Source organism: Mytilus galloprovincialis, chromosome 3 (genome assembly GCF_965363235.1).
Source record: "Mytilus galloprovincialis chromosome 3, xbMytGall1.hap1.1, whole genome shotgun sequence".
Taxonomy (NCBI): domain Eukaryota; kingdom Metazoa; phylum Mollusca; class Bivalvia; order Mytilida; family Mytilidae; genus Mytilus; species Mytilus galloprovincialis.
In genome coordinates, this window is record NC_134840.1 from 107,753,694 (window position 1) to 107,897,872 (window position 144,179).

At 31.9% G+C, this 144,179-nt stretch overlaps 4 protein-coding genes and 1 long non-coding RNA gene across 9 annotated transcripts in view; 4 read left to right on the forward strand and 1 right to left on the reverse strand.

Moving 5' to 3' along the window:
* Positions 1-283: 283 nt before the first annotated feature.
* On the forward strand, positions 284-34,009 carry LOC143069737 (uncharacterized). Its single transcript, XM_076244505.1, has 8 exons — positions 284-990; positions 2,509-2,628; positions 22,092-22,242; positions 24,955-25,398; positions 27,662-27,891; positions 29,783-29,872; positions 31,886-32,034; positions 33,160-34,009. Exons 1-8 carry the CDS (start codon positions 406-408, stop codon positions 33,818-33,820), a joined length of 2,430 nt encoding a protein of 809 aa, XP_076100620.1. The 5' UTR covers positions 284-405; the 3' UTR covers positions 33,821-34,009.
* Positions 7,770-10,330, forward strand: LOC143069732 (uncharacterized). Its single transcript, XR_012976471.1, has 2 exons — positions 7,770-9,161; positions 9,602-10,330. It is a non-coding gene; the product is annotated as an uncharacterized LOC143069732 (long non-coding RNA).
* Positions 34,010-38,619: 4,610 nt separating the features above from the next.
* On the reverse strand, positions 38,620-55,840 carry LOC143069736 (uncharacterized). The gene is made up of 12 exons (XM_076244504.1): positions 54,755-55,840; positions 53,991-54,078; positions 52,652-52,824; positions 52,170-52,268; positions 48,610-48,682; positions 47,890-47,946; positions 46,928-47,035; positions 45,867-46,310; positions 45,113-45,351; positions 44,600-44,689; positions 43,179-43,327; positions 38,620-38,891 (listed from the first exon to the last, which is right to left on the reverse strand). Exons 1-12 carry the CDS (start codon positions 55,694-55,696, stop codon positions 38,708-38,710), a joined length of 2,646 nt encoding a protein of 881 aa, XP_076100619.1. The 5' UTR covers positions 55,697-55,840; the 3' UTR covers positions 38,620-38,707.
* Positions 55,841-68,127: 12,287 nt separating this feature from the next.
* On the forward strand, positions 68,128-84,313 carry LOC143069733 (26S proteasome regulatory subunit 4). Its single transcript, XM_076244501.1, has 12 exons — positions 68,128-68,149; positions 73,029-73,082; positions 73,483-73,579; positions 76,056-76,180; positions 77,457-77,642; positions 78,515-78,643; positions 79,855-79,951; positions 80,694-80,782; positions 81,073-81,173; positions 81,749-81,845; positions 82,813-83,022; positions 84,123-84,313. The coding sequence occupies exons 1-12, from the start codon at positions 68,147-68,149 to the stop codon at positions 84,255-84,257; spliced, it is 1,323 nt and encodes a 440-aa protein (XP_076100616.1). The 5' UTR covers positions 68,128-68,146; the 3' UTR covers positions 84,258-84,313.
* Positions 84,314-97,834: 13,521 nt separating this feature from the next.
* Positions 97,835-144,179, forward strand: part of LOC143069738 (kinesin-like protein KIF28) — a 58,718-nt gene continuing 12,373 nt past the window's right edge. The window contains exons 1-20 of one of the 5 annotated variants that reach the window (XM_076244509.1): positions 97,835-98,094; positions 103,322-103,507; positions 108,511-108,717; positions 115,929-116,057; positions 117,036-117,170; positions 123,590-123,750; positions 128,964-129,075; positions 130,114-130,181; positions 131,139-131,290; positions 132,437-132,454; positions 133,062-133,076; positions 134,632-134,713; positions 136,518-136,654; positions 137,230-137,290; positions 138,449-138,578; positions 139,639-139,902; positions 140,359-140,466; positions 140,972-141,117; positions 141,863-142,123; positions 143,077-143,243. In XM_076244509.1, coding sequence (XP_076100624.1) covers positions 98,044-98,094; positions 103,322-103,507; positions 108,511-108,717; positions 115,929-116,057; positions 117,036-117,170; positions 123,590-123,750; positions 128,964-129,075; positions 130,114-130,181; positions 131,139-131,290; positions 132,437-132,454; positions 133,062-133,076; positions 134,632-134,713; positions 136,518-136,654; positions 137,230-137,290; positions 138,449-138,578; positions 139,639-139,902; positions 140,359-140,466; positions 140,972-141,117; positions 141,863-142,123; positions 143,077-143,243 — 2,590 coding nt within the window. In that variant the 5' untranslated portion in view covers positions 97,835-98,043. The remainder of the gene's footprint in view (positions 98,095-103,321; positions 103,508-108,510; positions 108,718-115,928; positions 116,058-117,035; positions 117,171-123,589; positions 123,751-128,963; positions 129,076-130,113; positions 130,182-131,138; positions 131,291-132,436; positions 132,455-133,061; positions 133,077-134,631; positions 134,714-136,517; positions 136,655-137,229; positions 137,291-138,448; positions 138,579-139,638; positions 139,903-140,358; positions 140,467-140,971; positions 141,118-141,862; positions 142,124-143,076; positions 143,244-144,179) is intronic. The other 4 variants (XM_076244510.1, XM_076244511.1, XM_076244506.1 and 1 more) reach the window with 4 other exon arrangements.

Below are 144,179 nucleotides of genomic sequence, written 5' to 3' on the forward strand. Positions count from 1 at the left end.
TAATAAAATAATGTCTATAATGTCTAATGTCTATATTTAAAATTCTTCTGATCCGGAATTTGATGAAAACAAATATTCTGGTCAAGCAGATGGCAAAAAAAATATTTCTGGATGCAGATTTCCCCAAAACCTTATAGTAGATGACTCAGATGACAAAAAACCATAACCACCCCTTGAAATTAAATGGTTGCTTCCATAAGAAAAACAGCTGAGACATCCAAATTCCAGAAAGATTGAATTAGTAATTACAAAATGTAAATTTTGTTTTATATTTTCAGATATTATTAATTATAGATTCGATTAATACATATAGATTTCAATGACTTTTTGAAATTGATTGACACAAAGAAGATCTGTTCAAACCATTGATTTTAAAGCTTTTAAAAACTTTAAAAAAAATATTTCATGGATCAACCAAGTGGACAAAGAGCAGATGCACACCACCAAGGTGGGCCTTGGAGAGGAGAGGGGAACAGTTATCAGAGAAGTGGTGGAAGGGTTAGAGGTTATGATGGAGGTGGTAGTAGAGGTTATGATGGAGGTGGTAGTACAGGTAGAGGAAATAGACAATACAACAGAGATAATGATAGACAAGGTTATCAATGGAATAACAAACAATATAATCAAGAAGAGAGACCACAAAGTGGTGGATTTGGTAAACCCTCTTACCAACAGAGATCAAATGTACAACAACAGGAGGATATGTCACAAGGTCAAAACAATTTCAATGACAGGGCAAGACCTAAAGACAAGAATCAGGATGATCAAATGAGAGATACTAGCCCAGACAGACAAGACAGAAGGTGGCCACGAAAAGACAAAAACAATGAGGATCATACCAGTGATCCAAGTCCAGATAGAAGCTTACCTGAACACTGTATACAGGAGAATCAAGGCTGGTCTTCTGATGCTTCAATCCAAAACCAGTCACAGCAAGTCCAAAATTCAGGGGCATCAGGTTCCCAAGGAAGGAACATAATCCAGCCAAATGTATGATAGTTACATTAAAACAGGCTTTTTTTTTTAACTTGGAATTATTTTTAATTATGGAATTTCCTTAAATTCTTGTTATTGAAATTTTTAATAAATTCCATGTTTATTTTGTACTATAATATTCACAACACTTTCTATTACAAAGAAAAAAGTATATTTTCTCTAGAATGTACTGTGCTGCACACAACACTATCGAACAAAAATACATTGTATGGAAAATGTTATGAACCGCTCAAAACATCATAATACCAAATAAATATGGAATTTATTAAAAAATTTAAACACAAGAAATTATGCAAATTCTATAATTAAAAATAATTCCAAGTTCAAATAAAATTTTATCAATTTCATAATCATATACAGTAACAGAAATAAGAAACATCTTTTGTTGTTTTTAAAAGATAAAAAAAAGTACACATACTTTAAACAAATGTTGTATTTCTTATTTTTTTTTTCTATTTATGAGTTAGATGATGTGTGTAATTTTTCTTATATTGTAAAAAAAATGGTGATATTAAAAGACTTCATCTGTGTTTCATATAATCAACTGGTAACTGTTAACTATGGCAAGCTGTTTTACTATTTATTCAAATTTCAAGATATCTCATATAATATATAAGATATCTTAAATACTATATAAGATACCTTATATAATTACTATATAAGATATCTTAAATACTATATAAGATATCCTAAATACTATATAAGATATCTTAAATACTATATAAGATACCTTATATAATCTGTTTTTTTATAAGATATTTTTTATAATACACCTTATCGCTAATCCCGGCTGTCCTGGCCGCTTGAACTTTTGACCCATACATTACAATCACTTTTTCATCGTGGCGTCAGATATTTTGTTTTGTGATGTCAAAAATTTACGGGAACCTGTGTGATATCCAGTAATGGCGGACAAATAGCGATAAGGTGTATCCTGAAGATATCTTATATAGTTTATAAGATATTTCAGAAAATTTATAAGATATCTTTTAAAGAAAATTATATGAGATATCTTATAAACTACATAAAAGAGGGACGAAAGGTACCAAAGGGGCAGTCAAACTCATAAATTTAAAACAAACCGAAAACGCCAAGGCTAAAAATGAAAAAGACAAACAGACAAACAATAGTACACATGACACAACATAGAAAACTAAAGAATAAACAACACAAACCCCACCAAAAAACTAGGGATGATCTCAGGTGCTCCGGAAGGGTAAGCAGATCCTGCTCCACATGAGATATCTTATAAAATTTTTGAGATATATATCTTGAAGTTAGAATAAAAAGCAAAACAGCTTGCCTTAGTTTACTCTTTTATATTGTATTTTTATCGTCCTGTACTACTGTTGTTTCATAATTATTTGTCAGTAACTCATGAACTTCATTTGAAGACATTAAAATTTCCTATAGACTTAATTAATTTACGCATATCAAAACCATCAAATTGAAAATATTTTTTTTTCAATACCGAAACAGACTTATCCATAGTATTTTTTGTCTTATATTCAGGCACCTGCAGGGTTGTTTCGCAATATAATCCTTACAGAGGAGGAAAGAAGGGAAGCACTACTCAATAAAAAGAGGGAAGAAATCAGGAAAAAAAATGATGCCTTGAGAAAAAGACATAAGGTAAATGAGTTTTGTTTCCTATCCACATACCTTACCCTAAACTTTCATGTCTACCCTTTTACATTTTCTTGACATTTTGGAAATATTAACCTTCTCAATGATCAAACTTAATGTTAGTCAAACTACTGCATGGCCAATGAAAATTTTCTGATAACGTGTATGGTTAAAGTTTTTTGAAATTTTTATATATTTGGCAAAGGGTCAAAGTAAATATTTTTTCAAATTGTTATGAAAATTAATTTGAGCCAAATTAATTTTAGTGCAGGTGTTTGGTACTACAACAACATTTTCTTTTCTTTTTTGGCCTAGTATTTTTTTATATATATTCTCACAGCTGTTAGTCCACATACCTGTAGTTGTGGAAATTTATTTACTGCATGTGTAATGGACCACCATATCTCCCTACATCTACATGCCATAACAAGTTTGTTGTCATTTGCTGTTATTGATTATAAAGTTTGGATGAATACTTGTGCTTCAACATAATACAGTACATTGAACTATAAAAAATACCCAAAGGGTATGGGGTACACATATTCATCCATTACAAAATCACCACATGCACAGAAACACTTTGTTGCACAAACTGGTCTAAAATTGAGAGAATGACGTGGCACTTAGAGAAGTTATCTAAAGAATAAACCATCACTTTGAAAATAAAGAAGAGCATATACACCTCATGTCTATTTTCAGGTAATAATATATCTTTGTTTTGTATTATGCATTCAGGGTCCAAATTTTGCTGTATGTGATATTTTTTTAGAATTTGGCAGTTTAAGGAGGTCCTTTTTTTGTTTTCATCATACATTTTATTTATTACACAATCAATTGTTACTTTTATAAGTATATAATAATGTTCATTTAAAGAGAAAAATAGCGAAATCCTATATTTAAACAAAAAACTAGCCTCCTTAAACTTGCTTTATCTTTTTTATGATAATTACTAAGATTGAATTTTGAACATGAAAGTCACCCAAATACATGTATTCAGATGTGGTATGACATATTTAATGCAGTTCTAGATAAACATGCACCAATTGTTACTAAAAGAGTAAAAAGAGACAGACAACCTGAATGGTTCAATAATGAAATTGCATATGCCAGAAAAATGAGAGAGAAATACCATAAATTAGGAATGTGGTCTGAGTTTTTGGCGAAACAGGACAAAACACATAACCGATGAATCAAAAAGAAATTTTTATTCAAAGATGGTAAAAGATTCAAAAGCTTCTAAAGATTTGTGGAAATGTATTCACAGTCTTAACCCATCCCAACAAGAAAAGCCATATGAACTTTTAAATGAAGATGGTGTTAAAACTAATAATGTCAGTGACATTTGTAATGTTTTTAAGAAGTTTTTTACATCTTGTGTTGAAAACCTGAGGACTGACAGATGTATGAGCAAAACTCATGATTATGCAAAATTAAATCAATTTGTACAAAAGAAATTTACTAAGTCAGAACAAGTAAAATTTTCAATTCCACCAGTCACAATAAATGGTCTATTTAATGAGATGATCAAACTTGACATTAATAAATCCATTGATCTGATAACATAGGACCAAAAATTTATAAATTGAGTGCTCCTTTCATAACATCATCTTTAACTTACATTTTTAACAGAATAATAGATACAAGTACATTACCCAGTGTTCTAAAGAATGCAAGAGTAACCCCTGTTTTTAAAGCTGGTGAAAAATTCATGGCAACAAATTATAGACCAATTTCTGTACTTCCCGTTTTATCAAAAAGCATGTTTCTGGCCTTTGTTAGTCTTGTATTTTTTTAATTTTAGTTTCTTGTGTACAATTCGGAAATTAGTATGGCGTTCATTATCACTGAACTAGTATATATTTGTTTAGGGGCCAGCTGAAGGACGCCTCCGGGTGCAGGAATGTCTCGCTACATTGAAGACCTGTTAGTGACCTTCTGCTGTTGTTTTTTCTATGGTCGGGTTGTTGTCTCTTTGACACATTCCCCATTTCCATTCTCAATTTTATTCAAAACATTTGTATGACTACCTAAAAAGATTAGATCTTTTACACCCAGCACAGTCTGGGTTTCAACAAGAACACTCTTGCCAAACTGCCCTTATCAATATCATAGATAAATGGATACAGGATATGAATGATGGTGATGTCAACTTAGCAGTCCTGTTGGATTTTAAGAAAGCTTTTGATGTAGTAGATCATGATATTCTCTGTAAAAAACTTGAAATTTATGGACTTGATAATACTGCTGTTTCTTTTTTTAAATCATATTTGAATGAAAGATCTCAATTGAAGTACAAATTGGTAATGCTCATTCTGAAAAACTTTATATCAAGTATGGTGTCCCCCAAGACTCCATATTAGGCCCCCTTCTGTTTATATTGTACATAAACGACCTTCCTATTTATATGAAAAATTGTTGCACTGATTTATATGCTGATGATTCAACTGTACATCTTTCTGGTAATTGTTATCAAACTCTACAGTCAAAGGTACAAGAAGATTTACATGGTGTAGAGGAATGGTGCAATGATAACAATATGTTCATCAATAAAAATAAAAAAAAATATATGATTATTGGAACGAACCAAAGAGCAATGCCACATTACAATGAGAGTTGTTTAACTATTAACAATCAAATGATACATGTACAATCTTCCACATGCTAAAGTCTTTTAGGCATTAAAATTGACCCTTCCCTCACATGGACAAACCAAATTGATGTGATCTGCTCAAAAATATCATCTAGACTATATCTACTATTAAAGATTAAAAAAATTCTAAATCTAGACTGCAGAAAATTATTCTATAATGGTTATATCTTGCCACTAATTGATTATTGTTGTATAGTGTGGAGTAGTTGTAGCAGTGAGGGTTTAAAAAGGATATTAAAATTACAAAAGAGGTCTGCTAGATTAATACTAGAAACAGACCCATTCGCTCATCTGCACCCTTATTCAAACACTTTAAACTGGATGACAGTTGAACAGAGAATAAAATACAAATGTATCATAAAGTTAGTGATGACATTTAAGTGCATTAAATGTGATGCCCCATCATATCTTACTAACAAGTTTCATTATGTTTCAGACAGAAATCCATACCCCTTGAGAAATGCTGTTCAAGGAAACCTCATACTCCCTAAACCAAAAACAGAATTGTTCAAAAAATCTTTTATGTATATTCTGGACCATTCTTAGGCCACGGTTTTTTAATTTGTTGGTTTACGGATTTTCCCCATGAAAAAGTCGGGTCGGTCGGTCGGGAAAAAAAAAGAAAAAAAATCATCTTTGAAGACAGAAAAATATGCAAAATCAATATATATTTCACCTTTCTAACAATATGTTTGTTATGCCATTTTATCATCATTTCTTAAATTTTAGTTCAATGAAATATTATTGCTCAGCTGTTATAAACATCGCATGACATTGTCTAATATAAAGTTACAGTAAAAAAAAGGGGGTGCACGGACAAAGATGAAATTAAATCGTCATTTCAGAAACAAGAAAAATAGATTCGCGTAGCTCGTAATCAATTCAAGAAAACTTGGTGAATAATGATCTTCAAGCACGAAAACTGATAAAGAAAAAAAATGTAAAAACGTCGTACGAAAATAAGCACCTGCATACGGGGTATATATCTCCCAATTGATACGATATTCCCGTGCTTGCATTTCCTATCATGATTTTCTTGATAGAGGTTTGCTGCTCACAAGGAAGCTATTAAACCAAGAGTTCCAAATGGTAAAGTTGAAATCATCCCTTCGTAAATTTTACGGACGCCATCACGAGTTGGTTGACCGTTATGGAATAACAGTTTCACAAATGATATCGGATATGTTCCTTACGTCGTAACTACAATCCCCTTCCCTTTCATGAATATGACCTACCGAATTAGACTATTTACCGGATTTGTAATCACTTAAGCAACACGACGGGTGCCACATGTGGAGCAGGATCTGCTTACCCTTCCGGAGCACCTGAGATCACCCCTAGTTTTTGGTGGGGTTCGTGTTGTTTATTCTTTAGTTTTCTATGTTGTGTCGTGTGTACTATTGTTTTTCTGTTTGTCTTTTTTATTTTTGGCCATGGCGTTGTCAGTTTGTTTTAGATTTATGAGTTTGACTGTCCCTTTGGTATCTTTCGTCCCTCTTTTCAACACACGTGTCAAAAACCTAATAGACTCGTCCATTGGAAAAACGAGATTATCGGGTCAATCTGTTGTCTCGCATTCCCGTTTTTTATGGACGATAATTTTTTTATTATCTATGAAACAAGAAAATTCCAAATGATTTGTTAATATTCAATACTTCAACTTGATGCCTTCAACCTATCCACATTTGGACAAGTCTATTTCTTCTTCTTCTTCTGTTTGTATTGCCTTCCTTTAAGGAACACCAAGAATATCTAGTCATGAATGTTATTTACACTATCTACATATCTCCAATTCTCCTCACAGAATGTTTTATATATACACAAGCATACACGACCCACTTTTCCACTTTTATCAATTAATTTTTTAAAATCAAAAAAAAAATTATTTAAATTGTCTTTGGTGGAATTTTATATGGTTAATTTTAAATTTTAAAAGACTACATTGCCAATATCTCCAGCAATCAGATTTATAAGGCACTGTTCATTTACATGTATCACTACCACATTGTTTATTGGGCACTTTTGCTGTCTTTTCTAGCAGTTTCAGTCTCATTAAATATAGTTGATGACATAACACACTTGATAACTTTGTAATAGCATTTTGTTGATCCACACTAAAATATTTGCTAAAATTTGTACAGTCTAAAATTAGCAGAAGAATCGCATCTTTGTTTCCAAATAGCTCGGACCACTTGCTTTCACCAATCACATTGATAACCTCTATTTTGAGACGGTTATAATATATTTGTCTAGTTGAAAATAAGGCGGGACAATCAAGAATGATGTGCATTAGATCTTCGGAATATATTGTGCACAGTTTACAAATCTGATCTGAATGTTCTATGTTGTACTTGTGTTTGATAACTTGTGTCATAAATGTTCCAGTAAGCATTCTGGCTTTTGTAATGCCCATTTTAACCTCAGATACCATAGAACGCAACGATTTCCATATTATATGGGGCTTTCCAACAGCCAAATCTTTTGTATTGATATATTTCAGAGTTGATTTTTTAAAGGCAGTGCTTTAAGGCCTGACTTTCAAGTCATGAGGTTCATCTTTCCTTACGCAAATCTTTGCTGGGGGTCATTTTGCAAGAAATAGATCCGGAAATGTTTAAATTTCTCCTCTACTTTTTGTGGTATGTATTGGTTTTTGTTCCTTTCATTTACATTGGGAAATAAAGAAACGATCAGTGTGTATTGTTCGTTTTAAAAATCTGTTTATTAATGTGTCTTTTGCATTATAAGCAGTCAATCTGATTACAAACTATCATTATTCAAATTCCGTGTGGAAAGAGGTCCGTTCAATTTCGAGTACTATTTGCGATCTAAAGATATTTTAAAATCATTTCACTCGTTGATATAACATGATATTATAATTTAAAGTCGACTGACCGTGAATTATATTGCATAATATACAATTTAAAGTATTTCTGTACGTGAAGCCGTATGACGTTATAGTTATTTCGGTCTCAGTTATGTAAAATATGAAATTATCGTTCCTGAATAGGGTTCCACTAATTAAAGACAAGAAGCGTCAAAAAGTGATAAGAAGCGACAATAAAATTAAAATAGCAATAAGAAGCGACAATATAATTAATTTAGCGAGAAGAAGCGTCAAGAAGACTATATAGCGACTATACATAAATAAAAAAAAATGTCATTGCAACAACTTATTCCCCATAGATATTAAAAAAAAACATGCATTATTTTTTATTATAGGGGCGGTTATAAAACATTTTTTATATTACTGTACATTGATAGATAAAAATATGTTTTTATTAAGAAGAAAGGAATTAGTTTTTATAAGATATAAAAAAAAAATATATTTTATGTACACGCTAAAAATTGGCCATCAAAACAAAAAAAATTTCAATTTCCTTTTAAAGAATTTATTGAATCAAAACCATGCAATATCATTTCCTTTCTAACAGTGAAAATCTTCTTTTTCATAGGGACATATTTGATAGGTGTAGCTTCACCCTATCACATCAAATGAGAATAGCCTCGTGAGAGAATTACGATTCGCTTGTCCCTTGTTAGTTATTGTCGCTTCGTCACTAAATTAAACTTCTTGTCGCTGTTTGTCTCTAAAATTCTTCTTGTCTCTTATTAGTGAGACCAGTCAGTTCCGTCCTTAACTTCCGTTTTTGCACTGCAAAACAATCATACAATTAACGATGCCTAGTCCTTGTTGGTGTGTACCTGAGTGTCATTTAAGAGGAGGACTTGCATTTCTAAATGACTTAATAAGAAGGAAAAGTTGGATCAACGCCATGGCTCAAACGTAGATTGTCATGTGCGATGCAATCGTAGAACCCATATCAATCAGCTGTTGTTTGCAAGGCACATTTTACTGAAAACGACTACGTTCAGGAAACTATTCATGGTAAAACTTTATTTTCTTTAAGAAATATATACTGTTATTTATATAATCGCCATGCAAGTAAACCAAAGTCTGTTTGCAACCGCAATTATCGTTTTAGAATAAAAAGGGGGGTGAATTCAAGACGTCATAACTTTTGGGATTACGATTCAATATCATCTGTTAGACATTTTTTGGTTAATACTACAATTGTATGGTTTTTCTACAAGAGATATATTATACTGATAATTATTTTAGCAGTAATTATGTAAATTTCGGTTGTAATGACAAGAATTCATGAGCTATGCCTCGGGCTTTCTTGAAAAATATCAATGACAATGTAAACAGGAACAAAACATTGACATGAATGATGCTCTCCACCTATGTTATAGTTATTTAGGTATGTGTGTTGCACAAGTCTTTCACAAGTTTCAAAAAAGCTAATGTTATAAAACTTTTTTCAGGGCACATACCCACTTTATAGAGACTTGTCTACTGCCATGCATTCCCATCCTATTTTCATGCACCATTTGTAAGCAAGAGACTGAATGGTTTACAAAATTAAAAATCAGGACAGTGTCCCGTTAAACCAAAAGAACTAAACTGGATGAATATTGTAGGAGAAATCTAGAGGAAAGTTTTGATTTGTGAAATTGGTTTTCCTGAACAGATGTACATTCATCCTGCAGGAAAGATTTATAACTGTCCACCACCAACTGACAGCTAATGTTGAGCTTCACAGATGGAATTACTCAAACACCATAAATGCCTATGTTTTCAGCACAGATTTCACAAATCATGACACAGCTGTGCATTTTCATGCCCCACCTACGATAGTAGGGGGGCATTATGTTTTCTGGTCTGTGCGTCCGTTCGTCTGTTCGTCCGTTCGTCTGTTCGTCCGTTCGTCCGTCCGTCTGTCCCTCTTCAGGTTAACGTTTTTGGTCAAGGTAGTTTTTGATGAAGTTGAAGTCCAATCGACTTCATCAAACTTGGTACACATGTTCCCTATGATATGATCTTTTTAATTTTAATGCCAAATTAGAGTTTTTACCCCAATGTCACGGTCCACTGAACATGGAAAATGATAGTGCGAGTGGGGCATTCGTGTACTGGGGACACATTCTTGTTTATACCTGTTAAGAGTCGAAAACTAAATATTATTTTTATATAAATAAACATATATTGTGTCATTTTAGAACTTATATTTTCCAAAGGATGCATGAATGAAAGTAGTGAAATTCATTTTGCTTTGATATATAGATTTGAATTACAATTGTTCATGTTATTGTAATGCATATAAAAATAAGGAGATGTGGCACAATGTAAATATATGATATTCTGTGAGTTTATCAAACTAAAGGGGATAAGATATGGGTATAAGCAGTTACAGGACTGTACTACTGTACAATCTCCAACAATGAGAAAAACTCATACTGTAAAGAGAATTTCATATTTACAAGTAAGTTTTGTTTTTGCATTGAATAATTTTCTTCTATTGTCTTAAAAGCAAATATGGGAAGTGGTTAAAATGCTAATGAGACAGCTTTTATGGCCACCAGATGTCATTGTTACCTTGATTAAAAACTCCTTTTTAGCTCACCTGACCTGACTCATCACTTGGTTTCGTCGTCCATAAACTTTTACAAAAAATCTTCTCTGAAACTACTGTGCCAAATTTAACCAAACTTAGCCAAAATCATCATTGCGGTATCTAATTTAAAAAATGTGTGGTTAGACCCGGTCAACCAACCGAGATGGCCACTATGGCCAAAAATAGAACATACAGGTAAAATGTAGATTTTGGCTTATAACTCTGAAACCAAAGCATTTAGAGCAAATCTGACATAGGGTGAAATTGTCTCTTCAGTGAAGATCTATCTGCCAAGGAATTTTCAGACAAATCTGACAACTGTTGATGGATTGCTGCCCCCAAATTAGTAATTTGAAGGAAATTTTGCAGAGTTTGGTTATTATCTTAAATATTATTATATATAGAGATAAACTGTAAACAGCAATAATGTTCAGCAAAGTAAGATCTACAAATAAGTCAATATGACCAAAATTTTAAGTTGACCCCTTAAAGAGTTATTGCCCTTTATAGTCAATTTTTAACAATTTTCATAAATTTTTGTATTTTTTGTTAATTTTTAAAAAATATTTTCAACTGTAAATACTGGGCCATGTTTATTATAGATAGAGATAATTGTAGCACCAAGAATGTTCAGTAAAGAAAGATCTACAAACACATCCCCATCATCAAAAACACAATTTTGTCATTTTATATGTGTCCGTTGTTTAATATGCACATAGACCGTCCAAGGTGAGCGACACAGGCTCTTGAGAGTCTCTAGGTCATTAATACAGGTAGATAACTTTATCATGTTTATACTGAAAAATAATTTTGCTTGGAGGGAGAATTTTAAAAAAGTTCTGTCTTCAAAAGAGTTGACATGTTACTATGTACATTAACCATTATGTTACTTAATGTTCTAGCAATACGCACAGAACGGAGACTAGTCAATCTTTGTGAATTATTTTTCATAGGATAGGAGTAATCGAATATGTGTATATAATCAATAATTAAAAATAGTTTTATTTACATTAAAAAGGAAAAGTTCTTATGTCTTAAAAATGCATTTCATGGCGAGGTACAGAAAATATACTGTAAACTGTAGACTATAGATATAGGTGAACTAGGTACAAGAGAACTCTAAATCTTAAATACTACAAACCACCTCTGTTCTATGGAAGATAATGATATAACTGGACTAGAAATACACACAACCTGTAATTAACTGCCTTTACAGCGCTTTCGCGCTTTGATTGACAGACTCAGCCACTAATATATTAGTCCATGTTTTCTGGATTGCACTTTTACATTGATGTTTGAACGCTAATTTTGAAGGTTGTTCTGCCATTAGAGTATAAATTTTCGGCAACTTGTACTGTTCAAGAATATCCTGTATTCGACCAAAAAAGCTGTCTTGATTTTCACCGTTTACAGCCAATTGTCTCATCATGAGGTTCTTCAGAGTAGAGTTATTACAGGAGATAATGTTATATAGAAGGCTTAAGTGTCTTTTATGCAACTCTGCCTCTACAGGTAATGCACCAAGTAATAAGTAAACTATTTCTGTTGCTGTACGTGTCGGCAATGATTGGAATCGACGTAAATTTGAAATATGAAATTTCCTTAAAATGTCTATTTGTGATTTGTTCAGTGGCAACACTTCTAACCCAAACAGAAGCTTTGGTAGTATGTAAGACTGATATATTTTGTAGGCAACGATGGGATTGATTCCATTAGAGCCATGTAGTGCTGTGCTAATCAATGCATACATAGTCCTCCTTGCTAGACTAATACGATCCTCTAAATTCAGATTATTTTCTTTAAGCTCAGATCTAAGAATTCCCAAATGCACAGTTTGATTGGATGGCGAAATATCAGAGTCACCAAGTTTCCAAGATAATGTAGACTTAATACTGTTTGATTTACTAAAAACCACTGCTTTGGTCTTTTTGGGGTGAATTGAAACTCTGTCTTGCACAGCATGTCTATGTAAGGTTGATAACATACATTGTAGTTCGTTTGGATTTGAGGACAAGAGAGCGATATCGTCCGCACATGTAGGACATCCCAGATAAACATTGCCCATCCTGAAACCTAGTCTTGTTTCCTGTAATTCCATCAGTAAGGCCAGGATTTTTTAATTTATTGGTTTACGGATCCGCCGACCCGATTTTGCCGATTTCCAGAATAAAAATAAAATTGACTTTTAATGCTTTTTTATTCCCGCCGACCCTAAGAAATGCATTATCCCTGAAAAATAATTAAAATAATTTTTTTTTTATGAAATGAAATGCATTAATCACTAACAAAATTGATAACACTTGCTGTTGTGAAAAAATAAAACTTCCAGTTTACATTTCTAAATATAGACAAATCTAGATTCCTCTAGATTTTCCATAGACTTATTGCAAATTAATTTAATTGATATATATCGTAACCAGTTGAATATAGTAATTTTACTCTTTTAATACTGTTAAAGACACTATATAATATCTCTATTTTGATTTTTAACATACTATAACCTCTGGTTAAAAAATAATCGGCAATATAAATAATCAGTAATCCCCTTCAAAAATCTAGAGGATTCCGGATGACATCACCTCCTGACAAATGTAAATGCCAGGATGTCCGGATCTGAGAATTATCATAATAACTGACCTTGAAATGTCGTTTGCACAAATAATTTTGCTTAAAACCAATTACACAATAAGTTCGTTTCCCTTATTTGTCATCAGTCCGTAAGATGCATCATCTCATAGAAAATCTTTTAATTTGTACATACACGTCCTACATATCCAACTATATATTTGATTTTATCAGCGAGACGACCACCATTTTTAACAAAAACAAAATGGCGAACTTTTAGTCAAGAGACTTTTTTAGACTTTTAACTTGTTTTAGCTAACGTTGATGTGAAGGCAAAGCAGGACTTTTGCTGGTTTGAGAATATAATCATCATATAATCGTTACTGTTTTTAAATTCTTGCTAAAAAGTCGTAATAATAATTTTACAAAACATTAAAGCTGAACAATTGTGATAGACTACTTGCCATTTTCTCCATTGTTACATCAAGATATATATCTTAGTAGAACTTAATACCTGCAGTCAGTTATCGTGATAAGCAATAAACTTGTCTGTCTGTCAATAATTCTAAATGGAAGCCACAGAAAAAAGGATTATTAGGAAATGTGCATCGACAAGCTCTTTAGGTGCACAACCTTCAACACACGTCCTTAGGTCATATAATCTAAACCACCAAAAAGCTTTAGAGAAAAAGAAAGTGAGTTGTGATAAAGAACATGTGGTATCAGAATGGAAGGCTAATAACTTGGTTATTGAATTTAGTACTTCAACATATGAACTGTTCAAAACTTTGCTACATCAACTCTTGGCAAAAAGTACCTCTTATAAACTTAAAACAACGGAGGGTGTTGACTATCAAAATGCTATAGTAGATTCATGTATAAAAGTATACAATAGACTGAAAGATGGTTCTATGGGTAGAACACTTAAATTTGTAATCAACCTCTATCACACTTCCTCTAGAGTAGTTGTTAATGGAAACAGAGTAGATTTATTTGTATCTGATATTTATGGAGACTTATGTGCCAAACTATCCACACATTATGAAGATTTGTCTGTTATAAATAAGGGCATATTTGACACTATTGATCTTACATCAATTTCTAAGACCAAAGAACAACAAACTAATAATGACATCCAGAAGGATAACAATTTAGGGCTTCCATACTGTCAAACGTCATCAAGCAATCTGGTAGAAAACCCTTGTCTAACAAATGGCCCACCCAAGGCACTTACAATGGTCACATCTTGTAATGAAAGTACTGGTACTTCAGCCGATAGTGCTCAAGATTCTATAACAATTGTAAAAAACAACAGTGTATCTGCCATACAGGATTCCATACATGTACATTTATGTATTTGTCCCCTATGTAATCAGGAGGCAGGTGAAAATACTATTGAATGTGGTCAATGCGAGGAATGGATTCACTTTTCATGTGGGAACATTAATAACCCGTCATCCATGGGGGACAAGGTCTACGTGTGTCCAGTTTGTTCAGACAACCTACTATATGCTCCAAGGCAATCGCCTGATAAAATGTCATCGCACTCAAATGATATTAACTCTGAAAATTCCAAAACATATGCTATAAACAGGAAAAGATCAGTCTCGGATAGTTTAACAATCAACACCATGAATCCTGACACTTTAGACGACAGCAAAAAATATGGGACCTAGTCCCAACAAACAAAACTGTCCCACAAGTGACACGTTAGAAGTAAGCAAAAATATGGGACCCAGTCCCAACAATCAAAACTGTCTCTCAAGTGATAAAAACAAAGATTTAATGGAGCAAAAACAACCCGAGGGGCCTAAGTCAAAGTATAAGAAACAACCCATTAGACAAAACTCTAAGCTAAATCGTGACAATTCTATTGAAAAGGCTTACATTGGTCAACTAGAAAGTGAAATTGACAGATTGCAATCAACGGTTGAATTATTTAAAAAATCCCAACAAAAGGGTATGTGTACTGAAAAACCTTTACTGGAACAACAAATTAGCAACAACTCTTACATCAGAGAACAACAATCAGTAGGTCCATCTCATTTTGAAGAAACAACTGCTCACCATACAAACATTGAAATAAAATTTCTTGAACAAAGAATGAGAGCAATGGAGACCCACATGTCACAGAGCATGCAAATCATACAATTACAACAAACACAACTTATGATGCAAGTGCAGGCTCAGCAACATCAACAAAACATGTATCATATGCAAACGTATCAACACCTTCCGCCAAAGCCACCGGCGTATGTTCATATGCAGCCAGTCCATCCGCTTCATACATTTACCAACATTAATCAACATGGTTTTCACCCAAATTATGGGATCAACCCACACATTCATAGTCAATTTGCACAACCTATGCAACTTCCAAACAATGTGATTGGTCAGCCACATGTAAATAGACACTTTATACATCCTGAACACTACAATCAAGGGGTAAATAACTCAAACCATAGATACTCCACAGTACAGGAAGTACAAAATAGCCATAGATCTCAAGGTATAAATCCAATCAAACGACCTATGCAGGCTTATACAAAACAACAATATAAATCTGAGGGAAAACCAGCAGAAATAGATGTGAGATATAACAAAACAATAGATAAAACACCAGATATTCATGACATAGAACAATCAGATATCAGCCACTCAGGACAAAATATCTCAGATTTAGATACAAACGTTCCTTTAGAAAGGAAGTTGTTAACACTGCAAGAAAACATGCAGGATGAAACTCACAAGCCTGATACACTCAACTCATTCTCAATTCATGATAATAATCAAAGAGAGGTAATTACCGTTGAAGCTGATATACACAACTCATTCTTAATTCATGATAATAATCAAAGGGAGATTATTACTGTTGAAGCCAATGTGCAAACAAACACTTGCAACTCAGGAAAAGACCAAACTAATGCTTCCAACCATTTTTTAGAAACAACCCTGTCTCGCAAGAAACCGCCAGAACTCCTACTTATAGAGGAAGTGATCTCAAATCGGGATTAAAACTAGCAACGTGTAACATCGAAGGCATCTCATCAAATTCTGCCTTCTCAGACTTTTTGGGCTCAAATTATGATATCATATGTATTCAAGAGCATTGGCTCTATGACTTTCAAGTGCATAATTTCGACAAATTCTTCCAAGATAAAGTATCTTTTGTTCGTTGTTCAGACACCTATGAACAGATTTCTGGATTCAACTTGCCAAGAGGGAAAGGGGGTGTAGGAATTGTATGGTCGTCTTCAATTTCTGGTAAAGTCACTAAAATTGATGAAGGAAATGAAAGAATCATTGGCATTTTAATCAACTCAGATCCAAAGATATGTCTTATTTGCGTATACCTCCCAACTAACAATGCGTCGGTCAACTCTGTTGTGGAATACGGAGAATGTCTCGATATTTTAGATTTTATAATAAACAACTATAGTGATACCCATAGAATTGTAATAGCCGGTGACCTGAACGGAACACTTCTAAAGCCTAGGGCTGGTAATAAACATGACGTGTGCATCCATTCGTTTGTTAGAGACCACAAACTTATTGTGTCAGGAGCAACAAAACACACATTTATGCAACACTCAGGGGCTGGATCTTCACAAATTGATTACATCTTGTCTTCACACAAAGATCTGATACAGGACTACATTATTCATGAAAAGCATGCCACAAATCTCTCTAGCCATACCATTGTGTCTGCTGTCATTAACATAAGCTTTGCCTCAATTCAAAGACCGAGCCAACAGTCTTCAGCAATTTGGAAATATCAATGGGAGAAAATGGATATTCATACTTTTCAGAACACTCTTCGTCTTGAACTTGAAAACAATTATAGCAAAATAAGCTCAGATCCAACTATTGAAATATTAATGTCAATCTTGCAAAAAGCCACAAAAGCATCAACGCCAAGGAAGATTATCTATCTTAAAGGCCCAAAGTGGAAGGCCTCACCAGCAGCGAGAATGTTGATAACTAACTGTCACAAATTGTACAGAGAGTGGTGCGAAAAAGGAAAGCCAGAGGGCCCACTTAAACAACAAAAAAATACTGCTCAAAGAGAGCTTCGTCGTCAATTCCGTTTGGAAAAGTATACAGATAGGCAAGATCTCTATAATCAAATTATGGAAAATCCTACCACTGAATTGTTCCACCGCTTAATTCGAAGGAACAGAGGAAAGTCAGTCGTTAAAACACCTTATTTACAAGAGGGCAACACTGAAGTGAATGACCCAGACGAACAGAGAGAATGTTTTCTGAAATATTTTGAAGATTTAGCAATCCCAAAGGACAATGGGTATGATGAAAAATATCTTGAGCTCTGCACTATCCGTCATAAACTCATAACTGAATTTTGTAATAGCGCTGATGACCCGCTGGAACCATTTACAGAAATGGAAATTCAAAATGGCATAAAACATTTACATACTGGTAAAGCTACTGATGAATTTGAGATATGTTCAGAACAATTGAAAGCCTCTGGGGACATTTTGTTACCAAGTATCACAACAACATTTAATTCTATTTTAAGCTTCGGCAGCTTTCCAGAAATATTAAAGTCTGGAATACTTACACCAATTTTGAAAAAACTGAAAGATCCTTCGATTCTGGATAATTATAGAGGTATAACTGTAACGCCGGTCTTTACCAAACTTTTTGAATGTGTGTTATTACCAAAAATTGAAAAACATTTTGATAACAAACAGAGTCCACTTCAATTTGGTTTCACGAAAGGAGTTTCCATGATCTTAGCAGCACTAATAGTCTCCGAAGCAAAATGCGAGAGCAAACTTACACCATTAATTCCATTATGTCTCATCACTGTTGATAGTATGAAAGCGTTTGATGTTGTCAGCCATGTAATTGTTTTGGATAAGTTGTATGAAATAGGTGTCCACCCTAAAATTTGGACAATCGTTAGAGATCTATATGATGGTATGACCTCAAAAGTCAGATGGGCCGGTGCAATAAGTCCGAAATTTAATATACTACAGGGAGTGAGACAAGGTGGCATTTTGTCTCCATTACTGTATAAAATTTATAACAACAATTTAGGCCACGGTTTTTTAATTTGTTGGTTTACGGATTTTCCCCATGAAAAAGTCGGGTCGGTCGGTCGGGAAAAAAAAGAAAAAAAATCATCTTTGACGACAGAAAAATATGCAAAATCAATATATATTTGACCTTTCTAACAATATGTTTGTTAGGCTATTTTATCATCATTTCTTAAATTTTAGTTCGATGAAATATTATTGCTCAGCTGTTATAAACATCGCATGACATTGTCTAATAATTTACAGAAAAAAAAGGGGGGTGCACGGACAAAGACGAAATTAAATTGTCATTTCAGAAACAAGAAAAATAGATTCGCGTAGCTCTTAATTCCAGAAAACTTGGTGAATAATGATCTTCAAGCACGAAAACTGATAAAGAAAAAAATGTAAAAACGTCGTACGAAAATAAGTTTTAACACACGTGTCAAAAACCTAATAGACTCGTCCACTGGAAAAACAAGATTATTGGGTAAATCTGTTGTCTCGTATTCCCGTTTTTTATCCAAATGGACGATATAATTTATTTTATTATCTATGAAACAAGAAAATTCCAAATGATTTGTTAATATCAGTACTTCAACTTGATGCCTTCCCCCTGCCCACATTTGGACAAGTCTATTTCTATGAGATGATGCATCTTACGGACTGATGACAAATAAAGGAAACGAACTTATTGTGTAATTGGCTTTAAACACAAGTTTCGTTCCGCAAAATTATTTGCGCAAACGACATTTCAAGGTCAGTTATGATTGATTTGTCTATTTTTAGAAACGTTAACTGGAAGTGTTTTTTTTCACAACAGAAAGTGTTATCAATTTTGTTAGTGATTAAAGCATTTCATTTCATAAAAAAATTATTTTAATTATTTTTCAGGGATAATGCATTTATTTGTTAGGGTCGGCGGGAATAAAAAAGCATGAAAAGTCAATTTTATTTTTATTCTGGAAGTCCGCAAAATCGGGTCGGCGGATCCGTAAACCAACAAATTAAAAAATCCTGGCCTTATTATCATACTTGACTTTTCATACTAATGTATGCAATGTATATGTTTGCATTTTGTTTGATTTTTCATGATGAGGGCTTCAGGGAAAATCAGTTATATAGCTAACTGTGTAACCCTCTTAAAATAAAGTATTGTTGTTGTTGTTGTTGTTGTTGTTGTTGTTATCCCTCATTCACTGAGGGCTTGGGGATATAATGAAATTCACAAGCCTACAGGTCTGAACTCTCAATCTGTTGGTCCCTTTGATCTGAACCCGTATTAATTATAAGTACTTTGATTTCAGATTTTTAACCTGTAGCTCACACTTTGATATGTTTCCCTGATCAGCTATTATATTCTGAATCAAGGCCAAAAATTTGTTCATTTTACTCTGTAAGGGGCATTAAGCTTAGTAATGATTATGATAAAAAATCTAAATACTTTTTTTTAGGTTTTATTAGTATTCAAGATAAAAGAAATTTGAAATAATATTTCTTTAAAACATTGCTAACATATGAGGGTGGTAATGTGGGTACCTTCATGATGAGTAACCGTAAAAATTGTTCCCAAATGATTTTAACGGTAATGTTTGGTGCATGAAGATAAAATGTACACAATTTCTTTTAGAGGATAAAAAAATTGACTGATTTTGATGAATCATGTTTTCCTAAAAATGACGGTAACGATAATGTTTTTAGACCTATGACAAATCACTAATGGTAGCTGAAAATGACCAGTTGACGCCTGACAGTAAAGGGCATTACTACTTTTATGTATTTTAGACTCGCTAGTCAATAATTCAACCTCAATTGAGGCTGTATGAATTCATGTGACCTTCAATTTAACCCTCAGCATAATTTTCACCTATGAAATGAAATCAAATGGACCTATAAAAATCCAATTGCTTATGTTTGGTATCTATTTACAATTATATTTATATCGGGTTATTTGAACGTTGGCAGTCTACAGAAGATCATCCTGATGGTTTAAAGTTTATGGTTCTAGATTAAAATACACACAAAATGCTGAATCATTTTTTCCAACCCATTAGATTGCATTGTGAATTATAAAAAAGAAGATGTGGTATGATTGCCAATGAGACAACTTATCCACAAAAGACCAAAATGACACTACTATACAGACATTAACAACTATAGGTCACTGTACGGCCTTCAACAATGAGCAAAGCCCATACCGCATAGTCAGCTATAAAAGGCCCCGATAAGACAATGTAAAACAATTCAAACGAGAAAACTAACGGCCTTATTTATGTAAAAAAATGAACGAAAAACAAATATGTAACACATAAACAAACGACAACCACTGAATTACAGGCTCCTGACTTGGGACAGGCACATACATAGATAATGAGGCGGGGTTGAACATGTTAGCGGGATCCCAACCCTCCCCCTAACCTGGGACAGTGGTATAACAGTACAACATAATAACGAACTATAATTGTTTATTTTAGACTTTTTGTAATTTGGATATACCTATGTATTAGTATGTTATAAATCAAATTGATGAACATGAAGAAGTGTCAAAATGTTTCAAAAAGACAAAAACCAGGCCAAAAAGCAGAAAACAGACAAATGCCACCAATGGGTCTTTAACGCCACAAATCCCACACCAGGAGACAGGCTTCAGCTGGTCCAGTAACAAAATTTGTATTTGTTTAATAAAAATGGACCTCACATCAAATTCCAAAAAATATAAATGAACTAAGATTAAGAAAAATGCAAGACCAACAAAGGCCAGAGGCTCCTGACTTTGGTGAGATGCAAAAATGCAGGGAGGTTAAACATGTTTTGTGAGATCCGTCTCAACCCTATTTGGAGATCTATATAGTAGATATCTATTTTGAAGTATATCATCAATCATTCCTGGATTGAACCACTATTAGGCAATTATATAGAGTATGTTACTATCTCACTTGTTCTTTTTTAATAAGTACATTTGTATTATTGTTATATAAAACATATTATGAGGGCCCTCATGGGGTTTTTGATTATGTGATTACTTGGCCGTTTTTTTAATGATTATTTGATTATTAAGCCAAATATTTCATGATTATTTGATTACCTAGGACTGTATTTTTAGTTTATGATTATTTGATTACTAAAGATAAGCAAATATTTAATGATTATGTGATTATATTGGCAAAAAAATGGTGATTATGTGATTACTAGGACCCCCCATGAGGGGCCTCTATTATCAAGGATTTGTATAGTAAAATTTTACTATACAAATCCTTGATATTATGAAATTTGTACATTGTCTTAGCTTTAAATTAGTTGATTGTTTGGTTTGCATCTTATAATTATTTGACTGCCAAATTTTAATATTGTATAATATTAAACTTTGAGGTTAAATTTGATTATCACTTTTTACGAAATTTTCCTTTGATCTTGCATTCTGACTAATATTTTCTTTTTCAGGGGAGTCAAGTGATATGACAAATTATCCCTAGAAACTAAGGGAGCACATGGCGTTGTCAATGAAATTGACATGAAACTGACCAACGTCGTCATAGGTAAAATAGCAATGAACAGATTATCATTGGTCATCTCAACTTGATTGCTTTTATTGTTTTCTCCGGCTCAAGCGAGAAAATCAATCTCATTGGGATGATCAATAATAATCTATAAATATCATAATAAATTGACTGCTAAATTTGAATATCATAATCTCTTGGCTGTTAAATTAAAATCTCATAATTATTTGACTGTTTAATTTGAATTGCATAATTTCAGTTAATTCAACTTGCAAAGGAAGAATTTAAAGAAAATGATGTTAAATCCACCATGTGCATTGAAGAGGAAGAATTTCCAAACAGTTCTGATTTTGTATATGATTTAGAAGATTCTACTAGCAGTTTATGCACTGTCCAAGAAGACTCATTAGGTGCTGGTAATTTACAATCAATTAACTGGATGTTCAAAGTTATAGACCTTGAGTCGGTTTCAAAAAAGAACTTACGAAAAAATTACAAATTTCACATAGAAATACTTGTGATATAATACTATTAAGACAAAATTATTTTTTCTGGCACTTTCCTTTACAATTTATGGAGCTATGACCCCTTAAAGAAACATAATTTGTATTAAAAGGTCAATTTTGGTACTTTTTTTTCCATAGATTTAATTGTTTTTGGCATAATTAACCTTGGCCGCCATCTACGATCCAAAATGTTTTTATATTGATGAAATCTATATCAAAATTGGTATCTTTTAGTTACAACACATTTTGGATCATAGGTGGCGGCCAATGTGTTTCTCAAGCTTCTGAAAAATGCACAAAATCATCATATTTTGATAAAATGTCCCAAATGGGCTTACTTCGTAAAATATTATGCACTTTTATGAAAAGAACTGGTATATTTATCACTTACACTTTTGATTACGAACCAAATTGAGACCTTTTTGGTGTCTTATGATAAAGTTGATATTTTAGGCCATTTTAATGTGCCATAAGTGAACCTTGTCCTTTGCAAATCTCTATGGGATGCAGTAATGGTACATGTGTTTAAGATCAAATGTCTTTTTGAATGCAAAAGATGCAGTCCTAACTAAGTTTGGACCCTTCACCTCTGTTTCACACATGTGATACACAAATAATAATGAGATTCAAGCTATTATAACCACTAACTGAGGATCAACAATAAGATTATCTGATTGCGAATTATCTTATAAGTTTTAAAACTTTTTTTAGTAGGTGACACAAGCATTCCTTTTGGTTAATTTTGTTTAACCTGATCTAAGTTCAGATGAAGAAATAATCACAATAGATGAAAGTGTAAATATCAGGGGCGGATTTAGGCAGAGGCGTGGTGGGCGTGCCCCCTCCCTAAAATTTGCAAAGCATTGGTCGTTTTCAACTTATTTAAGTATCAGAAGAGACATCTTTTTTAACATTCAAATATATAAAAAAAGTCAGTTTAACAGAATAAACTTGATTATACTTATCAACTGGCCTACGATTTATTAAAGTTCTATATAGTATTTCGAAGGAAGGTGTCAAACGCGGAGCTGCATTTGATGAAAAATATAATAGTTTTGTTTAGCAGTTAAAGTAAAAACAAATATTAAATTGTATTTGCGGTTTTTATTATCAATTTCTTTGATAATCTAAGTTCCAAAACATCCCTTACTCACTTTCACAATTTCATTATGGCACGGTCAAGAAAACAGTCTGCAGCCAGGTGAGATTCTTTCATAATATCTGTAATGAAAGATAGAAATACTGTTTCAAGCAAAAGGTTAGTTTATAAATTTGTATCTCTGTGCCTATATTTATTTCTCACTTGCAACCTAAAAATTTAGTCGAATTATGTAATGTATTACATGTTTGGAATCCCAAGAAAATAAACATAACGTCGTAAATGCATCTCATTCTGATTTTAGTTGTTTGTGGAAACACAGTTAAGTCTGGTACGACATCCGAAAATAAAAAAAGTAAAAAACAGATATTATGAAAAGACAATTAAAAATCGCTGGTAAAAGTAAAAATTTTCGTTAGCAAAACATAATATTATTATTGGTCAGGTGAACAATTTTGATCTGTCTCGTCTCACTTTGCGTCTGTTGGTCCGCCCATCTATCTGTCTAACTTTTCACATTTCCATCGTCTTAACCAAGTTTGGCAGGGCTGGTGTTATGGAGTGTTAAAGTAATTCTTAAGTAAGGCAGTTAAATTTCACATTACTGAAACCATGTACAAATGGTAACATATTGGCGATGTGCAAAACAATTATTTATTTGTGGTGTTCCTGTATTTCTTTATGTCACAACTACCAGCACCATGTCTTTCAAGGTTTTTAGTTAAGATATTACCTGATATTTCTATATAAATAATTTTACAACAGGTGCGAGTGTCTTGATTGTAGATTGGTTTGCACAGAAACACAGAATCAAAATAAAATTTTCGCATGACTACGGCTGTAGCTTTATTACTGTAGCATAAACTCACTCATATATGTAATATAAATCCCTTAGTGCGTAAGTTAGGAGATTGTTGTAGATTTGTGGGGGATCTTGCCATCATAACTCGGTGGTTCTCCGACGAATAGGGACATATTGTTTTACCGCTGTCCGTCCATCCGTCAGTCAGTCACTTGATATTTGGTCCGTAGGATCCACTAGGAAGCATACAAATCTGTTACTAGTACGTTCAATATGTTGTAAGTGGATTCTTCAGGGATTTCCTTTACTGATCTCAGTTTTATAGATGTTATTTGACTCCGTAATTTGGCATTTCGACCGTACTAACAAGTCAAATTTTGCAGAAATAATTGCAATGCAGTATAGTGTTATTCTTCATAGGAGTGCTAAAATGCACTTAAATTAGAAATTTTGTTTACTCCTTTGTATTTAGAGCAACAGCTAAATAAGATAGAGAGAAAATGAACTTGAATAACTTCAATGTTCAGCAGTATAAGATAAAAAAAAACCAAAAAAAAACAGAGATTTTTGTCATTAATTCTATTCTCATATACAATGTTGGAGAGTGTCCTTTGTTGAATATGTATATAGAACAAGGAGCAAAAATATTCTTGTAAAATCTTATAATATGAAGGGACAGACTCAAAACTGTGTATTTTGATATTTTTTTCATCAGGACAGAGATTTGATCAAAATGTAAAAGTATCAAAAGTATCTATTGATTATGCAAATCTGGTACAGGATGGAAAAAGAAAGAAGAAGAAAAACAAGAAAAGCAAAGGAAATAGAGAGAAAGAAGAAGGAACAGAAACACAGAAAAAGAAAGATAAGACAGAAATAGACGAGACTGCAGTGGAAGATGCAGAACAAAATTTAAAGTTTAATGAAAAGATGAAAGTGGATGCACCGGCTGGGTCTAGAGCTCTGAATGTGGATTCCTCAAGTGGTTTTGGGATTCTAGGTGTGAAAACTGCAAGTGGATTTGGGGCTTTGCATAAACTTAAAGATGATTATCCAAACACTCCTCCTAACAACTGGGAGGATGATGACAAGTTTGAAGATGCTATACAGGATCAGGAACCAGAGGAGGAATTTGTGGCTGCTATTATTCTGGAATCTTGTTAGTGTACCATGACCTAATCAATAAGAAAATATAAAGATGTGTTTAGTATTGTATCATTATGGTTTCTAGCAAACAAGACACCGTGTTGAAGGCCACACATTGACCTATAATTGTTTACTTTTATAAATTGTTATTTGGATGGAGACTTGTCTCATTGGCACTCATACCACATCTTCCTATATCTACCAACAGTATTTTAGATTTTTTGACCCAATCTTTTACAGTCAGATTAATAGTAATATCTTTTCAAGTTTATGACTGTCAGTCTGTCTGTCAGTTTAAAAGTTAACCATCAACTTGCAACTTAATACACATGTCTTTATGATGTGAAGTTCTAAAAAATAAATGCCAAATGCAGTTTAAGACCCAGATTTGTGGTTCACTGGACATAGAAATTTGATAGTGTGAGTTGAGTGTTTAATACCTATCTCAATGATTATGTGGTTCCAAGTATCTGATTTACTGTAGTAATGTTTGATTACTTTGAACCTGATAATTATTTTTGCAGTAATAGCCTTCTGATTTCAATATGTAACTACCATTTTAATATCTTACTTGATTTCTCACATATAGGTGATTTCTCACATATAGGGTCATAACTTACTTGATTTTTCACGTATAGGGTCTTCTAATATACTGAGCCAAAAAAGTTTAGCAACACTTTTTTTTTGAATTTTTTTTTTGTTGTTTTTGGAAAAAAAATAATTAAACATCATTGCTATAATCCTTAGTTTTACCTGTAATTTGAAACAGTCTTTCTTTTTTCCTGGTGATTGATTTCGCGGCATTTCAGCTTTGCACGTGTAATTGATGTTTTACCTTCTGTACCTGTAGTTTTAAAACGATATTAAAAATTTCTTTTCAACTAACATTCAGAAACACACCGTTGGTAAGAAAAACACATACACCTTTGAAAAATATTGCATTGGCGTCAACCAGGCCTCCCCAAAAATTACCGTCAGAAAGCTCTTCGGATGGTTGATGCCGGAATGAATGTTGCTGACATCGTGGCTCAATTTAATGTGCATAGAACAGAACAGAACAGAACAGAACAGAACATATTTTATTTCCAATTAAGGGCCCACAAGGGGCATACAGAGCATACATGAATAAGGAAAAAGAATATTAATTTGATAGATACATAGATACAAACATTATTTTACATACAGTAACAATACAATTACTAACTCATATTCACTTTAATAAATTTACCAACAGCATTAAGGACCTGATTGTCTTCACAGTTTAATAAATAAATAAATTTATGCTGATTATCCAGTAAAGAAAAATTTGGAATTCTTTGGCAAACAAAGTCAAAGAGAGCATCTCTATCTGATTTAAAATTTTCACAGTTAGTTAAAAAATGGATTTCATCTTCAACACAGCCAGAGGAGCATTTTTTGCAAATTCTTTCATTTCGTGGAATATTTGAAAAACGTCCAACTTCAATTTGAAGCTTATGAGCAGAAATACGTAATTTGCATATAGATCTTCTTAAATCAAAGTCCTTTATCAAAGAAAGATAATTTTCATAACCAAAATTCTGCTTAAATTTCACATAATTAAACAGTTTTCCATCAGAAGCTTTATTTTGGCTAGCATACCAATTGCTAATATATTTAGTGTGAATTAATTTGCTAGATATGTTCAAAAATTTATATTGTCCGAAATGTTTTACTTCTGGTTTAATTTCAAAAACTTCTAATACTTTCTTAGCAAATGAGTACCAAGAAGTTATGTTAGATTTGTGAAGCTCTTGGCTGCATTTATAAGCATCTTTTAATAGACTGAATTCAGTTGTAAGATTTTCAAATCTATACCAGTATTTTACAATTGACTTTACAATATCATAATGTAAGGGGAAACGCCCCAGTTCTGATAATACAGCAAAATTGACACTCCTTTTGTGTACACCAAGTATAAACTTAGAAAATTTAAGATGGAGATTCTCACACTTAAGATTTTTAAAAATATTTTCAAGATTAAATAAGGAAGACTGTAATTTATTACAAGAAACATTATAACCTCCCCATATAATTATTGTCATTTAAACTTAAACTGAAAGTAAAGATATATATGAAGTCTTTTACTAAAATTTTATATATATTTGAATTTTAATAAAGTTCAACATTAAATACATTGTACCATCTTAATTACACACAGACAGATAAAGTACACATTTCTAATATATGTGAACATTTTATTTATTTTATACATTAAATGAAGCAATTTGTATTTTTTTATTTTCAACTTTATGTAGATGAAGAAACAATCACAATAGATGAGCCTGAAAACAGTGTAAGTGTTGTAGACTATCTGATGGAGAAAGACGTGGTGGCTGTCCATGTGGAACCATGCAAAGATGGCTTTAGGAGAATAGCTTGTGTAACTGAAGATAAATCTTTTATCTTTGAAGTTGAAAACAATCCTTTCTTAATGACTTCTGGCAAAGTGGCAGAATTTTTCAATTGGACCTTGGAACCAACCAAAGTGAGGATTTATACTACAATGTATTATGTTAGGAATTTTTTGTTTTTGATTGAAAGATGTGGTTTCATTTTACTGTTCATGTTTTTCTGGCAGATTATGAAATCATAACAATTTTACAAATTCTGTGGGTAATTTATGTAAACCAAGAATTCAGATGTTAAAAAAACTACAAATTTTCTATATAAACCAGACTGAGAAAACCATGAAATTGAATTAAAGAAAGTACAATGTCCTCTCAATAAACAAGATCAAAATGGTACTTATAAAATAAAATGAATCCACAGTATATATAAATTGGCAAACAAACACATTTAATGCATTTTGCTCACAAAAATATGTGAATATGTATGATATTGGTGGCACAACATAATTTTTTTCCCACTGAATTTTTGGTTCCAATGCTATTTTTATATCATACAAAGGATATATATGTCAAAGATATTTTTGAATCAACAGTGGATGGCTCAGAAAATGATTTTAAAGTTCACTAAGAAAGCAACAAAATTTTGTACAAAATGAAGAGTTATCTCCCCTTTTTAATGAATTTCAGTGCTTTCTTTGTATTTTTTCTCTTTATTTGTTGCAGTTAATAAAAAAAAAAATTTAACTTTGAGAAAGAATGAATTTGTGATATGAAATAGATGAAAATATTTTGAAAACTAAATATGTCACGTGCCATCCACTGCCTGGTTTTTCCATGGACACCCTCTTAAAAGCTTTATATTTTAGAAGATGAAAGACCTAGATGCTTCATACTCTGTATATACTACTTGAAAAAAAAGTTAAAAATTTTTGTAATGTTAAATTCTCTCTTATTATAAGTAATAGGATAACTATATTTGGTATGTGCTTACCTTGCAAGGTTCTCAAGCCCGTCAGAGTTTTCACTTGGCCTTGACCTCATTTCATGGATCAGTGAACAAGGTTAAGTTTTGGGGGTCAAGTCCATATCTCAGATACTATAAGCAATAGGTCTAATATATTCGGTGTATGGAAGAACTGTAAGGTGTACATGTCAAATTGGCAGGTGTCATCTGACCTTGACCTCATTATCATGGTTCAGTGGTTACAGTTAAGTTATTGTGTTTTGGTCTGTTTTTCTTATACTATATGCAATTGGTTTACTAAATTTGGTGTATGGAATGATTGTGAGGTGTACATGTCTAGCTGACAGGTGTCATATGACCTTGACCTCATTTTCATGGTTCAGTGGTCAAAGTTAAGTTTTTGAGTTTTGGTCTATTTTTCTAATACTATATGCAATAGGTCAACTATATTTGGTGTATGGAAATATTTTATGATCTATAATCGTCAGTCACACAGGTTTTATTTGACCTTGACCTCATTTTCATGGTTCGCTCAGTGTTAAAAATTTGTGTTTTAGACTTTTGGTCTGTATTTCTTAATTTAAAAGCAATAGGTCAACTATATATTTGTTGTATGGAAGAATTGTTAGCTGTACATGTCTGTCTGGCATGATTCATCTGACCTTGACCTCATTTTCATGGTTCATTAATCAATATTTATTTTTCTTGGTTAATGTTGAGTTTATGTGACAGTTGTAATAAAGCTTTATATTTAGGATTATCAACATAAAATCAATGATTAGTAAAGAAGGCAAGACATTTCAGCGTGTGCACACTTGTTTATAATTATCATAGCTTAAAACCAATATTTATAATCTAAAATATATATGCAAAGCAGGAATAAATAGGTGTATTGTCTGTCATTCTCAATGGTTTGTTTTATGCATTGTTGAAAGGTTCAAAATTATTTTCACTTCTATTTTAGACTAAACATCAGAAAATTTGATGTATAGATAATGACATTGAAGCACTTCTATATACTATAGATATTTTTATTATTCTCATTTTTTTCTATTTTTTTTCAGGTATTTCATGGACTAGATTCTAAGACATGTGCTGTGTTTTTTCACAAATATGAAATTATACTGGATGGAACTAAAGTATTTGATCTCAAGGTTTGTCCTTTAATTTTTTTAATTTTTTTTTACAGAATTTATTGACATATTACCTCAAGACTTTCACTCACAAAATATGCATATATGCATGATCAATCCTTCTGACTTCATAAATTATGTTAGAGAGTTGGCTAAATTAAAACTTTATACAATGAAAATTAATTAAATCCTTCTGTGAAAATGCATCTCATATACAACAGTAATGAATCCCTCTACAGTGAAAATGAAAGTCTGGTATTATTATTCAACAGTAAACAATTGAATCGCATCACAAAAACAACAAAGTGGAATTTGATTCAATATCAACAATCTGAACAACAAAACCTGTTTTAAGTTATACTACATTATAAATCATGTTAAAAGGTACATTTTTCTACAAATGAAACTTGACTGCTACTTTTAAAACTCTTGCAAACTCTGTTTCGTGAACTATTCTTAATATTTATCTATCTGTGTATCAATTTTACACCTGGATGGCTGTAGGTGCGATTAAAACCTGTCTACATCAAATACATTTATCATGAATTTATAAAAACAGTACATATTGTATTTTATTTCTTATTTTATTAAAAAAATCGTGAATATGTCGTCTGTTTATTTATTTATCACATTAGAAATTCATCATGGATACAGTGATAATGGCATTTCAGGATTCACACATTACATACACTGTATCCTTAAAGATAAAATTGCTGTGATTGAGGATCCTTAAGCCTTAAGTTACTGGGTTTTTTCCTTCATTGAGGCTTGAAAAATGTCATTATTTAAAAAGCTATGGAAAGATTTAAAACATAATTTTAGAGATTACATAATATTACTTTTTATCACTATTTTACGAAATTTTCCTTTAATCTAACTGTGTGATAATTTCCTTTCACAGCGCAGTAGAGTGATATGAAAAATTATCGCTATAAACTAAGGATGCACATTTAGTCATTACAGTGACTTGACTGTTAGTGTTGCTATTCACCAATTGCAACTCATTCAAAATTTTGACCCTATTGCAATTTGTTTTATTAAATCAAATTGTTCAACTGGTCAAAAATTTGAACAAACTGTTCAGCCAAAATTTGAAAGCGCAAAGTGATAAAATAAATCATACTTACAATCCTATAAGTCTTTAACTCCACTATATTGATGTATTTCCAAAATCAGTCTATCAATCTGTATAGTTATATTATTGCCATTACCATACTAAAGGTGAACTGTTTTATTTTGAATTGCTATAAAAATGTCAAAACTAAGCTTTTATAGAGTTTTTCTTTCGAAAAGTATTCTATATTTATAAGAATCACACACTATGTGAATAAAAACATTTCATATTCAGTAAAATATTTGAAATTGCAATATGTTTGTAGGAAGGGGAGATAATCGCTTTTTGGTTTCAAAAAGTCTTTATTCAAAAGAATAGTATTTTAGGTTATCTCCCCAAGGAAGCATATTGTTATTTCATACATATTTTACTGAATATGAAATGTTTTTATTCACATAATGTGTGATACTTATAAATATAGAATACTTTTCGAAAGAAAAACTCTATAAAAGCTTAGTTTTGACATTTTTATAGCAATTCAAAATAAAACAGTTCACCTTTAGTATGGTAATGGCTGTAATATAACTATACAGATTGATAGACTGATTTAGGAATTACATCAATACAGTGGAGTTACAGACTTATAGGATTGTAAGTATGATTTATTTTATCACTTTGCACTTTCCCATTTTGGCTGAACAGTTTGTTCAAATTTTTGACCAGTTGAACAATTTGATTTAATAAAACAAATTGCAATTGGGTCAAAATTTTGAATGAGTTGCAATTGGTGAATAGCAACACTAACAGTCAAGTCACTGTAACAACATTGTTATATGTAAAATAGCGATAAACAGATTATCATTGGCATCTTAACTGTCTTGCTTTTCTCATTTTGGCTGTACTGGCTCAAGCAAGAAAATCAATCTCGTTGAGATAACAAAGTATAATCTATAAATATTGTATACAACCTGTTTTTGCAGATTGCCTATGACATGATGAGGGAATATGGTTTAGGTGATAGCACTAAATTAAAGAAGACTGGATTCAGTCCTGACTGTATCCCTGTTGACACTGATAATGTTACTGCTGTTTGTTTGTCCTACATAAAGGCACATCAGTATTTCTCTAGGTAAGTGTTTTTTGGTCAATAATATTTTATCATTTTGGGGATAATGGCTGATTTATAATAAAAATTTTAAACTGTCACAACAACAATTAATTTTTGAACAAACAAAAATGCTTATTGTTTTCTTTTGTATCATACATCCTCTATACAATCAATAAATCTAGTTTGAAAATGTTCCTTAGAAAGAAAGAAAATTGAATAAGATTTGTTATAGTCATTGAAAAAATAGGAAGGAGCATATATTCATTGCTATATGTCCATCCCTCTTTCCATTTGTTTGTGTGTCAAAAAAAAACCAGATGGTTTCTGATTTGTAACTTGAGTAGTCCTTGCTTGTTCAAAATATTTGATCCAAATGTTTTTTCTAAAGTGTCAAACACATTGCTGATATAATCCTATATATGGTCCATAAAATTCTGGAAAGAATTGTATATGGGGGCACTTAAACAATGCAATTTTCCATATAATCAATACTCACTAGAAATAGTTGATTGTCACTGATTTTTGAACTCATTCAAGACATTGCTGATATAAATCTATTATACAAGTTTCATAACAATCTGGAAAAAAATGTTTGCATGAGAGAGCTAACGATGCATTTTTTTCCAAATACCATAACTTAAACTTATGTTTCTAAGGGGCATAACTCTTTTGAAATTAATTGATGGACACAGATTTAATTTAATCATCCAAGACATTGTGGATTTAAACCCATTATTTAAGTTTCTGATTATAGAGAGTGTCCTTTGTTGAATATACACATAGACCAAGGTGAAAGACACAGGCTCTCTAGTTTAGTATATATTAAACTTGTATAATGAAAGATATAGAGGATAAAAAGGATCTTATTGACTTTCAGATCAAAAGGCAGAGGCGGATTTAGAGTTTTTTTCAGGCCCCTCACCCCTTTTATGTGGAAAAGTTTGGTTGATTATATAGAGAATCACTGAAGCATGACTGGAACGGGCCTCCTCTTAGGCAGTCAATGGGCCCCACTTTTGAAAAATTCTGGATCCACCACTGAAAGGGCACAGCTGCAATAAACTGGGCATTTGTTTTGTTCAATTTCGCGCCTTATTCAATCATTTGGTTTCATAAGAATCTTTGAAAAAATTGTTTTAATTTCAGTGAAATTATCGAAGAGATGAAAGATTACAAGAAAGAACTGTTTACCATGGTCAAGGCTGACATTTGTAAAGAAGACTTAAAAGAGTTGAGAGATAAAAAGAAGAAAGAAATAAAAGCTGCAGATTTCAATAAATCAAAGTCAAATAAATTGAAAAAAATGAAAGATTTTTCATTTCCACCATTGCCGTTACAATCAAATAAAACAGAAATAAATTTTGAAAGTGAGAGAAAATTAAAAATTATTCCAAACAGTGATTCCTCGAGTTCTCACAGTTCTACATTTGCAGAATATTTACTAAAAGAATGCAATTCGCCAGCAATTAATTTACAAGCTGCTTCAACTCATCCATCTTTGAATAGCACTTTACAGCAAGAATTTAATGAAACAAGACAAATGGTGAGACAGTGTGCAACACAAAAGTCACAGGAAGAACAATGTCAGGTTATTGCTGTTGTGAAACATGAAAGTGTAGACTTTCCTGACGGACGAAGATATACTTGTAAATCAACCGTAGTACCCAATCCTGTCATTGTTGAAGGAAAAAGTACAACTACACAGACTGAGTCAGATAAATGTAAAGATGTAGGCGTTCAATGTGAAATTATAGACTGGAACAAATATCAGAAAATGATAGAACTAGCAGAAGTTCTTCTCAAGTAGGTTATAAGCCTTCTTTTTTATATGTCCTGCATTTTATTTTTCACTCTATTTATTCTTGCCTTTTTTTCAACATGTCTCATCCTGTCTTTTTTTTCAACTTTCATCCTCTTAATCAAATTATGCTAATTGAAAAACTATCTATTGTATTTTTTGTGACCTTCACTATCAATTTTGAAGATTGAAAATGTTTTACTGCAAGACATTCCAAGTCATTTTTGGCCATTTGCAGTAATGTTAATGAAGTAGAGAAAACTTCATAGTGGATATTAGATGAATATCTGTGCTAACCTTGTTCAATATATATTCTTGTGCCATGATTTATAAAGTAATGTTTTAAATAAATTATTTTGTTGATTTTGTAGTTGATATTCTCTTGCAAAATCCATTAAAAACTGGAACAGAAGGAACTTAAATATATCAAATGAAAAATGAAATTGAAAATTGAAAAGGGGAATGTGTCAAAGGAGACAATAACTGTCCAAAGAGCAAAAACAGCCCAATGCCATCAATGGGTCTTCAACAAAACGAGAAAATACAGACTGTTTTGACTATTGATGCAAGAACATGTTTCAACCTTTTTTGTCAGTATACCATGGTCGTGGATTTGTTTTCATTCATGGGATACTTTTCCTGGATTTCATGGGTAAAGTTAACTACAAATTTAAATCTTCAACAAACAATCAAAATAGAATTGAATACTTGCAGACTTTGGGAAAACTATGAAATTAAGAATCTACAAAAATGCACTTTTTCTTTAATCCATGATTATTGGTACCAACAAAAATTAATGAATTCACAGTTATTCCACAAGTGAAAATATACATTCTACTACTATTTCTTTTTCAACTAACATGACTATCCATGAAGTTTTGTATGGTTGGGGAACATATATTCTGCATTTTCTTGATAAAGGCTCCACTGGAAGCTAAATGATACAGAAGCTGCAATTTAAAGAAAGCTTTCATAGGAATAAATACTTGATTAATTGATTCAGTCATATGGACAACTTTTGCAGAGGTTGTACTACCATTTACAAACTCATCAAAGATACTAGGCTTCTTCATTTTGTACACCAGGCAAATATTTCCTCTACAAAAGACTAGTGACTTTCAAATAAAAAAAGATAGGTACCTGTCCCATGTCAGGAGCCTATACTTCAGTGGTTGCTGTCCGTTATATTTGTGTTTTGGTTTTGCAGAAATGAAGCCATTAAATTTCTTGTTTGAATGTTTTTACATTTTTTCATGATGGGGCTGTTATAGCTGACTATATGGTATGGATTTTGCTTCTTTGGAAGGCCTTACAGTTTGGTTCTTATATGTATACAATATACAGCAAAGTCTTCACTTGCCATATTGCTATATGTACACAAAAATGTTCTGTAGAAGTCCTCGGGTATGAAAAATGACAATCTTAGTCAATTAAAATTTGAGTCAAGTGCACTGGGCCCATGCGAATTTCAAACTTACAACCTCAGTATCAGTATTGACTGTCAAGTGATACAGTAGTTTGACTACTTAGATCACTTGGCCACTGAGGCTCCTTTTCACTTGTGGGAAGTGAAGGATTAGGTGTGTTTCATCCTCAGTGTTTAAAATTACTGTTCCTGACAACTATCAATTAGTCCGAATAATAATTTGTTTCATTGTTGGAAATTTTTATTAAGCTATAAAACCTCATTAAAGACATGTTTTAATACGGTACTAATTATCAAAATTGGAAAAAAAAAAACTCTATTATAACTAACAATGATTTAGACATGTTTAAAACACATCTAATCACAAAACTACAAATGTAATTCTATTTTAAATATAACAAACATTAATGAACTTTAACCAAGACTGCATTAATTTTACACTGCCTATGTGTAACATGTTTTGTGTACACACATATAAATGTATATGTCTTTGTATATTACAAACTATTTAAAATAAAGATCTATGTTTGGTCTAATTAACCTTTTCATAAAATTTATTATTTGTTGGTGCCTTCAACTTTAAAAACAGCACCCTAAAGATTACTTCCAGACAGGCAAGACAAAAATAAAAAATAATGTTTGAAATGAGCTCAATTCTAAATTTAAAATTGATTTTACAGTTTCAAAAATTTACAGGTTGATAACTTATACTTAATGTTTGAAAATTGTTTAAGCCTCAGTGTGAATGCAGCCCAAGACACATTAATAACATAACTTAACCATTTTAATTTCTGTTTCTGCACATAAGTTTAAGCAATTCAATTTTTTATGACAAGAATGTAATGTTTTTGTTTATTTACAAGCATCAATCACTAGTTTGATGGTCACAAATTGAATACAATGGAAACAATATTTTTTTTCTGAATTGGTATTACAGTAATGAAAGTTAGACTGATTGTGAAGAGAATGTACCCCTTAAAAATTAATTTGATTTCAAAAACACTTCTAGGCTCGCACTTACATAAACGACATGACTGTTCTACTAAGAAGTATCAGTAAGCAATGAATTTCACAACTAATATTGCTAACATTGCATGAAAAGACTTAAAACACTAATGATATATCAGGGCATAGAAAATATGACTACAAAATGAGTGGAAATTTTTTGCCCTCTATAATTTTGAAAAATTTCAAAAGCATGCCTAGTTGCTATGGTTTAAGTTCATTTTTTTATTCAAAATACTAAGAGACTTTTATCTTACATTGAAGCAAAACAAATAATAATTGTAGATGGTTTTGAATATGAGAGGGAGTATCTTGATATGGAAAATTATCACAAAAATTATGAAAGCAAAATTTGAGAAAAGTGATAATAAAAAACTATACAAAAACAAGAATTAAATGGTCACAACACCAATGAAATCACATATGAAGCATGATACTATAATGATAGTTAAAATACTCAAACTCGTAATATATCAACTTATTCTCTTACAACTGGGCAGTTCCATGTGGATATATTTTATACACCCCAGCCTATGTCAGTCAGAGAGCAATATGTTTTCCTGTTCATGTATCAGCCTGGACATGTGTCCTGTATCAAGTTAAATAACAGTTCCAATTTTACTTAACCAGATTAAAGGGCTTGCCATGAAATTGTTACAATATCAATTTGAAACTTGGTACACAAGTTTATAACAAAGTGAACTTTTACAAGTATATGCTATATCAGGGTTTTACCTCAAATTTCAAGGTTTCCCCAACATGGCTGGAGTTGGGTATGGAGTCATATTGAAAAAAAATCCTATTTAACCTCTTTTTTTATGCATTTGCTGAATTTGAAATAAATGTTGTTCTTGTGAAACATATTGAATTCATATAACAAGCCCTCAGATTTAAAATTGCATTTACACCTGATATTTCAAAAAGCAGCTGCTTTAAAGTAAAATAGAATGTAATGTCAAAAATTATACTTTACTTGGAATACAATTTTTGGTTTATTCAAACATTCATATTTACATGTCCTGGGGCAGTAACATTCCTATTACCTTTGATTTGAATATGTGGAGGAAATCAAAATTTTAAATTCACAATAACTCAAACAAACATACAAAGATACTCAAAGGAAACTTAAATCAATCTATCTGCATCACTGCATTATACAAAATAACAATATTTCTATGTTTTGTACCAAATCAATGCAATTACAAATGAATTATAAAATGTATATGCCTTCCTTACTCAATTGCTGGCTATGTTATACATAAGAGCTGCCAAATCTATATTTTTCTATAAAAATAAGTTACAAGTTGAATATATATACAAAATTTCACTCAAGTTCCTAAGCATTGTGATTTTCAATCAAATTTTTTCCTTCGCATTAAACTTTATATTATAGCCAGACAAAGTGTAGCTTTTTACTCCTTCTTCAAAGCCTATCCAAAAGTATAACACCACAGAAATTACTAGTTGTTATAAATGTGATACAGAAATATTTTTGAAATGTACATAGATCTTGAACATTGCTTTCAAGAAAACTGAGACTAAGACAGATATGCATTCTATGATATCACAAAAATGACTATATACAGGTTGCATGTATTTTTTCAATATTTGATGGGAGATAATTCCATCGTAGGATTTCAGAGATCTTAATTTACAATCATTTAATGGCAATGAAATATATTTAACAGAAACATTTTTAAAACTAACACTTTTTTCTGCATGTTTGATTAATGTTTAATACATATTAAAGCCAAAACATCAATAAATAAATGGAAAGTAATACTTGTTAAGATATGAACCCATAATGTGTAAGTATTGCATATAAGGTTCAAGATCTACAAACAGCATACTTCTTATCTAAAAATAATTGTAATTTAAGTATTTCCTAACATATTTATTCTACTGGTACAAAATAAATCAAAATGTCTGGATTATCTCCCCTGTAACTATTCAATATGACAAGAGATCGATTGCAAACTTCCAGTAATAGAAGTAGTATTGATGCGTTTTTTATGTATTAGCAGCATGAAATTTCATGAAAGCACTATATTCACAGCAACATATTTTCGTGTAAGCCATGTGAATTTTCATGTACGCACTATGAGTAAAAACATTTTCTAAATAATAAGAATTTAATGTATAAAATACTTAAGTAAAAGCACTATATTTAATACTCTTCAGGAAAACAGCAGCAAAGATTGTAAGTTCAGAAATTTTATGCTGTATTTTAACTGCAAGGCAAACTATGCATGGACTAGCATTACATTAACATTTATAACATTATATTTGTATGTAATATTTTTAAAAATTGGCACTAATTTCGCATGTTTTTCCATTAACAAAAAAACAACAATAATAAATGTACCGGTATATGTTATATGTACACAGTATTTTCTGAATTCACAATAAATAACAAGTTCTAAGTTTTCTCAGTTTGTTTGCCTAGATATTCTGGTAATCATCATTTATGTTTTTTTCTTCTTTGACTTTTTTGGTTGTGCTTGGGCAGTGTTCTGTACTTGATTGGCAGCAGCTTTCAAATCTTTTTTCTTTTTCTCTCTTAGTTTTTTCATTTTTTCTACATCAATGTCAGCCTTGACCATTTCAAACAGGTATTTCTTGTAATCTTTCATGTTCTTACTCACTTCCCTGAAATTGCAATACAAATCAGGGTTAACCCTTTCCTCCATGGATTGTTTTTTTTACATACTTGCTTCCCATAGAATTTTTTCAATACAATGCTGAAAATATGCTTTACAGTTTTAATGCATTGAGGAAATTATGGAGGAAAGGGTTAAGGGTTTTTGAATAAAAGAAAATAAGTTCAAATATCAAAAAGTGAATGAAAGAGAATGCATAAAATGACTTGTTGCATATCACAAATAATCATAAATACACCAATTTTGTGTTTGGAAATTGAGAAGACAAAAAATAAGACATGATTTGAAAACATTGTAGTTTAAAGAATTTAGTGTCAGCAAATTTAATACCAAACAGAAAATAAGATAATAAGACATTCAACAGCTTAATTTCTTTAGGAACTATATTGAAAAGTTCTACTACAGTAAAGTCAGCAGATATTATACATTTATTTCCCGTGCCAGAGGGAAATATGAAGATTTGTTCACTCAAGAAAAATCATATTTCACGAGGACATTGCCCGAGGAAAATATGACTTTTCGAGGGTGAACAAATCTTCATAACTCATGAAGCCAAGGGAAATGAATGTTTTATACCACTGCCTAAACTTTTTTTTTACTTCTGAATATAAAATTTACTTATTTGTTTTCTTATTCGTTTTGTTTTATAACTAAACACATAATACACAATAATCATGATAATAATCCATAACGATTTAAAGTTAGTTTATTATTTATTCTTTTCTGTTTGTTTTTAGATTTGAAATAATTTTTAAAATCAACCCTATCAAAATATTTTATTTAAACATTAACAGCGGGTAATGTCGCACAAAGCAATCACGACATTCAGAGGGGAATATGATTCTCAGATGGGAATATGAAGTTTTGTTCAACGTCACATGTGATAGTTTCAACCAATCAAATGTTGATTTCGCTATTAAAATCAACATGCAGTGGAATAATATTCATTGTTATACATGTACTATTAAAACATAGTACTTCATATCTTGTTTCATTTTGGACCAAAACAATAATTCCTTGAACTTTTAATTTGTAGGAAATAAACCCTGTACATTTTTAAGTCACATGGAGTCAATATCATTTTAAAAAATAGCTATGTTGACTCAAGTCAATGTCATCACAGTTAAAAACAAGAATGTGTCCTCAGTACACAAATGTCCCACTTGCACTATCATTTTCTATGTTCAGTGGACCGTGAAATTGGGGTAAAAACTCTAATTTGGCATTAAAATTAGAAAGATCATATCATAGGGAACATGTGTACTAAGTTTGAAGTTGATTGGACTTCGACTTCATCAAAAACTACCTTGACCAAAAACTTTAACCTGAAGCGTGACAGACAGAAGGACGAACGAACGGAACGACGAACAAACGGACAGACCGTCGGACGGATGAACAGATGCACAGACCAGAAAACATAGTGCCCCTCTACTATAATAGGTGGGGCATATCATAGGTTGGGCATAAAAATCCACTTTATATATTGGGAAACATATGACCAAATAGAGAAACAACAAACAAAAAATATCTAATATTGCTAGATATTAACTCTTGTTATCAAATTTCATTATTATAAAAACAAGCCTTTTTAGAGTTTATTATCGTTATTGAAATTAAATAAAAAGAGTTGGTATCAAGGCTATTAATTCTCATGAGTTGTTAAACCTTTTTCTATTATGGTAATGCAACACTTTCTATATGTGTCTAAATAGTATCACATCTCAAGTCTGCTTTGGTGTCAAGTTATCATCATATGTTTTCAAGCTTATTTTTTGCTTCAGAATGTAAGCAAATTTGACAAAAAAGAATATTTTTAGGTGGTTTATGTGAGTGTAAATGTAAATTAAACATGTTTTAAAGAATTCTCAAATCTGTGATGCCACTGCGAAAATTGTGGCCTTTGAAAGTCATGTAGAACTAAGTGTTATAGGTAGACAATGACAATATTGAAATTTAGTAACACATTGAGGATACACAGGGCCAACCTTAAAAATATGTTTGTTTGCAGTTTTCTGACTGTACCTTCAGACTGAAGGGTCGGTAGGTAGGAAAAATATTTTATTTTATCAGCCAAAATACAGTTTAAACAAGCAGTTACACTAAACCAAGTTTCTTGTGAAGAAAAAAAAAACATTTTAAAACAACAAACACTGGACATGCTGAAAACCAACATCAAATGAACAGGCATTTTCAGATAAAAAACTTTTTAACCAAAACTGAAACTTTAACATAGTGTCATTATCCAATTTATGACATAAAATATGGTAAAATTATTAAATACTAGAACACTTATAAACAAGGAATGTCATTATGACTAGAACTGTTTTAAAAAAATATATTCAGACATGTATGCTTCTTGACTAAAATGTTTTCATGAGCAGAGTATTTTCATCAGAAAAATGTAGATATTAAAGATTTATAAGACAATGTATTAAAGAGTGTATTTTTAATAAAAAAAAATAACCATTGAATCTTCCTCAATTGAAAAAAGGCAACTTGAAAAAAAAGTATTAAGACATTCGACTGTTTTCATATTTCTAACAATATTTAATTATATGTGATAAGGTTATATTTTTGCCAGGCTTTAATGAAAACAAAAGAAATCTAAAGTTTGGGGTGAAATCCATAGCACCCCATTAAAAGTAAATGGTCTGTACTGAAATGCATAAAAATTGGCAGCATAGCTCCTAAGGACATGTTTTAATTGAATTCACACAGGCCACACAGTTTGGGTATATTTAATATTGTAAGAAAGAGAATAATTGCAATGAGTGGGGCAGCCCCCCTTATCCTAAAGGAGCATACTCATTGCAATCGAAGATAGATTTAATATAGAGAGAGTATATTTATTTTTCAAGCTAACTATTCATTTTCTCTACATCTTTGTGTAGTTAGGGTTGCTTCTTATTGATTTGGCATGATCTATATCCATTAACATTTCAAATGAGCCGTACATCAGTCACGGAGGAGTGGTTTCATCTTTGTCGTCCTCACAACGATTTGTAGAAAATATGCCATACTTCAAGCTGCTGTTGAATTATTTAACCACTGAAATTGGTTCCATAAAGTCAGGCTCCACAGATTGTGTACCCGATTTGTTTGAGACAGAATGGTTATCGTGTCAGTTATGAATATCCGCTGCATCATCGTCAATGATATCGTCACACATCATTATATGTGCCTGAACCTGTATAAACAGTTTACTAATAAACTTTTTTGTTTGTTATTTGTCTTAAAATTGACACGAGACAACAGCGTAAAGTACTCCTCCGTGACTTCATGGATACCTGTAAAGGTGGCACGGTAGTATTTGCATTCCAGAATTTAGGTTTCTCTTTTGTGTACCCTACTTAGGTTAATGTATCTAAACAGTGTGATTGGACAAAAAATACAGTATCAACTGAACATACTTTCCCAAACTGAGGGATGAATCAGTTGTAGAAAAATATGAAATAATTTAACATACAGATGAAAATGAATTTTTGAGAATTTTTTTAAATTTTTTATTCACTGCACCATAAAAGACCTAAAAGTACTAGTGGCCTTAGGTTTTTAAAAATAGCAAAAAAAGTAAATGGTCATGATACATATTCAAATTCATTTCTGAATAGTAAAATGAAAGTTCTTCAGTAAACTGTGAATGTAGAATTTTTTGCAGTGTTAGAAAGTGGTGAAAATTCTAAAAAGGCTATCATTATCCCTTATGGGCCAGGAAATACTACCGTGCCACCTAAACAATTTCCAAGTGCTTTATCATTAAATGGTCACATGAACGCTTGACGGGAAGCTAAGAAAAAACGAACTTGAAATGCGTAATTGACCCAGACTTTAAATCATTTCCAGAAAGGACCCAAAGTTCCGGATCGCGTCAATAGAAGTATTAAAAAAAAAATCTTCAAATTTAAAGCAATAAAATTTTCACAGTCGGGAGGATTTTCAAGGGTCGGTCAGTAAACTGCAAACAAACAATATTTTAATTTAAGCCCAGACCAAATTAACACATTTTTTGTATCACTTGTCACATATCTTTGATATATTTTGTGTCTCTTCTAAAAATATCATACTCTGTTTAGTGTGATACAAGAAATACTTTTCTTGCTTAGAAATGATAAGCTTCAACCGGAAGAGAATACTGTCTACAAAATGCCCAAAATAACAAAATGTGTATCAATAAAAAGAGAGAAAAATACTACCCTGATTTAAGCTCATAATATAAAATGAAAAACAATTTTGACTAATGGAATAAAACTCATCATATTTAACATGAAACACTTACTTAGAGAAATACTGATATGCCTTTATGTAGGTCCAACAAACAGCAGTAACATTATCAGTGTCAACAGGGATACAGTCAGGTCTAAATCCAGTCTTCTGCAATTTAGTTAGATCACCTAAACCTCCTTCCTTCATCTTATCATAGGCAATCTGCAAAAATTTACAAGATATATCAAGTCTTAATCAAAGTGAATCAATTTGCATGTTCAATTCTGTATGTATTTCTACATAATAAATAATGAAATGAAGATTTTGTGAATAACAGCCAATAAAATTCCTCAAAATAAATATAAGAAGGACATTTGTCTCACCTACTATTGAATTCATATGTTTTTTTCATATTTGATGATTAAATAACTCTTCTAATTTACAAAGAGATCATAAATAAGATTAAAGGACTCATTAGTTCCTAGTCAGAGATCAGACATATTTTATTGCAATACAGAAATTCATAACAATTATGTTTATTTGAGGTAAACTATACATTATTAGGTGGTCTTTCAGATTTTTATGAAATTTTCATATATTTGATTTCAGGGTTTTGTCTAAGTTTGTATACAAGCTATAGAAAAGGTGAACTTCCCCAAAGTTAGTCCTCATTTGCAAAAAGCGTCAATTTTGACGTTTTTTATTCTTTTTTTCAACCTGGAAGTCAGAGGGATGCTAATAGATGAATCCAACTGAAGTTTACATGTAGAGTGGACCCCAGTGAACACATTTATCACAACAGTTGTTAGGTCAGAGTGAAACTGATCTGGGTAATTCAGTCTAAAGAAGGTCATTCGCACCAAAATAATTTTTTTTTTCAATTTTGAACTTTAACTGGATTTGCAATTGGAAGTAGTCGTTTCCTTGGTGTATTTTGATAATAAACACGATCAGTAGTTATATGCCTTGAGGTTTACACAATTTGTCAAAATTTCAGGCCTCATAACTTCGTGTTTCAGTCTGAAAGCCCCTCCCTCTAAAATTTTTTCGTCTGATTTCAATTTTTCAACTTCGTATTTGAGCTCGAAATGAACATTAATAGTGAGAAACATGACAATCAATAGTGTGAGATTGAGGAAACATGCAGACACTACGAATTTAACGGCATTACAATGACCTCCAAATGTATGTAGCACCATTGGTGCCAAATAATGGTGGCCTGGGTACGGCCTTAATATTACGGCCCCCTACATGGTAAGGGTTAAGTTAAAGAATATAATACAAATGTGTTTTTTTTTTGCATTACAATATGTCCAAATTTAAGGAAGGTGTAAGAAAATTAAAACAGGAAGTAAATGTCCTGTATAAGCCCATTGGGCCACTCATCTTTTTTCTGCATTGGCCCCTATATTAACTCTTGATTTATATCAACAGGGCAATGTCATTGTTCATAATTATAAATATGATTACAAATAAAGAAAATAAAGGACAAACCTTGAGATCATATATCTTTGTTCCATCCAGAATTATTTCATATTTGTCAAAAAAAACAGCACACGTCTTAGAATCTAATCCATGAAATACCTGAAAATAATAAGATATTGTCAATATAACTAAACCCTCCCCCTAACCTGGGACAGTGGTATAACAGTACAACATAAGAATGATGTTTACTTTGCAATGTCCTTCAATCCAGACTATTTGTAACCTACGTGTCTAAAGGCTTAAATTTTTCAATAATTTCTTTTTTGAAAACTAAAATCCACCAATTTAAAAGCCCACGAACATATTGCTCAAACCACGAAAATTGATACCCATGAATTAAAGTACTTTCACAGTATTTAATAAAATTAAATAATAAAAAATTCTTTTCCCAGAGTTTATCAATCTTATAGTTTACCAATTTTTGTGAAGTAAATACATATTTGATGATGACACTATGTTTTTTTCTCTCTTTTTCAAATTCAAATTTAATCTTAAAACAGAAATAATTGTATAAAGACTCACTTTGGTTGGTCCCTTTGGTTCTGGGGTCCAATTGAAAAACTCTGCCACCTTTCCAAAGGTCATTAAGTCAGGATTGTTTTCGACATCAAAGATATATGATTTATCTTCAGTTACACAAGTAATTCTCTGTAAGCCATCTTCTGACGCTTCAACATGAACAGCCACCATGTCTTTCTCCATTAAATAGTCTATAGCACTTAAGCTGTTTTCATTTTCATCTATTGTGATTACTTCTTCTTCTTTATAAAGTTGAAAATAAAAAAAATCGTAAAATGCTTGAGGTGACACAAAAATAACACTTGTGCTTTCAATAATATGTTTTGAAATATAAGAAGACCTTATAAATGAGAAATCTAGTAAGATATCAAAATGGTGACTGCATATTAATCAGAAAATTGTTACCATAAAACAATTATCAAGTTTAATGTTATAATAAATTGTTAAAATCAGAAACTTGATAATCATTGAGATCAATGTCCAGTGAACCACAAATCTGGGTCTTAACCCTTATTTGGCATAAATTTCCTAGAACTTTACATCATAAAGACATTTGTACTAAGTTTCAACTTGATGGTTAACAAAGAACAGACAGAACGACAGATTTAACTTGAAAAGATAGTTACAAAAATGTACTCTACTATCATTGATGGGGCATAAAAATCCAAACTTACTTATCTATTTTGCTAGGACTGTAACGATACAATAATAAACATGTCTGTATAGCTAATTATTGATTGAGTCCTTGAACACTTACTAGATTCCACAATAACATCAGGACCAGATCCATGAGCATCCACAAATTCCTCTTCCTGATGCTGTACAGCATCAACAAACTTGTCATCATCCTCCCAGCTATTAGGAGTGTCAGGATAATCATCTTTGAGTTTACCAAGAGCCCCAGATCCACTTACTGCCACTTGAGCCTCAGACTTCCTTGGCACATCCACAGCCTTAGATCCACTTGGCGAATCCACTTCCATCTTTTCATTAAACATGTGTGCAGTATCTTCCACTGCAGTCTCGTCTATTTCTGTCTTGTCTTTCTTTTTCTGTGTTTCTGTTCCTTCTTCTTTCTCCCTATCTCCTTTGCTTTTCTTGTTTTTCTTCTTCTTTCCTTTCCCATCATGTTGTACCAAACTTGCACCACCAATAGGTACTTTTACTACTTTTACATTCTGATCAAACTCTAATCTCTGTCCTGGTAGAAAAAATATCAAGATATATAGTTTTGAGTCAATCCTTTTTTATTGTAAAACATTGCAAGAATATGTTTGTTCCTTGCTCTGTATAAAATTAGCTGTGATGTGATTTCCAATGACAGAGACTAAACAACAAAGAATGTAACTTAACCTACTTACAATTCACCATTTATTTACATTCTATTTCATGGCTATTATGAAAGTGTTGTTAAAAATTTTATACATTTTACTTATACTGTAACAAGATATTTGAAAGGTGGGAGGTTGTAATTTTTTAACTGCCATAATACTGTCCAAACCAAGGTTTTTTATACTATTCCTTACAAAAAGTCTTCAATATCTATAGAATAAGACATCAGTTTTTATCGTTAAATAAGCGGGAGCTTTTTTTTCTATGTCTTTGTCTCTGCGTGTTATAATCTGGTGCGCTTCACGTATGTTTTTTCTCTGTTTCAGGACAAGTATGGATAAAAATATCACTGGATTTTCAATAGAAGATTGTCAGTTGCTTGCATTTACTTGATATATGATTTATGTTGCATACTCCTCCCCCAAGATATGGCTGTGCACCTTATAAAGGGATGCCCTTTTTTTCAAGTACAGTAATACGACTTACTTGGGTTCCTCTGTACTGCTTCTACAAAGTATTTAGGGGGAATAACTCCATCTTCATTTCCTGCACAAAGTATAACATTGTTGGCTGACCGGAAAAACTTGAATCCATCTAAAAATAAATAAATTGTCCTATATAACATATTTAAATCAATAAAATTGAAACATGGGTGAACAATATATAAAGGACAGAAAATTAAATTAGTTCATGTATTTCCAAGGTCAATGTAAAATCTTTTGTAAAATTTGCAAACTGATCATTCAATAATAAACTGTTGACAGAGATAAGGTCTCCATTTATGCATAAAATTCAGAAAAAGACAATCTGATCGACAGCGACATTGCTAGTTAATTTAAAGTTGCTTAATCAAGAACTAGGAGCAGTGCCTTGAAGTGGTTGACAAATTGACAGTAATGCAACATTATACAAAACATCATTGATCTATCACAAATAATTCTTATGAAACTGACCTCAGCAGAGAAAATTTTTGATGTGGTCACTGCCGAAAATTCAATACCTTTCACTCACCTTCAGACTTTCTGTGCAGGCATTTTATATATTTTGAATTAGTATAAAAAATAATTTGTATGCCTTAAACATCTAATTTATTGTAATTTTGAATCTGAACATAAACTTATGTGAAATGATCATCTTTAAATTAGATCTGAACACAATTATAGGTTTGAAAAGTTGACACATTAAAATTATGCCTAAACAACTTACATTAGAGGTCTATCTAACGATGATGATGTTGACAGACTGATGTCAACATCAAGTGGCAAATATTACAAGAACATGTTGAAATAAGTCAATAAGAAGCCTTTTTTGTCTAGACCAACATATTAAATGAAATCTTATGATATTTTTTTTTCATTAATAAAAACAACAAAACAAATTCAAGTTATATAGAAAACATTTTCTAGAAACATTTGAGTTTCTGGTAGAAATTCTGGGTAATCTCTTACCTTTTAAAGCTGTCTCTAGGTTAATAAATATCATAACTTCACAAGATTGTCTCATACCTGTAAAAAAATATGGTCAGTAAAAAAATTAAGTCACAACTAACTATTATATCTGTCTTCTGATACTGATGGTGGATGACAGGATGTTTCTTATCTGAAATGCTTATTGATTTTTGTATTCAAAACTGATTTTTTTTTTAATAGTCATGTATAATCATGCAGTTTTTACTTATTGTGTCTAGTTGAAATGATCCAAATCTAAGACAGGAAAGGAGAAATTATTGAAGATAAAACAAGTGAAATAACATAAAACAGTATTAGACACAAATTATGAAAAATTAAGTAAGACTTGTAAGTTCGATCAAATCATAATGATATACAAGATAATTATTATATTACAATCCATTTTGTCAATTTACAAATTATTGAATTCTTAGTTGCCCACATGCACATTGCTTAATTTGCTAAGAAACTGATTTTAAACTTAATGATAAGGATGTATAAAATCTCATAATGTATTTTCAAGAATGGCCATGTAATAACTTTTAAAGATACTTCAGTGATTCCCTAAATAATCAACCATTTTTCCCCAACAAAAAGGGGGGAGGGGCTGCTTCAGTAACGATTCTGTGACTCACTTAATAATCAACAAAAATTTTCCACAAAAGGGGGAGGGCTGGGCACTGTGGGCCCTTTCCTCATTCTGCCTCTGCAAAGACTTACCACTGATAACTCCATTTTCTCCTGGTTCTCCTGCAGCAAAGTGGATATGGTTTCTATTCATTCTACTTAACCCCTAAAACATTGAAATCAACTTTCATTTATTTGTTCAGTGTGTTTATAATACATGTATGGAAATTGCAATTGAAATACAAATAAAAGTACTGTCTGTCTAGTTTACTGTGGTTCAGTTTTTCAGACTTACTTTTCATGGAATATAAACAGTAGATCAGTTTGATTTATGTCCTACTTACTGTAAACCAACTTATTTTCGCGAGCGATTTATTTTCGCGAGTAGAAACCAGGTGCTCCGCAGGGCACAGCTTTATACGACCGCAGAGGTCGAACCCTGAACAGTTGGGGCAAGTATGGACAAAACATTCAAGCGTGATACAGCTCTGAATTTGGATTGTGATCAAATTTTTGACATTACATGGTTTTTACAAATCAATTAAAGATTTCTTCTTCAAACTTATTTAAATCTAAAATTAAATAGTTGACACAGCATAGGTTTCTGACACAGAATGAATGTGGTCTAATGAACTTAAACAAAATTTTTTTTGCCTTTGAGCAATTCACTATGCTGTTGAATATTAATCCTCTCAAAAAAATGTTTGAAATTTTCTTTTTATATATGAAATCTGAAATGAGGAAAATTTAAACCCAACCCCCCCTCCCCCCGCCCCATTTTTTTTCACATCCCCGTTTCCCTTTTTCCAAAACTGATATCAATTCAAATTTCTAATGGAGTTTGCAACAATAACTACTCTTTTAAATACATCATAAAATATTAAAATGTAAAATAAAGTGCTTGTTATCACTGAATGGTAAAGATTGGTTGGTAGTAAAAGTGAAAATACATTGTTTATTGTATAAAACAATAAAAAAAAACTTCATCAGCAACATTTTATATTGGCAAATTTCCAATGAAGTTATTTACATAAAGTTATTGGCAAATAAAAATAGAAAATGACATCATAGTCATGTCTGGCAAATGTCCAACATACATTATCTAAAAACATTTTAGATAAGATAAGGAAAAAAAGCTTCATCAGCAACATTTTATATTGGCAAATTTCCAATGAAGTTATTTACATGAAGTTATTGGCAAATAAAAATAGAAAATGACATCATAGTCATGTCTGGCAAATTTCCAACATATATTATCAACTACTATTCTATACAAAGAAGGATAACTCCAATTGAAAATTAATTGATATTGCACAATATTGTGCAATTAGATATTTCTTGCTATTGTGTAATACTGTGCAATTGAAAATTTCTTGCTATTGCACAATACTTGATATGGAATCTTGATTTGGACCAACTTGAAAACTGGGCCCATAATCAAAAATCAAAGTACATGTTTAGATAAAGCATATCAAATAAGCCCAAGAATTTAATATTTGTTAAAATCAAACTTAGTTTAATTTTGGACCCTTTGAACCTTAATGTAGACCAATTTGAAAACTGGACCAAAAATTAAGAATCTACATACACAGTTAGATTTGGCATATAAAAGAACCCATTTATTCAATTTTTGATGAAATCAAACAAAGTTTAATTTTGGACCCCCATTTGGACCAACTTGAAAACTAGACCAATAATTAAAAATCTAAGTACATTTTTAAATTCAGCATATCAAAGAACCCCAAGGATTCAATTTTTGTTAAAATCAAACTAAGTTTAATTTTCGACCCTTTGGACCTTAATGTAGACCAATTTGAAAACAGGACCAAAAATTAAGAATCTACATACAAAGTTAGATTCGGCATATCAAAGAACCCCAATTATTCAATTTTTGATGAAATCACAAAAGTTCAATTTTGGACCCTTTGGGCCCCTTATTCCTAAACTGTTGGGACCAAAACTCCCAAAATCGAACCCAACCTTCCTTTTATGGTAATAAACCTTGTGTTTAAATTTCATAGATTTCTATTTACTTATACTAAAGTTATGGTGCAAAAACCAAAAATAATGCTTATTTGGGCCCCTTTTTGGCCCCTAATTCATAAACTGTTGTGACCTCAACTCCAAAAATCAATCCAAACCTTCCTTTTGTGGTCATAAACCTTGTGTTTAAATTTCATTGATTTCTATTTACTTATACTAAAGTTATTGTGCGAAAACCAAGAATAATGCTTATTTGGGCCCTTTTAATGGCCCTTCATTCCTAAACTGTTGGAACCAAAACTCCCAAAATCTATCCCAACCGTCCTTTTGTGGTCATAAACCTTGTGTCAAAATTTCATAGATTTCTATTCACTTAAACTAAAGTTATAGTGCAAAAACCAAGAAAATGCTTAGTTGGGCCCTTTTTGGCCCCTTATTCCTAAAATGTTGGGACCAAAACTCCCAAAATCAATCCCAACCTTCCTTTTGTGGTCATTAACCTTGTGTTAAAATTTCATTGATTTCTATTCACTTTTACTAAAGTTAGAGTGCGAAAACTAAAAGTATTCGGACGACGACGACGACGCCAACATGATAGCAATATACGACCAAAAAATTAAAATTTTTGCGGTCGTATAAAAAACGTGCTTTTAAGTTGTCGCAAATAGGCCATAAAAAAGAATAGGTTTGTTTGCCCAAATGCTACCTACCCAGAAAAAAGCTGCCTACTCAAATTCTTTTATTGTCCTGATTTGAAGAAGTTTTTTTAATCAGATAGGCATGAAGACTAATAAACACCCGATACTTCAATTTCTCTTTTAGAAAAGAAAAAAAAAAATGCCTACCTACCTACCCACTGTCTCAACCTTTGGGTAGGGTTTGGGCCAACCAAAACATTTTTAATTGTGGCCATATGTAAAACTTCCATTATTCCTTATTAAACTTCAACAAGTAAATAAGAAAATCGCAAATTTAATTACCCGGGAAGTGGTCTAGCAGGGTAAAACACGAAATAAAGTAAACGCGAAAATAAATTGGTTTACAGTATCCCTGTAATATTGCTTTTAAATCAATTTTGCATGTTAAAACAATTTTGATTGGGTGACGTCTGCCATCAATTCTCAATTGACAATTGGGGTCATTGGCTACAAAGTTGTACAATAACAGTCGACATTAACAGGATATATATATATATATATGAAATGTTTAATTTTGACATTTAAGAATATTGGATAAGGAATAACAGTACTGAATTTGAAGAATTGCAACCATCAATTTTGTATTTGACAGTCACAAATGCAGTTTTCTGGTGACACAGAGCTGAAACACTAAATAAATATTTGAAACCATGTTATACCTTAATTGATTAGTAGATCATGTGTAAAGATGGTTACTACAATACCAGAACCAATGGCAAAGTTCAAAACTTTGAAATAAGAAAACAAAATAATTGTGTACCAGTTATTAGAAATAAAGATATTTCTAACTTTGTCATTTAAGTCAAATAATTTCACTTGTGTTGGACTGATGCTGCAAAAACAGAGTGGAAAGTTGAAGAGGTATTTGCATCTGTATTTAGGTCAGATGCTGCTAGAACATTAATTTTCTGTTATACTAAAAACATAAAACTTTTTGGAAGCAAAGACAAAATAATTAAATAAATTGCTTACTGTGTTTTTTATCTTCTCCCAAGAATTATAATAAGTTCCATGGATAACCATAGAAACTTCTTTGGCAGATAATAATGGTTTTAATTCCAGATCCTGCACCTGAAAAAATACAAATATTCATTGTTAAACTTCAACAATTGCCAAAAAGTCTATGTAAGCTTTGTCAGGATACTCAAATCAAGCCAACAGGGTTGTGGTTTGTAAAAGAACAATTTAAACAGCTACAATAGAAGGCACAAGAAAAATTATCAAAATATTGTTATGTGATGTCATTGAAAAATTATGTTTTCAGGGGTGCCACCATTTTGGTTTGGGGAAATTTGCTGTTATCTGTGTTTTTGAGTAGTCGTAGCATTTAAGCAGTTACTGGTAACAAACTCTTTTTGATTTTACCATTAAAATTTCAAGGCATGTTAGTTTATTTTCACTTAATTCAATAGTATGACCTTGGTTTAATGTCCATAGTTTGTTTTATCACTTACTTCAATACTATGTCCTTGGTTTGCTCTGATTTTCATTTTTCCTGTTTCTTTATCTGGCTCCATATGAAATCTCTTCTTGTCGTTTGATTCAACAATTCTTTTCACATCTTCAAGTTTATAATCTCGTAGATTGTTTTGCTTTTTAAGAATTTCGTCAACATACAGAAAACCACCTTAAAAACAAATCAAATGTCTATAATTTTCAAGTACAGCATTTCATTTAATTTTTAGTGGTGTCAAACACCAAAACCCAATCAATCAATGTAATTAAAAAACACAGCTAGAGTAATATTTCACATGGAAGAATACATTGCCAATAAAATTCATAAGAGAGTGGCTGACTTCAACATGTTCAAGGAAATTGATAGTTGTATGTAACTTACGGAAGAAATTTCAAAATTGTTATTTAACAGATTTTATATGTTAGAATTGGGCAGGCAATCACATAAGATTGGAATGACTGTATTGTATATTACTCAGGGGGACAATAGCTCTGTCTCTTTTTCCAGGTTATTCTTTTCTTATATCCATAAGGAGAAAATAAATTTGTACCACCTAAGAAGAGGGAAATCACCAATTGTTTGATAATCTGTTGTATTCACTAAACTGATTTTCAGGATGGAAAGGTATATTTTGTGTATGACAATAATATACATATTTTTAGATCTCAAACAATTTATTCAAAATTCAAATCTAATATATTTTTAATAACGATAACAGTTAAGACTTAATTTTATGGACTAGTGTAACCTACTTTATCTGATTATTCCAATATCCTCCTTCAACCAACACATTCCCATGGTCCCAAAATATGCCTATCCTTGCAGAAAAAACCCGAGTAATCAGACACCAAGCTGTATTCAACATTTTTCCTGGTCCCCCAGTGTGTTGGATAACACAGGTTACACTATATTTGCACTTTAAATATGCATATGAAAATAGACTTCTCTTGAACTTAATTTTAATGTGCGTATTGTTATGCGTTTACTTTTCTACATTGGCTAGAGGTATAGGGGAGGGTTGAGATCACACAAACATGTTTAACCCCGCCGCATGTTTGCGCCTGTCCCAAGTCAGGAGCCTCTGGCCTTTGTTAGTCTTGTATTATTTTAATTTTAGTTTCTTGTGTACAATTTGGAAATTAGTATGGCGTTCATTATCACTGAACTAGTATATATTTGTTTAGGGGCCAGTTGAAGGACGCCTCCGGGTGCATTGAAGACCTGTTGGTGACCTTCTGCTGTTGGTTTTTTTTTCTATGGTCGGGTTGTTGTCTCTTTGGCACATTCCCCATTTCCATTCTCAATTTTATTTGATCACGAATTAAACATAAACTTACCTGGCATCATTTTATATCCTTGTCTTTCTGCCCCATGTCTCAGTATAAATGACAATGCCTTAGATAGCTGGATGTCTGACTTTTCTCCCTATAACAATTGTGAAAATTAAAATATGATTATGTTATAATAATGACAATTAAAATACTAAAAAAAAATATCTGTTCACTTTATTCGCTACTTTTTAAGCAAGGTTTTGCCAAGCATTTCTATCCTGTTTTGAGCCAAGTACAAATAACATTTATATTTCAAGACAATTAATAGCGAATAATGTTAAAATTTTGTGTACCTGTACCTTTAATGATGTCATAGATAAAACTCTGAGGAAACACATTGTAGTTGACTGTATATCACAAATGATTAAATGGTCAGTAATTTTAGGGAAACTTTTTCAACCCTGCATGGTGACATACAGCAAATGTTTACATCCTTTGGTCATTTTGTCTTTTGCTGGATAGTTCTCATCAACAGTCATACCACATCTCCATGTAGTGTTAACATTTAAATTTGACTGTCTTATAACTGTGAGGACCTTGCTTATGGTGGTAATATACTTTTAAATCATGAGTTTATCATTGTAAAAACATTGGCCTTGTAATAATCTAAATCTTTAACGACACCATTACATGGTGTGTAAAATCTCCAACAACTAAAAATAAAACATTGTCTGACATGTGCAGAGTACAGGAAATAGAAGGATATGAGAATTTGAAATAATGAGCAAAGTGAGGGAATAGAATCATAAGAATATGAAACAAAATATTACCCATGATCCTTGTTGTCTCCTGTCATTATTTTGTTGATAGCCACCTCTATTGTATCTCTGACCTTGCTGGTAACTATTGTTGTTATCAGAATGACCTTGGTATTGACCTCTACCATAATCATCTCTTCTATCATCATACCTCTGATGCTGTTGACTTCTGTCTTGATTGTGATAGCCATCCTGGTTTCTGTTATACCGCTGATTCTGGTGATCTCTACCCTGACCCTGTGAGTAGTCTGAATAATCATTATATTGTTGCCCTCTACCTCTGTTGTGTTGAGGTCTGAAATCTTGTTCCTGGTGGCTTTTATTGTAGAAAACTTGTCCTTGGCCTTGTTGTGCATCTACTTCCATATTTCGATTATCAAAACCTTGCTGGTTTATTTTCATTTCTTGGGAACCTGATGCACCTGTATTTTGGACTTGAGGTGACTGGTTTTGGGTTGTACCATCAGTATACGAACCTTGATTCTCCTGTATGCAGTGTTCAGGTAAGCTTCTATCTGGACTTGGATCCCTGGTATGATCCTCATCATTTTTGTCTTTGTGCCTTGATCTGTCTTGCCTGTCTGGGCTAGAATCTCTCATATGATCTTCATGATTCTTGTCTATAGGTCTTGCCCTATCGTTGAAATTGTTTTGACCTTGTGTCATATCCTCCTGTTGTTGCACATTTTGTCTCTTGGAGTTAGTAGGTCTACCAAATCCACCTTGATGTCTTTCTTCCTGATCATACTGTCTGTTATCCTGTCTGTAATAGCCTCTGTTATTCGATTGCTTGCCTTGTCTATTATTATCTCTGTTATACTGTCTGTATTCACCTCCATCATTATCAAATCCGCCTCTACCTCTTCCACGACCTCTTTGATTTCTGTTCCCATGTCCTCTCCAAAACCCATCTTGGTGATGAGCATCAGCTCTTTGTCCACTTGGTTGATCCATGAAAAAAGAAAATGTTAATCTCTGAAGATATCTAGTACGCCACGTCGTGATTTTTCAAAACTTTGCACATGCAACTGGAACTTCCATAATACCACTTTCACTTTCACTTTACTTTCAAAATAGATTGAAATGTTATTTTCGTTTTGAAATTACTATTTTATACTGTGTATTTTCACAATACAATATGTTATAATAACGAAAACTTCGACTAGAGTTATCTATAAAATGCACACGACTTTCACTTTAGTATAGCCAAGGTTGGTATAGCTTATGTTTTTGGACTCTTGGAAACTAGACTTAAACGGAAATCGTGAAAAAGGGAGATAATGTACTTTCATTTTCTGTTCTCACAAGAAAATCACTAGACACCAATATATCAATGTAAATATTCATACATAGTAATGGCCAATAATAAACTTGAAACATCATCAACGTGTGTAGTTCTTTCAATTCCTGCGCCATTGTTTTGTCCGACAAGGTAATCGGACAAAAGCAGAAACAGTTTCCCGGGCCACAGAAAAAGAGGATTATATACCAGACATGGTTATGCAACCTTTCGTAATTAGTCCGAGATTACTTTGACGTCCAACGACTGTTTTGCCAGACAAGCTGGTCCCAGTAATCTCGGACTATTTCGTAATCAATTTGATACGGAAAAATATTTAAATAAAATGTTTAAGTGTGGGATAAGTCGGCCGATTGGAAATCTATTTTTTGTTCTGTCGTTTTTTAAAGGGCATACGATACAGTTACAGGGGAAGTAATGACGTTGCTAACGTAAATTGTTATTTTCGCGACGTCAAACTATGACTTATCGGAAAAAGATTCAGTTTTCGACTGATTTTTATCATTTAAACTCTTGAAAACAAGTTCATGGACCCATCTTTTTTAAAATGCCATTTGGTTTAATTAAGCGATTAGATTATGTGTGCCAATTTTCATGAAAACGTAAATAGTGCATTTTTTTTTAGATTTGATAAATGTACAGCAAAAAAAATATGTTTTTTTCTACATTCATGAACATTTGATAAATATGAGTTATTTCTGAATAAAAAAGGTATAAATTTTTAGGATACTTATAAAATACAGAAATTACAAATTATTTAACAAAAACAATTTGTGTTAAGTTTTTAAAATAAAAAAAAGTTATGTCTTTCTTTCGAAACGGAAAATACGGCCACAAATCCGAATTATGAGCGAATATACAAAATTTCGACCACATTTTACTCAAAAACTAGCATATGAAGGTATGTTTTTTTTTTATTACATATTTGATTTAATCAGGTAAAAAATAGTCTATATGGATTTTTTTTATCAAAATGTAAATACGGGATCAAAACTGTATCGTATTCCCTTAAAAAAAATAACTGAGTTTATGAAACAAGCAAATATATATGGGAATAAGTTTTGTGGATTCTCCCAAAGTTCAAAGTCATAATAAGTGTTCAGTGTAAAATTGTTTCTGGTTGCATGTAATAAAATCTGATAACAATTGTTTACTTAAAGATGTATATACCTGTATTTAACCAATGGATTTGCTAAAAAGATTGAACAGTTACAGTGAGTTACTTGCTACATTAAATTTTTCACATGTTTGGAAAAATCATGATACTATTTCAAAAAGGCGTTTATTATATGCAATTCTCGCTACATTGAAGACCCATTGGTGGCCTTCGGCTGTTGTCTGCTCTATGGTCGGGTTGTTGTCGCTTTGACACATTCCCCATTTCCTTTCTCAGTTTTATTTGTGATAATAAATCAGTACACGGTAATAAGGTGAGAACATATAGACAGGTTAAAGAAAATTATAAATTGGAAACCTATTTATTGTTGAATATAGACAGAAAAGTAATAAGGCATTTTGCTAAAATTCGCATTAGTAATAGTGTTCTTAGAATTGAACAAGGGCGTCACACTAAAACCCATGTAGAAGACAGAATTTGTCCTTTGTGTCTCTTAGAAGTAGAAGATGAATTTCATTTCACTTTAAAATGTACAAAACTAAATATAATTAGAGACCAATTGTTTTTTAAAATTAGTGAAATAGTTCCCTCTTTTTTAACAGAAGCAAGATTTAAATTTTTGTATACGTGTGATGAGACTGATATAATTAGAATTATTGTTAAATTTATAAGCGACATGTACATTTCTAGAAATGCTTTATTAAGTACTAAATAACTATGTGGTACCACCTCCTCATATTATATATATATATATTTAGCTGATCTGTAAAAATCACATCTCCATGCCTTATATATCATGTACTGTAGTACGATGCTAGATTAAAACTGACGTGGAAAGGTAACACCCGGCCACCGAAAGCTTCATTTTTATGAAGCCCAGGTGGTCGTGTGGTCTAGCGGGACGGTTACAGTGCAGGCGATTTGGTGTCACGTAGCATGGGTTCGAATCCCGGCGAGGGAAGAACAAAAAATTTGCGAAAGCAAATTTACAGATCTAATATTGTTGGGTTTATGTTTAGACGAGTTATATACATGTAGGACTCTAAAGTGCGATGGGGACGCTAAAGTACGATGGTCACGCTAAAGTGCGATGGTCTACGCTAAAATGCGATGCTTCCATACGCTGAAGTCCGATGGTCCGTGAAAATATAGACGTTAGAAACGTAGTTCGATAATGACGTTAACAGTCGTTTAAGGTAGATAGGGTGTCTTCCTCCATCTTGGATTTTGAAATACTAGAAAACAAGGTCTAGATCTTTGATGAAATGTGCAAATTTTTAGAGTAGTAGGTAATTCATGTGTTAGAATTTTCATTATAATATAGAAAATGCCATGTTTGACCATATTTATGATTGTATTTTACAAAAAAGAGAATTCTTTTGTTTGATTAATTTTTTTTCAACTTTGTCAAATAAGGGGAGGCGACTCAAATGCAAGGGCAGATAATTCAGATAGTGTTACTTTTACAATAGAATGTGTTAGGAATTTTCCCATTTTTACATGAAGCAAGAAAACGAGTACGGTGACCCCATTTTTCTTTTTCTTATCTGAAAGCATAATATTGGAGCTATCTTCTCATATTTTATCTCAAAATTCTATGGTGTGGTTTGCATTTTATGGCGGAAAATTGGGTTTTCCATGCATAATCTATACAAAATCTTGACAATTTTGCACAACCTGTAGTGTGAAAATAAGTCCGGTGACCCTTTCTTTTTATTGATGTTTTTAAACAAGCAGGTTATGAACTACATTTTAGCAAAGTATTAAAAGATTCTATGGATTATAATTAAGACACCCCATCTACCTTAAATACAAACCAAAAATGAACATGCCGGAAGATAGATTAGGAATATTTGATTAACAATTTTTACACCAAATGTCCATGACTTACGATTAATTGATTTAATTTAACCGTTCTTTGTCGGCTGAATCACAGTGTTTATTTTTTCGAGTGCTGGAAGAAGGACTTGTATCCTGGGCACAGGACGTTTGCGCTTTTTTACCTGTAAAACGATAGGACATTTGCGCTTCAAATAGTATGGACATGTGCGCTTTTAATTTTGATTCACCTGTATTAAATTGACCGGACATTTGCGCTTTTAATTTTGATTCACCTAGATTAAATTGACCGGACATTTGCGCTTTTAATTTTGATTCACCTGTATTAAATTGACCGGACATTTGCGCTTTTTACCTATAGTCGACTACCTGTAATCTTAATGAGAAGTAATCATTACGTAAATAAATTTAACTTATATTTGTCATTAGTTAGTTCACATTTACACAGTGAACATGGATTTTGAAGTTATAGTGACTAGTAAAGAAAACAAATGTGTATGTCTTGATGGATTTTTATTTCGTTTCGACCAAACCCTAAAAATTGGAGACCTTTCATGGAGATGTACCGTTAAAAACTGTAATGCAAGAATTAAAACGGACAATGGGACTTCTATTATTTTGAGTCAGAAAAATGATCATAATCACGAACAATTCGACGACAGAAAAATTGAGCGCCATCAGCTAAGAGTGTATGCAAAACGAAAGGCTGCTGACGACCTCACACAGAAACCATCAAAAATCATTCGAGCTGGATTGAAAGATGTTGGTGAAGATTCTTTACATCCTAAGGATTTAAAGTCTGTTTCAAAGGCAATGTACAGAGTGAGAAGAAAATCCCAACCGAATTTGCCTAAGTCAAGAGAAGAGGTTCACACTCTCTTTGAAGGTTATCCTGTACAGACCTCAAAATTCGAAAATTTTCTTCAAGTCAACGACAGAGAAAATGGAATAATCATCTTTACATGTACAACCAATTTAGAATGCTTGTGTTATGTTGAAGAAATTTTTATGGACGGAACATTTAAATTTTGCCCTAAATTTTTTAAGCAGCTCTATACCATTCATGGATTTAAAAATGGGAACTATATTCCCCTTGTATTTATTCTGTTGACTGGGAAGTCTGAAGAAATATATCATCATTGTTTTACCTAGCTAGTTGGAGTTTGTGATGATAGAAAATTGACTTTGAAACCTAAGATGGTTCATGTTGACTTTGAAGACCGAGTTATGGTTGTTGTAAGAAATTTATTTCCATCAGCCCTCTTAAAGTGTTGCCGTTTCCATCTGTCCCAAGCCTGGTGGAGAAAAATTCAAGCATTAGGACTCCCTAAAGAATACAAGGAATGTACAACTGAAGTGGGAAAATGGTTGCACAAATTTTTCGGACTTTCTTTTCTTCCGGATTCAGATGTTGAAGACTCATTTGTTGAAGATATGATGGCTGAAGCACCTAAAGAACCGAGATGTTCCAAATTTGCAGACTACCTGACAGAAAATTATGTTACAGTTGAATCAAGAGTGGAAAAGGAGAAACTCGATCATTTATTTGAGATGTGGGCTAAGTACCAATCAGGACACATAACAAGAGCAAAATTTGTTCACTCATTGGGCTTCAAATATCAAGCTAAACCTGACCTGTAATTGTGATGACAGTACTTGATTTTATTTCTTAAGAATGTTTACTTTTAGCTGTAAATAAACTTTTAAACATATATCAACAATGTGCTATGACATGAAGGTGCTATAAAATAATTTTTAAACTTTTAACCATAAAGAATGACTTTAACTTTGCCAGGTCTAACCTGCCGGTCCCAAGCCCGGATAAAAGAGGAGGGAAGTCATAGATATATATATATTTTTTTTAAAAGCGCAAATGTCCATTTTTACAAAAGCGCAAATGTCCTATGTTTTGAAGCGCAAGTGTCCTATGAAAAAGCGCAAACGTTCCGTGCCGTGTATCCTACAGTCGACCATTTTACTATATAGATACCAAATAGTATACGCATACTTATCCTGCTTCTATTTGAAGCGAACGGATACATTAGAATCATTGTTTATGTGGTAGTTTACTTTGTAATCCCCGTTAAAATGCCGTCGATTTTAATGAAAAGTAACGTCGGTAAACTAAAATAGAGATACATGTTTGCATGCGTGAACTATAAATTGTCTGCTAAAACATTAGTTCGTACTGTGCATTGTAGGAAAATAAAACATGTATTTGTACTCGCTACAAAAAAGGAGAAAGATCGGCGAACATTGCATTTCTCTCGCATTTAGATTAAAACTTATACAATTAAATGTTGCATATCCCGACAATGAACGAATTTTGTATTTTTGATTTTCAATGACAAATGTAAGGGAGGTTGTAACATTAGTGTGAACGGCATTCTACACCAATTATCCAAATATTCAATACGCTCCGAATTGTTAAAAATTCATTTTACATGATTTATAATATTTGCAAAACACAAATTACCTTTATAGCAATTATTACTTGGTCGGACTTGTTAATTTAGAAACAATCACTTCAGTCTACCGGTAAATTGTAAAACTGACACACCATCGTGCTTTAGCGAACAAACAACCATCGCACTTTAGCGTGAGACGCCATCGTTCTTTAGCGTAGACCATCGCACTTTAGCGTTACCATCGCACTTTAGAGTACCATCGCACTTTAGAGTCCTACATATGTATATATATATACAATTTTATGTTTATGAATTTGGTATGATATAAATGTTTGTATGTTTGTGTATAACCAATGTTTATTAACCAACTAAGTACACTATTGCCAAAAATGACTGGTTATTAAAAATAACATATTTTCTGTAATGGCCCTGTTTTTCTGTAATGGCCCTGTTTTTTTCTGTAATGGCCCTGTTTTTCTGTAATGGCCCTGTTTTTCTGTAATGGCCCTGTTATTTCTGTAATGGCCCTGTTTTTCTGTAATGGCCCTGTATTAATGCCCAGCTTGTCTGTATTAAGCCAAGTTAGGGTTTTTAATAAAGTTAATAAAATTAAGCTGTAAAGAGTATACCTTTTTGTATTTTATTTAATTTAGTAATAACCAGCTACAAACATTAAAGAACCATATAAAGGGGTCACTGTTCATCCTGTTTTTCAACACATAACTTCTTTCAACTTAATATCTTAGATATTTGGTATATTTAAAGTTTGATCATAGTGAAGTACAAATTATTTTGTTTAAACTAAACTGTCATTAAAAGAGTAAGAGAGTACATAAAATTGGCAGCAACACATACACTTTTTTCAGTTGGTTAGTTCGAAAATCTTGCTCACTGTAAATGTTTCCTTACATGTAACCAGTCGTGAGATTTTCAGGCTTATGGAGGTACCAGGTTCAAAATGAGGTGTTTTCTGTATTTGTATGAAGTAAACACAGTTGCAAAACACCCTAACAGGTTATTTAGCCACATTATGCAAAATAGCAGAATTATGGTCATATTTGTTATATTTGATTTTATTAAAATTATCCCATGTTTTTTGGTTTTTTTTTCACATATATGTTCATCTATTACATTTTTCTTTGAAATTTGTCTCATTTTGTTTGGATTATTTTTGGGGAGGGGGTGTTCTTGTCTATCTTTAATTTATTAAAAATTTTAAAGAGGGAAATAGTGTGCTTACTAATTTAAAATAATATGACCTAACATGCTAAGTGATTCCCCTTGATGAAAACCGACCTCGAAAGTGCTTTTGGGAAGGAAATAAATTTACGCATCATTTATAATTTGCCGGTATTTTATTTTTTTCAAATAATATCTCGCAATGGTGATACCATTTTAACCGTTTTGCTTAGCAAAAAACAAAAACATATAAATGATGCAGGAGAAAGTGAATTAAGTATTAGATACAATACAAAGGTAACAAAGAAACAGTCCGGTAACAACCGTTGCCGGATAGTTTTTCTGCACGAGTAGTCAGGTCAAGGTCCGAGGCGCTAGCCGAGGACCCTGACCTGACTACAAGTGCAGAAAACTATACGGCAGGTTGTTTCCGGCCTGTTTTTTTGTTACTTTTGTTTTGTATCTGACTTGTACGACGTTTCAAGGAAGAAGTATTACATTTTGCAAGCTGAATATTTGAGAAACTTCAATGGCCTCAAATCAGTAAATGTAAGTTATAGAATAAACACATTTTTTTCATTTTCCTTCAACGGAGTTTGATAAAAACAAAAGAACCATTTCAAGTATAAGATTTATGTTATCAAGTTTGAGACTTTTTAAAATGCAACTTCGTTGAAATGTAATATATTTAAGAAATATTTTAGTGGTAAGTAAGCTAACGTTTAATTTTATAGATGAAACGGAAAGCGGGAGGGGGCCTTAATTGATTTGAAATAAACAGGCTGTGATCTTTACTTTGATGAAAAAATGCAGGATGTGCCATTTCATTTCCCCATTCCCCCTTTAAAAATTTCGTGAAAATCGCACGTTTGCTGTCAAATACATGAATTCAATATTCAGTGGGGGAGGGGTGCCGGGGTTTAGAATCCCTTTTTTTGGACGATCAATGCATTTGAATGTGGGCAAATAGTGGAAACCCCCTTTTTTCCTGGGTTGGGAACCCCTTTCTTAAAATGACTGGATCCGCCCCTGATAGATTTGAATTCAACTTATAATTAAATTAAATAACAATATAAATGTATCAAAAGAATGAATTTTCTACTTTATTATTGAGTGAAATGTTATAAAAAAAGGATTTTGTTCTGTTATTGTATATATAAAGACAAATACTTGAAAAAAAACTAAAATCATGCTCGGTCTCTGCAAGTAAAATTGAGAATGGAAATGGGGAACGTGTCAAAGAGACAACAACCCGACCAAATAAAAAACAACAGCAGAAGGTCACCAACAGGTCTTCAATGTAGCGAGAAATTCCCGCACCCGGAGGCGTCCTTCAGTGTTGATCGCGATTAATTAAACACGTGCTACTATATGACCAATCGCAGCCAACCGTCCAAAATTGAGGCCTGACATAAGTTGAATGATTTTCTTCAAGAGTTGCTGCTTATTTGGACATGTATTACACGAACACTTTTTTATTTATAGGATCAATCGTGCATTGGTGAGTTGATAGGGATTTTATCTTTTGATGAGATTTGATTCTTATTTACATATTTTCTGTCTTTTTTAATTGAAATATAAACGTCGGTATCATCATTTCTTCACTTTCAGCATTATCTAAAATTACTATTCATATCCATTCTCCATAAAAAGGGGGGAGGGGTATGTACTTTTCTAAATATATTAACTATTTACCTTTACAACACCATCACCCAATATATATATATATATATATATTTTAAATTAGCACTATTATATATATACGGTATTCGAAAAATCAGGAATCATGCAGATCATTAATTTGTTATCTGCTTGACCATAGTAATTTTTTCTCATAAAATTTAGGATTAAAATATCTTTTTTATTAGGAGAAAAACATACCCCCCTTTTAGAAGTTAAATGTATGAATCTATTAGTATACTGATATGAATAGTATTTTACTGGAAATGTTTAAAAAAAAAAAAATATTGATGATAACGAAAATATTTTATTAAAAAAAAGACAGGAAATATGTCGGTGAACCAAAAAGTTCAAATCTAATTGAAAGTTAAAGTGCCCATGAACTCATTGTTCATGCACGAGTGATTCTATTCATAAAAAGTGTCCGTGTAACAACTAAAAATAGTCCGTGTATCATCTAAAAAGAGTCCGTGTAACACCCGTTAATGTACTGTTTTTCTATAGCTCTGCGGGGGGCAAAGTCGTACAAACCAGTGAAATCTCAACATGACACCAAATTATGTGAATCATGTTTGAACGCGATTTCTAACAACCGGATTTATTGCCTTCTACACAGATGGATAGACAGTAACTTCTTTCCTGTCAGCTCACGGACTATGTTTGATCTATCTATCCGGACAGACAACAATGTGGTTGGCTGGAACAACAAACTCAACCGCAAGGTCAGGGGTGCAAGTCTTCACCTATAGGTCATGCTGAAAGTCCTTAGCGACGAAGTCAGATACCTGCCCATGTAGATTCAGTTTAAAAGCTAACCAAACTTTTAAACAGGAGGGATACAGTTACGATACTGTTGTCATTTCATTAAAGATTGCATATTTCGGTATTAAATAGGATCATCGGAAATAAACACATTTATTTTACAACCAGTTTTGCATGGCATGATACGGGTTATGTTCTTCATATATTTTATGATAATATGGTACTAAACCCCTAACGGGATGGATTGTGCTTGATTTTCATATATGATGAAGACATACTTTTTGAGGTCTGGAGCTGGCATGTCAGTAGTCCATTGCATATTAATTTATGTATCATTGTCATTTTGCTTAGTTTCGTTTGTTTCCTATTCTGACATCGGACTCAGACTTCTTTTGAACAGAGTTCTACCAGTGGCGTAGCTTGCACGTATGCTCAGATGCTCAAGCATCCACATCATTTTGACAAAAGTAAAAAATAGCAGCAGTTTAAGGCAGCAACCATTTGATTTTCTGGGGGGGGGGGGGCTATGGTTTTTTTTTCTGTGCAAACTTTTTTTTTCGCCTGCGGCGAAAAACAATCTATTTTTTTCGCGACAAGTCGAAAACAATTTTTTTCTTTCAACTTTAGCATTACATATAGTGGCAGCTGAGGGTGAAACAAACAATTTTTTTTTCTCAGAATCAAAAACAAATTATTTTTTTCTCCAAAAACTGGAAACAAACTTTTTTTTCCAAAAAAAAACATAGCCCCCCCCCCCCCCCCAGAAAATCAAATGGTTGCTGCCTAACTCGGAAGTATCCAAATATAACAAGGCTGAGGATATGAGCAGTCTTTTTCGAAGCATTATGCCTGGTCTTTCATTATGGATAATTTCGTTTATGTAAACAAGATAGTTGAATCGCAGAATAGTGTTTCAAGTTAACTTTTGGTCGTAAACTGAAAAAAAGTCTACGTCATCGGCTTAGGCAAGCGGAGAGGACTGATATGCAGACCCGTGGACATGTTTCATCTGAAATTGAACCTAGTGGAGTGATGACTTCTCATTTGACTATAGCAACTAACAACTAAAACACCATATCGTGATATCGTAACGTTTCTTGCGACATGGTAAACGACGTGATGAAAAAATCAATTTGTAATAGATCGTGATAAGTCCTAGGCTAATGAATTACCGTTTCTATCTAGGTTCAAATACTAATTTTAATTTCAATCAGTAAAGAACAAAGATCCAATGTTCACCGCCAAGCACATTTCATGTCATATTTTATATATTAAAGGACAATGAACAAGCTAGGGAATAACTAAAAAAACAATTTTTTTTCTTTCTTTTTTTCTTTTCAATATCTTAAGAAATAAAAGCTTCACAGCAAATGAAATGGGATTTTCATTACAATTTATATTTCAAATGGTCATAACTGGTTAAAAATATTTGATCACGACTTATTTTCCAAATTGCCAAAGACATTGCTTATGATATGAGTTTCACTTAATCTGACAAGAATTGTACACATAAGAGTGCTAACAAGACCGGACGATCGGACGCCCGGTATTTATATGTCTACTGCAACGCGTTTAGCTCAGTAATGAAAAAATCAAAAACCCAAGGTTGTCACGAGACTCAAATTCCTGGAAAGATTAGTCACTTCAGTTCCTATATGTCAAATATAACTTTAAGATTGGGTGCAGAGGCGGATTTAGTGGGGGGCAAGGCGGCCCGGGTCTCCCCTTTTCTGCGAAAAATTTGGTTGCTTATATAGGGAATCACTGGAGCATTACCGGAGCGGGCCCCCTCTTAGGCAGTCAACGGGCCCCCACTTATGAAAATTTCAGGATCCGCCACTGGGGTGGGAAACTTTACATCAAATACTTATGAATTGAATGATGGTAGTTTCGAGGAAACAATAACATTTGGTTAAAAATATAAATATATGTATTTGTGGGAATTTTGAATATAAACAAAAATCTAACTAGTGTCGGATTCTGTGAGAGTACATGTGCTTAAATAAAAATAATTTTCTGCACAAAAAGGTCCAAAAAAAAAATGTCGCCTCGCTCCGATCGGCGCCGAGACATCCACATCATTTCAACCCTGGCTACGCCACTGTCTACTGTTATCTACTCTTTGGATAGGCTGTTGTCTTTTTGACATATTTCCCATTTCCATTTTCAATTTGTGATCCAGTTCGTGTCTGAGCATAAACTGAGCCTCAACCTAAGCAGCCAGAAAGAGGTCACAGACCAAGTTTAATTTATAGAGCTTTGCATAGGACTACTACAGAAACCAATAGATTACCGTTGCCCAGCTGATAACGTCGTTGTGCAATCTATTGAGCAGTTACAAAAAAAATGTACGGTGAAACCTGTCCAAACCAAACACCCACGGGACTTTGCGTTTTGTTCGGTTTTCACAGGTGTTCAGATTGTAGAGGTAAACGGAAGTCGACACCAAATAATTTTGGCATATACTGACAAGGGATAATAGGTGACACAACAGACGACAGTTTATTTTTGTGTTGATTTAGATGTAAATGTAAAAATAAAAGAAGATGAAGATAGACGTACGTTTTGCTACACTTTTGTTTATAAATCAAACGCCACTCCGTCAATCACGCTTGTCGTTGGGAGATGTCCGACGTGGAGCGATTTTGCTTTTTATAATTATTTTCTCATCCGTTAATTTACTGACCAATTCAGATTCACAATCAATGTCAAATGACGATTCCGTAGTTGAATCGGGAACATCATTGTACACACGAGTTCTCGGACTAAACTGGTCACCCGCTGATTGATACTTCGGCACACGATAACAGTGAAACAACAGCAGGGGTCCAGTTTATTCTCAGTATACATGTTTCTGGTTGGACGACACTAATAATAGAAGACTTTATATATACAAATGATTCCAGCAATATAAATAGGTTCGCTATATATTGAACTGTTTTGTAGATAATTTAATGTAGATTGTCGATATGCGGATACCTTTTTGGGGAGAAATAGATATTAAAATATCCATATATTGTACGTTGTATGCTATCTCTTAAATGTGAAAACCAACGGTCCTTAGATATTAAAGGAGATTCAATGCGCATGCTTGATAACTTAATTAGTTTCCGGTAAAAATGGTGAGGAATGAAATATTTGTGTTTTAGTCGAAAAAAATATACCAATTCTCTCAATGACAGTGACTTTTCTTGATAACAACATCCCTTTTTTAAGCAGCGACGTTATTCTCGAAAAATGAAGCGTTTCAAGATTGACTTTGCTTTTAAGAAAATTAGAAAACAAAGTCCGGCTAACGATGATTTGGCAAAATTGAAAATAAAATAATTTATTCCCTACAAAGAATACAAATAAACTAAAAATTGTTGAGATCCCTTACATTTTTTGACTCTTCATATCTGTTTGAATAAACAATTGTTTGTACATGGGATCCAAATGGTAGCAAATGAAATGGAACAAATTATATTGAGCAAATTATGTTGGATTTTAATAACAAATCATTTGTTTTCATACTGTCAGTCTTCACGTCGAGTGGCAGCCCAGGCTAGAAAAATTGCTCTCGGCCTGTAAAAATCATATCTACAGGCCAACAGAATCTAACTAAAAATTTTCAAAAATTGAGCGTTGGGCCTGTAGATTTAAAAGTTTTGTCGTGAAGACTGTACTGTGCTAGTCCAAATAATTATGACGTCTTGAAAGGCTATTATATTTTTTTTCTTTGACGCCTTACTTGACACATGTTAAATATCTCTCCATGAAATTAAGGAATCTGTGAGATTAATTAATACATTATACAAAAAATATACTGTATAATAAAAACTTTGAGCCCAAAATGTTGACTAGCACACTAGAAGACCTGATATTTAACAAATGTTTAAAATATTTATTATTTAAATAGATTACTATCTAATTTTGACACCTGTCGTAATCACCAATCATGCCAACAATAATGTCATTTTTAAAACTTTTCACACCTGAGACATCAAATACATTTAATTGAATTAACTTATATAATTAGTTGGCAATTAGAATCCAATCAAAGATAACAGTAAATTGAACTTGTTATTAAAGAATACAGAACTGGCTCTATCTTTTTTGTAGATAAAACTAGATAGCTGACATGGATAAAATTAAAGTGAGACCACCAATCTCCCGGTATCAAATCATTTGAAAAAAACAACAACAATGTATTGCAATATGACCTTTAACATTTAGGGAGTAATTAAACTTGCATTAAGTCGTGTTCAGACCCTTTATGATAGAAAATAAAGGAACATGGAGTAACCTTGCACGGGCATCGAACACAAACTAACTTTAGTATAATACTGCACTGTCACTATATTTAAATTGAGTCATAAAAAATCACTTTATAGTCTTTCAGTTTCTCTTTGAAAGCATTCGAAGTTTGATTACTATAGAATTCGTTTCTACTGTATCCAGGGGCTTATCTAGATTTTGTTAAAAGCGAGGCAAAATATATTCGCCATTCGGTAAGGGGTCTGGCAGCCGTTCAAGACACCCAGAAGCTCTGAAAAAAAATATACGCAAAATCGTGCATCCTGAGGGTTTCTTGGACTCTTAGGAGGCACAATTATGTGAATGTCCCTTGGAACCTAGCTCAGTCTCCAAAAACACCAGTCAAGTTAAAGACATCAGCCAAGTTGAAAACACCTTCAAAACAGAAGGCTGTATCAACACCGAAATATACTAAAATTGAGGTATGCTGATAATGGCAGTCAAGATCATCAGATACTTCTTACAGACAATACCTTCCGTGAAGAAAGCAAAACTTGACAAGATTTCTTGGTTTAATGAAAAAAAGAGTTATTAACACTTGTGTCGATCCTGTCAATACCTTTAAAACCAGAGACATAAAATACAATTATAGACTCTATTAGAGTTGCGAATCTCTTGTATCATATGTCTCTGTTAAAGCATACATCTGCGAATGTGAATTCAGTCTGGTCAAATTTATGTTGAAGAAAAATCATTTTTCAAGAAAGTTTATATTTTCATATCATGTATATTTAGTGATGTTGCAGATTTCTCAGTTTCATGACTTAAATATTGTTAATCCTTAAAAAAATTATTAACATACATGCATAATCAACGTGTACATCGGCGAGTGTGAACAGGGCCGTCTGGTCAATTTTTTTGGCAGAAAAACATTTTTGTTTATCATGAAGCTTATATTTTTGTATAATATATTTATTGATCTCATTAATTCCGGAATTTCATGGACTAATATTGTAAAACAAAAGAGATATTAACACTTGTGTTGATCATTTCAATATATTTAAAGCATATATCGGCGAATGTGAATACCGTCCGGTCAACTTCTTTTAGCATAAATTTATATTTTCGTATAATTTATTTAAAAATCTCACAGATTCCTGTATTTCTTGGACAAATATTGTAAAACAAAAGAGATATTAACATGTGTTGCCGACAAGTTGATTATATGTATAGCGTATAACGGTGTGAATACCGTCCAGCAACTTCATTTGCTCAAAATTTTTTTTTTACTTTTTTTTGTTTGATTTTCACAAAATGTATTTAAATGTCTTTATGGTCTACAAATATTTAACAAATCTACCGAATAACAAAAAAGTTATGACTATTTATATGTCGTCCTGTCATTAGTGCAACCCAGATAAAGTAAAAAAAAACTTTATAATCAGTTGGCATTTATCTTCTGTTCATGTCAATTATTTGCTTAAAGAAATAAGGTGGAGAGAGTGACTTAATCTCAAATGAAGCTTTTGAAAATATTTGTTTTAAAGTGAAATCATTTAGTATGTTATTGTAATAAAAAAAGAGTTAAGCTGAATTGCAAATCTGTTGAAGTTACCCACTCCAAATGATACACTGCAGTTCTCTGAATACATATAGAAAGAATGAAGTTATCATTTTATCATGTCAGTCATTGTAGGAGTGTCTTTGACTTACCAATTACAATGTTGATGGCCATATACAACAAAGTCTTATTTAAAAAATTAAAAATGTTACAAGAAACACAAATGTCTTGCTTCTTCAAATTTTTTTGAAAGGCCCTGGTTCATCAGAGTCAGATTCATGGCTTTTATGAATTGTAATTGGATGTCAGGATCATAAGTAATTTTTACATCTAGATTCCACAAGTTCTAGAGTATAGCGAGACAGGTTCTTATTGTATATGTCAGTTAGAAATGTAACTTCTAACAACCAACTGAAAAATTATTATCCATCCTAGCTATTTTTGTTTCCATCTCCGACTTCATAAAAATATTATTATCCAGAATAGCCAAACATATTCATGGGAATGTTGAAAATGATTTTTTTTATAATAGGAATACATTTCAAACATGTTAAAGTTTACAAACTATTTTGTCTATTATAAAGGTATAAAAAGAGTTGTTTTAGATAAGTAATAATGGTTATTAAATCTGCAATTCCTGGCAGTTTTGAATGCTTGGTGTTTTTTTCATGGTCAATTTAACAAAGATCTGTTTCAAGTGCTATATACATGTAAAATAAGAAGATACATTGTATGATTGCCAATGAGACAACTATTCACCTGAGTTCAAAATTTAAAATGAATCTGATGAAAGCAATTACATAAAATGTATGGACCACAGTAAGTACTGTCATCAATTAACATGAAAAAAACTAATCAGGATTTTTTATAAATAAAAGGAACATGTTAATAGCAGTTAACCTTAAACCCACGAAATCCATGAATATAAAGTTAAATAATATTACAGTGAAACCTGGTAAACCGAACCCTGATAAAACCGAATTTCTGTTTAAACTGAACAATTTTCAAAGTCCCACAAAATTTCCCTATCAATTAACGTTAATCTAACCTGAAAAACCCGAACCCTGTCAACACCGAATTCCGAATGCTTTTTGAAGGCTCGTTAGTAAATTTATATTTAAAAATTACCTGTCAAAATCATCAATACCAATCAAAACACTAAAATGTTAATTTGCATGATTTAATTAAACAACCACAGGATGGCAGAGTATCACCGAGGGTATTTGAGGTTTAATTAACTTGTGAGTTGTTATTACAAACTAATTAGCATGTTTGTGTCCATGTATAAAGTGATTTTTTTGTAAAGAAACGTTAAACTGGTCAGGTACCCCCCATCGCCGATAATGACAAGAAAGGAACTTTCTCTCAGATTAATTAGATGCACGTTACTCAAATAATTACGACCACAAAATCGTAACTGATTTTGTAGCTTAACTGTTTAATTAAATAATAGTTTTAAAGCCATTAACTGGATTAAGAAGTCGTGCAACACAACAAGGTCAATGGATTTCGATATCCGGATTCCCTTTAGAGGCCCTATATATTTGATTCGAATGCTCCGGAAGACCTCCGTTAGCTATTAAGCAACGATAAAGTCCAAGAATAAACTGGAACCCTGCTGTTGTTTCACTCTTATCGTGTCCCGAAGTATCAATCAACGAGTGACCAGTTCAGTCCGCGAACTCGTGTGTACAATGACGTTCCCGATTCAACTAAAGAATCGTCATTTGACAGTGACTGTGAATCTGAATTGGTTAGTGAATGAACGGATGAGAAAATAATTATAAAAAGCAAAATCGCTCCACGTCGGACATCTTATAACGACGAGCGTGATGGACAGAGTGGCGTTTGATTTATAAACAAAAATGTAGCAAAACGTCTATCTTCATCTTCTTATATTTTTACATTTACATCTAAATCAACACAAAAATAAACTGTCGTCTGTTGTGTCACCTATTATCCCTTGTCAGTAAATGCCAAAATTATTTTGGTATCGACTTCCGTTTACCTCTACAATCCGAACACCTGTGAAAACCGAACGAAACGCAAAGTTCTGTGGGTGTTCGGTTTAGACAGGTTTCACTGTATAATATATATTTCATTTTATGAAACTTGATGGGGAAAAGACTGTCCAACAACTTTCAATTTTGTAAAGTGTGTCCTGTTTCACTTGTAAAATAAACTTTTGACATTTCTTCTTACAGGGACAGCAACAGTCTGGCGGACAGGGAGGTCAAGGGGACAAGAAAGATGACAAGGTAGGTCAGAGGTCACAAGGATCCAGTAAGATAGTCTTTGACTCCTACCAAGTATTGCCAATAATTGGTCACCTTCAAAACCATGAAGTTTATGCTACAGGAATGGTGACAAAAACTAATTAACTTTTCTAGTCTTATCAAGAATTGAAAGATTGAGGGCTGGCTGAAAGTTGAAAGGTTATAAAGAGGAATACAGTATTTTTTAACTGAATGCAGGATATGTTTTAGGCAAAAATTGTGCTCGTTATGCAAAATGTGACTAAGCATTCTAGTTTCAAGAAATATTTCAGATACCTCTTTTACCTTTCACCTTTTTGCAGATTAATACAACGTCCTTTTCGCTTATTTTATTATAAAAAAAGTCCCTTTGAATAAAGATGACAAATTGGATTTTTTTTAGGAAAAGAAGAGGAAGTATGAACCCCCAATTCCAACTCGTGTTGGTAAAAAGAAGAAGAAGATGAAGGGACCTGATACAGCCAGCAGACTCCCACAAGGTAAAACTTTATTATAGATAATATTTATTTGACTAACAAACTCTCGTCTGACATTTGAATATAATTTTGTGATCTTTTAGTTTTGCGTTCAGATGTTTTCTAAGTTTAAAATTTTAATTTATATATATATATATTTTTTAAGTATTCAATTATTCAAGTCACAACTAGAACCGTTCACAATAGATTATGAGTTTAAAAGGTTTAAACATAAAACATTTTGAAGATAAAAAAAAAGCATTTATGTTAGCTTTGCAAGATTAAGTTTGGGATGTAGTTTCAATCTAATTACATTATTTATCAACTGAAAGTTAACAATTAAAATGTATGAACTATCTTGTATACTGCAGTAATTGTTACTTTAACTTGTACAGTCTTTAATCAAGATTGCCAAATTAGGCCAATAATAGTTATTTTTATACGACCGCAAAATTTGAAAAATTTTTCGTCGTATATTGCTATCACGTTGGCGTCGGCGTCGTCGTCGTTGTTGTCGTCGTCGTCGTTCTGCGTCCGAATACTTTTAGTTTTCGCACTCTAACTTTAGTAAAAGTGAATGGAAATCTATGAAATTTTAACACAAGGTTTATGACCACAAAAGGAAGGTTGGTATTGATTTTGGGAGTTTTGGTCCCAACATTTTAGGAATTAGGGGCCAAAAAGGGCCCAAATAAGCATTTTCTTGGTTTTCGCACTATAACTTTAGTTTAAGTTAATAGAAATCTATGAAATTTTGACACAAGGTTTATGACCACAAAAGAACGGTTGGGATTGATTTTGGGAGTTTTGGTTTCAACAGTTTAGGAATTAGGGGCCAAAAAAGGGGCCAAATAAGCATTATTCTTGGTTTTCGCACAATAACTTTAGTTTAAGTAAATAGAAATCAATGAAATTTAAACACAATGTTAATGACTACAAAAGGAAGGTTGGTATTGATTTTGGGAGTTTAGGTCCCAACAGTTTAGGAATTAGGGGCCAAAAAGGGACCCAAATAAGCATTTTTCTTGGTTTTCGCACCATAACGTTAGTATAAGTAAATAGAAATCTATGAAATTTAAACACAAGGTTTATGACCATAAAAGGAAGGTTGGTAATGATTTTGGGAGTTTTGGTCCCAACAGAATAAGGGGCCCAAAGGGTCCAAAATTAAACTTTGTTTGATTTCATCAAAATTGAATAATTGGGGTTCTTTGATATGCCGAATCTAACTGTCATGACTGTGTATGTAGATTCTTAACCTTTGGTCCCGTTTTCAAATTGGTCTACATTAAGGTCCAAAGGGTCCAAAATTAAACTTAGTTTGATTTTGACTAAAAATGAATCAGTTAGGTTCTTTGATATGCTGAATCTAAAAATGTACTTAGATTCTTGATTATTGACCCAGTTTTCAAGTTGGTCCAAATCAGGGTCCAAAATTAAACTTTGTTTGATTTCATCAAAAATTGAATAAATGGGGTTCTTTGATATACCAAATCTAACTGTGTATGTAGATTCTTCATTTTTGGTCCTGTTTTCAAATTGGTCTACACTCAAGTCCAAAGGGTCCAAAATTAAACTTAGTCTGATTTTAACAAAAATTGAAATCTTGGGGTTCTTTGATATGCTGAATCCAAAAATGTACTTAGATTTTTGATTATGGGCCCAGTTTTCAAGTTGGTCCAAATCAGGATCCAAAATTATTATATTAAGTATTGTGCAATAGCAAGTCTTTTCAATTGCACAGTATTGCGCAATGGCAAGAAATATCTAATTGCACAATATTGTGAAATAGCAAATTTTTTTTTAATTAGAGTTATCTTTCTTTGTCCAGAATAGTAAGCAAGAAATATCTAATTGCAAAATATTGTGCAATAGCAAGATTTTTTTTAATTGGAGTTATCTTTCTTTGTCCAGAATCAACTTAAATCTTTGTTATATACAATATACAATGTATATTCACTTTTTACTACCAACTGATAAATTAAAATAATCTTTACCATTCAGTGATAACAAGCAGTTTTTTTTACATCTTAATATTTTATGATGTATTTAAATGAGTAGTTATTGTTGCAAACTCCATTAGAAATTTTAATTGAGATTAGTTTTGGAATAAGGGAAAGGGGAATGTGATTAAAAAAATTGGGTTCAATTTTTCATAAATAAAAAAGAAAATTTCTTCAAACATTTTTTTGAGAGGATTAATATTCAACAGCATAGTGAATTGCTCTAAGAGAAAACAAAAATTTTAAGTTCATTAGAACACATTCATTCTGTGTCAGAAACCTATGCTGTGTCAACTATTTAATCACAATCCAAATTTAGAGCTGAATCCAGCTTGAATGTTGTGTCCATACTTGCCCCAACTGTTCAGGGTTCAACCTCTGCGGTCGTATAAAGCTACGCCCTGCGGAGCATCTGGTTAGAATTGTAAACCGATCCATATAAACAGAATAACTGAAAATCTTAATTATTATCCTGTTCGATTTATTTATTTTAATAGTCACACCACACACAAGATGTAGACTGAAGCTACTGAAACTAGAAAGAATAAAAGATTATTTACTGATGGAGGAGGAATTTATCCAGAATCAAGAAAGATTGAAACCTCAGGAAGAAAAACAAGAGGTATTGTCCCCCCTCAACGAATGACAAAAAGAAATGAAAAATAACCACCCAATACATAATTTAAGATAAGGAAATGTGGTATGATTACTAATGAGACAAATATCAACCAGACATTAGATGTTAGTAACTAGGTCACCATACAGCCTTTAACAATGAGCAAAACCAAGCTAAGGTTGATTCATTATTATTCGTTCGATGCCAATTTTTTGTAGGTACATGAATTAAATGTTCAACAAATAACAAATTTTCTATAGGCTTATATAGATATAGGAAGATGTGGTGTGAGTGCCAATGAGACAACTCTCCATCCAAATAACAATTTTAAAAAAGTAAACCACTATAGGTCAATATATGGCCTTCAACACGGAGCCTTGGCTCACACCGAACAACAAGCTATAAAGGGCCCCAAAATTACTAGTGTAAACCCATTCAAACGGGAAAACCAACGGTCTAATCTATATTAAATAAAATAACGAGAAACACGTATAAATTACATAAACAAACGACAACTACTGCACATCAGATTCCCCTTATATGCAGACTTTGGCAAAACCATGAAATCACATATCCACGAACGTGCAAGTTTTCCATGATACACGAAAATTGGTACCCATGAAAATAAATGAATCCACAGTGTAAGATGTGACAAAATGTAAAACAATTTATATAGACAACTTTCTGTTTGATTTATGTATAAAACAACAAACCAAAAAAACCAAATATGATATACAGCAACCATCACCAAAGATTTAATTACAGTCTTTTTATTTAGGGACAGGCACATACAGAATGTGACAGGTTTAAACATATTTGCAGGCACTCAAACCTCCCCAAACCTCTGAGTGGTGTAACAGCCCATCATAAGAACAAAATTCAGTAAAAAATGGCTTGACTCATCAGTTCAATACAAAGCATAAAACCCACTAATATAAGATACAGAATTACTGATTTGAGCATACTCACAGTTACTGAACACTGAAAGTTAGTTCAATTCCAAAAACAACCATAAAAAAAGAGTCAATGTTTCCAAAACAAAGAATCAATTAGTACACATCCAATGAATTTAGTATAAAGACATCATAGAAGTCTAGGGAAACATGACCTTATGTAATATAAAAACATGTGTCAACAGGATGTAGAATTGTTATTATTTCCATGATGGACTGTAATAAGCCACAGTAAGAATATAATTAATTTAGATGAAATTTTGTCAGTTATTGTAACCTACAAAACACATCACTCGATCGTAAAATATTTCTTTTATTTTTAACTATAGGAAGAGAGAACTAAAGTTGATGAGTTGAGAGGATCACCAATGTCTGTTGGATCTCTAGAAGAAATCATAGATGATAATCATGCTATTGTCTCCACATCTGTTGGTAGTGAACATTATGTCAGTATTCTCTCCTTTGTTGATAAAGACCAATTAGAACCTGGATGTTCTGTTTTATTAAATCACAAGGTAAGAAATAGTTAGATTCTGTACCGATGACATTTCAGAGTTAAAATCAAACAAGATCAGTTCATTCTTGGTAGGAAAATAAAACCCAATTCAACTAGAATTGTTAGTTTTCTAATCGAAGGTTGGTGGTATTCTCCCGGCACTCCAGCTGCCTCCACCTTTAAAAAATGACTGCCATGAAATTGTCCAAAAGAAGTCCTAAAAAGAGGCTTTAAAACACCAACAATCAGTCAGCCAATTCAATCTAGACATTTTGATAAATAGAAAAGAAGGGGAGATAATTTATTTAAATTTTGTTTTGGTATTTGGTTTGTCTGATATTTTTTTACTACTAAACACAGATATTCCTATTTCTTTAAAATTTTACACATCAATGTGCATGTATTTGGGGTTAGAAAAATCTGGTTAGTTTTCAAAGTTCCAAATGGATAAGAATCTAAGATACTTATTTGGCTTGCATCAAACAGTGTCTACTACTTTGTGATGCTTTTTACATACTTTGCTATTATTTCTTTATAACTGACGACAAGGACTTAACAACAGCTCTATTGACTGTATTCTTAGTTGATTTTGTAATTTGTATAGATATTTTATCTTAATTTATTCAATAAATTCCTTTGATTGTTATGATGCAAATACTGATGACAATTTAATTTTAAAACGCCTGATATAGATTCTGTACATGGAAAACATTGATCTAAGGAAACTCTAAACAAAAAGAATTATGTTGCAGTTGATGTACTGTTAGATGACATAGAAACAGTAGCTTAGAGTTTCTGTTTATAGGGCACATGCTATAGTTACTATATATATATTGAAAAATCAGATAGATTCTTAAATCACTGTAACCTACTTAATGATACTATTTATAGGTACATGCTGTGGTTGGTGTCTTGGGAGATGACACAGACCCTATGGTAACTGTGATGAAATTAGAAAAAGCTCCACAGGAAACTTACGCTGATATTGGTGGTCTTGATCAACAGATTCAAGAAATCAAGGTAAATTACAGTAGTTTCTTAAGAAGCAAATACCCTGCTAAATAGCATCAATTTCAGTTTTTTTTCATCCAACTTTTTTGTCAGTTATTATAGGATTAAACACATTTTTTTTTTGTGTAAACTGGGGCGATTAACTCACAAACTGAATAAAAGTCCGAAGGACTTTTATGTCAAGTTTGTGAGTAAGAGACCCGGTTTACACATCAATAACCTCTAGAAAAAATGTGTTTAATCCTTATAATTCTGCATCCAAACATACGCAATTATTAATTCACATTATTTGATTGATGGCTGCTGTATTTACCATCAATAGCACAATGGCATGTCGTAACTAAGCAGTGGCCGCCATTTTAACTTTCTAAAAACCATAAATGTCCGATAAATGCAACAGAATCTAAAATGAAATTGCACCTACCTCAAAAACTTCATTTTAATTAAATAATATCCGAATTCGAAACGTACACGTAACGAAATAATCTCTCCCTTGAATATGTTCATTCGTATGACGTTGTGTTTTTCCATGACGTAAATTCGCCAAATCCTTCATGAAATTTTGCGGAATTTTATTCAAATTTTATTTATATACATTTTCGAAGCTTTTGTGCATTTATTTTATTTCTTTTTTTTGTTAAATATGCATTAGAATAGAAACAACTGTTATGCAATTGTTATATAGTCTCAATTTGATGAAAATCCCAGTATCCCTGCAAGAATGTGTATCACGCATGAATAGATTACGAAAGTAGTTTCGGAAACATGGTTTATCGAAGAGTAAACCAAGAGAAAAATTCCCAATTGACCAATCCAATTCAAGTATTTATAGATATGCAAATGATATAAGAATTATTAAAGTATAAATTCAATAAGTGAATAACAATTTATGGATTGCTGCATAAATTTGAAATTATTTTCAAAAGGAATGGGCCTTTTATTTCAATGTTAAAGAATGCAAAAAAAACAACCAAGCAACGAAGATGCATAGAATGACTTTTCAATTAAAATGTGGAAGAGTAGAAAAGAAAGTTTTTATTTTTGTACATTGGTCGTTGTTCGTATATATGATATATATGATGTATGCAGAGTTACTCACAGAAAGCATGTTAATTCCTGGGGGCTTTTAGAAGTTTCTTCCTATCCTTGCACCTGAATTTTAATGGAAAAATCCTAAACTATGAATGAGTTTAGATTAGATGATCTCCTCTTCTTTTTAGGAATCAGTGGAGTTACCTCTAACTCATCCAGAATATTATGAAGAAATGGGCATCAAACCTCCTAAAGGTGTTATCTTATACGGTCCACCTGGTACAGGTAAGGAGATCTATATTTTCTACTTGTATCATCAGCAAGTAATGCTGTAAATTCAGAAAAGTATTGTACAATTGTGAACTATGTGCAAGTCTGCTTGATTACTTATTGTGATTTCAGGAATTTAACATGTTATAATGTTTAAAAAAAAAAAATAAAAAAATCGAAATACACAAGTTTTTATTTTATTTTTGAGAAATAGATGTTCTTGCAGTTTTCTTAGTAATAAAAAATAACACAAGTTGATGAGTTTGTAGTAGTTTAAAAGTATTAATTCTTGTAAGACTTCTTTCATTACGAATCAGTGAAGAAATATGGCAAAAGATGCGGTTTTTAAATTATAAATTTCCTGCTTTTAATGTGATTAGACATTTTTACTCTTCAAGAAAATATAGACACTCATATTGAAACATTTACTACTTCCCCTAAATAAGGAGGGCCTGTCTTAAAACAGACTTCATGACATTTGATGAACAAAAGCTAAGCTCTAATGTTTATGGTACTGTTTGCAGTGTTAAAAGCTTATAAAAATTTTAGTTCTAAGTATTTCCAAACTTCAAAATGGATTAACGGATAAATTGTATTGGGGAAATATGATATGAAATTTTAAAGGAACTTTTGCATTACAATAAAAAATTTGATGCATTTTGTCACCATAAATGTGTCATTGTTGAATCTACAATTGTTAATTGAATTCTGTCATATTTGTTGATCTGACCATAATAATTTTGATATTTGATTGCAGGTAAAACTCTGTTAGCCAAGGCAGTGGCCAACCAGACATCAGCAACATTTTTAAGAGTTGTAGGATCTGAATTAATACAAAAATATTTGGTAAGTGAAGCATCTATTTGTATTTAGATATATTTCTAAGAAAATGGGATATTTTTAGCAACTTTCTGAACTTTTATGTTTTGTAATCCAAACATATAAATTTTCCCTTTTTACCCCCCCCCCCCCCCCCCCCCCCCCCTCCAAAAAAAAAATAATAATTTGCACTGTAGATGGCTAATTTTCACCATAATGAACTTGTCTCGTAAAGGATATCAAAAGACATGCAGTTCGACAAGTTACCTTTGCTTTTGATTCAGTGTTATCACATTCTGATTCTTTATTATTTGTAGGGAGATGGTCCAAAACTTGTGAGAGAATTATTTCGTGTAGCAGAAGAACATGCTCCCTCAATTGTATTCATAGATGAAATAGATGCTGTTGGTACCAAAAGGTGAGTACTTCCATTTAGACTGACATAAACAATAATGTTGTGCATTTGTAGATTTTAATTTTTCTTTAAATATTTTACAAAGTTGCTAATTGATGATTTCCCTTATACGCAATAGGGTTATTTGTGAAGACGGCTTTTAAAGAACAATGTTATTTTGGTAACGACTATTTTTTCTATCTGTGTATCCAATTGTAAAATGATATAGATACGCAGCCACATGTTGTAAAAGTGCACCAATTTCCATATATATGCCACAGAGAGGGTGTTAAATCCTTGTCTGTTTATATGTCCTGGAATTTGTTTCCATTCTCTAACAGTAGTTTGGCTCAACCAAATTTTATGAAACTTGTACACAATGCTTATTACCCTAAACACAGATCGACTTTGAATTTTGGTGTTGTCACTTTCACCATTATAGAGTTATGTCCCTTCATAAATGAAAAAATTGCTGACTTTAACATTTCTGTTCTCTTACTTAAGTTTGCCTCAACCAATTTCAAGGCACTGATACACAATGCTTATTACCATAAAAACACAGATCAAGTTTGTACTTTTGGTGGTTATGTATTTTACAGATATGAATCGAATTCTGGAGGAGAGAGAGAAATCCAGAGAACTATGTTAGAACTGTTAAATCAGCTGGATGGTTTTGATTCTAGAGGTGATGTTAAAGTGAGTATTGAAAGATATCATTAGCAATATGAGGGGTCCAGGGTAGTAGGGGAAACAATTCAATTAATAACACTAGAAAAATGTCAAAATTCTGAATTGGATAACCAGTTTTAGTTTTGATAGGGTGTCAAAATAAAAATTGATTTAAGTCTGTTTTTTGTATGAAGAAAATAAGCATATGTGTAAATGGGTTTATCAACCAAAATAATATTTTTGGTAAAAAAGTGCAGATGCCAAAAATATGATATTGCTTACTACCTACCTTAAATCCAGCCTACCTGGAAAAAAATTAAGGCACAAAACAGTTAAAATTTTGTTCCTGCTCTAATGTTTTTTCTTGTCTTAAAAATATAACTAATGTTGTTGGCCAAACAAACAAATGATCCATACAGACAAAAGGTGGTCTTGAACAATGACAACATATAACTATGCAGTATGAGTTCTCATACTACATAGTTATATGTTGTCATTGTTCAAAACCACCTTTAGAGAATAAACATAAAAAGAATGTGTGACATAGATTTACTGTAAATAACTTGAAAATTTGAATAAAGAAAAAAAAAGTTTGTTGAAAAATCAAATTCACATTGTGTATCATGGAATGAATATGAATTAAGGCAGTGTAACCCAAATCTATCAATGGCATGCAAGTGCAATGAAATGATAATACATACAGTTTAAAATTACTTAACCATGTGAAAATGTTTTGAAAAATGTTTGATTTAAATCATAAGAAAAATGTCCTCTAAATACTGAAATTCAGCTTGAAAAAGTCTGTATGCGTTATGACCTGAGATTTCATTCTTCAATGCAGGTCATGACCTGCATTTTCATTGTCATAGGTTGACAGGTATCATGTTATTTGATATCATCCTTTAAATACTAGCAACTCTGATTTACAAATAACTCTGCTTTTTAAAGATTTTCATACATAATTAGGTATTTGTAATGTTTTGATAATTTTCAGGTTGTTATGGCAACAAATCGAATAGAAACATTAGATCCAGCTCTTATAAGACCTGGAAGAATAGACAGAAAAATTGAGTTTCCTCTGCCTGACGAGAAAACCAAAAGACGAATCTTTAATATTCATACAAGCAGAATGACATTAGCAGAGAATGTAAACATTGATGATTATGTCATGGCAAAAGATGATCTCTCAGGTGCAGATATTAAGGTTAGTAGAATATTTGTTGAAAATTTATCTGGTGATCACTATGGTGCAAATATTAGATCAAGGTTAGTTTGTTGAAAAACTATCTGGTGATTTGTAAGGTGCAGATATTAAGGACTGTAGAAAGTTATTTAATACTGTGGATTCATTATTATTTGTTGGATACCAGTTTTTGTGGATACAGACGCGGATCCAGAGGGGGGGTTCTGGGGGTTGGAACTTCCCCTTTTTTTTGGACGATCAATGCATTTGAATGGGGACATGTAATTGGAACCCCCCCTTTGTCTTGGGTTAGGAACCCCCTCTTTTTAAAATGGCTGGATCCGCCCCTGGGATACATTATAGATATAGGAAGATGTGGTGTGAGTGCCAATGAGACAACTCTCCATCCAAATAACAACTTTAAAAAAGTAAACCATTATAGGTCAATGTACAGCCTTCAACACGGGGCCTTGGCTCACACCGAACAACAAGCTATAAAGGGCCCCAAAATTACTAGTGTAAAACCATTCAAATGGGAAATCCAACAGTCTAATCTATATAAAAAAAAAGATGTACATAATATATAGCCTTTGTATGCAGAGATTGGTAAAACCACAAATTCAAATATCCACAAAAAAGCAAGTTTTCCTCAATCCAGGAAAATTAATGAATCCACAGCCAGTAACAGTGGACTGTTGTTTAGTTAGAATGGAGGAAAAAACTAAACTGGAAAGATGACAAGTTTTCTTATACGTTACCAAATTGTGTATTATGTTTTTTTTGTTCAAAATCTTCTAAACAAAATCTAGAAATAGCCTTAATATTGTCAGATAGAAACAGTTTGATTTGAATCTATGATAACAAAAGCTTAGTTGTTAATACTTGTTATTAATTCTTTTGATATATAAAAAAAAAACTGTTGTCCAGTGTATTAAGTTCTTAGAAAAAATACAAATGAATAGGTGTCAAATTTATATGAAAAATATGGTGGCATATTGTCAGAAGAATACAAACAAAAACAAATTGTTGATTAAAAAGTTACTTACAGTTGTAACTAATAAATAATAAATTTCAGGATATGATAAATCTAAATAAATTATAATATTCTTAAAATATTGCAGGCTATTTGTACAGAAGCAGGATTACTGGCTTTGAGAGAAAGAAGAATGAAAGTAACAACTGAGGACTTCAAACAGGCTAAGGAAAATGTGCTCTACAGAAAGACAGAGGGAACACCAGAGGGACTTTATTTATAGTGATAAAAAACAAACTTATTTCACGTTGTTTCTTGTATATTAAAATTTATAAATGATTTAAACGTATTTGTTTCACCTTTTATGGAATAGTATTAACTTTGTCGCTATGCTTATTGATGGTATTTGGTAGTATAATCGAATATTGTTTACCTTTGTAGCTTTGTGACCTCGAAAAGGTATGACAAGATCAAGTTGGGCTCTATAGCAGGGTTTTCATTAAGGCGAGTCCATGAGTCCTGGACTCATCAAAATCTGTCTGGACTCGCCATTTTCAAAACTGTTGAGTCCACAGATGCATCATGATTGAAATATTTTGTATAAACTGAACAGTTAAACACAAATATCATCATTTTATAGCAAAAGTTTAAAAGTGATCTGAATTTAATGTCATTACATTGCTTTGTTAGGAAATGGAGACTAAAATATTACATTATATTGTGATAAATATCTTATTCTTGCTGTTGGACTCATCATGGCCAAAAATGACGAGTCCCTGGACTCGCCTTCATAAAATCATAAACGAGAACCCTGCTCTATAGTTGCAAGGATGGAATTATGTTTTTGACATTCAAATGACATTGTCATCATTATCTTTAAAAAGGTAGTTGAATTAAAGTTGGGTAATTTAAATTCTGATAAGTAAGATCAAAGAGTTATTGAAATAATAAACAATGCAAAGACACCAAAACTAGCAGACAGATTTTAAATTTGACAGTGAGTCACTTACCATTCTAAATTTTAGATCTTTTTTTAGCTTATTCAAATTGCAAAGCTGTAGCATGGGTAATAGTGTCCTCACACACAGTCTCACAGTCTTATTTACAGCAGAATGGTAAGCATTCAGTCATCAGTCAGATATATGACTGTTCTGGAATATCTACTTGTTAACCTTCTAATATGAGCAACTCAACAGGTACCACATGTGGAGCTGGATCTGCTGTTCTGCAATATCTACTTGTTAACCTACTAATATGAGCAACTCAACAGGTACCACATGTGGAGCTGGATCTGCTGTTCTGGAATATCTACTTGTTAACCTTCTAATATGAGCAACTCAACAGGTACCACATGTGGAGCTGGATCTGCTGTTCTGGAATATCTACTTGTTAACCTTCTAATATGAGCAACTCAACAGGTACCACATGTGGAGCTGGATCTGCTGTTCTGCAATATCTACTTGTTAAACCTACTAATATGAGCAACTCAACAGGTACCACATGTGGAGCTGGATCTGCTTGCCATTCTGGAGCACCTAATTATATCACTAGTGGTTTTTGTTGGGGTACCTGTTGCTCAGTCTTCAGTTTTTTTTTATGCCCCACCTGCGATAGTAGAGGGGCATTATGTTTTCTGGTCTGTGCCTCCTATCTTTTTTTGCGAAAATAATTTATTTTATTTAAGAAAATGTTAAAACTACGAAGGTACCCTGCACAAGGCACGGGCATACCTTATGAAGTCCGCGACAATTATTTATTTTATTTAAGAAATTTTAAAACTTTAAAGGTACCCTGCACAAGGCACGGGCATACCTGATGAAGTCCGCGAAAATATTTTATTTTATTTAAGAAAATGTTAAAACTACAAAGGTACCCTGCACAAGGCACGGGTATACCGTATGAAGTCCGCGAAAATTATTTATTTTATTTAAGAAAATGTTAAAACTACAAAGGTACCCTGCACAAGGCACGGGCATACCTTATGAAGTCCGCGACAATTATTCATTTTATTTAAGAAATTTTAAAACTTTAAAGGTACCCTGCACAAGGCACGGGCATACCTTATGAAGTCCGCGAAAATAATTTATTTTATTTGAGAAAAAACCTGATGCAGTTATAGAAAAAAATGAGGTTGTTCTATTCCCATTAGGTTATTTTCTATTCCCATTAAGTTATTTTTCTGACAAGGAAACAAAATCAGTAAGCTAATACATGGTATAAAGTTTATGACAATACAGATACATATTTAAATAATCAAAATTGTTCTTATGGTTCTGAACTGGTCTTTGTTCTTTTGAATGATGTTGTTCTTTCATTGATCTTTCGTTTTCTCTGACCAATTTTCTTTCCAAGTGACCTGGGTTTAATTACTGTCATTTTCCCATCGCTGGAAATTGACACTTTGTTGTCTTTAGGGACAAACCTCCTAAATCTGTTGAACAGTCGTTGGCGCTCCTCGCTTGTTTTGTTAATCCAAATAGTTTTGGAAATGGTAAAATGTTGGTGTGTACTAGCCAATCTGTACTGCCCTGTGCTGACAATTGATCGGAGAAGGTCTTTATATTGTGTTTTAATAGCATCCTCAATGATCTGTACTAAGTCTAAGAGTGGTTTAGATTCCCATGCTATGGACCTTTTGAGGACATGGTTTAACGACTCACTATTGTTGTTGGTCCATGGCTTATCAAAGTGTCCTTCTGGGAGATCGGTCTCCCATAGCTGTTGAATGTTATTTTTATATTTATAAATTTATTTTTTTGTCATTGCTTGAACCTTGAAACTCATGTCTTGTGATTTTTTGTAATGCCGACTATAACTAATAGTATTAAAATGTTATAGACCTGAATTGGTAATAAATTAATAATCTTATCTCTAGGCTTTGAATATACATGTCATAAGTGGATATACTAATTAACAAGTTATTGTAAAAGTTGGTGGACACGTGTCTGTAATCGTTGTTAATTGGAAAGATCATAGGTCATAATAAATATATCACAGATTACTTACACATAAAATATTACTCCTAAAATAGATACAAATCAGCACCAATAACACAAAGGACACATTAAATGCCATTATCGAAATATATGTAAAAAAAAAAATGCCTACCTTTTCAATGATTTTACCCCGTCGAACTCTTCATTAGTGAAACAACAATTCTCACATAGAAAAGACAGGTTAGCATCAGACCATTTCTGTAACAATACATCACTCATGGGTACACATTTGGTATGGACCCATTTCTCACAGCCAGTGCACTGAATTGCATCAATGACACAATCATCAGTACATTCAGTACATTTTATACACGGATATTTCATTTCCTCTGACATTTTGGAAGAATAAGCACCAAAATCGTAAATTACTTTTTATATGCAAAATGTTACTAAAATAATACCAAGCCGTTGTCTTCATATTTCTTTGATGAACAAAATTTGAGAAAATTGAAATTTTTGTATTTTGTATTAAAACAACACCAAGCTTTAGTTTAAAAGGAGATATTTGGAGAAAATTGTCCAGTAATTACAGCATTTAATAAGAAAACAATATAATTACTAAGATTTTGGATCATTTTGAAAACATGTTATTTTAGTAAAAACTTTGACGAATCATAATTTATTTCATTTTATTAACAATAACAATAACGATATAAATAAAATTTATTAACAATAGAGACATATAATTAATTAACAACAATCAGTTTTATATGAATGTTTAACATTTTTTTTTAATAAAATCTATTCTTTCAGTACATTTGATACTTTTCTTTTCTGTCAGTTCTTCTAAGATCTTCTAATACTTTGATTTTCTTAAGTTGTCTACCTTTAGAATGTCCGCCATATTGTGTCAACAAGGATTTTGCATACAAGACATAGAAAATGATTTTTTGACCTGAAATTGCATTATTATTGAATAAAAACGAGTATTATCTCTTATTAATATTCTTTATTATTGTAAAAAGTAGTAAAAACACAATAAAAACACCTATAACACAATTAAAAATCTTGTTCTCGGGATATATAATCTTGTTCTCGGGATATTATGTTGTTCTCGTAGTTCTCGGGAAATCGTGGTACCGAAGCTTTTGAAATTTTAATATGATGTTACTGATGACAAAATAGAGGTCAAGTTCAATAATGACGATTTTGACTTTTACTGTTCAGGAGTTATGGTTCTTGAAAGATCGTAAAATGGCGTTTCCATTCACGTTGTTGCATTTACTCATGAACCTTTCAATCTAAGCTTTTCAAATTTTAATATGTTGATACTGATGACAAAATGGAGGTCAAATTTGATATTGACGATTTTCACTTTCACCATTCATCAGTAATGGTTCTTGTGATATTGCCAGGACACAAATAAATGTTAATAAATCCGGTTTGCTGTCGTTGTGACAGCCTCTTGTTTTTCTTTTGTTTTCACCTTGAACTGTAATGCTTTAAGATATATGTGATTTGAATTTTGGTCAGCTATGGTTGCCTCTAATTTACTGCATAAAAATGTCGTAAAATATCAATTGCTTGAAACATAAGCTGTTGCTTTACCTTGGACAAAAATCGTCATTTTATGATTCCCAGTTGATATTTTGAGACATCAATATATAAAAGAAAAACTTTTATTTATTCACCACTGTTCCAGACTTGGAGCATGGCACATGGTATATTTATTTGTCTTTTGTTTAAAATCAGATTTTGACCTCAAAATGCATTTGGTTTTTTTTTGTGTCATTGTGTTGTTGCCTCATTAGCACGAAGTCATCATCTTATATTCATAACTTTATATGGATTTCAGTGCTTTCATAAAAAAATATACAATAAAATGCATTAAAAATAGTGGTCAAAAACTAGTGGCCTAGATGCATAAAGTGCAACCTTTCTTTGTTCAAAATGTCTGACCGGTAGGGAAAACTTCAAAAGAGGATGCCTATTTTGTATTATCAACTTCTAATTTTTTAAACCCTAGTCTCAGCAACTTCAAAGAAAGATTACCTATATATGTTGAAGTTGTGCATCTACTTTAATGGAACTATTGAAAAAAGTAAAAACACAAAAATACTGAACTCCGAGGAAAATTCAAAAAGGAAAGTCCCAAATCAAATGGCAAATTCAAAAGTACAAACACATATCCAGTGTGTACACCAGTGGCGGATCCAGTGGTTGGAACCCCCCTTTTTTTGACCGATCAATGCATTTGAATGGGGACATGTGGTTGGAACAGGCCCCCTTTATCCTGTGTTGGGAAGCCCCTTTTAAAATGGCTGGATCCGCCCCTGTAGATGTTTATGTAATCAACTCATACACTTTGAACCAAGATCACAGAAACGTCAATGGAAGATTGTGCACTTGATTTTATGGAACTGTTGGAGAAAGGTACAAGTTTAGCAAATTTTAAAACACCCTCCATGTTAGGGGTCATCCATAATTGTCAACCATTTTCCAAAGTGTACAAAACGTACACTTTTTCAGACCCCCCACCCTCCCTCAAAAAGTGTACATCAACCATTTTAAGATTTCAAGAGAAGAATCAGTCATTCTTAATAAAAAGAAGATCCTGTCTATGATATTTTAGTTTAATATAGAACTTTGCATTGAAAAAAAAAACTAAAAAATATCTGACTGTTTCATTTGATGACATCTATCTGTGATGCTTGTGTTTTGTCAGAATAAAGAGTACAAAGATTAGTGTTTCCCTATCACGCAGTGGGAATGGTAACTCCAATAAAAAAGGGCACCTAGAGCATGCAAAAGATTAACAAAAGGGCACATACATTATGCTAAGAATCAAAGAAAGGGAAATATTTATATTTGAATGGTTATATTGCATTGGTAAAGTATGGACTGACAGTTGTTGATGGAATCAGAGCTCAAGACAGCAATCAATAAAAGTGTAATGTTTTAAAACATTTTGGGTTTTTAAATTTCCCGCCTGTATTTCTATTTAAAAGGTCCCTGTAAATATGCCATTCATGGCACTATTATCGTTTATGTATATATACTGTAACGTGTACATATATTGGATATTTTTTAAGTTAAGGTTAATCTTCATATGGAGGTGCTCCTAATTAAAGGAGGCTTATACTAAGAAAAATAAGTTTACTTCCGGTTTACAGGTTTACTATTTTGGAATGCATTACAAGGAAATTAATCGAAGGACCAGTTTTAAATCTTTTCACGAAATGGCGTCTTGTCAAAATTAAAACATTCAAAGAATTTAGTGTTTCAATCAATGTTGTTTATTAAACAGAGTAAAACGATATCGATCAATAATAAAGCAGGTGAAATTGACAATCGGGGGTACTGAGAAATGCTTGCAAACTTTTTGTTTAAACAATTTTACTAGTTCACATTTTTGAAAGATTTAGTTTTCATATGATTTGATCTTTTAATCGTTCAATCCCGATTGAGTAGAATTATGATATCGAAATCAATATCATCAAGTGAAAATAATAAAGAAGAAATAAGAGAAACACACCCAAGCCAATTCTCGATTTTATAAATCGACGTTCCCTACGGAAACGATATAAATTCCGGAAATAAAAAAAAAAGCGTACGGTAAAAATGTTGATTTTTTAACCCCCTCCCCCAAGTGTACGTTTTGTACACTTTGGAAAATGGTTGACAATTATGGATGACCCCTTATAAGATCTACTTAAAATTAGGTCAACTGCAATGGCCGAAATCGTCAGATAATAAGTTATGCCAATATGGGATTTATTTCTTTTAAAATCGTGAAAAATGATAATGCACGTTAAAGAACCTTTTTTGGACCGATGCTTAACCCAGTGTTTTATTATTGCCCAACAAACCTCTTTCCTCAGAGCATTCCAAATTCCTACCCTCATTCCAGCAGTCAATATCTTTTGTGTTTGATAATGTGTTGTCCTGAATACTCATTAAATATACGCCATTGGACAACATTATGCAAACCACTATCAATCTAAGAAGTTTAAAAAAACGGGTATATAGGAATTAGTGCTTACTCTCTTGCTGAACATAATTTCACATATTTCAATTACTAGTAACTTAAATTGGAGTGCTGATCAAACCTGTCTGAAACTAATGCATTTAGGTTGGTCGGCAACACATAAACTATTCAAATCAACGAAAATGTGTACCACTTTGACTAATTAAATCAACGAAAATGTGTACCACTTTGACTAATCAAATCAACGAAAATGTACATTTTCGTTGATTTGACTTGTTTATGTGTTGCCGCCCAACCTAAATGCATTCAGTTTGTGTGACTATTAACTCTTAAACTAAAAATAAAGTGAAAATGACAGCACGCATACACTAAAATAATTGTAAAATTGTATTGATTATTAAAAACACGTATAATAAGGGAAAATGAGCCGAAAAGTTAGAACACAAAGAGGGTAATATAAATAAAGGTCCATGTCTCGAGAATATATTAGTATAAAATAGTATAAACACGTATAATTGGTACAGAGATGACAGTTGAAAACTGTATGCCATGAATGACAGAAAAAGTGCGCTTGGTCTTAACAATGCAATTCGAAATAGCCGTCTTTGCAGACTTGTTTGTTCTCTTTAAGAGTTCTCTTTGCTGTTTGTATGTTGTTGTTTTTTTTCATATACATACTTTAGTGTGGATAAAATAAAACAAAGATGATTTGCTTCCTTGCTAGATAGATTACTGGAGCAAAGCAATGGTCGACAATGAGTCATACAGTTTTTGTAAGATAATAAAATAGTAAAAAAAACCTCTCATTTGCCGATTGGAAGATTCATAATGTTATTTGTTTTAACGCTGAGCCTGTGACTTACAGTATTTAAATAGCACAGTGGGTTAGTATTTCTTTTGAAATACGAAATCATGTTAAAGTTCCAATGTCCTGACAACGACACGCGGAAACTTCCCAAAACACGTAAATGGAGTTGCTCTATAAACTACTAGTACCTTACAAAGAAATAGGATATTGACATTTCACTTGGGATCCTAGCAATTACTCCGAAAACACTTAATATTGAAGAAATCAAAATAATCAGGGTTTTTTCAGTGTGTGTTTCTTTGTTCAAAATATCAAGGAGGTTATATTCCTCCTTGAAAATATCAACTAAATTTAGAACTGGATCAACCTTCATTCTACTGCAAACGAAAATTATGTATGCTTTGATCTTAAACATCCCAAATACAGTATAGCCATATTTTGGCAAATTAATATCCCTGATGCACGTTTCTTTGCAATTGAAATTATTGTGCCCAGTGAAATATGTCGCTGCAAACACTCCCGCCATTATATGAACAACTAAGAAGTGAAGACATTTTCTGACCAAAACCTCATTATTATTTTATGGTTGATTTCTCAATTTAAAATGTCCAAGAAAGAGAGGTGATCTCCTGATTTTCAGAACAACATAAACTTATATGACATTTAGTGACCACTTGCCGAAACTTTAATAGAGGTTAGAACAATAGCCAATAAACACACGAAACAACCAATAAAATGTATGGTATGCTATAGGAATTTAAATTTAAAAATCCAAATAATATTTAAATAAATCGAGCTGTACAGGGGGTACTACTATTGTCTTTATTGTTGCGTTTAGACAATAGATTATGAAATTACTCCTCATAATTACCTGACTGCGCATGCATACATCGGACCTTAAATTTACAAGGATTGTATAATTTTTTGTTGAGGTCTCCCCAAACAATACTGTTCAACGTATTTAATTTACTGTATTGTACTTTAAGCTTACTGATTGAATTTTATTTTGGAATTATAACATTTGAATCTATCGAGGTTGCCCGTTTTGTACAATTACGCTCGCGCTACCCTACTGGTCTAAATCTTAATCGAAAGATCTACCATTAAGCAATGTCTCTGCAACAAAACTATGAATCGTAAGAGATACGAATGCTTGACTTTGTTATCGACAGCACATTTATTGAGTTTAATTGGATTTCAACAAATAACCGACCGACAGTCTTCCAATGGGTACTGATTGTGCACTTTTATTGGTCGACATGTTTTTGCTCATATTTATATACGGCATAGTTGATACACAATCGTTTAAAGGCCAAGTTTCTTAATTTAAAATTCAGATATATTTTTGATGGTTTGTAATTCAAACCCCAACATTTCACAACTCCCAGGGAGCTTGAAATTAAGGACTCTTTATACAAGGATCTATGGACTTCATACATGTACTAGGACCTATGACCTATGACAAGCATGAGGATTTAATCTTTCTCACTGGTAACTTCCCATCTTTAAGCAGAAAATACCAACTCTCCCATCGTTTGACTTTTACATATCTTAGTTACATATCTACATGAGGTGACACGGGTGTCATTCGGTTTAACGAGAGAAATGGTCGTGAAAGAATATCTAACGGCGGTCAAGTATTGAGAGACGATCGTGAAAGCTCTGGTAACGGATCGTGAAAGACATTAAATGAAAATTCTAGGTCAGAATCTTTAAAAAAAATCGCTTTATTTTCAAAACGCGGAACAAATCCGAACAAAAAAATATGTCTGTCAAAATGGTTTAACTTCCTCAACATAACTGTGAAATAAGATAGAGAAAATGTGCAGTACTTTATGAAAAAACACAAAAGGCGCAATGCATGTCTATGAAATTAATTACAAATAACACGCTTGTTGTACCTATAATGGTCATATTTCAGTTTATCGTGATATATTTGAAATTTAATCTTTGGTGTATCTGATAGTACAGTAAAATGAAGGTATGTTCTTCTCTTAAAAGCATTAATTTGTATATGAAAATCTTGAATTTGTTGAATATCCATCAAACTTGATCGTGAAAGATCAGGCAACGCATTATTTTGATCGTGAAAGATAATGCGTGACCAGACTTATTACTAGTAATCAGAAATCAGTATTTCTTTTACCATTTGATAAAACTGGTTGAACCCTGTAACTATTTTGATAAGGATGAACATTAAAGCTATTTGTTTTTTTAATTCAACACTTTACCTCGAAAGTTAAAAAAACAACTAAAAACGTCTTTAAATAAGTTTGAAAGATTCAGCTCTGAGAATCGGTCAAGTGCAATTCAGGCAGACCGACACTATTTAGCCAATAATATGGATATGCAACGTTTAAACCAAAATGATATCCATCAAACAAAAAATTATAGCAAAACAGCATCTTTCATGAGTAATTTGAGATTGAACTTTAACCAACATTTTGTGCAACAGTACTTTCTTAAGTTCTGTATATACAACGCAGATGTGGATTGGTTTAACTATATACTACAAACTATAGAATACCAGAGCGCAAATGCTGTAATGTCTCGTCTGCTTTACTTATGATAGTTATTTTTTGGAACGTCTATAATATCAAGGGTTTTACTAGAAGTGTCAAATGCGCTTAATGCGCTTAATTTATTTTTGTCCATCTAATGAGTTAAGCCTTTTCAATTGATTTTTATAGTTCGTTCTTATGTTGTACTGTTATACCACTGTCTCAGGTTAGGGGGAGGTTTGGGATCCCGCTAACATGTCTAACCCCGCAACATTATTTATGTATGTGCCTATCCAAAGTCAGGAGCCTGTAATTCAATGGTTGTCGTTTGTTTAAGTGTTACATATTTGTTTTTCGTTCATTTTATTTTTATACAAATAAGGCCGTTAGTTTTCTCGTTTGAATTGTTTTACATTGTCATATCGGGGCCTTTTATAGCTGACTATGCGGTATGGGCTTTGCTCATTGTTGAAGGCCGTACAGTGACCTATAGTTGTTTATGTCTGTGTCATTTTGGTCTCTTGTGGATAGTTGTCTCTTTGGCAATCATATCACATCTTCTTTTTTTTAAATAATGACTGTCAATGGTTCATAAAAAGAGTGCAAGGTCAGATAGACCACGACATACAGATCTCTACAAATATCCCGTAGACCAAATAAATGTGTTCCGATCCTTACAGTGCCTTAGAAACTGACACATGTAAAAGTTATGCTTGGCCAGTTAATTCGAAACATAAGGTCAATAGTATATGAACCCTGACCGACAGCTAGACATAGACATCTTACTATCATTCAATATATCAAATACAATTGACGTCATCATGGTCATATATGAAACATGCAGACAGACATGTACACCATACACGAAATACCATGGCGCTAAAGCATACAGGTATATATCCAACAGGCTAGACAACATAAAACGAGCATTGCCGAATGATGCATGATAATGAGTTCGATGTTATTTGAAACCTTGCAGAAGTCGAAAATGTACACCTCACAATCATAACAACAGACAGTTATCCTAAAGCTTAACAAATCCGCGATACGGACTTGACAACAAAAATGAATCTTCATCCATGAAATAAGGCAAATTCGGGGTCAGGTGAATCCTGTCTGACGGACATGTAGTTTATAGGATCCAATATACAAAATGTGGGTATCCTATAACTCGTGATAAGTGAGTATTTCACATGACAATAAAAAGCTTCATCCTACAATCATCCAACTATTCTACATTTCATTTTCTGAAAATATTAGTACTTTGAAAAGCTTAAAGCTATTGAGGATGTTGACCTAAATTAAATAGCTTTTCTCAATACCAATAACTGAAGAATAATTCGAACGTCTTCGTAGCATCAGATCTTTCACGATCCTTTTCACGATCTTCAAAAATGCAACTACGTGATTCTTTCACGATCCGAAAAATCAATTTTTGTGTAAATAGTTTTTTATTTACCAAGTTTCAGATTATGTTTATACAAAATAACTATGAAAACCATTTGATTAATTCAAAAAGAATCCCCTTATTCGTATTAAAGTAGTTTTTCTAGTCGAATTTGAGAAAAAAATCATGTTGTTTACATTTTTTATGTCATTGAAATGTCGAGAAGCAATCTGCCTTTTGTTGTGCACTTTTAAAACTGGATATTCTCACATACTGATCATAATGTTGAACCATTTTGACAGACAGTTTTATTTTGTCGTAAATTTGTCTGTGTAATTAATTAAATTAGAATATGTATTGACCTTTCATATGTCTTCTCGATTAAATGTCTTTCACGATCCGTTACCAGAACTTTCACGATCGTCTCTCAATACTTGACCGACGTTAGATATTCTTTCACGATCATTTCTCTCGTTAAACCGAATGACACCCGTGTATTAATAGAATAATAAGGTCGTATAAGATGCCAAAATTGTCGTATATCTGTAAATTTACTGTGTTTACGTGTATATTGTGAAATCTTGAAAGAGAATGAATTTGCATAGTGAGTAATGCTCTGCTGACACTACCGTTCTCATTCTGATTTAAGTTTTTGCGATTCCCTCAACATTTTAAAGTAATTGTTAATGGATTAAAGAGATTGGAACGACAGTTAATCTCTGTTGCTTGGCAAATTTTTTTTTCTGTCGGACTGGATTAGTCAGTCCAATGAATAACCATATTTCTTCACCCTAAGCTGGTTGGCGTGATTTACGCGTAGTTTGCTTGTCTGTAAGACTAACCATGAAAAAAGTACTTTTGTTCACTTGTAATTGATTTCAATGGTCTAATATAATTTTCATACTTTAGTGAGTGACAAAAGGACGATTTGAAATCCTATGTGACCAGTTTTACTTTATCAAGATTCTATTTTTACAAAGAAATTGAAATAAATAAATTTGGTGTATTTACTGTCTTCTGATTGGTTAAAAGAATTAGCTTTATTTTCAATGTTATCAATTTTTATGAAGACACGCCCACTCTAACGTTGTGTATTCATACGCAAACATCTGTGTACGTTGTTATTCGTATTAATATATATCTTTGAGCCTAATTTTTGATAGAAATTTATTTATAATGAATGGCAATAATTTATTTTGAATTTATTGAACCATAAAATTAATTTTTGACTCTTCACATTTAACATAATCCGCTTCGCGGATTATTCAATGTGAAGAGTCAAAAATCAATTTTATGGTTCAATAAATTAAAAAAAAATAACAGCCATTCATTAAATAAAGGATACAATATCCTTGCATGAGCAACACGACTGGTTTCTCATGCCGGTAGCCGGATCTGGTTACCGTTCCGTAGCACATGAGATCACGCACGGTTTATGGTGGGATTCGTGTTGCTCGGTCTTTAGTTTTTCTATGCTGTTGTTTGTATTTTAGTCTTTTTCTTTTTTGTTTTGTTTTGCCTTAAGGGACACATTCTTGTTTCAAAATGAATGTATGGTTATTTTCAAACCTATCCTTCTAAACCGTTTGTTCAAATTTCTGTTTTTCTGTTCAAAAACTAAATGAACATAATTTAAAAAAAAACAATTAAAAAAGTGAAATTAAAATTTAGTCGATCACTTGTTTTACCTCCTGCAATTTAGCACCGCAAAGATTTGAATATAATTTGTGGATTGAAACTTTTGATTTAATCAAATTGGAAATTACCGCCACCCATCGTAAGGCAGCAAACAAAATCCAACTCGTGCAAATATGATTCTATTTTTTTTTTTTTAAAACAAACCGAGAAATTGGCAAAGGGATAAATTTATTAAAAAAATAAGACACATTTCAAATATTAATTAGAAGGGCATTAAAAAATCACAAGTCGAAGAACAAAACCCTAAAACATAACAAAAGTACTATAACAAAACATATATGTTGATCTTAATAGACCATCTAATATTATATCAATTTAGTCCTAGATATTGGTCATGGATTAAAAAGACTATTAACGGTAACTGTATACGTCACTAAAATCTCTTTTATTATTTACTTTATTATCTTGCTTAATTTGTGTATTGTCTTTTTCGCAGTTACTTAATTTCGACATTCTTTCTCACCTGAGATTGACATTTGATCAGCTGTCATCAAGTCACGCCTCCCTATGAATCTTTTGTATTGTGAAATCTGATTGGTTATTACTTCCGGGTACCTGTCAGATATCACGAAACATCGCAACAGAGGTAAACACGTGAAATGTTTTACTTGCACTCAAAATACCGCGGTCAAATAAATTTAATTAAGATGATTGTGACCGGAAATCAGTTCAAATATCTGGATTTATAAAATTACGGAATTTATAGAAAACACGACATAAGGTTGGCAACATTCAAAGAGAATACACAAGCATGCCTGGAGATAGTGTGAAGGTTGCTGTTCGTGTTAGACCATTTAATCAGGTAAGATTCCAATACACATTCTACTCTCAATATTACTTTTTAGCAGTGCTAATAGGAAATAAAATGATAAGATGAAATGAAGAATATATGTATATGTAATACCATTTTATTAATGATAATAATTATATCATAATTGTTTGGTGCCATATCTTTCTAAGATCGATTTTCTTGTGTCACAATATAATTTATTAACAGTAAATAAAGACATGAAAGATAACAGTTACTGAATACTTTTTTGTAAATTTTGTTACAATTATATGAAGGAATCAAATTTATTAGACTGCAACTGAGGAAACTGAAAAAAATTATGATTTTTCTCATCTTTTTGCAAAATAAAAGTTGAAAAATTTTTGTTACTTTAAATTCTCAGTGGCGGATCCAGAAATTTTCATAAGTGAGGGCCCACTGACTGTCCTAAGAGGGAGCTCATTCTAGTCACGCATCAGTGATTCCCTATATAAGCAACCAATTTTTTTTTCCCAAAAAGGGGGCCCGGGCCCCCTGCCCCCTAAATCCGCCTCTGAATCTATCACAACTTTTTAAATTAAAAATTATTTTCATCATTTCTATTTATAGCTCTTAAATTATTATTTTAATTGGACACATTTAAAAATTAGAATGTTTATTTAATACATAAAACAACAAATTTTACTACAAAAAAATCACATTCCATTTGATGAGTTTATTTGGTTGATGATGATAATGCCCTGTTGGATAAAATATTCAAAAAGAAATAAAAATGGAAGTAAGGCAACATATCTTAAATAAGAACTCCCCAAAATACCTCCAAAATAGCATAGGTATTTTGGGGTTGCTGTTTTGTATGTCAACAGCGTGAGCTTCACATACTGTGTTTCGCAACAAAATCTAAACAACTAACTTAAATACATGTATACACGTTAAATAGTGAAACCAAAGAAAGGAATTATGTTGGAATTATTTTATTTTGAATATATTTAACTATATAAAATAGAAATAAGATCCCACGCAAACAGCACGCACAGTTTATTAAAATCATTGCCCTGCACGTTATCATCAGTTTGTTGATGGTGCGCTGAATAATAAAGGGGAAAAATATAGTTCAAGAATGTCACAGGTCTTAATTCTGTTTTATTCAGCACACCTACAGTCATGACAGTGTATCAAAGACTTTTTTTTAAAGTCAGTGCATAGGACCTCAAATGCATTCATTAAAACCCCATTTTATCGTAAATGAAATCAAATAAGCCGAAAAAGAAAATTTGAAACCTGCTAAGGTTTTCTAAAAACGTCATAGTTTGATAGAAAATTTGTAAGGAAACATGATTTTAAACGACTGAAAAAATTTGAATGTAAAAAAGCCATGAAATATTTAGATATATTATTATGGTAATATGGTGTGTATTGAAACCAGCATGTCAGGTTATAAGATTTAAAGTGATATTAAATTAGGTTCTCCATGACAAATTAGCATGTCTTTTATTTGAATTTAAATAGAAATCCGTATATAGCGGATGAGGTTTATTTTAATACAAAATATGAATTTAAGGATTTGTAATAATTGTGGAAACAAAACAAAAGTAATCGATGCCCTGTGAATTTTGAGTGTACTTTTGAATTGATCAATCTCCCAGGGTCGTATAATTTTATATTTTTTTAATTTCATGGTTTAAGGTCGCTGAAACATTTGATAAATTATGAATGTAAATTACCATATTCACATTGTATGGTAAATAGATTATTAATTCTTTGGTTTCCAATTAAAATTCCAATATTAAAAATTACATACATATTCAGATATCAATATATTTAAAACAATTATTATATGTTTAATGTTATTGATACATTAATGTTCATGATGTTTAAAAATCAAGTGCAAATGTCCTTTGAAAAAAAATCCAAACGTTTTTTTTTCTACAATTAAATACAAAATTATTTACACAGGCACTTGTCTCAGAAAAAATGTTCTTACAAACCTGAATATAACTTTAAAGGTATATAGCGGGGAAAAATTCTGAGACAAGTGCCTGTGCTTTTTTTAGGGTTATTCAATGGCTTATCCAAAGATTTGTGTGAATTAAAACTCACCCAGCCTCTGAATCTCCTTCAGCTGAATCTCCTTCAGATGCAAGATGCAAGTAGATAGTGGCCTTTTTTTCTGTCTAGAATAGTCTCTGGTTGAATTGTTGAGAATTATCTGAACATGGTACATGTAGACAAGGGGATTAAGCAGGGTTGTTAAAAAAAAATGAAGATTAAAATTTGAAAGAAAGAAAAGCTGAATTAGGACTTATATGTACCTTGCTGAAAAAAATAGATAAAACACATTGCACAAAAATAACTCATTGCCAATTAAGTTTTAAGAGTGAAAAGTATTTCAAAGTATTTGTTAGATATTTGAAAAAAAGTCCTTTTTGAGTATTTTTTTACTAGATCAAATGTTCCTTCACAAGAACTTGTGAAATTTAAGAATAACTTTTTGACATTGAAAAAAATTAAGTTTGGTTTCTTATCCAATTAAAATCACAATTATTAACATAATAATTGAATTGAAAAATAGATCAAATGTCCATTTCCTTTTTAGAAACATTTTTCAGAATTCTTGTGTTTTGGTTGATATACCTTTTGATTAAGTTGTTTGATAGCTTTATGAGGATTGTTTGACATCTCTCTTAACTATAAGTGTAATATCATCTCCTTTAAAAATCAAAAGCCTTTTATCTAATTCTTTTCGTGAAACAGAAGATATCACTGAATCTGTCTGCAAAATGATATACTCCTTGAAATTTGATAAACATGTAAATGTTTGGTATGCAGACAGACAAAGTTGAAACAAGAAATAAAATAGACCTTTCTTGAAACCAATATATTGTTCTGAACATAAATGAAATATTTGCCACTGGACATTATATTAAGCAATCAACTATCTAATTATTTGTTATATTTTGATATAAGAGTGAGGATATGCTGAGCATGGCAATATGTGCATTCTTGTTGGTCTTGTAAGACAGACAACTACATAAATTTCATAGCACATATAATGCAAAAAGGGTGAAACACATTTTTTTTTGGGGGGGAGGGGGGGGGGAGAACTTTGTTTGAGGTTGAATTTTAAAAAAAATATTATTGCATAGTGATTAAGGAAATGGTAATCCCATTAATTTTACAGATGTGATTTATTTTATTGAATCTTCCTAGATCATCTTATGTCAATAGCACTGATAGTAAATTTTAAATTTATGATGTTAATTTTTGTAAAATACTTATAGATAGCGTCATAGAACTGCCCATTCCTCTAGATTTGAACCCTGTAGTTACATTTTTAGGTAAATAAGTGCTGTTTTGTGGTATTTGTTTGTATTTTATATGATTCTGAAGAGTCCTTATAGGACCACCTAGATTGTTATGTAGAACTTTTTTTATTATCAAAATTTATGACATTCAATTTTATTAAAAAAAAAAAGGGAAAATGGTAATAACAGCCTAAACAGGATATAGTCAAAGTGAGGCCAAACAAAAAAATTGTCACATGCTGAAAAAAATAGCATAAGTAGGTAGGGATTTTTAAATATTTTTTTTTACATTGAGTCAGTATGGGATAATAAAATTGAGAAAGGAAATGGGGAATGTGTCAAAGCAACAACAACCTGACCATAGAGCAGACAACAGCTGAAGGCCACCAATGGGTCTTCAATGTAGTGAGAAACTCCCGCACCAAGACGCGCTCTTCAGCTGGCCCTTAAAAAATATGTTTACTAGTACAGTGATAATGGACATCATACTAAACTCTGAATTATACACAAGAAACTAAAATTATAAAACCATACAAGACTAACAAAGGCCAGAGTCCCCTGACTTGGGACAGGCGCAAAATTGCTGCGGGGTTAACATGTTTATGAGATCTCAACCCTCCCCTATACCTCTACCCAATGTAGAATCGTAAACATTGTAACATTAACAGTGCTTAATAAAAAACTGTAGGGTTGGTAGGGGTACAGTAAACACATACTTTTTTATTTAGCCTCATAGTGAGTACTCTTATTGGGTATAAGTTCCATCATGCTGAGTGGCTCTCATAGAGGTGTTAAGACTTGATTCATTTAAATCGGTTAAATACTAAATAATCCTGTTAAAAAGAGTTTAAAAATTATCTCTGTTATACATAATAATATCAATAAAAATAAGCTGTTATAATAATTACATAATTACATGCATACAAATTTAACATTCCATTTCACCTTGTGTTCTTGTACAGCTTTTTAATAATAAAGGGCAAAAGTTGTTTAAATAACAAGAAAAATATTTAAGAAATGAAAAGATATTATGGTTATTATTTATATATTTAGTTCTGTTGAAATTTTTCAAGATTTTTAAATTTAATTTTGAATTACAATTGTCAAAATTCCTGGTAGTACTTTTAAGCCTAATGCTACCCCAGTTGAAATATTTCAAGGTTTTAAAATTTTATTTTGAATTACAATTGTCAAAATGTCCTGTAGTGCTTTTGAACTCAATGGTACCCGGGTGTAGAGTTGTAAAATAATAAAAATAAGTGATAGTGGAGTACTTAGTACTTTAAATTGTTATTTTATTTATTATAAGGTACTTAGCATCAAATACTATAATGGGTTGTATAATTACCTCCCCTGTTTGGCATACCTTTGATATCAAAGAAGATTAGAGACATTGACAATGAAAGAATTGTCATTGTATTTGTTTGTTTATTTGTAATTCTATAAATCTTAGAAACCTTTTGTACGGGAAAACCACATGCTTTCAAATGTGATATTCACTTATGAAACAAAAATTTCACTTCATATTCGTTTCATAATACAATTTATAGTATGTCCAATATATTTGTTTCGCAATACAATTTATAGTATGTCCAATTTATTTGTTTCATAATTTGATTTATAGTATGCTCAATAAACTTTGAAATTCTTTTGCAAATTGTACACTCATTTATGTTTGAACAAACTCAGAAAACTGTCCTTCAGAAAATCGTCCTTCAATTAAGATAATGGTTAAACAGTTTGTTTTAAAAATTACAATTTGAAAATTACAAATGACAAAGTGTCAAATAAATTGACCATAAAATGAGTGGTCAAAGTGCACACGCATATATGTTTCAGACTTTACAATTTAAATCTAAAAACTAAGTTGTGAAACATAGCACATGACTTTAAAATAAAAAAGAAACTAAAGTAAATCTTTGAAATATTTAAAAGTTATTTTTCATCATTTTCAGAGAGAGAAAAATGCAGGGTCAAAGTGCATCATATCTATGTCTGGTCAAACAACGACCATCAAAAACCCAGAGAATAACGAGACCAAAGCCTTCTCTTTTGACCATTCTTACTGGTCACATACTGATTTTGATGAGAATGAACTTGGACTTAACATTGCAAAGGCAGGATCCAACTACAGTGATCAGGTTGGTTTCATTACATAGAGAAAGAATTAATATAAAAAATAAATTATATAGACTACGACAGAGATGTTGTTTATAAGTCAGACTTAAAGGCTAGAATTGACAAGGGCCACCAAAATTCTGCAACGATTTAGCTGTATGTAACAATACAGGAAACTCATAATCCACAAGGACTGACAAACTCAAAATACATGTCTACAACTTGTAGTATATAAACCATCAGCAATCCAATGCCATTTTTTACAGCGGTTCACTTTATTGTCGAGCCTGCAACTTTTGTTGCAGAAAGCTCGACATAGGGATAGTGATCCGGCGGCGGCGGCAGCGGCGGCGGTGTTAGCTCACTTCTTAAAAGCTATATATTTTAGAAGGTGGAAGACCTGGATGCTTCATATTTTGTATATAGATGCCTCATGTTACGAAGTTTCCGTCAGTCACATGTCCATTGTCCTTGACCTCATTTTCATGGTTCAGTGACCACTTGAAAAAAAAGTTCAGATTTTTTGCAATGTTAAATTCTCTCTTACTGTAAGTAATAGGATAACTATATTTAGTATGTGCGTACTTTGCAAGGTCCTCATGCCCGTCAGACAGTTTTCACTTGACCTCAACCTCATTTCATGGATCAGTGAACAAGGTTAAGTTTCGGTGGTCAAGTTCATATCTCAGATACTGTAAGCAATAAGTCTAGTATATTCGGTGTATGGAAGGACTGTAAGGTGTACATGTCCAACTGGCAGGTGTCATCTGACCTTGACCTCATTTTCATGGTTCAGTGGTTATAGTTAAGTTTTTGTGTTTTGGTCTGTTTTTCTCATACTTTATGCAATAGGTTTACTATATTTGTTGTATGGAATGATTGTAAGGTGTACATTTCTAGCGGGTAGGTGTCATCTGACCTTGATCTCATTTTCATGGTTCAGTGGTTATAGTTAAGTTTTTGTGTTTTGGTCTGTTTTTCTCATACTTTATGTAATAGGTTTACTATATTTGTTGTATGGAATGATTGTAAGGTGTACATGTCTAGCGGGCAGATGTCATATGACCTTGACCTCATTTTCATGGTTCAGTGGTCAAAGTTAAGTTTTGGTCTTTTTATCTAATACTATATGTCATAGGTCAACTATATTTTGTGTATGGAAATATTTTATGATCTATATGTCAGTCGTGCAGGTTTTATTTGACCTTGACCTGGTTTTCAAGGTTCATTGCTCAGTGTTAAGTTTTTGTGATTTGGTCTATTTTCTTAAACTATAAGCAATAGGTCAACTATATTTGTTGTATGGAAGCATTGTTAGCTGTACATGTCTGTCTGGCATATGGTTCAACTGACCTTGACCTCATTTTCATGGTTCATGTTAAGTCTATGTGACAGTCGTAATAAAGCTTTAGATTTAGGAGTATCAACATAATATCAATGATTAGTAAAGAAGGCGAGACATTTCTGTGTGTGCACTCTTGTGCTAGTAAGAGTAATCTTTAAGTTTGATTGATCTGATCTAATGTGTCTGTGGTAAAACCATGGAGGCATAGAGGGCAAAGCCCCCTCCCTACTTGGACACTCCTCCTCCCCCCCCCCCCACCTCCAAAAAGAAATGTTTTTTGTCTTGCAGAAAGCTGGACATAGGGATAGGTGATCTGGCGGCGGCGTTAGGTAACTTTTTAAAAGCTTTATATTTTAGAAGGTAGAAGACATGGATGCTTCATACTTTGTATATGGATGCCTCATGTTACAAAGTTTCTGTCAGTCACATGTCCAATGTCCTTGACCTCATTTTCATGGTTCAATGATTACTTGAAAAATAAGTTAAGATTTTTTGTAATGTTAATTCTCTCTTATGATTAGGAATAGGATAACTATATTTGGTATGTGCGTACCTTGCAAGGTTCTCATGCCTGTCAGACAGTTTTCACTTGACCTCAACCTCATTTCATGGATCAGTGAACAGGGTTAAGTTTTGGTGGTCAGATCAATATCTCAGATACTATAAGCAATAGGTCTACTATATTTGGTGTATGGAACAATTGTAAGATGTACATGTCCAACTGGCAGGTGTCATCTGACCTTGACCTCATTTTCATGGTTCAGTGGTTATAGTTAAGTTTTTGTGTGTTTTGGTCTGTTTTTCTTATACTGTATGCAATAGGTCTACTTTATTTGGTGTATGGAATGATTGTAAGGTGTACATGTCTAGCTGGCAGGTGTCATCTGACCTTGACCTCATTATCATGGTTCAGTGGTCAAAGTTGAGTTTTGGGGTTTTGGTCTTTTTTTCTAATACTATATGCAATAGGTCAACTATATTTGGTGTATGGAAATATTTTATGATCTGTATGCCAGTCGCGCAGGTTTTATTTAACCTTGACCTCATTTTCACGGTTCATTGCTCAGTGTAAGTTTTTGGGTTTTGGTCTGTTTTTCTTAAACTTTAAACAATAGGTAAACTGTATTTGTTGTATGGAAGAATTGTTACCTGTACATACCTGCCTGGCATCGTTCATCTGACCTCATTTTGATGGTTCATTGGTCAGTGTATAGTTTTTCTTGGTTAATGTTTAGTTTATGTGACAGTTGTAATAAAGATTTATATTAAGAACTATCAACATAATATCAATGATTATTAAAGAAGGCGAGACATTTCAGTGTGTGCATTCTTGTTTATGTTTCTCAAGATGGGTATGATTTTGAAGCAAACAATCCTCCAAAAACTGTTAACTATAATGCATTCTCCTTTCTAGAATAATGCCCCCTTTCAAAAATCATGTATTCACCCCTGTATGCACTATATACTGAGGGCATCTATTCACTTGTTTTGTCTGTTCTTCTCAGCTGTTTCAAACAATTTGGGGGATATTTATTTCTTCAGGAAAAGAACAAAAATAAGGAAACACCTGGGGGTGGAGTCATAAAACTTTGCTCAGTGCTCGGAGCACAAAAATCATGCTCGAAACATGAAATCCAACATTTTTATTGGTTGATTCTTGAGTCTGAGTACAAAAATCGTACTCGAAAGTTTTATGACCGCCAGGTCTATATTATAAAGTCAAAGAATTTGATCAAAGCACAGTAATATTTGGCTATTTAATAGTTTATTTAAAGCATACCAACACCAACATTTGAATGAAAGAAAAATAGAAACAATTGACAATGAAAATAACCCAGATTGTTCGTGTTTATTTAATGACAGAGAGATTACTGCTCCTGTTATATTATATCGATTTTAACCAATTCTGACCGTTTGAAGTAGATAAAGAGATCATATTGTGATTTTAGAACAGTGAATATAGTAAATTCTTTAGTGGTAATTTGTTAGTAAATTTGATTGAAATATCAAGGACATACCATTATATCTAATAAGAATTTAATTTCGGTGCTGATCATTTGTTTGTTCGTTTAATGATTTTGATATAGAGATTTTAACACACTAGATCAAACTTTAAAGTGTAAAAATTCATCGATTTCATTGATAAGCCCTTCAGTTTTACTATGTGTTATAGATCTAGTGCATGTTAAAATCCCAAGGTGAAATCTTCTTGTTTTCCTCCCCAGGAGTGCAGATCTCTTTAGTCTCAGTATATATGCATGATAAATATATTTAAAATTTAAGCAGGTAAATTAAACATAGGGCATTTAAAGTTAACAGCTTGCTATTTATCAAAACAAAAATTTGAAAATATGGCAAAACTATATATATTTATGATTGAGTGATGGTAAATAGATATAAGAATATTTGGTATGAGTGCCAATGAGACAATCCTCCATCCAAACCATTATAGGTCAAAGTATGTCCTTCAACACTGAGCCTTGGCTCACACAGAACAGCAAGCTTTAAAGGGCCCCAAAATGACTGGTGTAAAACAATTAAAACTGGAAACCGATGGTCTGACCTATATTAAAAACACTTATGAACCACATCAACCAATGACAACCAATAAACATCAGGTTCCTGACTAAGAACAGGTGCAAACAAATGCAGCAGGGTTTACTGTTTTATATGCCCATTTTACTGTAGAAGGAATGTTACCAACTTTTTAAGAAGAAACGTCTTAAAATATCTATGTGCTGCAGTGACACACACACAGTATTTAAACAGAGGGGAAAGGGAGTATGGACTATGTAGTTGCCAGTGGGGAGTAACTCTGTAAACCCAGAAACATGTTGGCAAAACAAAGACAAAACACCAAAACATAAAGAAAATTTAATTTGAATTAATAATAATTCTTTATTTGAGAAACAAACAAAAACCTATTCTGTTTTTAAGCAAATACAGACTAACAGACACAAAACAAACATAAAAAAAATCGACGATAGTAATTAAACAACATTTTATTTGTTTACAGAGACAAGTATATAATGACCTTGGTAAAGGTGTGTTAGACAATGCCTGGCAAGGTTATAATGCTGCCTTGTTTGCCTATGGACAGACAGGATCAGGCAAGAGTTACTCTATAACACCATTTTATTTGTTTTCAGAGACAAGTATATAATGACCTTGGTAAAGATGTGTTAGACAATGCCTGGCAAGGTTATAATGCTGCCTTGTTTGCCTATGGACAGACAGGATCAGGCAAGAGTTACTCTGTAACACCATTTTATTTGTTTTCAGAGACAAGTATATAATGACCTTGGTAAAGGTGTGTTAGACAATGCCTGGCAAGGTTATAATGCTGCCTTGTTTGCCTATGGACAGACAGGATCAGGCAAGAGTTACTCTGTAACACCATTTTATTTGTTTTCAGAGACAAGTATATAATGACCTTGGTAAAGGTGTGTTAGACAATGCCTGGCAAGGTTATAATGCTGCCTTGTTTGCCTATGGATAGACAGGATCAAGCAAGAGTTACTCTATAACACCATTTTATTTGTTTTCAGAGACAAGTATATTATGACCTTGGTAAAGGTGTGTTAGACAATGCCTGGCAAGGTTATAATGCTGCCTTTTTTGCCTATGGACAGACAGGATCAGGCAAGAGTTACTCTATAACACCATTTTATTTGTTTTCAGAGACAAGTTTATAATGACCTTGGTAAAGGTGTGTTAGACAATGCCTGGCAAGGTTATAATGCTGCCTTGTTTGCCTACGGACAGACAGGATCAGGCAAGAGTTATTCTATGATAGGATATGGATCAAATAAAGGCATTGTACCAATCTTATGTGAGGAGCTGTTCAAAGCCGTCGAACAAAATGACGATAAAAGTAAACAGTTACAGGTGAGAATAAAATAAACAATCACATTTGTATAAAGTAAACAAATATAGGTGAGAATAAAGTATCTTTCAGCAAGTTCATGATGTCTTGCTAAGATGTTAAACACGAGAGTAGGACAATATGATAAAATCAGCAGTTTAAGTACTTCCTGTCCAGGTTCATCCACACGATGGAATTGGCAGCAGGTCCTTGGCTAGCAATTGCAGCGGTGAATCCAGAACTCATGATAAAAGGGGAAGGGGGCACTGACTGACCTAAGGGGGGACATCCAAGTCATGCTTCAGTGATTCCCAATATAATCAACCAAATTTTTCCTGGATCCCCTATAATGTTGAGTAGGCAACCAATGTCGGGCAAGTGGAAAAAAGCAAAATCCATGTGGTCTTTGGTTAACCTTGAATGTGGTTTCAGCATAGACTGCATTTAGTATAACCATGGAAGTATTATATTGTCAATATAATACTTCCATGGTATAACATTCTTTTATACAATATTACTGTAAACCAACTAAATTGCTAACATCTACCTCATTTAATCTCTGATAGAGGGTTGTCTCATTACTAATTATACCATTTCTTCTTATTTCTTTTATGTCTTTCTTGTGAAGGCCAGTAGTGATAAGAAATTTATAAAAACATTATTTTTTGTAAATTTCCTGTAAACACCCTTTATATTTTTTTGCAAAACTAAGGTTCCATTTCTTAAAGTTAAAGTTGAATTGATTTTTTGTTTGACAATACTTTACCTGTGTGCCTCTTTTTAATTTTTTAAAATCTTTTTTGTAAGGATTCTTTCATACATGAGAAAATGTTTGTATTATCAGACATTTCAATGACATTTTTAATTTTTAATCAAAATTTCTATTTACAATCCTTGGCATGTTTTGAACTTCTCTATTTATAATTGCCATTGCAAACCTGTCTGCTCTATTATTGTGTAAAGGTATTGTTATGAAACATGTAAAAAAGTACTAAAAAGGCATTTTTATAAACATTTTAAATTGAATTTATGTAGGCCAAGAATTTAGACATTTGCAAAATAATTATCTCTACAAGCCCTTTTGAGAATCAATAGAAATATTACCAAGATGATAATAATTAATGCTGTATATGTTCACATATACAAACAGAAATTGATGAACCTATTCTCATAGATCTCATTTCCAATAAATATTATATATTGTATTACACATAGATAATTATTAATTCATAGTGTTTTGTTCTCATGTTAACTGTTAATAAACAATGAAGTTATTCAAGTTTTATGATTTCACCCTGCTATAGTACATTTTGCTGATAAAATTATATTTTTTGTGACGCCTGCGACAAAAGTTGTAGAATGCAAGTAATAGGGATGCTTTTTTAAGTCCGGTAGTGATAGTGTCACTATTTGTATTAAGTTCCATATTTTTGAAGGTTTTAGACCTTGATGCTTTATATTTTGTTATAACATATGTGCCTTCTTTGTGTTACAAAGTTTCTGTCTGTCATATGTTTGTTGACCATGACCTTATTTTTAGAGTTCAAGGACAATTTAAAAATCGTCTAGGATTTTTGTTACCTAATTAATTTCTTACTTATTATGAGTAAAAGGATGTTCATATTTTGTATATTAGATCCTTTCAAGGTTTTCATGTCCTTTAGACAGGGCTGCAGTTGTGTTTGCTCTTTTACATCTAATACAGTGGCGGATCCAGGGGGGGGGGGGGGGGGGTTCTGGGGGTTGGAACCCCCCTTTTTTTTGGACAATCAATGCATTTGAATGGGAGCATATAGTTGGAACCCCCCTTTACTCTGGGTTGGGAACCCCCCTTTTTAAAATGGCTGGATCCGCCACTGTAATCCATAGTTTGGATTCTAAAGTGCAACATCAAATAGTTGACCTACTTTCAGTTTTGAAAATGTTCACATAAAAATTTGCATAAAGCTATTTTGAATGAATTTTAAAATTGTATTATTTTCACATGAATTCAGCACAAGATTAGATATGTGGATTTGAAATTCTAAAATAAATTTACATAATGATAGTTTTAAAATGGCTGGATCCGCCACTGTAATACATAGTTTGGATTCTAAAGTGCAACATCAAATAGTTGACCTACTTTCAGTTTTGAAAATGTTCACATAAAAATTTGCATAAAGCTATTTTGAATGAATTTTAAAATTGTATTATTTTCACATGAATTCAGCACAAGATTAGATATGTGGATTTGAAATTCTAAAATAAATTTACATAATGATAGTTTTAAAATATTACATAACTATACAAGATTTGTTAAATATATTTATTGAAATTTCACTAAAATTTCCATATCTACTTAAATTGAAAATTTTACTTAAATCCATCATTGCACACAATTTACTAATTCGTAAAATTTAATGCGATTTAAATTTGGCCTTTAAAAAAATTAATGATGTAAAAAAATAAATTTTGCAATCTATGCATCATACTCATTTCATTCTGTTCAAATAAATGATCACATACCAGAAATAAAATTGCTCGTAAAAATTGAAGCAATACATATACATTAGGAATATACGATGTAAAAAAGATATTAAATTTTTACGGTATATATACCAAATGTTTGAAGTACAATTTTTACATGTAGATTATTGACAATCTTTTTTATCGATCCTACATATGCAGTACCTGTTTACAAAGTTTTATGACATTTCTAAAGACACCTGAATTTATGCCCAAGGACAATAATACCGTACTTGATAAAATTTGCTTCAACACTTTGAATATGATAATACCAAAAAGTCAATACGATTTTATGACTTTAATTGATCTTGAATGCTCTTTGACTGGTTGTAAAATAACAACTCCACACAGATAGAATAAGAGGTTTAAATTGTATATTACAATATTAAACAGAAAGATCATATTTCTACAAATAAACAGAAAGAATTTAACAGACCATAGTGAAACACAATTCAAATGCGTAGAAGTTAATAACTTAGGCCAGAAATTTATAGTATATATAAATTTCTATGAATAAAAGTTTCAACAGTTAATTAATTTACTAGGTGGTACGTAGCGTTAAGATATTTCATAGTTAAAATATTAATTAAGATATGGGTTTTCCCTAAAGTGTAACAGTTTAGTATTTTCTGAAAACTAAATGAATTTCACAGAAATGACATACAAATGATGGATTTAATGAGCAAACATTGTAATCATTGAAATGAATTCAATTCATGCCAGCTTTGTGGAAATTTAGGAAAATTGGTTCTCATATGATCTGATATACCTGTTTCAGTATACTCATGTACAATTTTACATATAGGAATCTCTCTGACTGTTTGTATTTTTTGTTTTGTGTAAACCTACAAGTATAGCAGAGGGTGGCACAGTTTTATTTTTATGGTTGAAGCTGTGGCCTTTTTAACAATTAACAAAAAGCACAATATATTATTCTTACTTTATTTTCATTTAGGAGGACAACAAATTTGTCAGAGGTCATTTTTGATGATAAGTGTCAGCCAGTCATTGTCACTTGACCTTGACCTCATTTCCATGCTATTTAAATTGGGATGAAGCCTATTTCTAGCAATTAAAAAAAGTTGGCAAAATTTGGTAAATGAATTGTTGAAAAGAATATATACATGTATGCATGTATGTGTGCTTGTGAAAAATGAAATATGGCCAGTGGCGGATCCAGCCATTTTAAAAAAGGGTGTTCCCAACACAGAGTAAAAGGGGGGTTCCAACTATATGCTCCCATTCAAATGCATTGATCAGCCCAAAAAAAAGGGCCCCCCCCCCTCTCCCTGGATCCGCCACTGATGGCCTCCTCTAAATTTCATGCTCAAGTGTGTTAACTGTCTATGCAGTATTAATATATATGTTACTGCATGAGCATTTTAAATGTTTAAAATTTAACTGTTGAGAGCTGATAAATATCGTATTGCACAAAAAAAATTGGTGGTGGAATCTGTTTCTGTAATGATTTTTAATGATATGCAGATACTTTTAATCCTTCTTTTCTGCAAAAAGATATCTTCAAGAAAATATGATGTCATATTCAAAATGTTGATCAATGAAAGACTCAGATCAAACCAGGCGCGGATCCAGAGGGGGGGGTTCCGGGGGTTGGAACCCCCCCTTTTTTTTGGCCGATCAATGCATTTGAATGGGAGCATATAGCTGGAACCCCCCCTTTACTCTGGGTTGGGAACCCCCCCTTTTTAAAATGGCTGGATCCGCCCCTGTCAAACTACCATTATTTATTAAATATAAATAATCAGTAGGTCAGTTAAAGGTTAAATGGAGTAAGAATTAGAGAAACTGTATCATAACATCTAAATGATTGTGAATAGTGACATGACTCTTCTATTGTAAGACGGATTACAGAGAAACGGATTACAGAGAAATTGAAGAAGATCACTGATCAAAATATTTAAAATATGGTTTAATTACTACAAGATAATTACATTGTTCAAATAACACTTTAAGTATAGGCTTGACTCTAAAAAATAATCACAATAACCCTAGAGCCGAAAATCAAATTGTCCTTGACACCAACCATGATAAAAATAGATATAAGCTTTAGTAGCAAATGAATAATTAGTATTAGCCTTATATATACATACATATGTATAGAGCTAAGACATAGGAAATGACTAATAAAATCATTTAGTATTAATGGTATAATTTGTATAGACGAATTACGACACCTCCTACATTGCTAAATCAGCAGAACTAATCTATGTTAATCCCTAATTCATGTATGTTGACTTTTCCTTTTATTGTCTGAGCTAACATGTTATGCTGTCTGATTTCATTCTTTAAATTCCAACTATTTATGACCAGAGAAGCATGATATATTTGTTGAATGAATCAATATTATTACAAAAAAGAAAACAAATTTTACATGAAAATTTATAAAGTTAAACTTAAACCTAGATGTTTTAAAACAGCTCTGCTTTCAAAGTTTGAAGTAAATAATCAAAATAAATTTACTGTGATAATTTATTTACATAGCATTTTGAAATAATTGTAATGGGGTTATTATCGGTAAAAATGCTCTAAATCAAAGTGAATTGGTGCTTACATGTAGGGATAATACGACCTTGATCCACTTTTGGTAATACAAATATATATACCTGAGATTTTGTTTTGAAATGCAAAGAAGGTTGAGAATAATGACAAAAATTATATAACATTCGTCTCTTATACCAGTATATATCAAGGTTTGAAGGACTTACAATTTCACCCCTCTTAACCTAGTAATATTTTCTTGGGTATATTATTTCTGATGTTGACCGACAATACACACTTTATCGGTTTAGTACATTCAGAGATCTATATATTATGTAGATAAATAAGTATTGTGACCGAAGATGCTTTCTAGATGTATTAGGTAATTTTTTGTTGTAATGTATGATGGACATTTAAAATTTCACATCTTAATTTTTTATCATGAATATCTTGTTCATCTTTTACTCTTGTTTAGCATCAATGTTTGATACAGATATAAGAGTTGTTGGGGGTATACATCAACACAACTGCAATCTTGAAGAGGGAACTTGGTAAAAAGTCTATAAAGATAAAAAAAAAAACAAAAAAAAACACCAAAAAACACATAATGACACTGATCAAGAGTACAGTGGCCCCAAGGGTGACTGGGGTATAGAAATATGGTCACTTGGTCTTCTCCCTACTGGTAGTAAAACGCTTGCTGAAGTGGGGCGTCCGTTTGGCTGTACGGGATGTATCAAGTTCGCAGTAACACCCGGTCAGAAGGGGGACGTTAAGGGCATACGATACAGTTACAGGGAAGGTAATGACGTTGCTAACGTAAAATGTTATTTTCGCGACGTCAAACTATGACATATCGGGAAAAGATGCATTTTTCGACTGATTTTTATCATTCAAACTGATTCGATTTGAAAACGAGTGCATGGACCTCTATTTTTTAAAACAGCAATTTGTTTCATTTTGCAAGGAGATTATGGGACCCAAATTTTATAAAACAGTAAATAGTGCAATTTTTTTAATTTTGATAAACATGCAGCAAAAAATGACGTTTTTTCCTCTATTCATGAACATTTGATAAATATAGAGTTATTTCGGAACAAAAATTGCATAATTTTTAATGATACTTATAAAATACAGAAAATACTGATTATTTAACAAAAAACAATTTGTGTTTATCTTTTAAAACAAAAAAGTTATGTCTTTCTTTCGAAAAAGAAAATACAGACACAAATCTGAATTTTGAGCAAATATACAAAATTTCGACCTCATTTTACTCAAAAAGTAGCACATGAAGGTATATTTTTTATAACATATTTGATTTAATCAGGTAAAAAATAGCCTATATGCAAATTTTCAGGAACTTGTAAATACAGGTTCAAAACTGTATCGTATGCCCTTAAATCCGATGCCTCGTGTAAAGAGAGTGCCATGCACGTTAAGAACCCTTGCAACAACTCTTTGAGGGGTCCGTTGGTGGCCTGTTGCAAGGCCAAATTTCTGTCCCTATCCAATATACCCTCATTTTCCAGTGGCAGTCCATCATCCTAGATGGCCTCTATTACTACAACCTACATATTGTATTTATTGTGAACTTGTTCTCGTCCTGAATATGCATGAAATATTTGCCACTGGATGTTAAGCAACCAACAATCAATCAATCAATCAAGAGTACAGTAAAAGATGAACAAGATAACCATGATACAAATTTATTTAAGAGATGGGCAATCAAATCACATCTTCTTAATTTTTGTATTCAACAACAAACAGGGATGTCTATAGCATTGGTCAAGCTATTATCCATAATAGAGTTAACGCATGTAAATAATTTAAGAAACTTGTTTAAAATCATAGACCAGTCATGAAAATGAAGGCTTTTTGTCTTTTGTAAAATGCTAGCATACAAATTATCTAATAGTACTGTGAATTCATTATTGTTTGTTTGATACCAATTTTCGTAGAATATCCATGTTACCCAATTCAAATATCCTAAGAATTACAAATTTTCTATAGGAATGTATGCAGACTTTGGCAAAACCACAGAATCAAATATTTCAGATAATGCAAGTTTTTCTAAAATAAAAAAAAAAAAATTGGTATCTACGAAAAAATAAATGAATCCACAGAAACCATAAATTCTCAAATTAAGAATTTATTAATTTTCCCAGATTAAAATCTTGATTGAAATTTTCGATTTAACAGAGAATTATTTGTGTTTTATTTTATTTTGTAGGTTTCTTTTAGTATGCTTGAAATCTACAATGAGCAAGTCAGAGATCTACTGGTAAAAGCTAAACCTCAACAGGGTGGATTGAAAATCAGACAAAATCCACAGAGTGGCTTCTATGTTGAAGGTCTTAGGGTAAGTAAGCTCTATAAAGTAAAATCACAAAAATACCAAACACAGAGGAAAATTCAAAATGGAAAGTCCCTTATCAAAAGCCAAAATCAAAAGTTCAAACACATCAAATGAATAAATAAACACCTGTCATATTCCTGACTTGGTACAGACATTTGATTAATTTAGAAAATGTTGGATTAATCCTGGTTTTATAGCTAACTAAACCTCTTTCTGGTATGGCAGTCACATAAAGTTCCATATTGACAATTCTGAATAGGGAATTGAAAAATAAACCCATTCTATTCAAATATGTGAGACACTTATGAGAACTGTGTAGATTTATTAGTATTTGTTGAAGTTTCCTAGGTTCCTTGGGTATGGGAGAACTACACATTCAAATTTTTAACTAATTTACAAATTTTCAATAGGCTTTGTATGCAAAGACTTGCTAAACAACTAAAATCAAATATCTATGAAAATGAAAGTTTTTCCCAATCTATAAAAAATTGATACCCAAGAAAATAAATGAATCTGCAGTGGTCAAGATTGTTAAATTGCCTTGTAGTACATTGTAGTATAACAAAAGGTTTAGTTAGACAGAGAAAAATGATGTAAGCTCTGGAAAAAAATAGTAAATTATGGATTATTGGGTGTTTGCAATTGTAATTGTTTTAAAATTTTTCTGAAATCGATTACTCAAAGCATGTTTAAGACATGACTTTGAAAAGAAAAAAAAATGTTAAAATTTTTTTTAAAAAGTGGAGAGGAAAATACACATTTCCTGAAAGACAAGTCTATTGATTTTGGTTTCATTGATTTATATGTAATTATGATGGTTTTTGAAACTTAAAAGACAGGTTCTATTTTAAACACTGCATTAAATGAAATTTTATTAATGAGTCTGAATTTATCAAATAGAATTTGTCTTCCTATTATTATGTTATTTATGAGAAGAATTGATTTTTTCATGAAAACAATTAAAGTAATTGTCTTTTTTAGCTTGTACCTGTCCGTAATTATAAGGAAATAGAAAATTTAATGGAACAGGGAACAGTTAACAGGACAACAGCATCAACAAACATGAACGCTACCAGTAGTCGATCACATATGGTCATCACCATTAGATTTGCACAGGTAAAGACCTAAACTAACATGTTCCTTTTATGCCAATATCAGCATAGGAACAACTTTTGCATAAAAATAAAATTGAGAATGGAAACAACAACCCATCCAAAGAGAAAAAAACAGCCCAAGGCCAGTCAAACCTGTTATGATGGGGGCCAGGTCTAATTGGGGGGTTCCGATCCCGGATCCCGCTTACTGATTTGTCAGATTATTTATCCCGCTTACACTCTGTACGTAAGCAATTCTTATTTTTTTGTCATTTCCCGTTTTCACGACACAATAATTTGACTTTCATGTATCACGCTTACAAAAAAATCGGCAATCCCGCGTCACGCTTAGACCCCAATGAGACCCACATGATGGTCACATCTCTAAGAGTCAGAATCAGTCTTGTCTGGTCACTCTAATCTTATCCCGTTCTAGTAATACCTTTGCAGTTTGAAGGTCAATTCTACCTTCATATCTCTTATATGGCCAATATTCTATGTGTCCTGGGAGTGACCTCTATACATAAGTATGACTATATACATGTAGAATCAATTTTTTACTAACAAGGGTATAAAACCCTATTTTTTTTTGTTTGTGATTGTGTTGTAACGACTCGTGTTTGATTAATGTTGTTGAAAGTTCAGTAGCCAATATAACATGCATTAATAGGATTGTTATATGTATAAACATAAATTCTGCTTTATACTAGTCCAACATACTGAGGTGAAAGTCATAAAAGATACCAGGCTTATAATTTTATAAGCCAGGTACACTTCACTTCTACAAAATACTATTCAGTCACTTTAAAAATCTAAAAATTTAAGACTATATAAAAGTACCAAGTTTCAGAGCATAGGTAAGTAAAAAAAAGGTTTCCAGACAAGCTTAATGTAAGTTGGCTTAGTGGTGATGTACTAAGGATTGATTTAGTCTGAGATTAATTTAACACCTATTGTAACACCTTACCTGAACATAGCATAATATTGTAATTATTTATTTACATGTAGGTCTTATCAAGAGGAATTCTTTATAAGTTGAAATAATTAATGGCTGTAATTGATTTTTGGTCAGTTTCTGTGATACCTAATGCATTTTGTGTATTTGAAAGGTCTGATTTAAAGACTACATGTCTACCAAAGACAGTTTTTTTTATTTTATCTTGTTTTAAAAGGCAAATAGAATTGTAAACTATCTTACAAAATGTACTTGTTTAAAACACCCCAAAAAAATAATTTCATTATTGAATGCCTGTTATTAATTGTCCACTGACAAACACTTGACTTATATTCAGAAAAAGACAAAATATGAAAAAAAGTTTTTCAAAATAGATGAGCAGGGTATGAAGGAAGGGGGTAACCTTTTAAAGAACGAATACTGATTTGATGAGGCAAAATATAATTACACAATGTTAAATTGTTTTACTCAATACAAGCTTTCTAAATAACAAATAAAGACTTTGCTGGAGTCTAATATCTTTATAAGTACACAAAAAAAATGTATCTCATCTTTGAAATCTGTTTGGTTTTCTTTTGATTTAACTTCTATAGACACTTAAAATACTTAAAGATGATTTTTAAACTGTAAATTTGATAGATGGTATACCTCAGTTCCAGGACAAAGATAGACACACTTCAGTTTATTACTTTTCAGAATTATTGTGGGAATTTCCCATTCAAACTGAATGGATTAGAGGGATTTTATTCTTCAAAAAGCAATTTATGACATAAATTTATCGTAAACTAATTGATTTGTTCATAACCTAAGAGTGATGTTTCTTGTAAGAGTTTTGTGAAAAAGGCTCCAGACATTATATATGGTGTTCAATCTGTGTCTGCTGTCTGGAGATACATGTATTAGAAGATTTTTTGAATTTCGATGAATCCTTTCCAAACCATAGTCTCATCAGTAATTTATAACTTTGGTAGTCTCCGTTAAATTCATCGCCAACTTTTCTAGACTCGCAGCAATTAAAAATAACATGACAAATTATATGGTCATAATTATGTCCGTTGAAGTTTCTATGTTAACCCTTGAAGGCTTTTTTCTTGTTTTCTTTGTTTGAATGCTGTCTGATTGATGTGTACCCCAAAATCTTCTTTCATTAATACTTTTGACGGTTGACCATATTTGCTTACAGTTGGATTTAAAAAAAAATTCTGTGATGTTTGCATGTTGTCGTGCTAATGCATATGCTCAATTTAATTTATTTATAGCAAAATTTAGTTTGTAATGGGAATGGTAAAGGGTCATTTCAATTAACAAAGCTTATAGATTTATAAATTGCAATATTTTTGCATGCCATATATCTTTGAAAGTATACAAAAAATTCATTTCTGAAATAAGTGTTTGGTTTCAATATAATGATGATTAAATTATGAAAACTTCTCATAAGGACACATTCTTGACTTTCCCGTTACAGGCTTATTATTCATAGGTTTCACTTTGACTGTATTTAAACTTAACTTATTAAAAAAATGTCTTGAGTTTTTGTTAAAATAAGTCGATAGCCCTGAATAGGTTAAAAATATATTGTTTGTGCCAGATTTCTACTTGTCCTGGGTAATTTAACCACCAAAGTGGCAATATAATTATATATTGGTAAAAAATAACAATAAAGAAATAAAGGGAACAATAAAGACATCAAAATGTCCCACATGATTTACATTTTGTTTTTATTATATTTTGACACATTTTTAAAAAGTTTTATAGATTATTAGATAGCAATGACAGTAAAATTTGAGTTTTAATAATGTTAAAGTTAATAGATTTAAAACATTGAAGCTAATGGTAACTGAAAAATACATGATGTCGTGAATAAGAATAAACATTAATTTAAGGTTATCTTGACCACTAACATTAGCATAAAGGGGTATTTGCTCATTGTTGAAGGCCTTACAGTGATCTCTGACTGTAAATGTCTGGGTCATTTGGTCTCTTGTGGAGAGTTGGCAGTCATATCTTCATTTTTATATTTGATCCTAAACATTAAACTCTAGGCCATTACTCTGTCCTGTAATGGCCAATACTTAATAAATTTGAAGTCCTTCAAAGACTTTACTGTTGCATCAGATTTAATGTTTAAGATTTTAATGTTAATATTTGAACTTCGTGTCTTTTGTATGTGCTTTAAAATATTATAGAGGTTTTTTTGCCTGTAAAAAGAGTAAATAATTTTATAGATGTGTGGAAAAGTTTATTCATTCAGGCTATGAAAACAATTATTCTTTAAGTCTGTAAATAGATCATGCGTCAGTCCTGTTGGTTGTATGTCTGATCTTGCAATTATAAAAGTCTTGCCTATCCTTCATGTGACCTTTTGACTTCCTGGTACATAGAAAAAGAATGACCTTTTTTACCTGGCCAGAAACGAGAATCTTCTATTATCACCTAGATTTTAAATCTTTTGATCTGCTTTCACCTGTACTGTAACTTCCTGGTTTTAGCATGACCTTATAAATTCATCTACTCTGATTCTTCCTTAATATAAAAGTTAATTTAACATCTTTTTAAAGTTAAAATTTAAACTTTGTGTAAATAAGTGACATCTCATATATTATAAATAACTTCCATTATGCAAAAATTACTTTAAGCAAATTTTCGGTTGTTCTGAATTTGGTACTGTTTGAATCAATAAGGAAGACAAAAAAAGATAGTAAATGACTTTTTGAGACAGTTTTATTAGCATGTAAGAGATGTGAAGAAGGTTGTAAAATTACATAAGAGTTGACTCTTAATGTTTAATTACATTTTTGCCCGACAGTCCAAAAGAATTTAATAAGCCATTTATAGCTTGGTTGCAAAAGAATGTGCTTTATAATGTTTTTATTGATGCTTCCCTTTGGTGAATTCAAATTGTAAGTTCAACATCCAGCTGAAATCAAATTTGTCATTTGGGTTAGCAATTAAATGCTTCAGAATGAGTTTTAAGGGCTATAAGTGAGTTAACCCTTTGCAAATGTCAGGAAGAATTTCAATCTTCAGGGCAGAGTTCATATCCGTTCCATACATGCTCCGCAATACTGCACTTAATATGAGTGTAGTGTTACAAGGTATTGAACGGAACGGATATGTGATCTCTGCGCCAGAGATTGGAAGAATTTATCCTTTATGACTGAAAAAGAAATAGTTCTTTTACCCATCCTTCTGACCTATAAAGGAGCTTTTGCTTAAAGCTTAATTCTGTTTATTCATTTTGCCTTTGAAAAAGTTTTATCTTTTAATTCTGATAAAGAATTCTGCATTTGCCCTGCCAAAACTTCTGTTAGATGTCCTTTGAACTCTCTTCATGTATATCTATGCTTATCCCATTAATAAGAAGGTTGAAGAAATTTCTTTCCAAATCTTCTATTCTAAAAGTAATTAAATGGCCTGACAAGATTGGAAAACACTAACAACAATTTTCTTCAAATACGAAAAGTTTTATGTACATTGTTCACCAACCACAGTTGAATAATTGGTTAATTTGTTATGGATGTATTCATGGTAGAAACATTACAAAACGCTTTGATTAATGTCATTAATGGAAAATCAATCTATACAGAGTTTGATCAGGGGATTAAAAATACATTCTGATGGCATAACGAGATAATTACGTTTGAATTTTAAATGTCAGATACATAGTGTATAAATAAAGAATACATTAAGACAATTTTATAACCATAACAGCAAAATGTATCTTTTGTACCTGAATTAACTTTTTCAAACTTAAATGCATATGAGTGCAAGGTCAAATGTCATCAAGACTTTTGCTTCAGTGTCAGAAAGGTAGTAATTAGATGAGGCTGATTACCTGATTATTCATTTATCAGAAAAAGATCTTAGATGTTGATTTTAAACTTATTTATTAGAAGGGAGTATCCACTAAATGTCAATATTTGATACTTTTGAAAATATTGAATTTAAGTTTTTTCGGTTAAAAACAAAAATGGTATTTATTTTGATACATTTATTTACATTTTTATTTCATAAGGTTAACTATTGAAATCTTTCTTGTCAATTTAAATACAAATATGACCTTGATTGATTTATTGTTGGTTGCTTGTTGCACAGGGACAAATTTATTAGCATGATATTCATGTGGACTTCATGATATTTTTAGGTTTCATAATGAGTGAGAATTTGAAATCACTTGATATCAACTCTAGTTGTTATACCCCCGCTTTAAAAAAGGGGGGGTATACTGTTTTACCTCTGTCTGTCAGTCCGTCCGTCCGTCCATCAGTCCGTCAGTCCGTCCGTCAGTCAGTCAGTCCGTCCCATGAAACTTTCGTCACATTTTTCTCAGGAACTACACATCCACCCTTTCTGTAATTTGGTATCAACATTTATATATGTCAGCCATACCGTGTGATGCGTTTTCAGATTCATCACTTGACAACTTCCTGTTTACCGAACACTTGTCTGATTTTACACATGATAGCCAAGTTGAAAATTTTCGTCACATTTTTCTCAGGAACTACAATACAAGGATTTCTGAAATTTGGTTTCAGGATTTATATAAGTCAGCTATACCGTGTGATGCGTTTTCAGATTCATCACTTGACAACTTCCTGTTTACCGAACACTTGTCTGATTTTACACATGATAGCCAAGTTGAAAATTTTCGTCACATTTTTCTCAGGAACTACAATACAAGGATTTCTGAAATTTGGTTTCAGGATTTATATAAGTCAGCTATACCGTGTGATGCGTTTTCAGATTCATCACTCGACAACTTTCTGTTTACCGAACACTTGTATGATTTTACACATGATAGCCAAGTTGAAAATTTTCGTCACATTTTTCTCAGGAACTACAATACAAGGATTTCTGAAATTTGGTTTCAGGATTTATATAAGTCAGCTATACCGTGTGATGCGTTTTCAGATTCATCACTCGACAACTTCCTATTTACCGAACACTTGTATGATTTTACACATGATAACCAAGTTAAAAATTTTCGTCACATTTTTCTCAGGAACTACAATACAAGGATTTCTGAAATTTGGTTTCAGGATTTTTATAAGTCAGCTATACCGTGTGATGCGTTTTCAGATTCATCACTCGACAACTTCCTGTTTACCGAACACTTGCATATTTTTACACTATTAATATTATCCACTTGCGGCGGGGGTATCATCAGTGAGCAGTAGCTCGCAGTTTCACTTGTTTAATTTCAATATCACCACGAAATAGCCAAAAAGTGGCGTTAAACACCAACAATCAATTATAAATTGACCTTGGGAAACTCAATGTCTCAGAATTGAAGGATGATGGAGGTCATTTCATTGTTCACCAACCACATAATATAACAATTTGTCATTGGCTGTATATCCAATGTTCAAGATGTTGTCTGTTCGCATAATGTTTCAGAGTACATTATGTTTTAAAGAATATTACCCAGAATGCAATCTAATATGAAGAAGTGAATCAGTTATTATATATTTCAATTTTATCCACAGGTGTTCCAAACAGATGGAGGGAGTAACACCAGGAGTAGTGATATTAATCTGGTGGATTTGGCAGGAAGTGAACGAGCAGACTCAACAGGAGCAACAGGGGACCGTCTCAAAGAGGGTTCTGCTATAAACCAGAGTTTGTCAACGTTAGGAAATGTTATTAGGTACTGATCACAAGCTATATATACGCAATGAAAAAAAAGAAATATAGAATGAGTGCTTAATTACTTGCTGTAGTTGAATTAAGATGTTTCGCCATCATTGAAAGACCCTCCTTGAGTATTAAAATTTTTGGATAATCTGTAGAATTTAGTAATAGTTACAAAATTAGGGTATATGTGATATGGTATAAATGTAAGTAAAGTCATTTTAAGCTTAGAAGTGAATTTAAAATAGGACTATTAAAGCATCTGTATTATTGCATACTTACATCCATTTGAGCCAAAAACAAATTTGAGCTTTATACCACAATCAAGAATTACAGCAAAATAGCCATTAGATGCTTAAACAGTATAACTTTTGATGAACATGGACCTCATATTCTCATCTCAAACAATTGCATTTTGAATTCCACTGTCAAAAATTTCAATAATCATTAATAGAAGTTGGTCTGAATGAATTCATATTGTCAAATTTCCTTTTCTTACTATATTTTTTCCAATTTTAACATAAGCCTACAAATAATGAAACTCTCTCAGATAAATAATGATTAAACCCTTACAATAATTTTTTTTGGGGGGTCACTATTTATATAATGTTAAGTTGTGCATAAATTTTAGTATAACAGGACTCTAATTTGACTATATATTTGTCAGTACTATAATGTACTCAGGTGTCCAATTTATTATCGTATGTTTTATTTTTTTCATTTATTTTTTGAATTTTTAAGTTTTGAAAATGCACAGAGACCTGTCAACAAGGTACACGAAAACTACATTTAAATTAGTTACAGTTTACTGAGAAATCTATTATAATATATGAAAATAATACTACTATACCAATGGAATTTTTTTTTCATATTTATATTACAGGGTGTTTTTGTAAACAAATATAAACATTGTAATTTAATTAAAACACAGATTTTAGTGTTACTGTAATATCTGATTTTAAAAGTTAATTGTTCGGCAGGTCTTTTAAATTTGTAACAATAAAACTCATAACCTCCTGGAGACTTTTAAAATTATTTCATTACTTGCGAAAAAATTGTCCGACTTTTAGTTCTTAAACTGCCAGTCACAGGCTGGTAGCTGTACCCTTAGGGTTAAATATTTCAAATTTTATATTTGCAATGTCTGACATCTAGGTGTACGAAATGAATAATGATTTCCATTCTGTATCTGCATTGCTATATTTTTATTGATGGGTTGTTTCTTGCTGCATAAAGTTTTTTTCTCTTTCCTTATATTGTAATTTAAAAGATTTTGATAATTATCAAAAAGTAATATGACCTTCTGTTCAAAGCCTTCAAACATTCATAATAAAATTTATTTTGTTGATTTCTCATTAACATTATATCCTACATCTCATTTTTTCAAAAACTGATTACAACTTTTTATCCCTCCTTCAACTTCCTCGCCATAACCTTTAAAATTATCTTATTTCTTTTTGTAGAGCCTTCGACTTTAGGCAAAAAAGCCAGACTAAGCGATCCAACATTCAGTTGGCGACGGCGTCCTCAAATATTCACTCTGTTGTTCAAGTTTTTGAAATTTAAATAACTTTCTTAAAATATCCTGGATTTCTACCAAGCTTGTTAATGATCATGACATAGTATCCAGAAGTAAATTTTGTAACTAGAGGCTCTAAAGAGCCTGTGTCGCTCACCTTGGTCTATGTGAATATTAAAGGAAGCAGATGGATTCATGACAAAATTGTGTTTTGGTGATGGTGATGTGTTTGTACATCTTACTTTACTGAACATTCTTGTTGCTTAAAATTATCTCTATCTATAATGAACTTGGCCCATTGGTTTCAGTGGAAAATGTTAGTAAAAATTTACAAATTTAATGAAAATTGTTAAAAATTGACTATAAAGAACAATAACTCCTAAGGGGGTCAATTGACCATTTCGGTCATGTTGACTTATTTGTAAATCTTACTTTGCTGAACATTATTGTTGTTTACAGTTTATCTCTATCAATAATAATATTCAAGATAATGACCAAAAACAGCAAAATTTCCTTAAAACTAACAATTCAGGGTCAGCAACCCAACAACGGGTTGTCCAATTCATCTAAAAATTTCAGAGCAGATAAATGTTGACCTGATAAACAATTTTACCCCATGTCAGATTTGCTCTAAATGCTTTGGGTTTTGAGTTATAAGCCAAAAACTGCATTTTACCCCATTTTCTATTTTTAGCCATGGCGGCCATCTTGGTTTGATGGCCGGGTCACCGGACACATTTTTCAAACTACTAACCCAAAAGATGATTGTGGCCAAGTTTGGATTAATTTGGCCCAGTAGTTTCAGAGGAGAAGATTTTTGTAAAATATTACTAAGATTTACGAAAAATGGTTAAAAATTGACTATAAAGGGCAATAACTCCTAAAGGGGTCAACTGACCATTTCAGTCATGTTGACTTATTTGGAAATCTTACTTTGCTAAACATTATTGCTGTTTATAGTTTATCTCTATCTATAATAATATTCAAGATAATAACCAAAAAGAGCAAAATTTCCTTAAAATTACTTATTCATGGCCAGCAACCAAACTACGGGTTATCCGATTCATCTGAAAATTTCAGGGCAGATAGATCTTGAACTGATAAACAATTTTACCCTATGTCAGATTTGCTTTAAATGCTTAGGGTTTTGAGTTATAAGCCAAAAACTGCATTTTACCCCATGTTCTACTTTTAGCCATGGCGGCCATCTTGGTTTGATGGCCGGGTCACCGGACACATTTTTCAAACTACTAACCCAAAAGATGATTGTGGCCAAGTTTGAATTAATTTGGCCAAGTAGTTTCAGAGGAGAAGATTTTTGTAAAATATTACTAAGATTTACGAAAAATGGTTAAAAATTGACTATAAAGGGCAATAACTCCTAAAGGGGTCAACTGACCATTTCAGTCATGTTGACTTATTTGTAAATCTTACTTTGCTGAACATTATTGCTGTTTATAGTTTATCTCTATCTATAATAATATTCAAGATAATAACCAAAAAGAGCAAAAATTCCTTAAAATTACTTATTCATGGCCAGCAACCAAACAACGGGTTATCCGATTCATCTGAAAATTTCAGGGCAGATAGATCTTGAACTGATAAACAATTTTACCCTATGTCAGATTTGCTTTAAATGCTTTGGGTTTTGAGTTATAAGCCAAAAACTGCATTTTACCCCATGTTCTACTTTTAGCCATGGCGGCCATCTTGGTTTGATGGCCGGGTCACCGGACACATTTTTCAAACTACTAACCCAAAAGATGATTGTGGCCAAGTTTGAATTAATTTGGCCAAGTAGTTTCAGAGGAGAAGATTTTTGTAAAATATTACTAAGATTTACGAAAAATGGTTAAAAATTGAATATAAAGGGCAATAACTCCTAAAGGGGTCAACTGACCATTTCAGTCATGTTGACTTATTTGTAAATCTTACTTTGCTGAACATTATTGCTGTTTACTGTTTATCTCTATCTATAATAATATTCAAGATAATAACCAAAAAAAGCAAAATTTCCTTAAAATTACTAATTCAGGAGCAGCAACCCAACAACGGGTTATCCGATTCATCTGAAAATTTCAGGGCAGATAGATCTTCACCTGTTTAACAATTCTACCCCATGTCAGATTTGCTCTAAATGCTTTGGTTTTTGAGTTATAAGCCAAAAACTGCATTTTACCCCTATGTTCTATTTTTAGCCATGGCGGCCATCTTGGATGGTTGGCCGGGTCACCATACACATTTTTTAAACTAGATACCCAATGAAGTTTGGTTTAATTTGGCCCAATAGTTTCAGAGGAGAAGATTTTTGTAAAAGTTAACGACGACGGACGACGACGGACGACGACGGACGACGCCGGAAGCCAAGTGATGAGAAAAGCTCACTTGGCCTTTTAGGCCAGGTGAGCTAAAAATAAATTCCATTTTTTCTGTATTTTACTTATAAATGGACTTAGTTTTTTCTGCGGGGAAACATTACATTCACTCTGTGGTTAAATTTTTAAAATTTTTAATAACTTTCTTATACTTTTTTATATATGTACCAAACTTGGTCAGAAGCTTGCTTATGATCAAAAGATAGTATAATATCTAGAAGGAAATGTTGTTAATATTTTGTACCTGTGTATCTGTATTTTACTTATAAATGGACTTAGTTTTTTTTCTTCTAGTTAACATTACATACAGTCTGCAGTAAAAGTTTTTAAAAAATATATTAGATTCATAAACTATCCTGAATTTTTTCCAAACTTGGACAGAAGCTTCTTACAATCAAAAGATAGTATCAAGAGAAATATTTTTATTGATTTTTTATCTCATTTTTGTTGAGCCTGCAAATTGCAGCAAAAGTAGGCAAGACACTGGGTTCTGCAGAACCCTTACGATTTTTTTTTAGAACTGTGTATTACTATTACATGTGGTTAACGCTGCTCCATTAAAACTGAGGAAGAAAAAATTAACTGTAATATACCAAAAAAATGTAATATGGTAGTGTAAAGAAAACTAAAAAATATGCATGCATTCTGACGAGGTTTCACATGCACACTCCATCCGTCCCCACCCACCCCTTTTCTCCTTAGGTAAAAAAGTATGATTAAAAGTTTAAAAAAAGTATCAAAGCCTGATAAAGACTAGCTGAACCAACGCCTCATTTTTATGCCCCACCTACGATAGTAGAGGGGCATTATGTTTTCTGGTCTGTGGCTCCGTTCGTCCGTCCGTCCGTCTGTGGTTCCGTTCGTCCATCCAGGTTAAAGTTTTTGGTCAAGGTAGTTTTTGATGAAGCTGAAGTCCAATCAACTTGAAACTTAGTACACTTGTTGCTTATGAGATGATCTTTCTAATTTTTAAGCCAAATTAGACTTTTGACCCCAATTTCACGGTCCACTGAACATAGAAAATGAAAGTGGGAGTTTCAGGTTAAAGTTTTTGGTCAAGGTAGTTTTTGATGAAGCTGAAGTCCAATCAACTTGAAACTTAGTACACTTGTTGCTTATGATATGATCTTTCTAATTTTAATGCCAAATTAGATAATTACCCAATTTCACGGTCCATGGAACATGGAAAAGGATAGTGTGAGTGGGGCATCCGTGTACTTTGGACACATTCTTGTTTTAGAGTATATTTAAGTTGTGCATAGAGAATTACCTCCAGAAATATGAGAAAGTGTGAAAAAAAGTACATGTACATGTTATCCTATCTATTTGTTTCAGTGCTTTAGCCGATCTTGCCATGGGGAAGAAGAAAACACTGGTTCCATACAGAGATTCAGTGCTGACAAAGCTATTACAATCAGCATTAGGAGGGAACAGTAGAACTATCATGGTTAGTTATCTTGGACAATAAGTTATGATTGGTACCAAACAAAATGACAACAATGATATAAAGAATAAAATGTATCAAATGCTCAAGGTATTGATGATGGGACCCTCAAAATATTGTTCCAAAAGTTTGAAATCAGTCTTTAAAGAACACTTTCCAAAGTGGAAAGACTTTGTTCCTATACCCCTTCTCCGATGATTATTTGAGTAAAAAATTGAGAATGGAGATGGGGAATATGTCAAATAGACAACAACCGGACCAAAGAGCAGATTACTTGTTTGTATTGTAAAAAAAAAAAGGAACATGGCATAACAACATTTTACCTCATTGGCATTGATTTTGTACAACATTTTTGAATCGTTGGGTTTTAGTGCTATTTTACTTCATCATAACTGATTTTGACTTTTAGATTTTATGATTTTAGCCCTACTTTTGAATCTAGTGTATAACACACATCTTGCATACTATTTATAAGATGTAAGATGATTTTTTAGAAAGCTATGGCACTATGCAAATTCTTATATATTTTCTATTTTGTGTTTTGTTTTTTTAATCTATATATGTATTGCTTATCAGAAGTATTCAGCTTAAAAGTTCATGTTTTTTACCGTGAATAATGAAACTGTGGTTGTATTTGTTCTTTCATTTTGATAACATTTTTAATTTCTTTTGCCTGAAGGATTCAAAGTTTTAATTGATTTTAAAAGCTATTATTTTTTATTAGACACATGTTATTTTTTTTCTTTTTCTTATCTCATCTTAATTGACTTTTAGCCTAAAAGAAAGATACATATCTAAATTGTTCTTAGTTTAAATGTCTAAAAATATGTCAAGTCATTTTCAGAAAACTAACTGAGCCAAAAAAATATAATCAGGTCACAATAATTCAAATAAATACTGTTTTTCTGCAACCAACTTTCATAAACCTATGATTTGATGGCTTAATCTTATTTTTAAATGACTGTTTTTTTTGCAGTACAATACAAACACCGATTTAATAATTATGGATTATATTAAACCATAGATTTTTTTTTTTGACAGATTGCTGCCCTAAGTCCTGCAGATATAAATTACGATGAGACCTTATCCACACTCAGATATGCCGATCGGTAAATTATTGTTATAGAATATTTGCTTTCTCCTACTTGCAATGTTTATCTTTCTTACTGTTTAGAACCTAACTGTGAATATAATGACTAAATCACATCCCCGTTGTTCATATAAGTGTACATTGACAAAGTTCAATAACAGCTTTGACAAATGAATGGGTTGAAAATGATGACAACTCACTTTAATTATTGCAAACAATGAAGATCAAAGAAAAAAAATTCTTCCATGCTTTTCAAAAAAAGATATTAGTTTTGTACCCAATGAAAAGTATGAAAATATGAACACAACACTTTACAAATTCCATGCATTTGAAGTGCTTTTTTGGATTGACCTTCATCTTAAAAGCTAGAGGTCTAATATTGAAAGATAAAGGTGTCCAAGAACCTAACAGTTGAAGAAGAAAAAAATGAACTAAATAGGACCTGGTATTTTTCTAATCGTCTCTTCTTTTTTAAGCCCCTTTTTGGGGCATTATGCTTTTTGGTTTCCGTCTGTCCTTTGGTTCGTTTGTTCTTCCGTCAGTTAGTAAGTCTGTCTCGCTTCAGGTTAAACTTTTTGGTTGAGGTAGTTTTTCAAGAAGTTCAAGTCCAATCAACTTGAAACTTAGTACACATGTTCCCTATGATATGATCTTTCTAATTTTAAAGCCTAATTAGAGTTTTTACCCTATTTTTACAGTCCACTGACCATAGAAAATGATAGTGCAGATGGGGCATCCTTGTACTATGGACACATTCTTGTTTTTTAATGGATTTTGTGGATAAGGGTGAACCATGAACATTGGTTCAAACAAGTTATGAATTAGGTCTTTTTCAAAATTTCAAGATGCTTGAAGAAAAAAGGGTAGGTTATGACTTTATTAGCTGCTTTCTATCAATTGCTGTCTGAATTTCTAGAACATTTTATCGAGATAGACACAAAAAATAATTGATATGATATTTTTTGGTGTCTTACAGTGCAAAGAAAATCCAAAATAAAGCAGTTATAAATGAAAGTCCAACTGATCGTATGATCCGAGAGTTGAAGGAAGAGAACGCCAAACTTATGGCCTTGATAAAAAAGAGTGGCCTTGGTGGAGGTCATGGTATGAGCAAAGAGGCAACCGAAGGTAATTGTTATATTATTCGGAGTATCTTGTTTGATTGTGTAACTGGAGTCTTTTACTCTTAATTCTTGATGGCTAATCTTTTGTGTATAATTTGAAGTTACATATAATGTGTGTTGGTGAAATTAACCAATTAGTAACTTAATAATGTTGAAGGTCAAAGTAGATATATTTTTGATAATATAACTTAAACAAATGGCAAGAATATCTGAAATTTTTTTTACTAGACTTTATAGTTACTATTAAGGGGAGATAAATCTTAAGATATTGCTCCACATGAAAACAAATAGACGATGTTTTTTTGTGAATTTGTTATAGAAATAGTACCATTAGATTTCTTATTTAGTATTTTTCCTATTGGTTTTTGCTGAATTTTAGCATCGTTAATCCCGCTATAAATCATATTAGAAGTATTGAAATTTGACTGGATTAGTAAGGTTTAACACATATAACTTTAAAAATTTGGAATTTGAATTAGAATCACTAGTCACAATAGCATTTAGATTTTGCATAAATTTGTTTGATTGCACTGAATATTTGTTGTTATGTGCCGTGATGATTCAGGAGTGGTGTGTGCCTATATTCTTAAAGAAGAAAAAAATACTGAATATAATAGATTGTTTGTCATAGCCTGATTTTTAGGGGCTGAGGGAAAATTAGAGACCATGATATTTTCCTTGTTCAAAAAGAGGACCATTTGTCTTAATTTTGTATATAATTACTTCAAAAATCTTATATCTAGAAATCACTATTAGAAATTTTCTCAAGCATAAGTTGCCTTGACAATTTATATTCAGGTATAGACACTGAATTTTATTTGATTATGCATAATTTTGATCTGTGAAATAACAAAAGGCAAATAAAAGAACAAGAAAAAAAAGTACAGCAAAGGCCCTGAACTCTCCCCGAAACTTAAATATTTGAAAAGTATATACATATACAAAAAATGCTGAACTTCAAGGTAAATTCAAAAGGGGGAATTTATTAAACCTGACAATGTCAAAAGCTAGACTATATTAACCAACAGAAATTCTGGATTATGACAGACAAAATTTGTATGAATTCAAATGCTTACTACCAGTTATTATAATGCTTTGTGATTTGAGTTAACTTAATAATTTATACATTTAATTAATTTTAATAATGTAGAGGAGAATTCCAGTGAAGGTGAGTTGGTAAAAATGCAAATTTATGCAAATTTTTTATTGATTATTTATTAACAAACATTGTCTTGCATGACTTTTATAACATTTTTATCTTTTTACTGATAAATATATGAAATTTTTATTGCATGTTATAGGTGATTGCTGTTTTAGATTGTAATTGTATCGAATAAATATGTGATCTACAAAGAAATAAATGTATTCTATCTCAAAATATAATATTTTTATTTAGTTAGTAGGGGATATATATATTGATTTGGGTCTTATTATTTTGGGGATTTTCTTTTTCATCTAATTCTCTATCAGATCAATAAGATTATTTTTAGATTGTTCCTGAACTTAATAATACCCTTTTTTCCATAGAATCCTTAACAGTTAATAACTAACAATAATTTAGGTAGTTAGTTTTTCGTTAAAAAGGGAAGTAACTTAGTATTTAAAAGATGTCACATGATAGTCAACTAAAATTAGTAAAAATCTCATTGGTTAAGATGTGACATGGTAGTTAACTAGATTATTAATATTAACATTCTAGTTCAATGAAATGTAGATTTAAAATTTTGTGCCATGTGCTTAAAAAATATGATGAAAAATTGATGTTTTGTTTATAGAACAGTCTCGTCAAGGTGAATGATTAAGTCAAGGTCATATATATGCAATGTCACTTTGAATGAAATGAAGATCCTGTGTCCGTACGTCGTTTGCAACAACATTACAAGCTTCCAGTTTATTTCCTGTTTCAATAATGATTGAATTAACCAATCAACAGTGTCTATCGTTATAAATCCTGCAAATCCTGGTATTAAAAAAAAAGCCAGATTCTTTTAAGTGACACAGGATCCTTATTTTAATCAAACTGCATGTAATGGTATATTCCCTTCAAGTTTCCTTCTTCATTTAAAACATTGACTTTTCAAACTTATACGTTTTTGTATTGAAATCCTGAGCTTTGATATTTTTTCCCTGTTGGGCATTTTACAGATTGAAGCATGACCTTTATGCATGCTGTTGACCTCCCCTCAGCCATTTTACACTTGCTCACGCTCAGCATGCTTACAATGAGGAAATAAACACAATTTCTAGTTTATTATGTCAATTAATTAATGTTTCAGTATCTTGAGAGAAAATAATCAAATTTTACATTCAGCATATTTTTTGCACAAAACATTCAGACCATTTTCCATATCATGAATTTAATTGCATCTATTTCTTCACTTTTCCAACTGCCAACTTTTTGTGCCTAGAGTGCGAACACATATTATTTCATAAAGCCAAACAATCATAAAAAATCAACTTATTTTTACTAATGTAGGATAAACTTTATGAAAATTGGTACCAGAAATGTTAATGTGAGCAAGAAATATGAGATTTCATTTTAAAAAATGTTGTCTGAAATTTATAATTGCATGTACATGTATGACATATTTATGGAATGTAGCTGTACTTTGTGTACTTTTTACATGCACATTTTATGCACGATATACACAAAGCATGATTTATAATTGATTATATGTCACAGTTTATATAACTATTTTTTTTATTATCTGTAGTGTATCCATCAAATTTATCATCTTTGATGTTATATCATTAGCTGAGTAAAAAAAACTTTTGTGAAAAATGAACAAGATTTTTTATAACTAAAAAGTGATAATTTATTAATCATGTTTATTATTGTTTTAATGAGCTCGGATTAAGGTACAAAAATCTAGCAACTATTTCATTATGGACTAAAGTTTGACCGAATTCATAAATCTCAAAAGATTTATTATCAATATTGATTCTTGAGGCTATCTTGCAAAACTAAAACTTTAATGTCCTCAAATTTTCAATTTTAGTTGATCATTTGAAAGAATTTATGTAATTGTACATTTTGAAGAAAAAATCTATTTTGTGTGTGGTCTAATGCTCATACATATGAAGTCTTCTGCATTGTGTTCAAAGTTTCCAGGTTTTTCTGATTTCATGAAACAAGTAATTATAGTAGTAAGAAAGATTGATGAAGTTAAATTGAAAAGTGTATTGAAAACTAGTTATAGAGAAACCATTTAGTTTAGAAATTGCACAATTTAGTTCTCTTCACAAAATGTTTCACCAAATATAGTTACCAGTTCTTTAGGATTTTGGATTTAATCATATGATAAAACAAATTTTAATTAATAAGAATCCATCTTGTATTTATAGAGTTGGAAAAGATGTTGAAAGAAAATGAACGGAAAATGCAAGACATGCAGCTAACATGGGAACAAAGATTAGAACAGGCTAGGTAGGTATACCAGTTTTAATGGACAGACTTCTTGAAAAATGGTGTTCAACTTATTAATTATTGGAATTTCATAAAAAATTAAAAAAAAAAACTCTTGATGTTTTGCACTATTTTTGAAGCACTGAAATTTTAAGTAAGTTTTTTAAATATTTTATTTTTAGCTCACCTGGCCCGAAGGGCCAAGTGAGCTATTCCCATCACTTTGCGTCCGGCGTCCGTCGTCGTCGTCCGTCGTCGTCCGTCGTCCATCGTCGTTAACTTTTACAAAAATCTTCTCCTCTGAAACTACTGGGCCAAATTTAACCAAACTTGACCAAAATCATCATTGGGGTATCTAGTTTAAAAAAATGTGTGGCATGACCCCGCCAACCAACCAAGATGGCCGCCACGGCTAAAAATAGAACATAGGGGTAAAATGTAGATTTTGGCTCATATCTCTGAAACCAAAGCATTTAGAGCAAATCTGACATGGGGTAAAATTGTTTATTAGGTCAAGATCTATCTGCCCTGAAATTTTCAGATGAATCGGACAACCCGTTGTTGGGTTGCTGCCCCTGAATTGATAATTTTAAGGAAATTTTGCTGTTTTTGGTTATTATCTTGAATATTATTATAGATAGAGATAAACTGTAAACGGCAATAATGTTCAGCAAAGTAAGATTTACAAATAAGTCAACGTGACCGAAATGGTCAGTTGACCCCTTTAGGAGTTATTGCCCTTTTTAGTCCATTTTTAACCATTTTTCGTAAATCTTAGTTATCTTTCACAAAAATCTTCTCCTCTGAAACTACTGGGACAAATTAATCCAAACTTGGCCACAATCATCATTGGGGTATCTAGTTTAAAAAATGTGTGGCGTGAACCGGCCAACCAACCAAAATGGCCGCCATGGCTAAAAATAGAACATAGGGGTAAAATGGGGTTTTTGGCTTATAACTCAAAAACCAAAGCATTAAGAGCAAATCTGACAGGGATAAAATTGATTATCAGGTCAAGATCTATCTGCCCTGAAATTTTCAGATGAATCGAACAACCCGTTGTTGGGTTGCTGCCCCTGAATTGATAATTTTAAGGAAATTTTGCTGTTTTTGGTTATTATCTTGAATATTATTATAGATAGAGATAATAGTAAGCAGCAAGAATGTTTAGTATAGTAAGATCTACAAACACATCACCATCACCAAAACACAATTTTGTCATGAATCCATCTGTTTCCATTGTTTAATATTCACATAGACCAAGGTGAGCGACACAGGCTCTTTAGAGCCTCTAGTTTTTATAACCAGGATCTGAATTAAAGACTCTATTTCATAATTCATTCTCATGTATATATCAATATATCAATACATCAGAGAAAGAGAGGCAGAAGATACCAAAGCGATATTCAAATTGATTAGGGATGACATCAAAAGATCGATGTAGGATAAAAAACTTAAATCAAATAGTTTGGGGGTGGGGGGTTAAAATTCTGCAAGTTTTGTATATCTAAAATCGATTTTAGGGGGGGGGGTCAGTGAAAAAACTATGTGAATTAAGTTTTTTATCCTACATTGAACTTTTGATGTCGTCCCTTAGTCATAAGACAAATCATGGCAAAAACTGAAAAAGGACAAAAACACAAACAACCGTATATAACACACAACATTGAAACTAAAGACTGAGTAACATGAACCCAACCAAAAAAATTAAGGGTGATTTCATGTGCCCTTGATAGGTTAGCAGATCCAGATCCACAGGTGATGTCCATCATGTAACTCCTATAAATACTGAAATAATTAAAATCGTAATGTTTGCATTTTTCAGAAAAGACTGGGAAAGATCAAAAGTGTCCTCTCCTTCAAGTGGGGACCAGAAAAAAGATTGGGAGACTGTGCCTTACTTAACAAACATCAATGAAGATCCAATGTTATCTAATGTCATTAAACATTGCTGTTATAAAGGTAAAATTAGGAGACTGTGACCTACTTAACAAACATCAATGAAGATCCTATGTTATCTAATGTCATTAAACATTGCTGTTATAAAGGTAAAATTGGGATACTGTGACCTACTTAACACCTATGAAGATCCTGTCATATTTAATGGACTGAAAAGGCAATACTAAGAGACTGTGACCTACTTTATTTATCAAATATCAATGAAGATTCTACTGTAGATGTGTATTTGTAATGTGATGTAATTGGTTTTTCGCAAAGTAATATTATAGAAACTGTGACCTATTTTTGAACACTATTCAATATCTTTCTAAATCAGTGTCTACAGAAATATGGGAATCAGCATCCAGTTTATGATTATTTGCTTGAGAATATCTTTATTGTTAGTGTTGATGTCAGCATACTTAATTCAGTACTTGTATCACTGAAGGAAAATTAGATTTGATTTTTTGTGCACACTCCATGTTTCAACATGCATTCCATTAATGTTTTTTTTTTATTGTTTGCAACTTACTTTAAATTAAATATCTAAAATTATGTCCCTTGATTATCAACATTATTTGCAATTTTAACTTTTCCAGGAACAACATTATTGGGTAAGACAGGAAACCCAAAAGTCAAAATTGAGGTCAGAGGACTGGGGTGAGTTAAATATAAAAGCTTTAAATATGAAAATCTTTATAGAATTTTTTTTTATTTGCAAATGAATGATATTGGAGTGAATGGTTCAAATTATATTTTCAATTTAAATGTGAAAGTGAATTAAGGTAGCACAATACAAAGATTTTCATCCCCAATCAGAGATCTTTAAACTGATGTAATTCCACTCATCCTTCTTTAAATTTTATAAATGAGGTACCAAAAGAAAGAAGAAAGATTTATCTTTCAAATTGTGATAATTTCATTATGACATAATTATTACATAATCAATTGTTATGTAATTAGTTGCTATATTGTGATGTCCACACTTGAATGAATTTAGCGTCTTTGTTCTTCATAGCATCCCAAAATATTTTATAGATTCTTGCACAACACAGTTTGACTTCCAAAACTGTGCCTCAGATTTTTCCTATTGTATTTCATTTTCTCATAAATCTTCATTGAAGTTTGCAACATCAATTCATAAGAGATCACTAAATTCAATGTGATATAAAATTTGTTCTATTGATGTTTTTGGAAATCTGAGACACAGTTTTGGAGGTCAAGCTGTGTTGTACAAGAATCTATAAAATATTTTGGGATGCTATGAAGAACAAAGACGCTAAATTCATTCAAGTGTGGACATCACAATATAGCAACTAATTACATAACAATTGATTATGTAATAATTATGTCATAATGAAATTATCACAATTTAAAAGATAAATCTTTCTTCTTTCTTTTGGTACCTCATTTATAAAATATAAAGAAGGATGAAATGAATTACATCAGTTTAAAGTTGTCTGATTGGGAGTGAACAAATCTTTGTATTGTGCTACCTTAAATTACCCTAGTCATACTTTTGCCTAGTTTTGATTTGAAAAATGCTGTTTGTGTTATTCCGAAAAATCTACTGGTAAACATTAAGAGTAATGCAGCATTTTGTGGTTTAACTTTGAACCAAAAATCATAACCTCAATCATCATGAGTTTAAATGAAATACTAAGGGGACATAACTCAATCCCTATAATGAAATGAAATACTAAGGGGACATAACTCAATCCCTATAATGAAATGAAATACTAAGGGGACATAACTCAATCCCTATAATCTCTGGATATATGGTTATCAAGATGTTCAGTTATATATTTGATATTTTAGAATACAACCGTCACATGCTGAACTTATAAATATAAATGATAAAGAGATGTTCTTAGAACCTGGTTCCAAAACAGCAAAGATATTTGTTAATGGTCATAAAGTCAAGTCTAAAACCAAACTGCAACATTTGGTAAGTGTATTTCATGGTGAAAATTAGCAACAAAGTATGAATTCTATCAAAACTTCCATGTTCAATCTGCAATTTCTATGAAGATTTTATAAACACAAAAAATAATATAGATGGTGAATCCCAATAGTAAAAACTTTTGTTCTGGTTCTTTATAGCAATTATTTGTATGAAATATTTCATGAAGTTGCATTCCTTAATCTTGTATTTTATATATTATAAATGCCAATCATGCAACTGGGTGAATATAAAAACTTTTATTACACATTTGATATAATTGACCAAGTAATTTTTCACATTTTCATCACTTTTGGGACCTTTTTATCACTAAGAATATTTTTTTCATAGGATTGCAGTGCAAATAAAAAATAATAATAAATCGGAATATGTGATTTATTGGGAGGCAAACAAATAAAATTATATATACTGACATTTAACCAACATTTAACCATAATATTGGTTAAAAACTGAGAATACCAGAATTCACATAAATACAAGATAATATGGGGTCGGTTACTATGGAAACGCATAAATAAAATGAATTTTTAATGGTACCATAATAAAAGGGTCTTAGTACACTATAATTGTACCAAATATTATTAAGATCTGTGAAGGTCCATTTCCAGCATATTTTGATGCTTACAGAGAATGGCTCTTAAATGTACATATTATTACCATATTCCCTATAATTAATCTCCAATTATTGTTCTTTCTTAAAAAATCACCATAATTTCTTATCTCTAGGTAATGGAAATAAGTTAATGCACAAAAAATTTGCCTTGTTTGACGACAAAAAAATTTGTTCATTCCATTTATTAAATTACTTAGAAAATCAAGCTGTCAAATGGAGAACAAGCAAAATTATATCTTTATTATGAATGAAATGAGATATTGGGTAAATTTCAATGAGATATCAGCCCTACAGCAAAAAAATATATTTATATCTCGATATACAAGTAAAAAATTAAAATAGATTTTATAAAATATGTTGATAAAATCAATTTTAAAGAGTTTTACAAATAAAACTGTGATCTTTTATCTAAATCTTCATTTATTTTTTTAGGACAGATTAAAGTTTGGTTCGAGCTGTTTATATCAGTTTATTGGTTTTCCAAAAGACAGAAAAGCGAGTGATCCAATGGATCGATATAATTTTGACTATTTCATGATGGAGTTAGCTGAACATGAAGGTGTTGCCATGGATATCCAGACCCCTCGTGTCCATGAGTCTACAGAAAACATACGGTCTGTGATGGTATTCCAGGAGTTTATGGATTTGATGCCACTTGTATCTGAAGCTAATGCCATCAGTGAGGAACTCAAAAAGGTATGCAACAGCTCTTAAATTTAAAATGAGAAAAAACAATACCATATAAAATTGAGAATGTAAATGGGGAATTTGACAAAGAGACAATAATCCGACCCAAGAACAGTAAATAGACCAAGGACACCAATGGGTCTTCAACACAGCAAGAAAACTTGTACCCAGAGGCAAGCTTCAGCTGGCCCTTTAACATATAGTCATCAATAAAAGGGTTTAAATGAAAAATATGAAATATTTCAATTGCAAAAACTTACAGTCTATAATTGATGAAAAAAAACAATTTACGAAAAAATAAATATTAAGGACATGAACCAACAACATCATATGAACAAGAGGCATCATTTATGAATGAATTAAGACCATAACAAAGTTTAAAAGAGGAAAGATTTATTTCTTTTCTGAATTAGTTCCAATAATTATTCTGTGACATAGTTTGATTACAAGTTTTTTTATTTGCAGAATGTTATATTGGATGCTGAGGTTAAAAGTGAAGCTAGTCATGATCCTAAAGGTCAAGCAACGGGGAAAGATGTCATTATAAAAGTTACAAATAAAAAGACAAACAAGGTAAAGCCATCAACTTTGAGGTCAAGGCAGTCAAGAGTTATAACAAGGATCAAATATATCATTCCATTATATAGAGGGGATATATTATTTATAAAGAATAATTTTATCACTCTTGGGTATGCTTAGAGCTTTTTTTTTAAATATCTGTCAATATCAAAACATCAAGACAATGAAAACAATAACTAATTTAAAGAGAACAGGAAACGAACGAGGGTTGTCATTAATTTGTAGGAAAATTAATCTTACATATACAGTGGAAAAAAGTGTTTCTTTTTCTCTAAAATATCAAGAATAAAAAGAAATATGTGGTTAGTGGTTAGACAGCAATAAAAAAAATATAAATGTACAAAAAATGTATAGAGTTTACCATATGGTCTTCAACAATGGGTAATAAAGAATGCTATATGGTATTTCTAGATAATTCTTATTTAAACTCAAAACTGATATCAGAAAATCCTACATCTAGAACCTATTGATTCATTATTTTATGCTCTCCTCTTTGTAGGTATGGATTTGGTCTAAAAGTAAATTTTTACATCGGAAGGATTTAATGGATGAAATGTATGTTCGATGGATTGATGGAGAAAATGTGATTGTTAAAAGAGACAAAGATCCATTCTGGGATCCTGTGGAAGATATTTTCCTTGGAAGGTAAGAACAAAAAATAGAAGTTTTGTTATAAAAAATATTTGTTGGCAATAAATCTTAATTTTCAAGGCATAAGGAAAAGTATCTTTTAACCTTAAATGATTTAACTGCCTGTGAAGAATGTTAAACATGATCTGATGACTCCTTTCATGAAGTATTGTTAACCAGAGTACAATGCATTGCAACATAAGGATTCTCCCATCAACATTACAACATTTTGGTAATTCTACAAAGGGTAAATAATTCACAATTGTGCTACATTTCAACATTTTGTATTCTACAAAAGGGAGATAATTCACAATTGTGCTACATTTCAACATTTGGTATTCTCCAAAGGGGAGATAATTCACAATTGTGCTACATTTCAACATTTGGTATTCTACAAAGGGGAGATAATTCACAATTTTGCTACATTTCAACATTTAGATAATTCTACAAAGGGGAGATAATTCACAATTTTGCTACATTTTAACATTTTGGTAATTCTACAAAGGGGAGATAATTCACAATTTTGCTAAATTTCAACATTTTGTTAATTCTATAAAGGGAAAATAATTGACAATTTTGCTACATTTCAACATTTTGGTAATTCTACAAAGGGGAGATAATTAACGATTTTGCTAATACGAGAATTGTAAACTAGACAATGATTCTGTTAAAGTAGTGACTTATACATGTCAGCTGTTCAGAAGAAACAAATAAATCAAAGAGATAACATGTGTTCCATATGATGTTTTCTTTTTTTCAGTGCCCATATTCTACTACAAAGTTTGTCATATTGTGTAGAGATAGATGAACATTTTACATTACATAATTATCATGGAAAAGAGGAAGCAGTGACCCAGGTGAAACTGTTACCCTGTGATGGTAAGGGAGAGCTATACAGTGAAGATGAGATTATAGAACCACATGAGATGATAGGAAAACCATTCAATATGATATTTATGTTACCACAATGTATGGGCATTCGATGGACCATGGAGAACCAATCTAGAGGCATTTACTGCAGGTATGATTAGAATTTAGACAGTAACATCTGTTCGGTGTAGCTTCCAAGTGAATTATCTTTTGTATGTTGTTGGCCTGAACATCAATCTTGAAAACTAAAAACTAATAAAAAAAAAATTCTACTGTCAGAATTAAAATTATTTAACTCATTTTTATGCCCCACCTACGATAGAAGAGGGGCATTATGTTTTCTGGTCTGTGCCTCCGTCCGTTCCTCTGTCCATTCCTTGGTCCATTCGTCCTACTTCAGGTTAAAGTTTTTGGTCATGGTAGTTTTTGATGAAGTTGAAGTCCAATCAACTTGAAACTTAGTATACATACTGCCTTTGATATGATCTTTCTAATTTTAATGTCAAATTAGAGTTTTTACCCCAATTTCATGGTCCACTAAACATAAAATGATAGTGCAAGTTTCAGGTTAAAGTTTTTGGTCAAGGTAGTTTTTGATGAAATTGAAGTCCAATCAACTTGAAACTTAGTATACATGTTCCCTATGATATGATCGTTTTAATTTTAATGTCAAATTAGAGTTTTATCCCAATTTCATGGTCCACTAAACATAGAAAATGATAGTGCAAGTGGGGCATCCATGTACTTATAATAATGGACACATTCTTGTTTATTTTTTTTTAGATAAAGCAAAAAGATGCAAGCAGTTCAAATTGAAAATAAATCTGGTCATTAGGTTTTTTTGTTTGAATTGTATTTATTGTCATTTTAGAGCCTTTAATTAATAGCTTGGTATGCGATATGGGATTTGCTCATTGTTACAGGCTGTGCTATAACATATAGTTTTACCTTCTATGTTATTACGATTCTGGTAAGAGAGTTCAATATCTCATTGCCAATCATACGACATCTACTCAATTTTGTATTAAAATTCAAATTGAATGGGGAATCTTATCTTTATAAAGAACAAAAATAATCATTAGAATTTATTTTTTTTCATTTCAGGACAAAGTTTTACAATCAGGAAAATGTTATCAGTACAAAGACTGTGTGGGGTAAAAGTTACGCAGATCTCAAAATGAGGCAGCAAGTTACAATAAAAAAAGTTACCGAAGATTTCCTGAGGTATCTCCAGTCAGATAATATGGTATTAGAACTGTGGGGAACTCAAGGTAATTTATAAAAGTACTGGAATACAGTTCACTCCTGTTTTCAAATTCAATAAAAGGTTTTGTTACAAATTTTTTTTTCAGTGATATGTGTCACCTTTCACTAAGTTAAAGCAATTGAATTTCTTCTAAAAAATATTTCTCTTATTCTGAGTAAGTTTATTTTTTCCCAAACAGCTGATTATTTTTTTAATAAGCAACATGTGGTTGATTGATATAAGTTTTTCATTGTTTAAGAATTAATTATAACGTTATATTTTCTTGCTTTCCCCTGTATTTTCAATTGTAACTTCAACTTCAGCTGTACTTCTTGTTACAAACATATTTTTTTTTCAGTGCTGTGTCACCTTAAACTAAATTTGCCAATTGTAATTGGTATAAAATGTATAACCATTCTATAATCCAAAGATAGGAATATGAATTTCCTTCCAACTAATCAAATACATTGATCACTAAGTTACAGGATAAAAATATCCTAGCCAAAATTAATTTAAAAGTCAACTAATTTTAAGAGCATTTAATTTTTAAATGTCCACTAAATATGTGATAATTGCAATCAGGTACACAAATCTGTCATGTACCCTATTTTAACTTTAATCCCATCCCTGGAAGAGATCTTTTCAGGTGTCAAACGATTATGGTTTCTCTTCTAAACAAAGTATTACATAATCACAGTGGTGTTCCCCATATATTTTTCAATTATGTTTTTTTTATATCTATTTATAGTCAAAAGCTGTGTAATCATACATACATACATGTGGTGTATGCTTTTATATTTTTCATTCATGGGTTGTTTATATTTATATGTAGCCAAAGCTGTGTAATCATACGTACATGCATGTGGTGTTGTCATACATGTATTCAGATCACAATAGTGTTACCATACATTACATCACAGAAGAGTATGTGGCCAAAGGAAAGCCATTTTTCATATTGAAA

Coding starts and splice junctions, on each gene's coding strand:
- LOC143069733 (XM_076244501.1), top strand. Junction 79,952..80,693: donor ATACGGTCCACCTGGTACAG/GTAAGGAGATCT, acceptor ATTTGATTGCAG/GTAAAACTCTGTTAGCCAAG. Junction 81,846..82,812: donor ATTCTAGAGGTGATGTTAAA/GTGAGTATTGAA, acceptor GATAATTTTCAG/GTTGTTATGGCAACAAATCG.
- LOC143069737 (XM_076244505.1), top strand. CDS start 406: ATGGATCAACCAAGTGGACAAAGAGCAGATGCACACCACCAAGGTGGG. Junction 2,629..22,091: donor CCTTGAGAAAAAGACATAAG/GTAAATGAGTTT, acceptor GCATAATTTCAG/TTAATTCAACTTGCAAAGGA. Junction 22,243..24,954: donor TGTCCAAGAAGACTCATTAG/GTGCTGGTAATT, acceptor TTTTTTCATCAG/GACAGAGATTTGATCAAAAT.
- LOC143069736 (XM_076244504.1), bottom strand. CDS start 55,696: ATGGATCAACCAAGTGGACAAAGAGCTGATGCTCATCACCAAGATGGG. Junction 47,947..48,609: donor AGAAAATGGAGTTATCAGTG/GTAAGTCTTTGC, acceptor ATTTTTTTACAG/GTATGAGACAATCTTGTGAA. Junction 43,328..44,599: donor CAAAGATATATGATCTCAAG/GTTTGTCCTTTA, acceptor AAATTTTTGCAG/ATTGCCTATGATAAGATGAA.